The following is a 144179-nucleotide window of genomic DNA, read 5'->3' on the forward strand; positions in this document are numbered from 1 at the left end:
GATTTTGAGAGGAGGGGAATGTATCATCAGAATAAAGAGATTGATAGTAATCATGAAAGACCGCTGCAATTTTTTCATCAGAGGACACCAGATTATTGGTAGACTCATCCATGATCGGACCAATGGTCTTACGTTCAGAGCGAATTTTTAAGTAATTTGCTAGCATTCTACCTGCTTTATTTTGACCTCCGTGAAATTTAGATTTTATTCTAAGTAAAACATTACAGGCATCGACAGTCGCAATCTTGTTAAGGGTGGTTTTAGCTGCAATTAAATTCTTTAGTACGTCTGCAGTTTTGGAGGAGAAATAATCATGCTCTAATTTTTTCAGCTGTTGTAATTGGCCCTCATACTTTTTCACATTGGCCTTCTTTTTCCGGGACACAAAAGAAATAGTAAAAGCACGGAGAGCCGCCTTAAAAGTATCCCAGTTATTGGGAATGGAAGTGTCTGATGGGTTGTTAAAGGTAAAAAATTCATTAATAAAGGAGGTGGCTTCTTTAAGATAAACTGTATCCGATAACAAGTGAGTGTTAAACTTCCAGCGATTAAATTTGGTGGAGGTAAGTGAAAGGTCAAAAACAGCATAAACGGGGGCATGATCCGAAATAAAAATAGAGCCAATCTCAGATTTTTGGATAGACGGGAGTAGGGGTTTGATAACCAAGATGTAGTCAATTCTAGATCGGGTTTGGTGCACATTAGAAAAAAACGTATATTCCAATAAATCAGGATTACAAGTTCTCCAGACATCATACATTGGGCGAGAGGCAATGGCCGATTGAAAGGATTTATGGGTCTTATCCGGTTGAAATTTGTACTTAGATAAGCGGTCCGAAAAGGGGTCCAACCATTGATTAAAGTCACCTGCAACAATAATATTAGGACATATATCCAAGTTGGTCGCACACTGCTCCACCCACTAGCGTGTTACCCCGAAGAATTGTGGTCCCTGTAGTTAGCGTCGGCGGGTACGCCTATGCTCAGTGGTGCGTGCAGGTCAGAGTAGCGTTAGCCATCCCTGGACACGTGTTTCGCGGTAGTTGCCGCTCGTCAGCAGGGAGTAGGAAGAGTGTAGGGTTGCTTGTGTAGGCTGCTAAAATCATATCTGGTCTGGTACCTCTCATAGCGAACGCTGGTGCGGAACCAATGAGCCCGTCGACTCCCGGGCTCAGAAAGCCACTAAAATATATATCCGAGTTGGTCGCACACTGCTCCACCCACTAGCGTGTTACCCCGAAGAATTGTGGTCCCTGTAGTTAGCGTCGGCGGGTACGCCTATGCTCAGTGGTGCGTGCAGGTCAGAGTAGCGTTAGCCATCCCTGGACACGTGTTTCGCGGTAGTTGCCGCTCGTCAGCAGGGAGTAGGAAGAGTGTAGGGTTGCTTGTGTAGGCTGCTAAAATCATATCAGGTCTGGTACCTCTCATAGCGAACGCAGGTGCGGAACCAATGAGCCCGTCGACTCCTGGGCTCAGAAAGCCACTAAAATATATATCCGAGTTGGTCGCACACTGCTCCACCCACTAGCGTGTTACCCCGAAGAATTGTGGTCCCTGTAGTTAGCGTCAGCGGGTACGCCTATGCTCAGTGGTGCGTGCAGGTCAGATTAGCGTTAGCCATCCCTGGACACGTGTTTCGCGGTAGTTGCCGCTCGTCAGCAGGGAGTAGGAAGAGTGTAGGGTTGCTTGTGTAGGCTGCTAAAATCATATCAGGTCTGGTACCTCTCATAGCGAACGCAGGTGCAGAACCAATGAGCCCGTCGACTCCCGGGCTCAGAAAGCCACTAAAATATATATCCGAGTTGGTCGCACACTGTTCCACCCACTAGCGTGTTACCCCGAAGAATTGTGGTCCCTGTAGTTAGCGTCGGCGGGTACGCCTATGCTCAGTGGTGCGTGCAGGTCAGAGTAGCGTTAGCCATCCCTGGACACATGTTTCGCGGTAGTTGCCGCTCGTCAGCAGGGAGTAGGAAGAGTGTAGGGTTGCTTGTGTAGGCTGCTAAAATCATATCAGGTCTGGTACCTCTCATAGCGAACGCAGGTGCGGAACCAATGAGCCCGTCGACTCCCGGGCTCAGAAAGCCACTAAAATATATATCCGAGTTGGTCGCACACTGCTCCACCCACTAGCGTGTTACCCCGAAGAATTGTGGTGCCTGTAGTTAGCGTCGGCGGGTACGCCTATGCTCAGTGGTGCGTGCAGGTCAGAGTAGCGTTAGCCATCCCTGGACACGTGTTTCGCGGTAGTTGCCGCTCGTCAGCAGGGAGTAGGAAGAGTGTAGGGTTGCTTGTGTAGGCTGCTAAAATCATATCAGGTCTGGTACCTCTCATAGCGAACGCAGGTGCGGAACCAATGAGCCCGTCGACTCCCGGGCTCAGAAAGCCACTAAAATATATATCCGAGTTGGTCGCACACTGCTCCACCCACTAGCGTGTTACCCCGAAGAATTGTGGTCCCTGTAGTTAGCGTCGGCGGGTACGCCTATGCTCAGTGGTGCTTGCAGGTCAGAGTAGCGTTAGCCATCCCTGGACACGTGTTTCGCGGTAGTTGCCGCTCGTCAGCAGGGAGTAGGAAGAGTGTAGGGTTGCTTGTGTAGGCTGCTAAAATCATATCAGGTCTGGTACCTCTCATAGCGAACGCAGGTGCGGAACCAATGAGCCCGTCGACTCCCGGGCTCAGAAAGCCACTAAAATATATATCCGAGTTGGTCGCACACTGCTCCACCCACTGGCGTGTTACCCCGAAGAATTGTGGTCCCTGTAGTTAGCGTCGGCGGGTACGCCTATGCTCAGTGGTGCGTGCAGGTCAGAGTAGCGTTAGCCATCCCTGGACACGTGTTTCGCGGTAGTTGCCGCTCGTCAGCAGGGAGTAGGAAGAGTGTAGGGTTGCTTGTGTAGGCTGCTAAAATCATATCAGGTCTGGTACCTCTCATAGCGAACGCAGGTGCGGAACCAATGAGCCCGTCGACTCCCGGGCTCAGAAAGCCACTAAAATATATATCCGAGTTGGTCGCACACTGCTCCACCCACTAGCGTGTTACCCCGAAGAATTGTGGTCCCTGTAGTTAGCGTCGGCGGGTACGCCTATGCTCAGTGGTGCGTGCAGGTCAGAGTAGCGTTAGCCATCCCTGGACACGTGTTTCGCGGTAGTTGCCGCTCGTCAGCAGGGAGTAGGAAGAGTGTAGGGTTGCTTGTGTAGGCTGCTAAAATCATATCAGGTCTGGTACCTCTCATAGCGAACGCAGGTGCGGAACCAATGAGCCCGTCGACTCCCGGGCTCAGAAAGCCACTAAAATATATATCCGAGTTGGTCGCACACTGCTCCACCCACTAGCGTGTTACCCCGAAGAATTGTGGTCCCTGTAGTTAGCGTCGGCGGGTACGCCTATGCTCAGTGGTGCGTGCAGGTCAGAGTAGCGTTAGCCATCCCTGGACACGTGTTTCGCGGTAGTTGCCGCTCGTCAGCAGGGAGTAGGAAGAGTGTAGGGTTGCTTGTGTAGGCTGCTAAAATCATATCAGGTCTGGTACCTCTCATAGCGAACGCAGGTGCGGAACCAATGAGCCCGTCGACTCCCGGGCTCAGAAAGCCACTAAAATATATATCCGAGTTGGTCGCACACTGCTCCACCCACTAGCGTGTTACCCCGAAGAATTGTGGTCCCTGTAGTTAGCGTCGGCGGGTACGCCTATGCTCAGTGGTGCGTGCAGGTCAGAGTAGCGTTAGCCATCCCTGGACACGTGTTTCGCGGTAGTTGCCGCTCGTCAGCAGGGAGTAGGAAGAGTGTAGGGTTGCTTGTGTAGGCTGCTAAAATCATATCAGGTCTGGTACCTCTCATAGCGAACGCAGGTGCGGAACCAATGAGCCCGTCGACTCCCGGGCTCAGAAAGCCACTAAAATATATATCCGAGTTGGTCGCACACTGCTCCACCCACTAGCGTGTTACCCCGAAGAATTGTGGTCCCTGTAGTTAGCGTCGGCGGGTACACCTATGCTCAGTGGTGCGTGCAGGTCAGAGTAGCGTTAGCCATCCCTGGACACGTGTTTCGCGGTAGTTGCCGCTCGTCAGCAGGGAGTAGGAAGAGTGTAGGGTTGCTTGTGTAGGCTGCTAAAATCATATCTGGTCTGGTACCTCTCATAGCGAACGCAGGTGCGGAACCAATGAGCCCGTCGACTCCCGGGCTCAGAAAGCCACTAAAATATATATCCGAGTTGGTCGCACACTGCTCCACCCACTAGCGTGTTACCCCGAAGAATTGTGGTCCCTGTAGTTAGCGTCGGCGGGTACGCCTATGCTCAGTGGTGCGTGCAGGTCAGAGTAGCGTTAGCCATCCCTGGACACGTGTTTCGCGGTAGTTGCCGCTCGTCAGCAGGGAGTAGGAAGAGTGTAGGGTTGCTTGTGTAGGCTGCTAAAATCATATCAGGTCTGGTACCTCTCATAGTGAACGCAGGTGCGGAACCAATGAGCCCGTCGACTCCCGGGCTCAGAAAGCCACTAAAATATATATCCGAGTTGGTCGCACACTGCTCCACCCACTAGCGTGTTACCCCGAAGAATTGTGGTCCCTGTAGTTAGCGTCGGCGGGTACGCCTATGCTCAGTGGTGCGTGCAGGTCAGAGTAGCGTTAGCCATCCCTGGACACGTGTTTCGCGGTAGTTGCCGCTCGTCAGCAGGGAGTAGGAAGAGTGTAGGGTTGCTTGTGTAGGCTGCTAAAATCATATCAGGTCTGGTACCTCTCATAGCGAACGCAGGTGCGGAACCAATGAGCCCGTCGACTCCCGGGCTCAGAAAGCCACTAAAATATATATCCGAGTTGGTCGCACACTGCTCCACCCACTAGCGTGTTACCCCGAAGAATTGTGGTCCCTGTAGTTAGCGTCGGCGGGTACGCCTATGCTCAGTGGTGCGTGCAGGTCAGAGTAGCGTTAGCCATCCCTGGACACGTGTTTCGCGGTAGTTGCCGCTCGTCAGCAGGGAGTAGGAAGAGTGTAGGGTTGCTTGTGTAGGCTGCTAAAATCATATCAGGTCTGGTACCTCTCATAGCGAACGCAGGTGCGGAACCAATGAGCCCGTCGACTCCCGGGCTCAGAAAGCCACTAAAATATATATCCGAGTTGGTCGCACACTGCTCCACCCACTAGCGTGTTACCCCGAAGAATTGTGGTCCCTGTAGTTAGCGTCGGCGGGTACGCCTATGCTCAGTTGTGCGTGCAGGTCAGAGTAGCGTTAGCCATCCCTGGACACGTGTTTCGCGGTAGTTGCCGCTCGTCAGCAGGGAGTAGGAAGAGTGTAGGGTTGCTTGTGTAGGCTGCTAAAATCATATCAGGTCTGGTACCGCTCATAGCGAACGCAGGTGCGGAACCAATGAGCCCGTCGACTCCCGGGCTCAGAAAGCCACTAAAATATATATCCGAGTTGGTCGCACACTGCTCCACCCACTAGCGTGTTACCCCGAAGAATTGTGGTCCCTGTAGTTAGCGTCGGCGGGTACGCCTATGCTCAGTGGTGCGTGCAGGTCAGAGTAGCGTTAGCCATCCCTGGACACGTGTTTCGCGGTAGTTTCCGCTCGTCAGCAGGGAGTAGGAAGAGTGTAGGGTTGCTTGTGTAGGCTGCTAAAATCATATCAGGTCTGGTACCTCTCATAGCGAACGCAGGTGCGGAACCAATGAGCCCGTCGACTCCCGGGCTCAGAAAGCCACTAAAATATATATCCGAGTTGGTCGCACACTGCTCCACCCACTAGCGTGTTACCCCGAAGAATTGTGGTCCCTGTAGTTAGCGTCGGCGGGTACGCCTATGCTCAGTGGTGCGTGCAGGTCAGAGTAGCGTTAGCCATCCCTGGACACGTGTTTCGCGGTAGTTGCCGCTCGTCAGCAGGGAGTAGGAAGAGTGTAGGGTTGCATGTGTAGGCTGCTAAAATCATATCAGGTCTGGTACCTCTCATAGCGAACGCAGGTGCGGAACCAATGAGCCCGTCGACTCCCGGGCTCAGAAAGCCACTAAAATATATATCCGAGTTGGTCGCACACTGCTCCACCCACTAGCGTGTTACCCCGAAGAATTGTGGTCCCTGTAGTTAGCGTCGGCGGGTACGCCTCTGCTCAGTGGTGCGTGCAGGTCAGAGTAGCGTTAGCCATCCCTGGACACGTGTTTCGCGGTAGTTGCCGCTCGTCAGCAGGGAGTAGGAAGAGTGTAGGGTTGCTTGTGTAGGCTGCTAAAATCATATCAGGTCTGGTACCTCTCATAGCGAACGCAGGTGCGGAACCAATGAGCCCGTCGACTCCCGGGCTCAGAAAGCCACTAAAATATATATCCGAGTTGGTCGCACACTGCTCCACCCACTAGCGTGTTACCCCGAAGAATTGTGGTCCCTGTAGTTAGCGTCGGCGGGTACGCCTACGCTCAGTGGTGCGTGCAGGTCAGAGTAGCGTTAGCCATCCCTGGACACGTGTTTCGCGGTAGTTGCCGCTCGTCAGCAGGGAGTAGGAAGAGTGTAGGGTTGCTTGTGTAGGCTGCTAAAATCATATCAGGTCTGGTACCTCTCATAGCGAACGCATGTGCGGAACCAATAAGCCCGTCGACTCCCGGGCTCAGAAAGCCACTAAAATATATATCCGAGTTGGTCGCACACTGCTCCACCCACTAGCGTGTTACCCCGAAGAATTGTGGTCCCTGTAGTTAGCGTCGGCGGGTACGCCTATGCTCAGTGGTGCGTGCAGGTCAGAGTAGCGTTAGCCATCCCTGGACACGTGTTTCGCGGTAGTTGCCGCTCGTCAGCAGGGAGTAGGAAGAGGGTAGGGTTGCTTGTGTAGGCTGCTAAAATCATATCAGGTCTGGTACCTCTCATAGCGAACGCAGGTGCGGAACCAATGAGCCCGTCGACTCCCGGGCTCAGAAAGCCACTAAAATATATATCCGAGTTGGTCGCACACTGCTCCACCCACTAGCGTGTTACCCCGAAGAATTGTGGTCCCTGTAGTTAGCGTCGGCGGGTACGCCTATGCTCAGTGGTGCGTGCAGGTCAGAGTAGCGTTAGCCATCACTGGACACGTGTTTCGCAGTAGTTGCCGCTCGTCAGCAGGGAGTAGGAAGAGTGTAGGGTTGCTTGTGTAGGCTGCTAAAATCATATCAGGTCTGGTACCTCTCATAGCGAACGCAGGTGCGGAACCAATGAGCCCGTCGACTCCCGGGCTCAGAAAGCCACTAAAATATATATCTGAGTTGGTCGCACACTGCTCCACCCACTAGCGTGTTACCCCGAAGAATTGTGGTCCCTGTAGTTAGCGTCGGCGGGTACGCCTATGCTCAGTGGTGCGTGCAGGTCAGAGTAGCGTTAGCCATCCCTGGACACGTGTTTCGCGGTAGTTGCCGCTCGTCAGCAGGGAGTAGGAAGAGTGTAGGGTTGCTTGTGTAGGCTGCTAAAATCATATCAGGTCTGGTACCTCTCATAGCGAACGCAGGTGCGGAACCAATGAGCCCGTCGACTCCCGGGCTCAGAAAGCCACTAAAATATATATCCGAGTTGGTCGCACACTGCTCCACCCACTAGCGTGTTACCCCGAAGAATTGTGGTCCCTGTAGTTGGCGTCGGCGGGTACGCCTATGCTCAGTGGTGCGTGCAGGTCAGAGTAGCGTTAGCCATCCCTGGACACGTGTTTCGCGGTAGTTGCCGCTCGTCAGCAGGGAGTAGGAAGAGTGTAGGGTTGCTTGTGTAGGCTGCTAAAATCATATCAGGTCTGGTACCTCTCATAGCGAACGCAGGTGCGGAACCAATGAGCCCGTCGACTCCTGGGCTCAGAAAGCCACTAAAATATATATCCGAGTTGGTCGCACACTGCTCCACCCACTAGCGTGTTACCCCGAAGAATTGTGGTCCCTGTAGTTAGCGTCAGCGGGTACGCCTATGCTCAGTGGTGCGTGCAGGTCAGATTAGCGTTAGCCATCCCTGGACACGTGTTTCGCGGTAGTTGCCGCTCGTCAGCAGGGAGTAGGAAGAGTGTAGGGTTGCTTGTGTAGGCTGCTAAAATCATATCAGGTCTGGTACCTCTCATAGCGAACGCAGGTGCGGAACCAATGAGCCCGTCGACTCCCGGGCTCAGAAAGCCACTAAAATATATATCCGAGTTGGTCGCACACTGTTCCACCCACTAGCGTGTTACCCCGAAGAATTGTGGTCCCTGTAGTTAGCGTCGGCGGGTACGCCTATGCTCAGTGGTGCGTGCAGGTCAGAGTAGCGTTAGCCATCCCTGGACACATGTTTCGCGGTAGTTGCCGCTCGTCAGCAGGGAGTAGGAAGAGTGTAGGGTTGCTTGTGTAGGCTGCTAAAATCATATCAGGTCTGGTACCTCTCATAGCGAACGCAGGTGCGGAACCAATGAGCCCGTCGACTCCCGGGCTCAGAAAGCCACTAAAATATATATCTGAGTTGGTCGCACACTGCTCCACCCACTAGCGTGTTACCCCGATGAATTGTGGTCCCTGTAGTTAGCGTCGGCGGGTACGCCTATGCTCAGTGGTGCGTGCAGGTCAGAGTAGCCTTAGCCATCCCTGGACACGTGTTTCGCGGTAGTTGCCGCTCGTCAGCAGGGAATAGGAAGAGTGTAGGGTTGCTTGTGTAGGCTGCTAAAATCATATCAGGTCTGGTACCTCTCATAGCGAACGCAGGTGCGGAACCAATGAGCCCGTCAACTCCCGGGCTCAGAAAGCCACTAAAATATATATCCGAGTTGGTCGCACACTGCTCCACCCACTAGCGTGTTACCCCGAAGAATTGTGGTCCCTGTAGTTAGCGTCGGCGGGTACGCCTATGCTCAGTGGTGCTTGCAGGTCAGAGTAGCGTTAGCCATCCCTGGACACGTGTTTCGCGGTAGTTGCCGCTCGTCAGCAGGGAGTAGGAAGAGTGTAGGGTTGCTTGTGTAGGCTGCTAAAATCATATCAGGTCTGGTACCTCTCATAGCGAACGCAGGTGCGGAACCAATGAGCCCGTCGACTCCCGGGCTCAGAAAGCCACTAAAATATATATCCGAGTTGGTCGCACACTGCTCCACCCACTGGCGTGTTACCCCGAAGAATTGTGGTCCCTGTAGTTAGCGTCGGCGGGTACGCCTATGCTCAGTGGTGCGTGCAGGTCAGAGTAGCGTTAGCCATCCCTGGACACGTGTTTCGCGGTAGTTGCCGCTCGTCAGCAGGGAGTAGGAAGAGTGTAGGGTTGCTTGTGTAGGCTGCTAAAATCATATCAGGTCTGGTACCTCTCATAGCGAACGCAGGTGCGGAACCAATGAGCCCGTCGACTCCCGGGCTCAGAAAGCCACTAAAATATATATCCGAGTTGGTCGCACACTGCTCTACCCACTAGCGTGTTACCCCGAAGAATTGTGGTCCCTGTAGTTAGCGTCGGCGGGTACGCCTATGCTCAGTGGTGCGTGCAGGTCAGAGTAGCGTTAGCCATCCCTGGACACGTGTTTCGCGGTAGTTGCCGCTCGTCAGCAGGGAGTAGGAAGAGTGTAGGGTTGCTTGTGTAGGCTGCTAAAATCATATCAGGTCTGGTACCTCTCATAGCGAACGCAGGTGCGGAACCAATGAGCCCGTCGACTCCCGGGCTCAGAAAGCCACTAAAATATATATCCGAGTTGGTCGCACACTGCTCCACCCACTAGCGTGTTACCCCGAAGAATTGTGGTCCCTGTAGTTAGCGTCGGCGGGTACGCCTATGCTCAGTGGTGCGTGCAGGTCAGAGTAGCGTTAGCCATCCCTGGACACGTGTTTCGCGGTAGTTGCCGCTCGTCAGCAGGGAGTAGGAAGAGTGTAGGGTTGCTTGTGTAGGCTGCTAAAATCATATCAGGTCTGGTACCTCTCATAGCGAACGCAGGTGCGGAACCAATGAGCCCGTCGACTCCCGGGCTCAGAAAGCCACTAAAATATATATCCGAGTTGGTCGCACACTGCTCCACCCACTAGCGTGTTACCCCGAAGAATTGTGGTCCCTGTAGTTAGCGTCGGCGGGTACACCTATGCTCAGTGGTGCGTGCAGGTCAGAGTAGCGTTAGCCATCCCTGGACACGTGTTTCGCGGTAGTTGCCGCTCGTCAGCAGGGAGTAGGAAGAGTGTAGGGTTGCTTGTGTAGGCTGCTAAAATCATATCTGGTCTGGTACCTCTCATAGCGAACGCAGGTGCGGAACCAATGAGCCCGTCGACTCCCGGGCTCAGAAAGCCACTAAAATATATATCCGAGTTGGTCGCACACTGCTCCACCCACTAGCGTGTTACCCCGAAGAATTGTGGTCCCTGTAGTTAGCGTCGGCGGGTACGCCTATGCTCAGTGGTGCGTGCAGGTCAGAGTAGCGTTAGCCATCCCTGGACACGTGTTTCGCGGTAGTTGCCGCTCGTCAGCAGGGAGTAGGAAGAGTGTAGGGTTGCTTGTGTAGGCTGCTAAAATCATATCAGGTCTGGTACCTCTCATAGCGAACGCAGGTGCGGAACCAATGAGCCCGTCGACTCCCGGGCTCAGAAAGCCACTAAAATATATATCCGAGTTGGTCGCACACTGCTCCACCCACTAGCGTGTTACCCCGAAGAATTGTGGTCCCTGTAGTTAGCGTCGGCGGGTACGCCTATGCTCAGTGGTGCGTGCAGGTCAGAGTAGCGTAAGCCATCCCTGGACACGTGTTTCGCGGTAGTTGCCGCTCGTCAGTAGGGAGTAGGAAGAGTGTAGGGTTGCTTGTGTAGGCTGCTAAAATCATATCAGGTCTGGTACCTCTCATAGCGAACGCAGGTGCGGAACCAATGAGCCCGTCGACTCCCGGGCTCAGAAAGCCACTAAAATATATATCCGAGTTGGTCGCACACTGCTCCACCCACTAGCGTGTTACCCCGAAGAATTGTGGTCCCTGTAGTTAGCGTCGGCGGGTACGCCTATGCTCAGTGGTGCGTGCAGGTCAGAGTAGCGTTAGCCATCCCTGGACACGTGTTTCGCGGTAGTTGCCGCTCGTCAGCAGGGAGTAGGAAGAGTGTAGGGTTGCTTGTGTAGGCTGCTAAAATCATATCAGGTCTGGTACCTCTCATAGCGAACGCAGGTGTGGAACCAATGAGCCCGTCGACTCCCGGGCTCAGAAAGCCACTAAAATATATATCCGAGTTGGTCGCACACTGCTCCACCCACTAGCGTGTTACCCCGAAGAATTGTGGTCCCTGTAGTTAGCGTCGGCGGGTACGCCTATGCTCAGTGGTGCGTGCAGGTCAGAGTAGCGTTAGCCATCCCTGGACACGTGTTTCGCGGTAGTTGCCGCTCGTCAGCAGGGAGTAGGAAGAGTGTAGGGTTGCTTGTGTAGGCTGCTAAAATCATATCAGGTCTGGTACCTCTCATAGCGAACGCAGGTGCGGAACCAATGAGCCCGTCGACTCCCGGGCTCAGAAAGCCACTAAAATATATATCCGAGTTGGTCGCACACTGCTCCACCCACTAGCGTGTTACCCCGAAGAATTGTGGTCCCTATAGTTAGCGTCGGCGGGTACGCCTATGCTCAGTTGTGCGTGCAGGTCAGAGTAGCGTTAGCCATCCCTGGACACGTGTTTCGCGGTAGTTGCCGCTCGTCAGCAGGGAGTAGGAAGAGTGTAGGGTTGCTTGTGTAGGCTGCTAAAATCATATCAGGTCTGGTACCGCTCATAGCGAACGCAGGTGCGGAACCAATGAGCCCGTCGACTCCCGGGCTCAGAAAGCCACTAAAATATATATCCGAGTTGGTCGCACACTGCTCCACCCACTAGCGTGTTACCCCGAAGAATTGTGGTCCCTGTAGTTAGCGTCGGCGGGTACGCCTATGCTCAGTGGTGCGTGCAGGTCAGAGTAGCGTTAGCCATCCCTGGACACGTGTTTCGCGGTAGTTTCCGCTCGTCAGCAGGGAGTAGGAAGAGTGTAGGGTTGCTTGTGTAGGCTGCTAAAATCATATCAGGTCTGGTACCTCTCATAGCGAACGCAGGTGCGGAACCAATGAGCCCGTCGACTCCCGGGCTCAGAAAGCCACTAAAATATATATCCGAGTTGGTCGCACACTGCTCCACCCACTAGCGTGTTACCCCGAAGAATTGTGGTCCCTGTAGTTAGCGTCGGCGGGTACGCCTATGCTCAGTGGTGCTTGCAGGTCAGAGTAGCGTTAGCCATCCCTGGACACGTGTTTCGCGGTAGTTGCCGCTCGTCAGCAGGGAGTAGGAAGAGTGTAGGGTTGCATGTGTAGGCTGCTAAAATCATATCAGGTCTGGTACCTCTCATAGCGAACGCAGGTGCGGAACCAATGAGCCCGTCGACTCCCGGGCTCAGAAAGCCACTAAAATATATATCCGAGTTGGTCGCACACTGCTCCACCCACTAGCGTGTTACCCCGAAGAATTGTGGTCCCTGTAGTTAGCGTCGGCGGGTACGCCTCTGCTCAGTGGTGCGTGCAGGTCAGAGTAGCGTTAGCCATCCCTGGACACGTGTTTCGCGGTAGTTGCCGCTCGTCAGCAGGGAGTAGGAAGAGTGTAGGGTTGCTTGTGTAGGCTGCTAAAATCATATCAGGTCTGGTACCTCTCATAGCGAACGCAGGTGCGGAACCAATGAGCCCGTCGACTCCCGGGCTCAGAAAGCCACTAAAATATATATCCGAGTTGGTCGCACACTGCTCCACCCACTAGCGTGTTACCCCGAAGAATTGTGGTCCCTGTAGTTAGCGTCGGCGGGTACGCCTATGCTCAGTGGTGTGTGCAGGTCAGAGTAGCGTTAGCCATCCCTGGACACGTGTTTCGCGGTAGTTGCCGCTCGTCAGCAGGGAGTAGGAAGAGTGTAGGGTTGCTTGTGTAGGCTGCTAAAATCATATCAGGTCTGGTACCTCTCATAGCGAACGCAGGTGCGGAACCAATGAGCCCGTCGACTCCCGGGCTCAGCAAGCCACTAAAATATATATCCGAGTTGGTCGCACACTGCTCCACCCACTAGCGTGTTACCCCGAAGAATTGTGGTCCCTGTAGTTAGCGTCGGCGGGTACGCCTATGCTCAGTGGTGCGTGCAGGTCAGAGTAGCGTTAGCCATCCCTGGACACGTGTTTCGCGGTAGTTGCCGCTCGTCAGCAGGGAGTAGGAAGAGTGTAGGGTTGCTTGTGTAGGCTGCTAAAATCATATCAGGTCTGGTACCTCTCATAGCGACCGCAGGTGCGGAACCAATGAGCCCGTCGACTCCCGGGCTCAGAAAGCCACTAAAATATATATCCGAGTTGGTCGCACACTGCTCCACCCACTAGCGTGTTACCCCGAAGAATTGTGGTCCCTGTAGTTAGCGTCGGCGGGTACGCCTATGCTCAGTGGTGCGTGCAGGTCAGAGTAGCGTTAGCCATCCCTGGACACGTGTTTCGCGGTAGTTGCCGCTCGTCAGCAGGGAGTAGGAAGAGTGTAGCGTTGCTTGTGTAGGCTGCTAAAATCATATCAGGTCTGGTACCTCTCATAGCGAACGCAGGTGCGGAACCAATGAGCCCGTCGACTCCCGGGCTCAGAAAGCCACTAAAATATATATCCGAGTTGGTCGCACACTGCTCCACCCACTAGCGTGTTACCCCGAAGAATGGTGGTCCCTGTAGTTAGCGTCGGCGGGTACGCCTATGCTCAGTGGTGCGTGCAGGTCAGAGTAGCGTTAGCCATCCCTGGACACGTGTTTCGCGGTAGTTGCCGCTCGACAGCAGGGAGTAGGAAGAGTGTAGGGTTGCTTGTGTAGGCTGCTAAAATCATATCAGGTCTGGTACCTCTCATAGTGAACGCAGGTGCGGAACCAATGAGCCCGTCGACTCCCGGGCTCAGAAAGCCACTAAAATATATATCCGAGTTGGTCGCACACTGCTCCACCCACTAGCGTGTTACCCCGAAGAATTGTGGTCCCTGTAGTTAGCGTCGGCGGGTACGCCTATGCTCAGTGGTGCGTGCAGGTCAGAGTAGCGTTAGCCATCCCTGGACACGTGTTTCGCGGTAGTTGCCGCTCGTCAGCAGGGAGTAGGAAGAGTGTAGGGTTGCTTGTGTAGGCTGCTAAAATCATATCAGGTCTGGTACCTCTCATAGCGAACGCAGGTGCGGAACCAATGAGCCCGTCGACTCCCGGGCTCAGAAAGCCACTAAAATATATATCCGAGTTGGTCGCACACTGCTCCACCCACTAGCGTGTTACCCCGAAGAATTGTGGTCCCTGTAGTTAGCGTCGGCGGGTACGCCTATGCTCAGTGGTGCGTGCAGGTCAGAGTAGCGTTAGCCATCCCTGGACACGTGTTTCGCGGTACTTGCCGCTCGTCAGCAGGGAGTAGGAAGAGTGTAGGGTTGCTTGTGTAGGCTGCTAAAATCATATCAGGTCTGGTACCTCTCATAGCGAACGCAGGTGCGGAACCAATGAGCCCGTCGACTCCCGGGCTCAGAAAGCCACTAAAATATATATCCGAGTTGGTCGCACACTGCTCCACCCACTAGCGTGTTACCCCGATGAATTGTGGTCCCTGTAGTTAGCGTCGGCGGGTACGCCTATGCTCAGTGGTGCGTGCAGGTCAGAGTAGCGTTAGCCATCCCTGGACACGTGTTTCGCGGTAGTTGCCGCTCGTCAGCAGGGAGTAGGAAGAGTGCAGGGTTGCTTGTGTAGGCTACTAAAATCATATCAGGTCTGGTACCTCTCATAGCGAACGCAGGTGCGGAACCAATGAGCCCGTCGACTCCCGGGCTCAGAAAGCCACTAAAATATATATCCGAGTTGGTCGCACACTGCTCCACCCACTAGCGTGTTACCCTGAAGAATTGTGGTCCCTGTAGTTAGCGTCGGCGGGTACGCCTATGCTCAGTGGTGCGTGCAGGTCAGAGTAGCGTTAGCCATCCCTGGACACGTGTTTCGCGGTAGTTGCCGCTCGTCAGCAGGGAGTAGGAAGAGTGTAGGGTTGCTTGTGTAGGCTGCTAAAATCATATCAGGTCTGGTACCTCTCATAGCGAACGCAGGTGCGGAACCAATGAGCACATCGACTCCCGGGCTCAGAAAGCCACTAAAATATATATCCGAGTTGGTCGCACACTGCTCCACCCACTAGCGTGTTACCCCGAAGAATTGTGGTCCCTGTAGTTAGCGTCAGCGGGTACGCCTATGCTCAGTGGTGCGTGCAGGTCAGAGTAGCGTTAGACATCCCTGGACACGTGTTTCGCGGTAGTTGCCGCTCGTCAGCAGGGAGTAGGAAGAGTGTAGGGTTGCTTGTGTAGGCTGCTAAAATCATATCAGGTTTGGTACCTCTCATAGCGAACGCAGGTGCGGAACCAATGAGCCCGTCGACTCCCGGGCTCAGAAAGCCACTAAAATATATATCCGAGTTGGTCGCACACTGCTCCACCCACTAGCGTGTTACCCCGAAGAATTGTGGTCCCTGTAGTTAGCGTTGGCGGGTACGCCTATGCTCAGTGGTGCGTGCAGGTCAGAGTAGCGTTAGCCATCCCTGGACACGTGTTTCGCGGTAGTTGCCGCTCGTCAGCAGGGAGTAGGAAGAGTGTAGGGTTGCTTGTGTAGGCTGCTAAAATCATATCAGGTCTGGTACCTCTCATAGCGAACGCAGGTGCGGAACCAATGAGCCCGTCGACTCCTGGGCTCAGAAAGCCACTAAAATATATATCCGAGTTGGTCGCACACTGCTCCACCCACTAGCGTGTTACCCCGAAGAATTGTGGTCCCTGTAGTTAGCGTCGGCGGGTACGCCTATGCTCAGTGGTGCGTGCAGGTCAGAGTAGCGTTAGCCATCCCTGGACACGTGTTTCGCGGTAGTTGCCGCTCGTCAGCAGGGAGTAGGAAAAGTGTAGGGTTGCTTGTGTAGGCTGCTAAAATCATATCAGGTCTGGTACCTCTCATAGCGAACGCAGGTGCGGAACCAATGAGCCCGTCGACTCCCGGGCTCAGAAAGCCACTAAAATATATATCCGAGTTGGTCGCACACTGCTCCACCCACTAGCGTGTTACCACGAAGAATTGTGGTCCCTGTAGTTAGCGTCGGCGGGTACGCCTATGCTCAGTGGTGCGTGCAGGTCAGAGTAGCGTTAGCCATCCCTGGACACGTGTTTCGCGGTAGTTGCCGCTCGTCAGCAGGGAGTAGGAAGAGTGTAGGGTTGCTTGTGTAGGCTGCTAAAATAATATCAGGTCTGGTATCCGCCGACGCTGACCTTCAGGGACCATTTTCATTGGGGGAACACGCCTGGTAGGTGTAGCAGTGTGCGACCAATCTGGTTTAACTTTATATTCAGGCTCCCTTGAGCCGGTGGAGTCGACGGACTCATGGTTACGCACCTGCGCGCTACGAGAGGTACTAGACCTGATAACGATTTTAGCAGCTTACACAGCAACCCCGCACATTTTCCTACTCCCTGCTGACGAGAGGCAACTACCTCGAAACACGTATCCAGGGATGGCACACGCCACGCATACTTGCATTCACACTCGAGCATAGGTGTATCCGCCGACGCTGACCTTCAGGGACCATTTTCATTGGGGGAACACGCCTGGTAGGTGTAGCAGTGTGCGACCAATCTGGTTTAACTTTATATTCAGGCTCCCTTGAGCCGGTGGAGTCGACGGACTCATGGTTACGCACCTGCGCGCTTCGAGAGGTACTAGACCTGATAACGATTTTAGCAGCTTACACAGCAACCCCACACATTTTCCTACTCCCTGCTGACGAGAGGCAACTACCTCGAAACACGTGTCCAGGGATGGCACACGCCACGCATACTTGCATTCACACTCGAGCATAGGTGTATCCGCCAACGCTGACCTTCAGGGACCATTTTCATTGGGGGAACACGCCTGGTAGGTGTAGCAGTGTGCGACCAATCTGGTTAAACTTTATATTCAGGCTCCCTTGAGCCGGTGGATTCGACGGACTCATGGTTACGCACCTGCGCGCTACGAGAGGTACTAGACCTGATAACGATTTTAGCAGCTTACACAGCAACCCCACACATTTTCCTACTCCCTGCTGACGAGAGGCAACTACCTCGAAACACGTGTCCAGGGATGGCACACGCCACGCATACTTGCATTCACACTCGAGCATAGGTGTATCCGCCGACGCTGACCTTCAGGGACCATTTTCATTGGGGGAACACGCCTGGTAGGTGTAGCAGTGTGCGACCAATCTGGTTTAACTTTATATTTAGGCTCCCTTGAGCCGGTGGAGTCGACGGACTCATGGTTACGCACCTGCGCGCTACGAGAGGTACTAGACCTGATAACGATTTTAGCAGCTTACACAGCAACCCCACACATTTTCCTACTCCCTGCTGACGAGAGGCAACTACCTCGAAACACGTGTCCAGGGATGGCACACGCCACGCATACTTGCATTCACACTCGAGCATAGGTGTATCCGCCGACGCTGACCTTCAGGGACCATTTTCATTGGGGGAACACGCCTGGTAGGTGTAGCAGTGTGCGACCAATCTGGTTTAACTTTATATTCAGGCTTCCTTGAGCCGGTGGAGTCGACGGACTCATGGTTACGCACCTGCGCGCTACGAGAGGTACTAGACCTGATAACGATTTTAGCAGCTTACACAGCAACCCCACACATTTTCCTACTCCCTGCTGACGAGAGGCAACTACCTCGAAACACGTGTCCAGGGATGGCACACGCCACGCATACTTGCATTCACACTCGAGCATAGGTGTATCCGCCGACGCTGACCTTCAGGGACCATTTTCATTGGGGGAACACGCCTGGTAGGTGTAGCAGTGTGCGACCAATCTGGTTTAACTTTATATTCAGGCTCCCTTGAGCCGGTGGAGTCGACGGACTCATGGTTACGCACCTGCGCGCTACGAGAGGTACTAGACCTGATAACGATTTTAGCAGCTTACACAGCAACCCCACACTTTTTCCTACTCCCTGCTGACGAGAGGCAACTACCTCGAAACACGTGTCCAGGGATGGCACACGCCACGCATACTTGCATTCACACTCGAGCATAGGTGTATCCGCCGACGCTGACCTTCAGGGACCATTTTCATTGGGGGAACACGCCTGGTAGGTGTAGCAGTGTGCGACCAATCTGGTTTAACTTTATATTCAGGCTCCCTTGAGCCGGTGGAGTCGACGGACTCATGGTTACGCACCTGTGCGCTACGAGAGGTACTAGACCTGATAACGATTTTAGCAGCTTACACAGCAACCCCACACATTTTCCTACTCCCTGCTGACGAGAGGCAACTACCTCGAAACACGTGTCCAGGGATGGCACACGCCACGCATACTTGCATTCACACTCGAGCATAGGTGTATCCGCCGACGCTGACCTTCAGGGACCATTTTCATTGGGGGAACACGCCTGGTAGGTGTAGCAGTGTGCGACCAATCTGGTTTAACTTTATATTCAGGCTCCCTTGAGCCGGTGGAGTTGACGGACTCATGGTTACGCACCTGCGCGCTACGAGAGGTACTAGACCTGATAACGATTTTAGCAGCTTACACAGCAACCCCACACATTTTCCTACTCCCTGCTGACGAGAGGCAACTACCTCGAAACACGTGTCCAGGGATGGCACACGCCACGCATACTTGCATTCACACTCGAGCATAGGTGTATCCGCCGACGCTGACCTTCAGGGACCATTTTCATTGGGGGAACACGCCTGGTAGGTGTAGCAGTGTGCGACCAATCTGGTTTAACTTTATATTCAGGCTCCCTTGAGCCGGTGGAGTCGACGGACTCATGGTTACACACCTGCGCGCTACGAGAGGTACTAGACCTGATAACGATTTTAGCAGCTTACACAGCAACCCCACACATTTTCCTACTCCCTGCTGAAGAGAGGCAACTACCTCGAAACACGTGTCCAGGGATGGCACACGCCACGCATACTTGCATTCACACTCGAGCATAGGTGTATCCGCCGACGCTGACCTTCAGGGACCATTTTCATTGGGGGAACACGCCTGGTAGGTGTAGCAGTGTGCGACCAATCTGGTTTAACTTTATATTCAGGCTCCCTTGAGCCGGTGGAGTCGACGGACTCATGGTTACGCACCTGCGCGCTACGAGAGGTACTAGAGCTGATAACGATTTTAGCAGCTTACACAGCAACCCCACACATTTTCCTACTCCCTGCTGACGAGAGGCAACTACCTCGAAACACGTGTCCAGGGATGGCACACGCCACGCATACTTGCATTCACACTCGAGCATAGGTGTATCCGCCGACGCTGACCTTCAGGGACCATTTTCATTGGGGGAACACGCCTGGTAGGTGTAGCAGTGTGCGACCAATCTGGTTTAACTTTATATTCAGGCTCCCTTGAGCCGGTGGAGTCGACGGACTCATGGTTACGCACCTGCGCGCTACGAGAGGTACTAGACCTGATAACGATTTTAGCAGCTTACACAGCAACCCCACACATTTTCCTACTCCCTGCTGACGAGAGGCAACTACCTCGAAACACGTGTCCAGGGATGGCACACGCCACGCATACTTGCATTCACACTCGAGCATAGGTGTATCCGCCGACGCTGACCTTCAGGGACCATTTTCATTGGGGTAACACGCCTGGTAGGTGTAGCAGTGTGCGACCAATCTGGTTTAACTTTATATTCAGGCTCCCTTGAGCCGGTGGAGTCGACGGACTCATGGTTACGCACCTGCGCGCTACGAGAGGTACTAGTCCTGATAAAGATTTTAGCAGCTTACACAGCAACCCCACACATTTTCCTACTCCCTGCTGACGAGAGGCAACTACCTCGAAACACGTGTCCAGGGATGGCACACGCCACGCATACTTGCATTCACACTCGAGCATAGGTGTATCCGCCGACGCTGACCTTCAGGGACCATTTTCATTGGGGGAACACGCCTGGTAGGTGTAGCAGTGTGCGACCAATCTGGTTTAACTTTATATTCAGGCTCCCTTGAGCCGGTGGAGTCGACGGACTCATGGTTACGCACCTGCGCGCTACGAGAGGTACTAGACCTGATAACGATTTTAGCAGCTTACACAGCAACCCCACACATTTTCCTACTCCCTGCTGACGAGAGGCAACTACCTCGAAACACGTGTCCAGGGATGGCACACGCCACGCATACTTGCATTCACACTCGAGCATAGGTGTATCCGCCGACGCTGACCTTCAGGGACCATTTTCATTGGGGTAACACGCCTGGTAGGTGTAGCAGTGTGCGACCAATCTGGTTTAACTCTATATTCAGGCTCCCTTGAGCCGGTGGAGTCGACGGACTCATGGTTACGCACCTGCGCGCTACGAGAGGTACTAGACCTGATAACGATTTCAGCAGCTTACACAGCAACCCCACACATTTTCCTACTCCCTGCTGACGAGAGGCAACTACCTCGAAACACGTGTCCAGGGATGGCACACGCCACGCATACTTGCATTCACACTCGAGCATAGGTGTATCCGCCGACGCTGACCTTCAGGGACCATTTTCATTGGGGGAACACGCCTGGTAGGTGTAGCAGTGTGCGACCAATCTGGTTTAACTTTATATTCAGGCTCCCTTGAGCCGGTGGAGTCGACGGACTCATGGTTACGCACCTGCGCGCTACGAGAGGTACTAGACCTGATAACGATTTTAGCAGCTTACACAGCAACCCCACACATTTTCCTACTCCCTGCTGACGAGAGGCAACTACCTCGAAACACGTGTCCAGGGATGGCACACGCCACGCATACTTGTAGCAGTGTGCGACCAATCTGGTTTAACTTTATATTCAGGCTCCCTTGAGCCGGTGGAGTCGACGGACTCATGGTTACGCACCTGCGCGCTACGAGAGGTACTAGACCTGATAACGATTTTAGCAGCTTACACAGCAACCCCACACATTTTCCTACTCCCTGCTGACGAGAGGCAACTACCTCGAAACACGTGTCCAGGGATGGCACACGCCACGCATACTTGCATTCACACTCGAGCATAGGTGTATCCGCCGACGCTGACCTTCAGGGACCATTTTCATTGGGGGAACACGCCTGGTAGGTGTAGCAGTGTGCGACCAATCTGGTTTAACTTTATATTCAGGCTCCCTTGAGCCGGTGGAGTCGACGGACTCATGGTTACGCACCTGCGCGCTATGAGAGGTACTAGACCTGATAATGATTTTAGCAGCTTACACAGCAACCCCACACATTTTCCTACTCCCTGCTGACGAGAGGCAACTACCTCGAAACACGTGTCCAGGGATGGCACACGCCACGCATACTTGCATTCACACTCGAGCATAGGTGTATCCGCCGACGCTGACCTTCAGGGACCATTTTCATTGGGGGAACACGCCTGGTAGGTGTAGCAGTGTGCGACCAATCTGGTTTAACTTTATATTCAGGCTCCCTTGAGCCGGTGGAGTCGACGGACTCATGGTTACGCACCTGCGCGCTACGAGAGGTACTAGACCTGATAACGATTTTAGCAGCTTACACAGCAACCCCACACATTTTCCTACTCCCTGCTGACGAGAGGCAACTACCTCGAAACACGTGTCCAGGGATGGCACACGCCACGCATACTTGCATTCACACTCGAGCATAGGTGTATCCGCCGACGCTGACCTTCAGGGACCATTTTCATTGGGGGAACACGCCTGGTAGGTGTAGCAGTGTGCGACCAATCTGGTTTAACTTTATATTCAGGCTCCCTTGAGCCGGTGGAGTCGACGGACTCATGGTTACGCACCTGCGCGCTACGAGAGGTACTAGACCTGATAACGATTTTAGCAGCTTACACAGCAACCCCACACATTTTCCTACTCCCTGCTGACGAGAGGCAACTACCTCGAAACACATGTCCAGGGATGGCACACGCCACGCATACTTGCATTCACACTCGAGCATAGGTGTATCCGCCGACGCTGACCTTCAGGGACCATTTTCATTGGGGGAACACGCCTGGTAGGTGTAGCAGTGTGCGACCAATCTGGTTTAACTTTATATTCAGGCTCCCTTGAGCCGGTGGATTCGACGGACTCATGGTTACGCACCTGCGCGCTACGAGAGGTACTAGACCTGATAACGATTTTAGCAGCTTACACAGCAACCCCACACATTTTCCTACTCCCTGCTGACGAGAGGCAACTACCTCGAAACACGTGTCCAGGGATGGCACACGCCACGCATACTTGCATTCACACTCGAGCATAGGTGTATCCGCCGACGCTGACCTTCAGGGACCATTTACATTGGGGGAACACGCCTGGTAGGTGTAGCAGTGTGCGACCAATCTGGTTTAACTTTATATTCAGGCTCCCTTGAGCCGGTGGAGTCGACGGACTCATGGTTACGCACCTGCGCGCTACGAGAGGTACTAGACCTGATAACGATTTTAGCAGCTTACACAGCAACCCCACACATTTTCCTACTCCCTGCTGACGAGAGGCAACTACCTCGAAACACGTGTCCAGGGATGGCACACGCCACGCATACTTGCATTCACACTCGAGCATAGGTGTATCCGCCGACGCTGACCTTCAGGGACCATTTTCATTGGGAGAATACGCCTGGTAGGTGTAGCAGTGTGCGACCAATCTGGTTTAACTTTATATTCAGGCTCCCTTGAGCCGGTGGAGTCGATGGACTCATGGTTACGCACCTGCGCGCTACGAGAGGTACTAGACCTGATAACGATTTTAGCAGCTTACACAGCAACCCCACACATTTTCCTACTCCCTGCTGACGAGAGGCAACTACCTCGAAACACGTGTCCAGGGATGGCACACGCCACGCATACTTGCATTCACACTCGAGCATAGGTGTATCCGCCGACGCTGACCTTCAGGGACCATTTTCATTGGGGGAACACGCCTGGTAGGTGTAGCAGTGTGCGACCAATCTGGTTTAACTTTATATTCAGGCTCCCTTGAGCCGGTGGAGTCGACGGACTCATGGTTACACACCTGCGCGCTACGAGAGGTACTAGACCTGATAACGATTTTAGCAGCTTACACAGCAACCCCACACATTTTCCTACTCCCTGCTGACGAGAGGCAACTACCTCGAAACACGTGTCCAGGGATGGCACACGCCACGCATACTTGCATTCACACTCGAGCATAGGTGTATCCGCCGACGCTGACCTTCAGGGACCATTTTCATTGGGGGAGCACGCCTGGTAGGTGTAGCAGTGTGCGACCAATCTGGTTTAACTTTATATTCAGGCTCCCTTGAGCCGGTGGAGTCGACGGACTCATGGTTACGCACCTGCGCGCTACGAGTGGTACTAGACCTGATAACGATTTTAGCAGCTTACACAGCAACCCCACACATTTTCCTACTCCCTGCTGACGAGAGGCAACTACCTCGAAACACGTGTCCAGGGATGGCACACGCCACGCATACTTGCATTCACACTCGAGCATAGGTGTATCCGCCGACGCTGACCTTCAGGGACCATTTTCATTGGGGGAACACGCCTGGTAGGTGTAGCAGTGTGCGACCAATCTGGTTTAACTTTATATTCAGGCTCCCTTGAGCCGGTGGAGTCGACGGACTCATGGTTACGCACCTGCGCGCTATGAGAGGTACTAGGCCTGATAACGATTTTAGCAGCTTACACAGCAACCCACACATTTTCCTACTCCCTGCTGACGAGAGGCAACTACCTCGAAACACGTGTCCAGGGATGGCACACGCCACGCATACTTGCATTCACACTCGAGCATAGGTGTATCCGCCGACGCTGACCTTCAGGGACCATTTTCATTGGGGGAACACGCCTGGTAGGTGTAGCAGTGTGCGACCAATCTGGTTTAACTTTATATTCAGGCTCCCTTGAGCCGGTGGAGTCGACGGACTCATGGTTACGCACCTGCGCGCTACGAGAGGTACTAGACCTGATAACGATTTTAGCAGCTTACACAGCAACCCCACACATTTTCCTACTCCCTGCTGACGAGAGGCAACTACCTCGAAACACGTGTCCAGGGATGGCACACGCCACGCATACTTGCATTCACACTCGAGCATAGGTGTATCCGCCGACGCTGACCTTCAGGGACCATTTTCATTGGGGGAACACGCCTGGTAGGTGTAGCAGTGTGCGACCAATCTGGTTTAATAATATTAGGACACTCAACAGTGGAGAGGAGAATTTTGATATCATTCCAGAATTTTGGATCCGGTTTCACAGGACCATAAATATTTAACAAGACTAACGTTTTTTTGTGTAAAACAATCTTGGCCATTACCCATCGACCTGTATCATCATTTTGAGAAGATAGTATTTGCACAGACAAAGTTTTATGAAACAATATGGCAACCCCCCCTTTTTTGTTAACTGCAGGAGAAAAAACAACTTGGCCTACCCACTGCCTTTTTAATTTCAGTGACTCAGCATCATTACAATGAGTTTCTTGAAGAAAGGAAATTTGAGAGTTGAGTTTAGATAAATGAGATATTACCTTTTGTCTTTTAACGGGATTTCCAAGACCACGGACGTTCCACGTAACAAAATTACACATACACGAGGGTCAGGGGAATGAGATACACATGGTGTAGAAATACTTCAAAGACAAGACGACACTGGAAAACAAAATACGCATGGAAATTACAAGAAGAAACAGCAAAACATAGAACCACACTTCTAAGAAAAATCAACAAGCCCTTGGCATTGAAATATGTAGAGAGAAGTCTAAAAGCGCCACAACCGATGAAAAAAGAAGGGGAAAAAACAAAGAGGAAACATCGGAAATCTCGAAAGAAGAAAAGAGTGACGCACCAACCAAAGAGAGACTGAATTAAGAAAATGCGAGAAAGAGCAGGGGAGGGAAAGGAGATAAGAAAACGTATAAAGTATAGAAAAGTAGAGACGAAAAACAGGTCAAGGAAGAAAATCCAGACCTGAAAGACACCAATAGAAAAGTGAAATTGGAGCGTGATGAGACCGGAGAGAAGACTGCGGTACATACCACATGGATAAGAGTGGAAGCAGGAATAAACCTGGTATTGTAAGGAAGGAGCGAAGGATAGGCGATATGAAGGAAAGAAGAAAGAACTGAACAAGTAAGAGCCGTTAACGAAGAAGAGGAGACGTGATTAACAAACATGCGATGAGCAATAGAGAGTACGAAGAACTATATATAAGAAATAACTATGATAACCACATAGAAGCTTTTGAGTACATCACACTAAAGCAGTAATGAAAAGAAGCACTCAATGATTTGTGTCCATATTCCGAGAGGAGATGCTATTGAGGAACAGTTTCAGTTTTCCCGGATCATCAAAGGTCCTTGTCTGGCCGTCGTGCGTGATCTTGCAGATGGAGGGATGAAGTATGCCATATTGGACGTTCAAGTGTCTCATTTGTGGACGTAATGCAAGGAATTCTTTGCGTCGAGCGTTGGTCGCATTTGAGACATCTTGCGAGATAAAGATATTATGACCTGACCACGATAGGTGACGTTTAAGTTTAGCTGCTTTGAGTACAGTCATAAGTTCTGTGAACTCCAGAAAAAGCATGATGATACCACGTGGTTTGGCAGAATTCGGTTGAAGACGACCTAAGCGGTGAGCTCTCTGTATATTCAAGGGTGAGGATGACTGAAGGCCCAAGAGATCATGAAGGAATTTTCGGAGGAAAAGCAACATATCGGGACCCTCAATATTCTCTGGCAAACCAAAAAGACGGAGGTTATTCCTTCGATTACGATTTTCCAAGTCCCCAGTATGGAGCTTTAGCTTATGAATCTCTTGTTCCAAGAACGGTATTTTTGTGGCAACATCCTGAGTGTCACTGACGCGCTGTTCTAACTCAGTCACCCTACCTTCCATGACAATCCATCGGTCCTCTATTTGCTGCAACTTTTCATTTGTGGCGACCATAAAGGGTTGAAGACCACGCACTTCTTCTAATATATTATCTAGTACTGGGCTTTGTGACGAAAGAATAGGTGAAGGCGGGTCATTTTTCTGCCTTTTAGGCTTTGCACCAGAAAAAGACGGCTTACTTGGGGGATGGGAATCACTAGACATCTTGGCACTTTGACTTGACACCTTCTTGGCGGGAAAGAGTATACGGAGTTCTCTCATACACTGTATAATTTGACGAAGAGTCTCATATAGCCATTACAGCACCACCTTAGAACAAATAGAGCCGTTCCATATCCAGCCTGCAGCTCTGTATGTACAGGAACATAGGGATTAATCACGGCTTCTGAAGAAGAAAAAAATTATGAGACCTTCCCCTGTGAGAAAAACGGCACAAAACAAGCATGGCCAGGGGTTAATGGCAAATGCAGGACTTAAAACAGACTCCCTCTCGGGGAATAGTGAAGCATCATAGCATGACTGAATCCTGGAGGTGCGTGCGCGGTAATGCAGGGATGAGATACGGGCGCCGCGTCACAAAATGGCGGCCGTCCAATATTACCTCAGGAAATCGAACCGCTACGTCTCCAGGTGATAGGAGCGATACAAATCGCCGTTGAAGGGCAATTTCCGAGTCACGGCATTCTCCGCTGACGAATTCTTGTGAAGACAGCGTCCGCAGCTCGCTGGGAAGCCTTCCACATAGCTACATAGCACCGCGTCCAAGCGGAGCTATCGGAGGTCCGCCATCTTCCCTCGGCGTCCAAGCCACGCCCCCCTCCGGGCCACTTTTGAAGTCGCTTCACTGGCTTCCCATTTGCCAGAGAATTAAGTTTAAGCTCTGTTGCTTTGCGCACAGCGCCGTCTTTGGCAAATGCCCTAGTTATATGGCAGATAAGTTTAAGTTGTACCGCCCGAACCGGAATCTTAGGTCAGTAAATAGAGGTTTACTGGTGGTTCCTCGTTTCAAGAAAAGTCGAACTGGAGGCAAAACAGTCGCCTTCCTGGCTTCTAAACACTGGAACTCCCTGCCAGAGGTCCTTCGGAAATTCTCTAGTTTGATGCGTTTCAGAAAACTTCTGAAGACGGAACTATTTAAGATCTGAGCTTTGTAAAGCTATGTCAGCCTGTTCTGTTTTCTAGGCTAGCGCGGAGATACCCCTACGGTGGTGATTCCTCCGCTTTATAAATTTCATACATACTTTCATACATACATACCACAATGGGAACGTCAAAGGAGTACCTGCACGGTATGGACTGGTGCAGTCCATGCCGTGCAGGTACTGGGGTGCATGTACAAAGGGTGGCACAATAGGTGCACTTCTGCATGCACCCCATGCCCCAAAGGGGCATGGGGTGGTTTTCGTCCGAGGAGGAACTGGCAGGAAAACAGTGGCATAGAGGAAACTCGTAATATGCTCGGCGGGACCACGGAGGTCCCGCCAAGCCTATTGTAGCCTCAAGACCACCGCGCCACCACCAGTGATCTCTGATCCCTTGCGGTTGCAGCGATACAATAGTGGTCCGAACCGCCCAACTTGTCATGGGGCGGTCAGACTGCCGGTGCAACAGTAGCTGGACCGCTACCGCCACACCACCATGAGTCTGGTAGTCCTTGGACCGCCAGACTCAAAAGCACTCCTGGGCACTGGCTGCTCGCTGAGGACTTTCTCCCAACTCTTTGCTAGGGGCATAACACAGGTGCCTGCAGCCCCTGTGGCTATTCTGCTCAAACATAATGAATATCTTTGAGATATGGGAAAATCAAGGACCCCTCGCCACACTCTGCAGGGGCCCCATAATTTTACATTACGCCACTACTATTTGCATCTATAAATCAATGGAAGCATACATGTCTCAGAAAACAACTGAATTGGATGCAGATCTATGCATTCAGTGTGCTATTATGAAGCAAATCTTTGTATCGGCATGACGCTGACATCCTGAATACAAGCCTAGTCACTGTCTAGAGGGACATCACAATACTGATAGATTAGGGGAGAGATCTACTAACATTTGTTTGCCAAATGTAGAGAGCAGGAATGTTTCATATTTGCTAAGATATGGTGCATTAACCCTCTCTCTCAGCACTGGGTACTGAGTGCTTCCTGGCACCAACGGAATCAGCCTTGCACAAAACGGTAAGGGTGGTGGCGTTACAAGCGTGCTGTAAAACGTACCACTCGTAGAAAGTTAAAACAATGAGGAGAAATAAACACATTTCTCCTCGTTTTGCCTCTGTTGGAATGGTGTACCATTTTGAAGCATTCTCAGTTTTACTATTCTTTTTTTTGTCCTCATTCCACCGTCAGAATTTCCACTCATCTCAAAAGGAGAAGAAGATCACAAACGCGGTTTCCAGCGCACGGGTACTGGATATATTTTATTGCTGAAGAGATTTAGTCTATCGGATCCTATTGTTCACTCAGCAGAGCTGTGTGGTAAGCATTGGACCAATAAATCTCTATTTTGCGATGCTATAAACAAATGGCATCTTCTTTTAGCATCCCCTTGTTACATGCTATGTCGGACTCACTAATATACCTAGCTGCGTTAACCCAATCTCTACTTAGGGGTGGTTCAGACAGGATTAATTTTTTACAAATCTCTCTTCTCGCTTTTAATATCAGTAGAAAGAGAAGGCTCTTTTGCTATTTATTCTATTCGTTCAGTGCTGGGTCTATCCTCTATCCTCAATAAATTAAGAAGTGGCTTATCTTCACTTTTGCACCCAGAATTTCACTCAGAGCCCCACTGACCTGACTACAAAAGAGAGATAGCTTTTGGAATTCCATAAACATATGTTTGTCATCTGCTTTCAGTGTGTTTCATCTCTTGCACATTAACAATCCTCTTGTAACTCCAGCCATACTCAGGGGGCTCCAGTAGGCTATGGAGCATGAAGAGATGGTTTTGCTTTAAAGATGCCAGTTTCACTGTTTTGTAAAGAAGGTTAAAAAGATACTTGCCATAAGTCTTGACATGTGAGCTCCGGCAAGTCCTTCTTGCAGATCTGGTGGGGCTCCATTTTTGTCTTGTCCTTGGCTGCTACCATATTCCAATACCATAGGGATACTTCTTTGTTGATCTCATTGTAATTCTCAAGGAGGACTTCATGCCCCAGTTTCCCCCCTTGGTATTGCCCTGTGCCCTGTGCAGACCACCATGAGCACAGCTGGAAAAACATGAACTTTGCCACCTCCCCACCTGTTCGCGCAGAGAGCTCTATCTAGGAAATTGAGGCTTCACCATCTCTAAACTCCCCACAAGATTTGAATTCAGCCCTTCGCAGTAGATAACTAAGACCATCTTTTAGGCATTCTGGGGTACGTGTCCAGCCTCAAGTTTGAGCCTGATCTGAATAATATTGTAGCCCCATCAGCTTCCAGACAGAGACACAGGTTTTAAGTGCAGTTTGGAGGACCTTCAGGCGACCTCGCCTGAAGAACTTAGGCTCGCTGTAATTATATAGAAACATTTCTGCACCTAAATCGAAGAGCATGGCAGTGTACAACAATCCCCATTCTGTAGCATCTGGGGAGTTTGCCAGGGGGTGAAAAGCTTTAACTTGGAAAGCATAGCAGTATTTCTGAAAGTCCTGTAGGGTGAGCCCTCCGTGTTTCAGTTGACTCCTTAGCTTTTTCCAAGCAATCCTAGATGCCCATATCAAGCTAGATATCTGTAACCTTCCAAACTGCTTAGTCAAGAACATCAAAGGAATGATATTAAACAAGAAGATCGCTTTCAGCAGTACCATCATCTTGATGGTATGTACCCTTCCAAAAATGCTCAGTGGAAGGCTTCCCCACCATCTCAGTAGCACATCTATCACCTTACAGATTTTAGCTGAGTTTTTACCAGGGAGTTCTTCTAAGCTATGTGTGATTTGATTTGCACCCCTAGATATCTAATCTGATCTTTAAGATGGAAAATGGGGCTCCCATTTGGCCAGGCCATCACCTCTGTTTTATCCTTATTTATTAGATAGCCAGATACCTCCAAAAATCTTGCCACATTTTGTTTGAATTTGGGTATTGAGTGCCCTGGATTGGTCTGATATAGGATTAAATCATCTGCTTACAGGTCAACCTTGGTATTGACGCCTTGATGTTTAAAGGGAAGCATGGATTGATCTTGTCTGATTGCCTGTGCCAGGGGCGCTATATACAGATTGAAACGAAGTGGTGAGAGTGAACATCCTTGTCTAGTACCCCAGAGAAGTGGGAAAGGTTTCTGCTATATCAGTGGCATCTATATGAAAGGTTTTGTTAGCTCATGCAGGTATCTGCCAGGGATAAAGCCTTTCTGGTCCATGCTGCCCACTATACTTAAGATCTTTGAAAGCCTCTGTGCAACAATGCCTGAAAAGATTTTATAGATGCAGTTTTATAGCAAAGTCCGTCTATATGACTCCCCCTTACTAGCATCTTTACCCAGATTTCATATCAAGACCACTGTTGCCTAATACATAGATTTCCTTGTTCTTTAAATAGATGATATTAAAAAAAGATTTACGGGGCGTGGCTTGACACCAATTGAGGATGGCCGCTTCCTAGAAAATCTCCGTGGCGCTCGGAGCGAGTGTCGGCTCTCCTGCGGCCCTCCGCCACAACAACGCACAACAATGGAGTCCTTCATGATATGGGACTCTACAAGCCTTTTTCGTAGTTTTCTGCCCCTGATGAGCATCCCTTTATCTTGCCTGCAGCTGGCACGTCTCCCCTCACTGGACTCACCCCCCCATTTTGTTTTTTCACAGAGCGCTGCATTTCTGTGAGGGGACAGGAACAATTACCAATATTTGTAATGCCTAAAACCAGTGGCAGTATTTATAATATTCAACAAATAGATATGTAATGACAGAAGATAATGATAATGTAATGGTTTACAAGGGGTTTCTTCCAAATACCTGAATATTTAAATATTTAAATTGTGTGCAGGTTGAATTGATTAGCACATGACAAATACTTATACTATAGTGATTTTCCATTTGTCAGACAGAGAAAACCAGGATTGATTGTTTGGAAGGCACCACTTTTGTTATGGGCAACACGTTTTCTCCTCCTAAGTGCCTATCACTATTGAGGACACTATGGTTTCTTGTCAAAGCAGAACTGGAAAATAAATGTGTTGACTTCATCTTGAGTCTACGTGTATAAACTATTTCACTGGTCTTATCATCCTTAATTCTACAGGGTTCTTTTTGATAGTTCAACATCAGTTTCTTTTGACTGCTGAGAAAGGTACATCACTTTTGTGCTCCTACATTGAAACCAAACTTTTACTGCCTATTTTGTACCCATCTATCTCTATACTTTTGCTATTATCAATTTGTTTGGAATTTTATAGGGCAAACAAAATCTACACGTTTTGTTACTAGTTCTTCCTTACCATTTTCATCTTTGGCAGACCACAACCATTCTTTCGACGAATATGGATAACTCTGAGAGCACTACACCACTCTCTAATATAGGAACTTTGGTAGCCTATTCTAGTATTTTGCTTTCGACCAATAAACTAACTCCTAAGTTGACCATGTCATCTGCTTTATCTTCTGGAAAAACGTGTCAAAAAAGATCCTCCTTCTCCCGCTACATCTACTCCACCAAATGCCATAGATCTGCTACTTGAGGAGATTCGTGCTCTGTGACCCTACATGGAGGAAACAAATACATGATTCCAGGCTTTGGATGACAAGTGGTCTACAATGGAAAATAGGGTTATGCAGATTGAACAAGTTGACTCTGTTCAGGTTCTGGCGAACCAAGTACCTTTAATGAAATCAGCAATCTCAATACTCAAAAAACACGTGGAGAATCTTGAGAACTGTAACAGATGGAATAACTTGTGCATATATGGTTTGGAAGAAGGCTTGGAAGGCTCAGACCCATTTCCTTCTTTAAATCATTCCTTCCAAAAGTTCTTGATCTGTCCAGCTCTCCTGTCCTGAACATTCAAAGAGCTCACTGTTTGGGTCGCAGCCCAATTATGGCGACCTGTTCATCCACACCTAGAGGAGTCATCTTATACTTTTTGGAATATTCAGATTTATTGAAAAATTTTGCAAGCAGCTAAACTCAAAGGTCGTGTCTTGTGGCAAGGCTCCAATCTCTTCTTTGCTCAAGATCATGCCAAATAAACAGCAGATCCTAGGAAAACGTTCCTAGATATGAGACCAGCGCTCCATTCTCTCAATGCCAGATTTGGTCTCTTCCATCCGTGTCCCTTCAAAGTTACATATAAAAACAGAACTATGAAATATGAGGTTCTTAGATCAATGCAGAGAGGAAGATATGTATGTGTCCAGACTTGCTACTGTTTAATTTTGTGGTGTCCGTTGGTTTAATATGCTCTGTTTTTCCAGAGATTGTTGATAGTTCTTGTTTAGTTACATTTTTTCAAGTTCCCTATGTGATACTTACCAGATATGTTTTTCTTTTTGTTAGGTGCGGATTTTCTTTCATACATGATTTCTGTTATCCCCGGTTTGCAATGATGATGCCCTCCATCCCCGGTCTGCCCTGAGTTGCCTGGTTAGTTGTGCCATTTTCCTCATGTGGCTTCACCACCCTCATCTTGTACATGTTTATTTGTAGTTGGTTATTATGTTTGCGTAATTCATGGTATATGTTTCCTTCATGTTGTAATTGTTTCTTCTCCTTTGTTCCAACCTCTCTATCTTTATCTGATACTTTCTCCCCTTCACTTATGATTTCTCCTTTTTCCTCTTCCCTTTTTCCACTTGCTTCTTATTTTCTACTAACACCTTTCTTTCTCATACGCTCCCTTTTTATAACTACTTATTTCCTTCTTTATACCACTCAATTTTGCTTGTGCAATTTTGCAAAATGTTCACCAAAAACTATTACTTATACAATATTGTCATTTTTTGGTTGTTATATATATCGCAATTTAATGTTTATGTCATATCAACTGTTGTAAATGACTATGAAGGTTGTGTCATTGGATGTTCAAGGTTTGGGTTCTCCTATAAAGCGTCAAAGGGTTTTATCTTATTTATCTAATTTAAAGTGTGATATAGCCTTACTACAGGAAATCCATGTTCTAGATGAGAATATTCCTAAACTCAAAAGACAATAGGTTGGTCATGTTTTTGCCTCTCCGGAACAGTGAATCAGAATGGTGTAGCCATTTTATGCCATAAACGTCTTGACTTAAAGATTTTTTCACAAGAAGCTGATGACGTGGGAAGGTGGGTTTCTGTTTCATTGTTTGCGAACAATGTTCCCCTGACTCTTTTTAGTCTTTATGCACCTACTGCCCCAGATGTTGTCTTCTGGCCTACATTATTATCTAAATTGATGTCCTTTCAAAGATGAATACCTATTAGTTGGTGGGGATTGTAATTTAGTCATAGACCCTATTATTGACCATAGTTCTCAATCTAAATTCATTTCCTCTTCTATGCACTCTCACTTCACTTCCATTATTCAACAACGGTCATTAGTGGATGCTTGGCGATTATGCAATCCTACACTTCGAAAATACACCTTCTTTTCTCCTGTACACTCTTCCCAATCTCGCTTAGATTATTTGTTTATTTCAAAAGCACTCCCATAACATATTACTCATTCTGATATTGGCTCTATATTAATTTCTGAACATGCCCCTGTTACTTTAGATTTGGAGCTTTTCCCTCCTACTCAAGGTACAAGAAGATAGAAATTAAACAACTCCCTCCTTTTAGACTCCAATTTTCCCCAACAATTCGAAGTATGTGCCACCACTTTCTTTCTTGAAAATGAAACGCCAGCTATGTCCCCACAGATTGTTCGGGACACTTTTAAGGCAGCCTCCAGGGACTTTATTGGTTCCTTTGTATCTCGCCGAAAGAAATCTTCTTTCCTTAAATTACAATCACTTACGGCACGCATTAAACAATTAGAACATTCCTTTTTTCTCACAAATTCTAAATCCTGTCTGGATGAACTCATCAGATCCAAATTCAATAAAATAGCTACAAAAAATGCAAACTCATTTTTACTAAAATCTACAGCCAAATATTATGAAGGTCAAAATAAAGCGGGGAAACTTTCAGCTAACTATCTTTAAGCCCTTTACACTCCTGAATCCTCTGTACTTCGGGAAGATATACTTCAATACTTATCTTCAATTAATCCACCTTCTTCCTCTAGTTTAGATTTTTTAGTGTTAGATGAAGACATTCGAGAGCTAGATATTCTCATCTCTATTGGTTCTATTAAACATGGTAAAGCCCATGGTAAAGCCCAAGGACCAGACGGCTTTACTATTGAATTTTATTCTTATTTTTCTCAGATTCTTGTTCCTAAATTTTATCAACTATTTGACTTCTTTTTTTCTTCCAAACAATCCAGTGGCTCTTTTCAAGAGGCTTTGATACGCCTTCTTCCCAAGGATAGTAAAGATCATACTTTATGTAAAAATTACAGACCCAATTCTTTAATTAATTTAGACTACAAAATATTTGCAAAAATCCTCTCTTTGTGCTTAAAAACTTTTTTACCCCTAATAATTGGGCGAGAACAATGTGGTTTTATTAAAGCTAGACATCTCTCAGACAACATTAGACTTTTCTTTAATGTTCTTACCGAGGCCAAATTGTGTAAAGATTCTTTAGCAGCCATCTCTTTAGATGCTGAGAAAGCTTTCGATAGAGTCGGATGGTCATATATTTTTTCCACTTTATCCTGGTTTGGGTTTGGTCACAAGTTTATCAACTATATCTCCTTACTATACTCCTCTCCTGTTTCCACTAGCTTATCTAATGGTCTTATCTCTTCATATTTTTCTCTATTTCGAGGGGTAAGACAAGGTTGTCCTCTTTCTCCTCTTTATCCTTGCTCTCGAACCCTTCCTGTAATGTTCGAATTCCCACATTACAGGATTTATATATGGCTCCCATCAATTGAAACTCTGCAGATGACATTTTGCTCTTTCTATCACAACCACTGGCCTCTTTGTCGGCCTTCTTATCTGAAGTACAGTTATTTGCATCTGTATCTGGTTACAAATTGAATGTTGACAAGTGTGAAATCCTCCCAGTGAACAAAATATGTTTTTCTGTAGATTATATCTCCTCAAGTTTTCGTTGGGCCTCGTATAAAATTAAGTACTTAGGTTTATGGTTTAAATCCTTTATTAAAGACTCCATGTTAGTAAACTTTAAAGAATTATAGATGCTCTTAAGAACTACCTCTTCCAGATGGAATCCCATATTTATATCATGGTGGGACCGTCTTGTCACAATCAAAATGATGGTTCCTATAATACGATTTACATTTCTTTTTTTTCGTTAAATAATTTTTATTAAGAGAATGAACAAAAGTGGAAAACATTACATAATTCCGAGGTTATAGAAGAAGAGATAAAGCAGATGTTAATATAATCTATTCGAACAAGAGTAATAAAAAAGCGCAAAACACAAATACTATAATAAAACACAATATTATAAGGAGAGACAAGTAATGGGGATACAAAATCATAACCTTGTAATAAAGCAATGTGTTCTAGAAGAAAAATAAAAAAAGAGTATGATATATGTATTTTGTTTTTATAGAGAAGACAGAACTGAGAGAAGAAAGAAGAAAAGGGGAGAAGAAAGATTGGAAGAAGAGAAAGAGAGAAAAGAAAGAAAAAGAATAGATTAAAAATTGATTTTTATTTGAAAGATGAGTGTGAGGACAGAAATGTAGCAAAGGGTAACCATAATAAATCTGACTTGATCTTTAAATGAATAGAAGAGTGAGAGACAGAAGCAATTCTATGTTCATCACAAATTAAATTCCACCAAAGTAAAAAAGATAATTTTGAATTGTCTTTCCAACATGTTAATATAACTTTAAAAGCAACAAAGGTCAAATAAGATAGCTTTTGATGGAAGATGGTCACAATCAGAAGATGAGGTACCTAAAAATATATTGTGAATAGCAAATGGAACATCACATGAAAAAATCAAAATACAAAAGTCATAGACCTTAGGACAATAGTAAATTAAATGTATCAATGTTCCTTCAGAAGAAAGACATGACCAACATAATGGTGACATAGAATGGTCAACTTGGCATAAAAAGAGGGGAGTAATTACCACTCTGTTATAAATAAAGTATAAAGACTGTGTAATGTTGGCAGCTTTAGATGTTTTGAATTTTTTTTGCCACAATTGATCTCATTGAAGGATAGAGAGCGATTGAGATAAATCCGGGTGCCCAAGCTAATTCGATAGGAGATTTACTCCGAGTACTAGTAGATAGGGATACGGTTTTATAGATAAAAGAGGCATTGGGAGTTGGGTCAAAAGGAATTTCAAACAGAGGTGTAACAGACGTAAATGAAATAGGAGTGGGATTAGAATTGACATTTTTATCAAAGGTTTTGGAGAACAGGTGCTAATGTGTTATGTTGATGAATGCAAGAGTCTGGGAGGTCAAATTTTTCTTTCAGTTGGGTAAAGGGCGAAATCGAATTGTTTACTCTCACCTGATGTACATAAAAAATGCCCTTTTCCTTCCAGTGCTTGTAATAAAAGGATTTGTGGCTGAATTTGATGTGTTTATTAAACCAAATTAAAGAAGATAAAAAAGATTGGTATGGGTCCAAACTCTTGAAAAAAAGTGCGTGTACTAGATGATGAGAATAATTTAAGATAGGATAATTGAAAATGAAAGTACAATTAGTCATATACATAACATCCTGAAAAGAGAAGTTATTTAACATCGTACATTCAACAGCAACCCATGTTGGCATAGGTAAATCTTGATAGTCTTTAAACATGGCATAAGATTGACGAATCAAAAAAGCATTGTGATATAATTTGAAATCAGGAAATCGAACACCATCTTCTGATTTTGGTCGGGTCAATTTAGAAAGGGCAATATGAGCGCGTTTATTGCTCCATAAAAATTTGGTACATAGAGAATTAATCGGTGAAAAATAATAATTTGGAATTTTATGTTTTAAATCTGTTTTATTGGTTTTCAAACAGAGAAAAGAACAACAGGGCCTCCTGCTCCTGAAAGACAATGCAATACAGACAACAAGTGCGGGCAATGGTAGTATTACTGAGTAAAATGCAAGGAGCGGGTCAACAGAAGGAAACCCTCAGCAGAAGAAAGGAAAACTAAATAACAAAACTCCCTACTCCTACCCCCTCTCCCACCCTCCCACCCCTTGTCCACGAACCATAAGAAGAGGAAGAAAGGAATAATGCCCAATGTGTGCGGGTCACCATGGCCGTTGTGGCTTGCGTTTCTCAGGGAGCTAAGTGTCCGCAAGGCGGAGAAGCCTGAGGTATCGGGGGCATGTCAGTTCTCGGAACTCCGTTGTGAGCAAAGTTAAGAAGGGATGCCACAGTTCTGGAAATTCGTCTCCTTTGCCCGCCAGTGTAAGGGATAGTTTCTCCATGCCCAGTACCATCCACAGTCGCTGTAGCCAACCCGAGTGTGGGGAGCCTGGGGGGAGCGCCAGTGTGCCAGTAAGTTCTGAGTGGCTGCCCCTAGGGCAATAGCGATGAGGCAGCCTCTCTGGGATTTCAGGGGATATGTCAGCGGATTGGGTAGTCCAAGGAGGATGTAGGCTGGAAAAGAGGGAGTTGCGTGTCAAGGTGAGCGTCTATGTCATCTAGAATTGTTTCCCAGTAGCATTGGATTCGGTCACAGCTCCACAAAAGGTGCTCCAAGGTACCCACCTCCCCACAACCCCTCCAACACAAATCGCTAATGTGAGGGTCAAAGCGATGGAGGCGCTCCAGTGTATAATACCAATAGGTGGCAACCTTGGTCAGCGTCTCCGTGAGCCCTGCGTGGTACGCCGAGTGTCGAGCCCTGTAGTATATGCCGTCCCATTCTTTGTGAGATAAAGTCCTACCTAACTCCCACTCCCAACACGCTCGTCCAGCATTATATGTGAGGGTAGAGGCCGCAATTAGGTGTTTATAAAGATCAGAAATGAGTTTTTTATCGGAGGATCGAGTAATCAGCCATTTCTCATATGGGGTTAAAAAGCGCTGGGCTCCGGGTTTAATTTGTAGTTGAAGTGCCCAATATTTGAGTTGCAAGTAGTGCAGCCTATCTGTTTCCGAGATGCCATAGTGTGTTCTAACTTGTGGGAATGAAAGAATGCCCTCCTGGTCAAATAGGTGTCCTAGGGACCGGCAAGGGGTAAAGCGCCAACTTGTAAATTCCTTAGGGTCCAACCCAGGAGTGAAATCGGGGTTATTAAACAGTGGGGTCATGGGGGTGGGAAATGTTGTCAACCCGTGTGTGATAGCAGTGCAGTCCCAGGCCTCCAGTATAGTACTTTTGATGTAAGATGCGAAAAGGTTGGGTGGTCTATGTTTCTTCTGGAGGGAGGGGATACCCTGCAGGGGCATCGCTGCAACCGCCTGATCCTGGAACAACCAGTGTTTTTCAGATTCTAGTCGGTTCCACTCTACCAGATAGCGGAGCTGTGCCACGTAAAAGTAGAGCTGCAAAGACGGTATGCCAACCCCTCCATGTTCCGGAGGCAGGACTGCAATCTCCTGCTTGAACTGAGGTTTGCTGCCTTGCAATACGAAGTGTGCTAAGTCTGACTGGGTTTGTTGAATCCAACCTGTGGGAGGGCGCAGAGGAAGGGTCTGGAAAAGGTAAAGGTTTTGGGGAAGAATAGTCATTTTGACGGTTGCGATTCTGCCCAGCCAAGAGAAGGGATAGTGTTTCCATTTACCTAATTCTCTGCGGATTTGAGTGCGGAGCCTGTCATAGTTAGCCGTGATGGTGGCTGGTATATAATTAGGAATTTTAAAGGGTAACATTGAAAGTGTGAAAAGCACCTGAGGGACAATCGTCATTTTGATCGTATCCAGTCTACCTCACCAGGATAAAAATAATGGGGACCAAGAGGACAACAAATTAGTGAGTTTGAGTTTTAAGGCAGTAAAATTATGAGATAATGTGTCCTGAATGTTTGACGAAAACCAAGTTCCTAAATATTTAATCTTTTGGGGGCACCAGGTAAAATTAGTTGAGTCAAACATGTAGTGGTAACATGAAGAATTGAAAGGTAAAATCTCCATTTTGGAAAAATTAAGGGGCATATTATCAAGCCAGGCGATAAAATTATCGCCGCTTTAGCGGCAGAAAACTGCCGCTAAAACGGCGATGATGGGCTTGATAATATGCTCTATGGAATTCTAATTGAAGCCCATGTTAGATGTGAAGGACATCTAACCTGAGCTTCAATTGGAATTCCATAGAGCATATTATCAAGCCCATTATCGCCGTTTTAGCGGCAGTTTTCTGCCGCTAAAGCGGCGATAATTTTGTCGCCTAGCTTGATAATATGCCCCCTAAGTTTGTAACCAGAAACAGTGGAAAACAAAGAAATTTCTTGTAAAAAGGGGGGAAGGGATTTGCAAGAATTGGACATATAAATGAGGATATCATCTGCATAAGCAGAAAGTTTAATTTGGTGGGAGTTAAGTGTAAAACCAGTAATATTAGGATTGTGTCTAATGCGTTCGAGAAAGGATTCTAGACAAAGAAGAAAAAGTAATGGAAAATGGGGACAGCCCTGTCGGGTACCTCTTTGCAGGTGGAAATTTGAGGAAAACAGGCCATTAACAAATACACAAGCGCATGGGGCAGTATAAAGTAATTTAATATATGAAATAATCCTTTGACCGAAACCAAACCATTGAAGAGTGTGAAGCATATATTGCCAATTTATTCGATCAAAAGATTTTTCCGTATCCAGTGATAGGGTAGCTAGAGGATAGAAGGAGTTTTTTCCAAGGGCAAAAATATTTGAGAACATTCTAGCATTGTCGGATGCAAGGCGGCCCTTAACAAATCCAGCTTGATCTGGTTTGATGAGGAGGGGGATAATCTTCTCTAAGCGGGAAGCCAATATTTTTGCAAAAAAGTTACAATCATAATTGATAAGGGAAATGGATCAGAAATTTTTACAAAAAGAAGAATTTTTGTCAGGTTTGGGGATAACAATAATAAGGGCATCTAAAAAAGAACCACAGGCTCTAGAGTTGGAAAGGAATTAATTTAAAAAAATCTAATAATTTTGGTGCAAAAATTGAGGAAAAAGCTAAATATAATTCAACTGAGAATCCATCTGGTCCTGGAGCTTTGGCGTTTTTAAGGATTTAAAAGCATCTGTTGTCTCCTGAAGAGGAATATCATCCTCAAGAGATAAAAAAGTATCAGGGAGAGGATGAGGTTTGGGAATACCTTGGAAAAAAGTATCAAAATCACCTTCAGAAGGATTGGTATCCTCTGTGTGTAAAAGATTATAGTAGGATTGAAATGTGTTGACAATGTCCGAATCGGAGGAAAGAAGTTTATTGGTTTTTTCTGAGTGGATAGGTCCAATATTTTTACATTCTCACTTAGGGCCATATGTAGGAAGCCAAATACCGGTCGGTAACGGACGATTTTCGGTAAATATCCCGTTACCGACCGGTATTTAGGCATTTGCTATGTAGGGGGCATATTTCAGGATTCGGTAATTTACCGAATCGGTAAAATTACCGAATCGGTAAATTTACCGATTTGGTAAATACCGAATCCTGAAATGATATGTAGGGGGAGTGTATCGTCGGTGTGTGGATTCGTTATTTACCACCAACTAAAAGTTGATGGTAAATGACGAATACCTTTACAAAAGCATTATTGTGCCATTTGTAAAGTGCAATGTGGCAGACATACATGCCCTTAGGGCATGTATGTGCGCCACATGTGCACACATGCACGAATCAGGGGTGCAACAGGGTGTCAATGTGACACCCTGCCTCCCATGATGATGCCTCCCCTATTACCGATTCGGTATTTACCGAATCGGTAATGGCAACTGGCTTCCCATTCATTCCTATGGGCCTCCAGGCCCATAGGAATGAATGGGAAGCCAGTTGCCATTACCGATTCGGTAAATACCGATTCTTAAATACCGATATTTACCGAATCGGTAATAATTTACCTACATTACATTTACCAATTCATAAATACCGAATCGGTAAAATTCGGTATTTAAGAATCAGTAAATATAATTTACCTACATATGGCCCTTAATTTTTAAATAATCTGCTAACATTTTCCCTGCTTTATTTTGGCCACCATGAAATTTTGATTTAACCTTAAGGAGAAGGTTACAGGCATCCACAGTGGCAATTTTATTCAAGCACATTTTGCTGCAATCACTTCTTGTAAAGTGGAGGAAGATTTAGGGGAGAAGTAATTGTGTTCTAAGGTTTTAATTTGTTGAAGGGTTTCCTGATATTTAGTATTCAGTAATTTCTTTCTTCTTTGAAGAGAAAGCAATAGTAAAGGCTCTAAAAGCTGCTTTAAAAGCATCCCAGTTGTTATGGACTGAGGTGTCTGAGGGGATGTTGAAATGAAAAAATTCATTAATAATTGAGGTCGCTTCTGTTATAAAGGTTCGGACTGAAAGAAGGTGATTGTTAAAACGCCAACGGACTTGTTTGCAAGTAGAGAGGGACAAATCAAAAAAGGCAGACATGGGAGCATGGTCAGAAATAAAAATAGACCCAATTTCAGAGGAATGAATACAAGGGAGCAATGATTTAGAGGCCAGAATATTATCAATGCAGGACATAGTGTGGTGGACAGGTGAAAAGAAAGTAAATTCAGCAGTATCTGGATTACATGTTTTCCATACATCAAACAAAGGGCGAGATGCGATGGCAGACTGAAATGATTTGTGTATCTTGTCAGGCTTAAATTTACATTTAGATTTTCTATCAGAAAAGGGATCCAGTCAATTATTAAAGTCGCCACCAACAATTATATTGGGGTTAGATATAGAGGATAGTTTCAATTTAATACAATGCCAAAATTGTGGGTCAGGTTTGACAGGACCATAAATATTAAGAAAAGTAACTTGTGTTTTAGAAATAATGGCATCAACCAAAACCCAACGTCCATTGGAATCACATTCTGTTGATGTTATCTGTGCATTAGGTGATTTATCAAATAAAATAGCAACACCACCATGACAATCAATAGCAGGAGAAAAAACAATTTGATTGACCCATTGATGTTTAAGTTTAAGAGATTCCACAACATTACAATGAGTTTCCTGTAAAAAAGCAACATGAGTATTAAGTTTGGATAAGTGAGACAATACCTTTTGTCGTTTGACAGGATGACCTAGACCACGCACATTCCACAAGAGAACGTTAAACATGGAGCTGGGTGAGGGGGAACATATGGAAACAGGAACAATAAGCTGCAAGACCAACAAAAAAAGAAAAAGAAACAGCATTTATCAAGTGATACAAGAAAGACACTCAAAGAGATAAGAAGAAAGGAATCAAATGATAAAAGAAAGACACTCTGAGAAACATCCAAAAGGGAAAGTATCCAAGAAACAAGAAAAAAGATAGAAGGGGAAGAAGAAAAAGAGAGAAAGGTAGAATAAGTAAACAGATCAAGGAAAATAATACAGATCTGAAAAGAAATACGTATACGAAGTGAGAGGAGCATGGTGACGTCAAAGAAAAGGGTGGAAGAGTAAGTAAATGGTAATAAAAAGCCTCTAAAGAGGTAAATAAGTGAGCACATAATGGAAAACAGAAAATGAAAAAGAAAAATGAGAGAATAAAGATACGCCAAGGGGTACATAGCACGAAAAGGAGTATACTTAGGGGAACAGTAACAACCAGTTAACTACAAAGAAGTTAAAACATTAGTAACCATATTGTGATAGAAAATGCTGTTTTAAGTAGTAGAAAACAGATAAAGAAGTATTTTAAGAACAACCGTAAAACCGCCAACTGTAAAAATAAAGTTTAAGCATTAGTCTCCATATTATGAGAAGAAATATTATGCAGAAAAAGTTTCAGCTAATCAGGGTCTTCAAAAGACCGTGAGGATCCTTCATGGGTAATCTTGCCAAAACATGGATGAATAATGCCTATTGGATGTTCAAATGTCTCATTTGAGGACGTAGAGCCAAAAATTCCTTACGACGGGCCTCCTTTGAGATGTAGCTATTTGTCCTGACCAAGTGAGACGTTGTTTAAGTTTAACAGCTTTGAGAAGATGCATAAGTTCAGTAAATTCCAGAAAAAGCATTATGATACCACGTGGCTTGTTCGAGTTTGGATGAAGATGACCCAGACGATGTGCACGTTGTATATTGAGAGGTGGGAGGATGGAAGGTCTAAGAGCTCTGGCAAAAATTTCCTCAGGAAGGATAGCATGTCGGATCCTTCAATATTTTCGGAAGACCATAAAGTCGAAGGTTGCTCCTACGATTTTGTTTCTCAAGGTCCTCGGTATGGAGTTTGAGTTTGTGAATCTCTTGTTCTAACAGAGGAATCCTTGCAGACATATACTGAAGATCTCCCACACGCTGCTCAAGCTCCGATACCTTCCCCTCCATGATGATCAAACGGTCTTCTATTTGTTGTAACTTTTAATTAGTGGTGGACATGAAGGGTTGAAGACCGCGTACCTCATCCAGAATAGAGTCCAAAACAGGATTTAGGAAAGAGAGAATGGGAAAAGGCGGATCGTTTTTATGCCTTTTTGGTTTAGCACCTGAAGATAATGACTTAGAGGAGACATTTGGGTCACTGGCCATGTTAAATTGTTGATGAGAGCAACAAGTAGAGGGTAACAATGGACAAATCCGGCCAATACAATAGAGAAAAGGTGGTCATGCGCAGTAACCATCTAAAAATGGGCAGAAAGGTTTGAAATGCCGTAGGTGCAGGAATAACAATTATAAAAGAAAAATAATGGAGAGTCTTTTCCAAATATTATGCAAATTCAAGGAGAAGCCACCTCAACAACGTTGAAAAAAGTGCCTGCGAAAAAAGCCATGCAGGATATCAACGAGGAAAGCAAGGAAATAAAACGCATTCAGTACGTAGTAGTAGAGCAATAATACATTATAAAAATGCATGAGCCACCGAAAATAAGAGTAAAAGCAGGTAAGAGAGGTAGCATACTGAGGTGAAATGATTATCACTGCTGATAGATCATTAAGGAAATATCAAAAAAATTTAATGGAGTTCATGAAACAACTCATAGGTTGTGGCAAAAAGCAACATTTGAATAAAAAAAAAATTGTCCCAATAATTATGTGGCTGAAGGCAGGTGGTGCGGTTGACAGAAAAAAGTAACATGAGCTCAGCAACCTAAAATGGCGGTTGCTCGCCTTTCTGAAGTGGAGAAATCACCGCTGCACCTCTAGGGCTTACAAAGCCATAATTCAGGCAAAAAAGCGGCACACAGACTCACCACCGCATATTAGGTGCAGGTCCGTAATCGGAGACCTGATATACCACGTTGTAAATGCTCTTTGTATCTGGAAATGCTCTGTGTCCACACAGAGCTACGGAGAGACTGCCATTTCCCTGTGGCGTCCACTTTTTTATATTTCTAATATTCCTATGAATATTCCTAATTCACATTTTTAAGTAATCTATTCTATTTTATCAAAATTTCTGCGGAATAATAAAAAAAACGCATGTCCCTACATAAGCTTAAACGACCTAAACATTTGGGTGCATCAATTTCCCAGATTTGCAAACCTACCATGCCGCTTTTTCTCTTAAACAATCCTCTCTATCACTCCAGGATAATACTGATGATTCCTTATTACCATTATGGACTACTATTGAAAAATAATTTCTTCAACCTTTTTCCTTCCAAGAATTTTTGTCTTTTACGCATCGTCCTTGGATTAAAATTAGGAAATCTTCCAGAGCTGCTAATACTACACAAACTTTATTTTATGTTTATAATAGATTTTTGCTTATCCTTGTTTCATTACATTAAAAAAAATCTCTCTCTCTCTATTGTTGGTCTTGTAATACAACTTCAGCAGATTTAAAACACATGGTATTTGTATGTCCCCAAATTCATAAGTTTTGGAAACAAGTTTGGAGACAAATTAATAACATTTTTCACAAACAAATACCCTTTACTTTTCTTAATATATTTTTAGGTAGTGTATCTGATGACTGGGATTCATACCCAAACACTTTTCATATTATAGATCTACTCCTTGCAGTTGCTTTCCAACAAATTACCAGGGCATGGAAGAATGCCACCAATATTTCTTATCAAGTTTAGCGGTATGTGGTTGTTATAATCATAGACTAGATAGAGCGTATGTCCATCCCATTTCACTTGCAATAAAAAGAGAATTCCTGTGGTCACCCATTACTCACTTCCTAGATGTATCTGCAAATATAATTCAAACTCATAACCCCCAAGTTGAGGAAGTACCTAAACCTCCATGATTTAATTTTATTAGTTTATAACTGTTTTTATATCAATGCTACTTATTTTTCTTTACACTTTTTATATAATTGATTAAATAAAAAATAAAAAATAAAAAGCAAAGCAAGAAATCCCACTCTTTTTTGCTCTTACAGACTAAAAACGTGCTAAGCAATCACAGGCACACCCATCAACTTTTAATCACTGCCGTGTGTTTGCTCAATTTAAAAACAGGATATACTGATGCACTCCTTCATTTCTTATGGAAAGCCAACATGTTCCAGTGCCTTTCAACAAATGTCCGGTAATTTCTTCAGGGCTAGCGGTCAGTCCTCGCCACACTGTTAATTCAGTAATGTACCCAGTGGTTGCCCACACATTGCATACCAGCAGCCACCTTTCTCGGTGATGTGTACGCATCCACACATTACCCCAACGTAATTGCTAAGGTTGCTATCTGTCAATCGCTTTCTTGCTAGCGTCTGGCTACAAAAAACTCAGAGAGAGAAAGGTATGCTCACGTTGTATGTCCCATTTTAGAGCAGGTTTTGTGTTTGAGAATATATATTTTGAGTGGAGGGCGACCTGCGCTATATCGTTCTGCAGCTCCTTTTGTGAAAGATATTGTGAATATGTCCAAACAAGTATTTGAGAGTGGGACTAGGAGAGGGAGACCAACAGCTAACCTGTGCTACTGGAAAAGGACACAATAAATGCTCAGCAAAAGTTAGGGAGGGGTCAATTCAGCCTGGCGCCGGCATAATAAGTCCACTGACAAATTGGTTTCAGATACTCTCTGACTTCCACAAGACTGGTTCAGAGAAGGGAAGGACTCCAAACCTCAAGTTGGGCCCCTGTCTTTAGTACAGGCGGCCAGGCCGCCAGACGTGGCTACTGGAGAAGGAGCCTCTCCTAGATGTACCTTCAAAGTAAGCAGGCCGAGCAGTCTGAGGACCTATCATTGGCTGTATTATTTTTGTCTTTGAAGGCCGAGATAATCATTAAATTTGAAAAATCAGAGTAAAACCAAAAAGAAATTTGTGGGGTCTGTCAGGCATTGGGTGATAAGATGCCCTGTCCCATTGCACTGAAAAGCTAGAAGAGGGGGTAACCCAAATTAAAAGCAACCTATCAAAAAATAGAAACCTTATACCAGCAACACAAACAGTTAAGAGACGATATGAAGAGGCTTTAAATTCACTCCAGAAGGAACAATCTAAGACTGCTGAATATCCCTGAGGAGGCATAAGGTGCAGACATCAAGGCATTTGTGGTAAACTTGTGAAGTGAAGGTTTCTTTAAAGAAAGCGAGGATGTGAACTTAAAGCTGGCTATTTAGTTTTACTGTTCTTAGTAAATCTGGTAAGGGGGCAATATCCATGGGTGGATGCGTGAGAACGCCTTCCCATCAAGAGTAATGCAAGGCAGCGATATATAAAGAAGTGGAGTTTTATGTGTCAGGTGTTAGAGAATGCTTCTAATATGGTGTGCAGAGGCATAACTTGTGGATGACAAGCTTTAGGTTGTATTCACCTTCCAAGCATCTGTGGCATGGAGGCTGTAGTCAAGTCTTCTGAGTCATCCAATTTGATGATATTTTATATATCTTCCACATAGGTGTAGCACATTTATGTTTTTGAAGAGAGCTCCCAGGAAGCATTCTTGGCATAGTGGGTTTTGACATGTGCAGGACAGGAGGCAATGTCTCACTTCAAGTATTGAAATTTTTCCAGCTCTGTCATGGCCCATTGGTCACTGGAAATGTTACCCCCTCGCAGGTTATGAGGTAGTTAAGTGAGACAGTCTCTGATTCTATTCTACGCTTGCTTTGGTTTGCTCCTGACCAGAGACTCTCAGCTCCGACCCTCTTTCTTTCTAGCATCTTGTCTAGGTCTTGTCATGATCAGTCTGAGTATAAAATGCAAAAGTAACAGAAGTGCCAAAAACAATCTCAGAGCTGATGGCTGTAATACGCAGTAACTTTAGTATCAAGGAGGGTCAGGAATCGTCAGTCAGCATGGCAAGATGTTTCAGCCACGAATCCGGATTCTCAAATCCATGCTCCAGGGTTGAGGTAATTACTGCCAGAAGCATTGCCTGGATTCTGCTTCAAGAGAAAGAACTCACCCGCTGCTCATGAGTGGCAATGGAGATGTACTTGCATGAAGAAGATGATGCTCTAAAGGAGAAGGAACATGAAGTAACCATAGAGGGTTGAGCAGAAGACATTCACCAGATAGGGACCTAACCCACTCTTAGAAGGTGAGACCCAGGGCTCCCACAGCTACTTTGAGGTTGAAGCAAAACTGTTTACTCACAGTAGACAGAGGTATTGAGGATCTCATATCCAATTGGGTATTGCTGATAGAACAAGTACCAAGAAGCTATATAGTTCTATGTGAATAGACCACAGCCTGCATTCCCCTGAAAGAGAAGGCAAGACTGCAAGAAGAGAACCACATAAGCTAAGGACATGCACTAGCACTAATTAATCAGTGTTGCAAGCAATTAGCTTGCTTGGGTGGGGGATATTGTACCTGGGCTCGAGAAAGCACCCAAGCTGCAGAGCTGATGAACTGTGAGCACCATGACTCTGCTGCAGGCAACTCAACTAGTACTGCCTCTGGCTACTTGTTACACAACACCAATGTTGTAGTCATCACTCATACACCACTCAATATGATAGGGCAGGATGACTGTTCTTTGTGCATACTACGTAGATCAGCACTGCCCAACTGATCATGCAGGCACTCCCTCCACCTACAGCAAGCTAACAGGACAAAGCCAAGTTATAGTGCAAACCTGGGAGAAGTACTGCCCCACAACATGTCAACTTTCCCCAGACACTATCCGGTGTCACCTGAACAGTAGGTCCCAAAGCTGATAATTTACTGTTGCACTAAAGATACTGGAAAGTTTGTCCCACAGGAATAGTCCAGACCGTTTCTACCGTAAGCACTGAAGGTTAACAGTACCCCCAGTTCAAGTCGTGTCTGCTGCCAATATGCAGTGGGGTGCGGTAGGGCAGCAGTAGCGGGGTGGGTGGGGGTTGGCTTGAAATACAAAAATAAATTGTTATAAAAGCGTACCTGATCCAGCGGCCCCCTCACGCTTTGGTGCTCCTCCGTTGTCTTGCTAGTCCCTGGGACAGACTCCCCAATCAATCCAAATGCTGCTCTTGTACTATGAGAGCAGTGCAAGAATTGGCCTGAGCAGGCTGATTTCATGTTTCACTCAGGCTCAGGGAGTCTGTGCCATTTCTCCACCCAGCTGTAGAATACAGTCGAGTTAGAAAAACCTAACTGCGCATATCTGTTTGGCCGGCCAAAGACCGGCCAAACAAAGACTTAGAGTTGCACCAACCATTCCTCCCTGTGACCCCAGCCCCATGGCCGCCATACACATGATGGCTCAGCCAGCAGCTGAAAAATAAAACTGCTGCCCAATTATCAGTGACTCCAGTAAAATCTTGCTAATGTCTGTAAAATGTTCTATAGCTTTATATGTGTTGTAAGTAAAGTACTTCTTTTTCAATGACTAGGAGCCTGCAGTACTATTTACATTCGCAAACTAGTGATGTGCCATTCGCACACCGACTGGTTTGTGAATGAGAATGCAATTTACGATGCAACTAATGTATTAGAGGGTTGCAGTGTAATTTGTATATTCCAGAGGATTACAAAACATCCTGCGTTTTGAACATTAATTAGTCAGGTCGCAATTCTTAATTCCCTATTATCAGCTGTGACTTCATTTTTTGGAATACTTCAATACTGCATTTACATTATCAAGCCGGAAATATTTTTTATAGCAATCTGTACTTATTAAAAGGACAAGTGCTGGAAATGTTTCCCATTTGTGAGCACAATAAATGGAGAAAGCAGTTGCCAGTCATTTGACTACTGCCTGCAGCTTATGACAACTTTTTCAAAGTAGCGTGTCCTACAGTACTTGATAACTGATTAATAGTTTGAAACCTCACTTGCAGTCACAAATCATTGATACATTCCAATGCAAATAACAGGAATCTCCTTTTTGTGCCATGCTATTTCCAATTCGCGATGGATCATGAAAGCTTTCGTACAAGTCTGATAGACTTTCCCGACTCGTAGGAGGGCTTTGATACATTTAAAAAAATGTGTTTTGCAGTCACAAATATGTTTTTCAAATCAAAAGCTTTTCAATGGTAACCACAACTTTTATATGCGACCCGGAGAACTTTGTGGGAATTAAGTTATTGGTGTAAAATGAATGATTCATTGAGTTCCGAATCTCTAACACTACACCACCATTCCGATTGAGCCTTGGATTGCTCAACTTTACTACCCTGAGTTCAGATGCTATTGGGATGTACTTGGTAGGGGTACTCAGTATTGGGCGCAATAGCAAGGTTAAGCCCAAGGACACCTGTGTTAGAAGGCTCTGAGTTACCTACTCTGGGCCCAGTAAACCTTGTCTACCCTGGAACTCCTGAAAAAGATTGTAACCTGGGTTTCCAACACCATTAGAATTACATTGTCCATATTAAATGCCGGATTACATTTTATTCCATGCAACACAGCAAGACAACTTGCTGCGCTGCGCTGCAAGAAAGGGAGATGGTAGGAATGCACCATATCTATCAAGATATAGTTAATTCCTGTCCTCTGCTAGCCCTGATGCACTCAGTGCAGCCTAGCACCAATACAGGCACATTTCGCTATGGAGCAAGGGTGCCTGAGTTATAGGCAGGATTGTTTTGGTGCAGGAATGGACACCTGCCTGCACAAAAAAAATCCTCAGAGACATTTATATCCTTCTATGTGTGCTGCAGGATACAGCACACTGAGAAAGAGGAAACAACAAGGGGAAATAAAGATACTTCTCTTCATTGCACCTCTGGTGGGAGGGTGTGCAATTCTAAAGCATTCTCAGGTCTGCCACTGTTGGTAAAATTAAGAATGCTTCCGAAGACATGGGTGGATAGTGGGAACCCCCATGCTCCACCCACATAATGTCACCACCACCAAGAGAAACGAAAGGCATCAACTTGCGCTGCATTGTGTTATTCCACATTTACCAAGCCACTCAGGGCCAGGCAAGGTGACCCTACGTGGCTTGCTAAATCTCATTCTAGGTTTTGCACACCCCAATTGTAATTCCCAATTAACCCTACGCTGCCAGAGGTACTGGTATGCCCTGTACAAGTAACTCTCTCTGGGTGAAATAAATAAGCAGCCACTCATAACAAATTACTTAATGCTTATTTCTTTAGGAGCAGAGGATAGGTGAGGGATCTACTTTGTGAGACCACCTGCTATGCCCACTTGGCAAGTAGGTGATTCATATAGTCTATGGGTGGCTACATGTCAGTTGTTACATTAGGATTCATTACATCACAGTTTTTACATCTGAGTCTTTACGATGGATCCCTTATTTTGGGAGTGTTTTACTTCACATCTTTGAAGATAAAGAAATAAATATATATAAATATATATATATGTGTATATATGTATTACTTACTGGCAGTCGCCAGTAGGTAGTTATAGGTAGGACCTATTTTCCATAGGTAATCCGCAACATTCTATTTGGAATAACGTTGGCGCCTATTGACGAATCTTTGCAAAATTTTCCAATATTTTGGCCAGCTCCGGTCCACTCCTATCCTGAAAATTTCACAGTGATTCGTCAAGCGGGGGTCGAGAAAAAAGAGGGGTCTCAAAACGCGTTTTCCCCATGCATTTTCCCATAGGACCTATTGACGCAGCTACAGCCCGAACTGCTGAACGGAATTACACCAAATTTGGCAAAGAGGTAGTCCTCAGTTCAGACTCATGCCTTTTGCTTAAATGGTGTAAATCCGTTCAGTAGTTCCTGACAAAATTAGAGTTAAAAAGATAGATATATCTGGGCGGAGTCTAACCACACATCTCATCGTGAGATGTGATTGGCTGTCAGTACTTCATCCAAGAAGTGTTGGCAGCCATCTTGGGACCAATATACACGATAGCACCTCATTAAAAAGCATTGCAGTTAATAGAAGGTTTTTCGACTTTAGTTACATTATAAATCACTTGTTGATGGTACCATACTCATTTTAGGAAATGTGAAAAAGCCTTCTGCTGTGATATCATGAATCATGTTTGAGAGAAAACTATTTTCTCATGCTTTTCCCACAGAGGTTTGGAAGGTGATCTATAAGCTAAACTGAGAGAAAATTTTCTGTAAATTCACATTATCTTTTTCAGTCATGTGAGAATGAAGTCTGACATTCTCAGTAAAACATGTACATCCAACAAGAGCAGAGACTGTCAGTTGATTCCTTTGTGTTCTACTGCAGCTTCCTAGAGTGTTCTAAAGAACAACTAGAGTGCTAACAGTCCTACTTATGACAAACGTATTGCACACCTGAAGCCATCTTGATTGGAATAAAGTGGTAACTCTTAATACATTTAATTTAAAAAGGAACAAAATGAGGGGGTTCATTTTGCCATAGATATAGTATGATTAGTGCTGCAGAAAGAGAAATTAGGGCACATTTTGAGTGACTTCTCAAATCCTCTTCTATTTCATAAAAAAATTCTGACATGCAGACTGAAACGTGCACTTTCAATACCAGCAGCAGACTCCCCTGGTGAGCAGTAGCTTTATACAGTGATCTAATGAGCAACTAGTGTGCTAACATTCTGAATTCATGGCAAATGTGTGACACATCTGAATGCCTTCTTGATGGAATCAAAGTAAAAAACTGAAAGTATTTCCTACTGAGGAGACTAGTAAATGAGGAAATGAGGAAACTTCATAACAAATAAGTCTCCCAAAATGGCCACCAGAGACAAAAGAGCCCAAATGTAGCACAAATATCACCCAGATGTAGCCCAAGTATAGCCCAATGACAGAATGTCCCAGAGTGTTCTAACGAACAACTAGAGCGCTAACAGTCTTACTTATGTCAAAAGTATGGCACACCTGAAGCCATCTTGATTGGAGTAAAGTGGTAACACTTAAAACATTTAATTTACAAAGGAACAAAATGAGGGGGTTCATTTTGCCATAGAAATTATGATTAGTGCTGCAGAAAGATAAATTAGGGCACATTTTGACTTCTCAAATCCTCTTCTATTTCATAAAAAAATTCTGACATGCAGACTGAAACATGCACTTTGAATACCAGCAGCAGACTTCCCTGGTGAGCAGTAGCTTTACTACAGTGATCTAATGAGCAACTAGAGTGCTAACATTCAGAATTTATGGCAAATGTGTGACACACCTGAATGTCTACTTGATGGAACCAAAGTAAAACACTGAAAGTATTTCCTACTGAGGAGACTGCAGTAAATGAGGAAATTAGGAAACTTCCTAACAAATAAATCTCCCAAGATGGCCACCAGAGACAAAAGAGCCCAAATGTAGCCCAAATATCACCCAGATGTAGCCCAAGTATAGCCCAATGACAGAATGTCCCAGAGTGTTCTAACGAACAACTAGAGCGCTAACAGTCTTACTTATGACAAAAGTATGGCACACCTGAAGCCATCTTGATTGGAATAAAGTGGTAAAACTTAAAACATTTAATTTACAAAGGAACAAAATGAGGGGGTTCATTTTGCCATAGAAATTATGATTAGTGCTGCAGAAAGAAAAATTAGGGCACATTTTGACTTCTCAAATCCTCTTCTATTTCATAAAAAAATTCTGACATGCAGACTGAAACATGCACTTTGAATACCAGCAGCAGACTTCCCTGGTGAGCAGTAGCTTTACTACAGTGATCTAATGAGCAACTAGAGTGCTAACATTCAGAATTTATGGCAAATGTGTGACACATGTGAATGCCTTCTTCATGGAACCAAAGTAAAAAACTGAAAGTATTGCCTACTGAGGAGACTGCAGTAAATGAGGAAATTAGTAAACTTCATAACAAATAAATCTCCCAAGATGGCCACCAGAGACAAAAGAGCCCAAATGTAGCCTAAATATCACCCAGATGTAGCCCAAGTATAGCCCAATGACAGAATGTCCCAGAGTGTTCTTAAGAACAACTAGAGCGCTAACAGTCTTATTTAAGACAAAATTATGGCACACCTGAAGCCATCTTGATTGGAATAAACTGGTAACACTTAAAACATTTAATTTAAAAAGGAACACAATGAGGGGGTTCATTTTGCCATAGAAATTATGATTAGTGCTGAAGAAAGAAAAATTAGGGCACATTTTGAGTGACTTCTCAAATCCTCTTCTATTTCATAAAAAATTCTGATATGCAGACTGAAACATGCACTTTTAATACCAGCAGCAGACTTCTGTGGTGAGCAGTAGCTTTACTACAGTGATCTAATGAGCAACTAGAGTGCTAACATTCAGAATTTATGGCAAATGTGTGACATATCTGAATACCTTCTTGATGGAATCAAAGTAAAAAACTGAAAGCATTTCCTGAGGAGGAGACTGCAGTAAATGAGGAAATTAGAAAACTTCATAACAAATAAATCTCCCAAGATGCCCACCAGAGACAAAAGAGCCCAAATGCCGCACAAATATCACCAAGATGTAGCCCACATGTAGCCCAATGACAGAAGTGTGCAAAACACTTATTTTTTGTGTATTTGCAGTTTTATATAGTGCAGAATTGACAGGTATCGGAGTGCTTTACATGAGCATTGGTTAGATCACACAAGATCAAATTCATTTTGGTTGTAGACATGGGGAGATTAAGTGATTTGACCAGAATCACAGAATGTTGAGCTGAAGCAGAAACTCCAACCTGGTTCCCCAGTTGCAAAGTCTGCAGCTTTGGAAGTAACACCACATCCTCTCCCCTAAGTGCAACATTTAATCAAGTGGTCAACTGGATAAAAAAACATAAAGATTACAAATAATTTAAAAGTTCTTTGTCGCTATTTGAAAACTCAGAAAATATGTCCTCGTTTTAGTTTTTTAGAGCACTAACCATAATTTTGATGCAAATAAGACCCTCTCATATATGTAATTTCTCAAGGAAATGCGCTAGGTATTACAGTTTTGATTACATTAAGATGACGTCAGGTGTTCGACACTTTTGTAATAAATATAGAATGATAGCAATCTAGTTGTTCATTGGGATACTGTTGAGAGGCAGAGGCCAGGGGCACGGACTCTGAAAATTGAAGGAAGGTAGGAGAGTGCAGAGGCAACAATTTGACCACACTGGGCCGGCAGGAAGGGCAGTGGCAGCACAACAGACTATGGAGGGCAGTGGAAAGGGGGGCAGGGGCAACAAACCAACAATACAGGACTGGCAAGAGAGGCTGTGGCAATATAATAGACCATTGTGGGCAGAAGGAAGAGGCATTGCTAGTACAACCATACATGCCAACAGACCCGTTTCAGCCAGGAAATGTCCAATGTTCAAATGGGCTTTATTTGATCTGTCTCCTGTCTACAATCTCCTCTTTTTCAATGTAACTCAAAGGGGAAAATCAATACCCCAGTTTTTTTTCAAAATCTCCCTCTAGCCAAGTTCAAAATGTTCACAAGTATGGTACATTGGATCATGGTAGGCAGGAGGAATTGGGGTAGGGACATGGACTCGGATAACAGAGGACAGGAGGGACATGGAGACGTGCACCAAACTGACCCTACAGGGCAGGCATCAGGGTTTGCAGCAGCACAATACACCACACAGGGCATGCGGGACAGGAGTGCAGCACAACAATCCATAGAAAGCAATAGGCAGGGGACAGGACCATGCACATGGACAACAGAGAACAGAGGGGAAAGAGGCAATGGTAGCTAGCTGACCATAATGGACAGACAGTAGAGAAAGCTGCAGCATAACAGACCATAATGGGCAGGAGGGACGGATCAGGGGCATTACAATGGAACAGACAAGCCAGGAGGGAGGGAATAGGGGTCTGCACATGGAAACAGAGGGCTGGGGGCAAGGGTGCAGGGCAGGAGCAGCAAGATGACCATGGAGGTCAGGCAGGATGGGCACTAGAAACAAGACACACCATGGAGAGCAACAGTGAGACTATGATGGCATACACACAGACCATGGAGGGAAGGTGGGAGGGGGTTAGGGGCAGCTAGCTGACCACACAGGGAAGGTGGGAGGGGCCATGGCAGCACAGAAGACCATGCATGGCAAGCGGAGGGTTAGTGGCAGCACAATGGCTATGATGGGCAAGTAGGAGGGTGCAGGGGCATGCACAAAGGACCATGGAGGATAGAAGGGAGGGTCAGGACCTGGGCACAGACAAGAGAGTTCAGGGGAAGGGGCCTCACAACAGACCATGCAGGGCAGGCAGGAGGAGCAGTTGCAGCACAACAGACCAGGGAGGTCAGAAGGGTGTGGCAGTAAAATGGACCATGGAGGACAGGAGGAAGGGGATAGAGGCATGGCATGTGGACAGGCAGGGTGGACGTGGCAGGGACAGGTTACAGTAATCTGACAATGCTAGGCAGGTGGGAGGGGAGTGGCAGCACAACAGAACACTCAGAGTAGATAGGAGTGGCAGGTCCATGGAACATGGTGGGCAAAAAGGATGGAGCAGGGGCATGCACAAAGACATCGGAGAGCAAGGGGAAGGAGAATAGGGGCAGCAAGCTAAGCACAGAGGCTAAGCAGGAGGTCAATGATGGGCCATAGAATTGGGCAATGGAGGGCAGGAGGAGTGGACTGGTACATCATGCTAAATGGAGGGCAGTGGCAGCACATCAGACCATGCATGGCAGGAGGGAGGAGGTTAGTCTATTGATTCAGACAACAGAGGATAGGGAGGAGGTGGATGGGGCAGCAAGCTAACTGTTCAGAGAAGGTGGGTATTAGGAACTTTATTGTTTTTAAAATGTGTGTCTGTGTGAACTATTTAAAATATGAACAAGTATGCAGCATAATCTCACTTTTATTCAGGAAGAAGAGGACGTTTGTGACTGTGACTCTGGGCTCACTTGGCAGAAACACCCCCTGACCCTCCACCCCCCATCGCAAAATGTAATGCCTGTGAAAAGGGTAGGTGGACGCAGTGTTATATAGAACATAGTCCTGAGAGCACGATTGAAAATGAAAACTAGATATAGTATATGGAATAAACTATGCACCAAAAAGTGTGATATAAGATGAACCGGGGCGTGAAATATAATATGCAATACATTGTGCACAATGACAGATTCATTGGAGAGCGCAAGATAGCACAGGCACTAGCGCGTGCTATGCGATATGCGCCTTGGAGTGTAATATGCACAGGGCAGTGTTGTGTAACCTAACTAGTCTCTAAAGTTGTAATATAAAATATGTGCTGGGGAGTGTAACATTGCATATGCACTGTGACAAAGATATGGATCCCAGATTTTAATATGTATGGCATAGCGCTGTACGTTATAACATAGGCATCGAGGAAGGCACGTTAGATGGGGCAGCATAACCCGTGCAAAGGCAAGTGTGGCATGACATATTCACGGGGTGGTGTGACAGTGCACATGGGCTAGAGAGTGTCATAGCAGAGGTGTGTGGCACTCGGCGGGCACTGGTGGGTGTAACACAGCATTTGGCTCAGCCAGGAGTATACTGTGACTCTCAAGTGAGGTTCGTCTCCTTTCCAGAGAGTAAAAAAAAAAGTATTACACATCCGGCAGCGGATGTGTGTTCTATTAACCGTGAGGGGGGTTTCTTGCATAGTTTGGTCGAACTTTTGTTGAATCCCCTTTGAATGGCTTGGTGTGCGTGTGTATTAAATGTGCCCGTCAATAGCTACCCATGTTTGTATAAATAAACGACAAGGGTGTCTACTTGGAGAGTACCCACTGACGGGGGTGCCGGGATTAGGCACGGTAGGGCGTCAGACACGTCAGAGCTTCACTAGCGGTGTAAATACATTCCACGTGGATTCATTGTATGCATAGTCGCTTTTTAATGAATATCACGCAACTCGTCATGGTGATAGGTACATACGGTTTGAGAAGCATGTCCTAGGTGTTTCTATAAAAATATATATTTTTTAAATAATAAAAAACAAAGGCCGGCCCCGGGGGATGGGGTCCCTGGGGCCATAAGTGGCCTGAGGAGGGGGGCAATGCAGCCCCCCTCCTAATTTTTTTTTTTTTTAAAAAGGCCATGACTCGGGGGTTGGGGTCCCCGGGGCCGATTAAGGCCTTGGGAGGGGGTCTATGCGCCCCCTTCCAAATTATTTTTTTTCATCAAAAAAAATTAGTGTGCAGGCCCTGGGGGATGGGGTCCCCAGGGCCAATAAATTAGAAAAAGAAAGGGGCCCACACAGCCCTCTTTCTTAAAAAAATTAAATAAATAAAAGACTGGCATCGAGCCCGAGGCCACGCCCCCTCCTTGCAGCACTCTGCAAATGCACCCCCCTGGCCAGTTGTAAGTATACTGAGGGTCCCTGAGGGACAACTAGCCCAACAGGTATCTCCAGTATGCGCCAGGGAGCTGCGTTGCAGACAGGTGTTCTGAGGCCATGCCCCTTTTTACACCTCTATGCAACGCAGCTCTGTGGCGCTTACTGGAGGTATCTAGTGGGCTACTTTGACCCTAGGGACCCTTAGGATTCAAGCGGACTTAATCTCTCAACTTAGAACGGCCACAGGGCGCGTTTACACAGTGGTGAAGGGAGGGGACGGGGCCTGAGGTGACGTGTGCAAACACGCCCTGTGGCGCGTTTTAAGTTGGGGAAATTATTCCCTTTCAATCCTGAGGGACCCTGGGGGCCAACTAGCCCACCAGGTGCTTCCAGTGAGCGCCACTGCTCTGCGTTGCAGAGGGGTGGTGCAGGCCGTGCCCCTTTTTACACCTCTCTGCAATGGCGCTTACTGGACGTACCTAGTGGGCTATTTTGCCCCTGGGGACCCTCAGGATTCAAGGGGACTTAATCTCCCAACTTAAAATGGCCACAGGGCGTGTTTACACAGTGGGGAAGGAAGGGGACGGGGCCTGAGGTGACGTGTGCAAACACGCCCTATGGCACGCTTTAAGTTGGGGAAATAATTCCCCTTCAATCCTGAGGGCCCCTGGGGCAAAATAGCCCACTAGGTACGTCCAGTAAGCGCCACTGAGCTGCGTTGCAGAGAGGTGGTCTAGGCGGTGCCACTTTTTACACCTCTCTGCAACGCAGCTCTGTGGCGCTTACTGGAGGTACCTAGTGGGCTTGTTGGACCCTAGGGACCCTCAGGATTCAAATGAACTTAATCTCCCTACTAAAAACGGCCACAGGGCGTGTTTACACAGTGGGGAAGGGAGGGGACGGGGCCTGAGGTGACGTGTACAAACACGCCCTGTTACGCGTTTTAAGAGGTAGTTTTAATCCCCTGCCCTATTATATACTAGGGGCTTACAGAGGAGGTCATGCTAATCACAGGGGGACCCCAACGCATAGTGTTCCCTAGTGTATGTAGGTGTTTTCACTGTATTATGAGTGTCTTTTAAGATAGCATTGGCTCTAGGACTGGTTAGTCAGACACAGTTACCACCAGTATCCGTCTGAAAAAGTTGAGGGTACAGGATGATTTTGCAAGAAGGCTTCTTTCTGCTCTTCTGTTTGTTCTTTCTGCATGTTATCCTTCTTCCTGCACTTTTCTTCATCTTTGAGGACTTCTGTTGCTTCTTTCAGCATTTCTTTTTTTTCTTTCTGTGCGTTTTTTCTTCTTTCTTCACATGTCCTATCTCTGTAGGCATAGTTAGAAATTAGCATTCAAAAAACCTTTGAAATTCACTGAAAAAACCATAGGTTTCAGGGGCGTTATAGTTAGCTGGACTTTTCACTCGTACAAAACCATTGACATTCCCCCGTTATAGTTAGTTCAGCTAACTATAACTCGCGCGCCCGCAATGCACTGCTGATGACGTCACATATTACATCACTCATGACATGGTCAGTGACATCACTCATGACATCACTCATGACATCTCAAATGACATCACTGATGACATCACTGATGACATCATCCAGTGAAAGTGTGTTTTTCTGAAAATTACATATGTTTTATATATGTATATCTCAACGTTGATGGAAGAATAAATGGGTATATAAGTGTCTAAATGGATGATTTGTTTTTGAAAAATTGATTGTATAACTGACTGATTAAGTGTATCTTAGTGAATACATGGCTTAGTGAGTAATGTTTAAATATGTAAACATCTGTATCAGTCTCTCACTTTGTGTATAAGTGGCTGCATGGGTTGGTGAGTGTCTATATAGGTTATTAGTTGGTTTTTTGAGTATCAGTATGAGTGTCTGAGTGTCTGTATGGTTCGGTGGGGAGTATTACGTAGTGCTAAGGTGCATGAATGAGTGACTCACTGTTTGTATGTGTTGAAGACAGCATGTGTACACCACTATGTCACACCACTCCACTCTTTGCCATGACACTGTACGCCACAATTCTCTACACCACAACACTCTCCACCACAACACTCTATGCCATGACACTCTCTGACATGACACACTATGACACAACACTCTACATCACTTCACCCTTTGCCACTCCATTCTATTACACCACACTCAACAATGGTCCACTCAACGACAATCCACTAACAACACTCCACTGTATGATACTCCTCTCTATGACACTCTATGACACTTTGCTCCACTCCATTGTATGCCGCTCCACCCTACTCTGTGACACACCACTTCAGCGTACGCCGCTCCACTGTAGAATACTCTACTCCACTGTATGTGCCACCCCGTTGCAGCACTCTACTCCACTACACTTCATTGTAGAATACTCTAATCTACTGTATGCACCTCCACTCTACAACACACTACAACACACCACTCCACTTCACTCTTTCACACTCCATTTCACTGTATACCACTCCACTACACTCTATGACACACCACTCTACTGTATGCCATGCATTCTAGAACACTCTACCCGACTGTATGCCCCTCCACTCTATGACACACAACTCTACTCAACAAAAGCTTTAATCCACTCTATGGCACACCACTGCACTCCATTATACAACATGCCCCTACACTGTACACCACTGCACTCTATGACACTCCACTCCACACTGTACAACACACTAGTTCACTGTATGACATGCCACTCCACCCTACAACCTGCCACTACACTCTACGACATACCCCTCCACTCTACACCACTCAGCTCTGCACCCCTCTATTTTAGCACACCTTAAAACACGTCACTCTATGAGAGGCCACTTCACTCTACTCTATGACATGCCCCTCCACTCTATGCTACTCCAGTCTACTTTACATCATGGCACACAACCATATACCACTCCGCTCTACGCTACTTAACTCAATGCCATGAATCTCTACATAACGAAACTCTACACAACAACACTCTACACCATGACTGGAAAGCATGTTGCACTCTTGAAATGTTTGTGAAATGCCAAAATAATTTATTGATCAAGCAGAAAACTGTAATGTGTTTCATTCAACACAGCTTTGTTCACGGTGGGAGACCATCATTATACAGATTTAAAGTGACAAGTAACGCAGTACAGCACAAGTGCCAAATATGGAAGAAATCCTACTCACTTAAGAAACATGAAAAACATGATACAAAATGTATATCACAACAATCAATTAACATAAATAAATATCAATATATGTGCCCTACAAATAATCTTAGATAAAAAAAATCATTTAATAACCATAGTTTATCAGATATACAGAAAGAAGGGAGAGGCAATGCTATAATGACCAAAGAGTTCATCTCTTTCATTCATCACAGACGATGACAGAATAAATGATTTCTGTAGCCGGAAATGTTCTTAGTCTTTTTTTATTTCAGTTTTGTATGTATAGCAGCAAAACAGCCTGTTTTGGCTGTTTTGCTGCTATATCAACTCAACCTTCTGCAGTTAAAAAAGTCAGACTCAGTCATTCACAGGAAAACATGTAAATCTTTTTTAATGTTAAGAACAAAAGATTCTTTAGTGTTGAGAAGAATGATATATTTAGATATTAATTTTCTCCCCTTGATGCAATTTTGGAACACTGTCGATAATTGAGTACATGTGATGTGACACATTAACTTGATGGAATTTGTAAAATGTTTTGCAACTAGATTATTTATATCCACATTTTTTATAGCATAGATATGTTTTGGTATACTTTTATGTACCTTCATAATTGTACTCCTGATGTCTTTTTCATTAAATGGGCAAGTACGCATATAGACTGCAAATTACGTCTTGCGTTTTACGCTCTTGTTTATTGTCTGAATTCTATTAGGAAATGAAGAATCAAATGTAGTGCAATCTTGACTGTATTTACAAGATTAGCATTTATGGCAAACCTAAAACCTTTAGGTGGAATTAACCAATAAGCTGTAGAGGGCTGAGATATGCTTGTTGCTAATTCATCCTTCATTGAGTTTGCTTTTCTGTATGTTGTCAAATGTCCATTAGGTGTTACATTTTGAATAATTGTGCCACCATTTATTAAATGCAATCTCTTTCATATGATTTGGCTTACTTGATTGTATTGTGCATTGGAGGTGGTTATCAACCTAGGACTTCTATATTTTTGTTCCTTTTCTTCATTTTAAATAAGACTTCCTCTGTATCCATGGAATGCACCTTTTATTTTTCTTTATTCAGAATATCATAATTATATCCTCTTCTACTCAGCCATCTACAGATTTGTTTCTCCTCATTTTTGATTGACATCAGTACATATCAGTTTAGCCAAGAATAATTCAAATCCAAAGTGGTTATTCCATTTCAGAGGTTCAGGGTGAAAACTGGTACCATGTAGAATGCAACTGCTGGCCGTTTCTTTTCTATGGCTAGATGTCTCAGTGTGGCAAATTCACATCTAAAAAGTCTATTGATTCTCTACTATATAGTAATGCAAAATTTAAATTCAAGTAATTCATAATTATCTCATTGATAAAGGAATTTAGGGCCATATGTATCAAGCAAAATTGCGATCGCAAATGCCGAAATTCGCAGAATTTCGGCGTTTGCGATCGCAATTTTGCTTATTGGTATGTATGAGGCAAATCTGCATGCAAAATAAGGAATCACAAAATTTGCGATTCCTTATTTTGCGATTGCATTTAAGAAATTTTTAAATGCAATGTAAGAAGCACCAAAAAAGTGCAATTTGGCCTTCAGGAATCGCAAATTACAACCAACTTCAAGTTGGTGGTAATTTGCGATTTCTTTGAAAAATGCACTTTTTTGCATTTTTCAAAGTGCAATGTGAAGCACATACATGCCCTTAGGGCATGTATGTGCGCCACATGTGCACCCATGCTTATTTCAGGGATGCAACAGGGTATCCATTTGACACCCTTGCACCCTTGAAATTGCATTCTCAATTTGCGATTCTCTAATTGCTAATCGCAAATTGAGAATGTCTGCCCATTCATTCCTATGGGTCTCTAGGCCCATAGGAATGAATGGGGAGGTATTCCTTAATTGCGAATCGCAATTTGAGATTCGCAATTAAGGTATATGTAGGATTCGCAAAATTTATTGCAAATCCTACATACATACCATTTTGCGATTCTCAAATAGCGATTCGCAAAAAATTGCTATTTGAGAATCGCAAATGAGGATTTTGATACATATGGCCCTTAGTTCATGTTCAGTATCATCCCATATGATGAACAGGTCATCGATATATGTCAACCATAGAATGACCTAGTGCTCCATGAAATTCTAGTTTTAAACATCGAGCACCTGCCCCTCCCACCAGCTCAAATGCAAAATAACATAGCTGGGGGCAAAGCAAATGCCCATTACCCTACCTTGTAACTTTCTGCACAATTGGTTATTACATTGGAAAATGTTTTCTGTAAGACATAAATGCATTATATTAAGGAGCATCACATTGTGTTTATATTATCTAAAAGACTTAGATTACAAAAAGTATTCTGCTGCTCTCAGACCATATTTATGCCTTATGCTAATGTGCAAGTTCGAAACATCCATAGTAACTAGCAGATATGTTTCTTACCACTGTATGTCGTAGATATGCATACGAACATCTGTAGTTTCTTTTAAGTACAATAGTAATGTTTGCATGTGTCATCCTTTAAAAGGAATCAATGTATTTCAACACATTCTCTAAAATGCTAACATTAGCAGAAATTATCAGTCTACCAAGTGGGGTTACTCCATTCTTATAGATTCCAGTAAGAAAGATATTACCAATCACCAATGATCATTTCTGAGAAACAAATACTTCTGATGTGTCAAAAGGCCTTATTCATACCATTATTGTACACTGGTTGTTTCATTTTGCTGTGCTGATCATAATCTATTGCATCGTGTCATTAAGTTTTTTTTTTTTTTTTTTTTTTAAATAATTTTCATTAGAGCAGGAGAGAACAATAATTACAAACAATTTTAGACATCATCTTGCACATGAAATAACCCGACCAATAAACAATGCAGACATGTTCGCAAAAAAAAACGGAATTTCACATTAAAAATTTAAACAGCACTGATAAAGAATCACCCTCCCGCACTCCTCATTTTAGCCAATCTGCTTAGTTTAAAAGTTTAGGTTGACCAACGAAAACAAATAAAATGACCAGTGGATTATAAACAGATAAAGTGCAAAGTGCCATGTGCAAATCATTTTGATTCATATTTTAGATTAACAGACTTAGGTCGTGCAGCCATAGGGGACAAAGAAGCGCCAGATAGCTCTAAATCTTGTTAGCGCTCCTACTGGTTTGGCGTAGGCCTCTTCAAGTTTATATGTCTTAATCAGCTTATTAAACCAATGTTCAATGCTAGGTTGTATGTTGGTTGTCCAATTTTGCAAAACAAGTGATCTAGCAACTGCTATAGCAATTAATATAAAATATTGTTGAAATTTTGTAAAACATTTCACTTCTGCAGAGGACCCAAATAACACCAACATGGCTGACGGACAGATTTCTAAAGTTAAAATCCGAGATATTTCCTCAAAGACCCTTTTCCAGAAATTTTGTAAATCATTACATTCAAAGAATATATGTAACCATCCCCCTGCCCCCACACTATTACAGCGGAAGCATTTATTTGGGCAGGTTGAGAACATTTTGGACAGTTTCAGAGGGGTTAAATATAGTAGCCATCTAGATAGAAAATTCATTCTTTTAAAATTGGCGCCTCTAAGAGCTTTATTGGCTAAGTCATTTAGCTTAGTCCACTCTTTAATATTAAACTTACAGCCTGTCTCTAAATGAATTTTCTGAAGCTCTTTTGTCAGAACCCCTTCTGAATTGGCTTTCTGATGGAGTATCTGATACCAGGAGCCGACTCCTACCAATTTATTTACTATCTGCCTGGCAATTGGTCGTGTTATCTCATCTAAAATTGCATAATTATTCTTTAGAAAATTAGATATTTGTGAAAAACTCAAGGCCAGTGCAGTATTTGGCGTATTGGCATGAAGACGAACAGTCTCCCGTGTAATTAAAGAATCTAGATTATAAAAATCCCCCAACTGAAAATATCCCTGTTCTTGCCATTGCTGACAAAGCCGATTGGAAAGTTTAAAACCTCCAAATGCTCCGTGCTGTAATGGGGTATATGCATGGAATAAAGGGATGTTCCAAAATTTAAAAAATAGCTGCATTCTATCTGCTAGAGTAAAAATAACCTTATAACGCGTTTTTTTAGGCAATTTTGCCAAGTGTAGAAAAGCCGGAAGTAAAATGGCACTTTCTTTTAACATATGTCCCAAGAAAAATGTGTCAAAAACCGAATTTTACTTACCCAGTTGAGAAAACAAATTGAGTAAAGAAACCTGATAGTATGTTAGAAAATGTGGGAGTGCCAATCCTCCTGAGATTACATCCAGTTGTAATATAGAGAGCCTAACCCTAGGTTGTTTATTATTCCATACAAACCTCCTTATTAATTGGTCCAGCTCCTTAAAATAGTAATTCGGAATTTTCATTGGGAGGTTACTAAATAAAAACAGGAATAGTGGAAGTACCGTCATTTTAATCATTGAAACTCTTCCTATCAGGGATAATTGCAGCAAAGACCAACAATCCAATAACTTTTTAACTTTAGTAAGCAAACTAACATAATTCATAAAAAATAATTGTGCATAATCATTTGTAACATTAATTCCCAAATATCTGATTGGATGCGGGGGTTTTAGATGGATGGTAGGTGGGAAATCTAAAGGAGTCGTATTAAATATCAAAATTTCGGTTTTTGCATGATTAACTTTATATCCACCAACTTGAGTAAAATTTTGAATTTCATCTAGTAGGTTTTGTAGGTTATCTACCCCAGGCTTCAAATATAAAATAATATCATCTGCATAAAGCTTGATTTTAGTCATACCCTCTATAGGGGGGACGATATTTATGTTCTTCCGAATCTTCTGAGCCAGGGGTTTGATAAACAATGAAAATAAAAGAGGAGACAACGGGCATCCCTGACGGGTGCCTCTCTTGATTTTGCGATTTGCTACGCCGTTGGTCATAATTGCAGCTTCTGCACCTCTATATATTTTAATCAGCATTTTGGTAAGTTGTTGTGGAAAACCGAATTCTGATAAGATAAAAGATAACACAGTCCAATCCACCAAATCAAAAGCTTTTTCAGCATCCATCATCATAATCACCGCATCTGTCTGATTAATAGAAAAATAATCAATGGCTTGAATTAAAAAATGAGTATTTGATGCCATTAAACGCCCTGGAATGAAACCGTTTTGATCGCTATGAACCAACTGTTGTGCACAGGGAGCAATCCTTTTAGCCCATATTTTCATTAAAAATTTGTAATCTGTGTTTAACAGACTAATAGGGAGATATGAGCTTGGATCAGCAGGGTCCTTATCTTTTTTAAGAAAAACTATTACAACCGATTCCTTAAAGCTCTTAGGAGTATCTATACCATCCTTAATTTCATTAAACAATTCTACTAAAAAAGGAAGCAGTTCTACATGAAATAGCTTATACATTTCTACAGGAATCCCGTCTGGTCCACTAGCTTTGGCATTCGCCATACTCTTTAATACTACCTGTGTTTCTGAAATTCCAATTTGCGAACATAGTGTATTAGAGGATTGTTCTGATAACAAAGGTAAATCCAATAAGTCAAAATATCTCTGAAGAGCTACCTCATCCACTCCCTGCGTTGAGGTAGCATCGTGTCATTAAGTTGTAGACACATTTCATTAATATACATATTTTCTGGCCAGAAGGCAATATTCCTTCCTTTGTCAGAAGGCCATTCTACCATCCAGACTCATATTTCAATTTGGGAATGATTGTGTGACAAAAGTTATTTTGTTTACATGGTCTCTGCTTACAAGAAAACACATTTGAGTTACCTACAAGTAATTCATGAAAAATATCTTTTGATGCAAATGATATTTGTGATAATTTGGATTTAGTCTAAAATCTGTAGCACCACCTTCACTAGTATCCAATCTCATTCATAAAATATTAAACAGTGAGTTTTCTTTTTCAATGCAAGTGTTGTCTTCACTGTCAATACCAGATTTTAAATTGTTCAAGGTTCTCATTAAGTCACCATCAGAGATTTGCAAATTGCCTTTAGTCTCAGAGATGACCTCATTCCTACCATCCACAATGCTGAAAGATTTATGTTCATTCAACTTTAAAGATCTCATTTTCAAATGAATTTGTAAACATCAAAGCATGTCTCTGTGTAATTTAATCTAGGTTTCAGGACAGAATAAGACACCCGACAATAGAATCTGGGATTCTCCGTTTATCAAAATGTTATCACTCAAATTAATGACTGTATTTACCTAATATGTCTCTGTTTCAGAGCTACCTACATACCATAGCTCTCTCATATTAATATTCCCCTACTTGCACAGAGTCTCGACTGGTCTTTTGATTTTGCTGCTGTATCCTCCTTCTCTGGATTTCCTCTTCTTTTTTGTTATGAGGTCTTCCTCTTTGCCCCTCTTATTGTGTGTTCAGCCTAATCATCCTGATTTCCTCTATAAAAAGACACCTCTCATTCACTAGGCACCTCCTGAATCCCACTCACGGCTATCACAAACAGGCACTCCTTACAACAGGTTGGCAACCATCACACCATGCCCTCTCACAAGATGGCAATCTAAACCCTACCACAACACCCCACAAGGCTGGTCAGGCTTAAGGATTTGCTATCGGACAATGACATACACTCCCTTCGCCTCACATATAATCCGGCACACCACGAAAACCTAGACAACCACTACATCACCTTTCTCATCACCGAATCAGTGAGGACACATAAACCACAACTTTAAAAAAAGCAGACAATGGAAAAGGATCACTCACGACATAGACCTTAATGACTTGACATGCCTCAGAAATAACGTTTTGCCTCCTCCAGCGTACATTACTGATGTTAATGACCTTAAACACCACTACAACAACTCCATGATGACCATTCTTGATACAGTTGCGCCCTTACAGCTAAAAAGACTGTCCACTAGAGACTTCAAACCATGGTACAATGGGAGCCTAAATGAAGAAAGATGCAATTTGAGACTAGCTGAACGAGTGTGGAGATCCTCGCCATCCCTAGAACACCTCAAGCACCTACGAGCACTGTGGAACGCCTACAATATTCACATCAGAAACTTCAAAGCAAATTTCTGCAGAGTTCAACTAGACAAAGCCAAAAATCATCCAAGAAAACTGTTCGAAATAATCAAACATCAATCTACTCAAAAACCCAACCCCTGCACAATGGGATCCCTTCTGCTGACAAACTGCAACATATTTGCCTCCTTCTTTCTTCAAAAGTCTAAACAGATTGAAAGTTATCTCCAAACAGCAATTAAGCTCCTCCTGATGATACCCCCGAATAGCCCAGGCCAGCATATGATTGTTCAGCACCCAGACCTACATAGACTCTCCCTCAAAAATAACGCGTCGTGGGACACTTTCAAAACCTTTGATGAAAATGCCATTCTTAATATCTTAACTACACTTAAATCGTCAAACCACTTCTGCGACCCTCTACCAGCTAACATCTTCAATGAGATTAAAACCTCTTTACTCCCTCTCTGGACTAAGATAGTGAATGTTTCACTACTCCAAGGGGCTTTAACAGACTCCCTAAAATCAGGGCAGGTAACCCCTATTCTAAAATTACCCACAGCGGATCATACGAAACGCGATAACTTCCGTCCCATCTCCAGTATTCCCTCCCTGGCAAAGCTCCTTGAGAAATGCGTACATACCCAGCTATGCAATCACATTGATCAATTCCACCTTATTGACCAATTCCAATCTGGTTTCCGTCCGGGTCACAGCAATGAAACAGTCCTTACCCACAGAGTTGATGATGCACTTAAAATGATAGATCAGAACAAATCTTGCCTCCTAATCCTCCTAGACCTATCCTCAGCCTTCGACATGGTCAAACATGGCAGCCTCCTTGAATTACTTGAACACAGAATGGGATTAACAGGGGTTGTCCAAAATTGATTTGCCTCATTTCTACACAACAGAACTCAAAGAATTAAGGTTAACCAATCCTTGTCCGCTATCACTCCTGTCACTGTAGGGGTCTCCCAGGGGTCCACTGTATCACCTACTCTCTTTAACCTGTTCATAGAGCCACTAACCGATATTCTGAAATTGTCCAATATACAATACAACATGTATGCAGACGACACCCCACTATACCTTAAAATCTCCTCCCCTGAGGATATCTGTCTACTCAACACAACTCTCCAAAAAAGCTAGAACCGAATTCCTCATAATTACCCCGCCAAAAAGCTTCCTCGACATCGAAGACTGGATGAAACACCTAACAGTTTTAAACTGCATTCCACACATTATAGATTCCACAAGATCGCTAGGAATTACACTTGACAAGAATCTCAACATGCAAGAGCACATCGGCTCAGCCACCAGAGGAGCAAACTCTTCAATAAGTATTCTCAGAAAAATAAACCCTTCCTCCCCTGCGACTACCTTAAATCAGTGGGGCAAGCACTAGTTCTCCCCAGATTAGAATATGGGAGTGCTACCCTATGTGGTGTGCCAAAATCCAGGTTGGCTCCACTAAGGGTATCCCATAACTCTGCTGCAAGGCTTATCACTGGATTGAAAAGGTACAGACACATCACTCCAGATCTGAAGGCACTAAACTGGCTGCCTTATGAGGCAAGGATTCAGATGAAAATTGCTTTCATGACCCACAAAGCCCTACACTTCAATACAGCGAAGTACCTAGCTGACAAACTGGAACTGTCTGGCTGTGGCAGATCATCTAGAAGCACCAGCACTTTACTGTTGAAACCTCAAATATTTCAAAAAAAGAAAACCTACAATCGAGCCTTCTCCGGATTGGCCCCTAGAATCTGGAACTTCCTGCCCCCTGAAATCAGAGTGATCCCTTCAATCACTTCATTAAAAAAGAGAAGTCAAACTGCTTTTAATAAACAAATCTCTACCCTGAACCCACAAACTCATTCTCTGGATGCTGATCTGACCAGCTGTTCTCCAACCAGGGCTTGCACGCTGTCTAAGTACTGGTTTATAACTCACTGTCCAACTCCTGATTGCAACGGACATCGTCATTGTTTATGTTTCTTGGTTATCTATTTTCTACTTATTTAACTAATCTGTAAAGTGATCTGATACCCTCTAGGGTCAAGTTCGCGCTATATAAAACTTTATAAATAAATAAAAATAGGTTTTTTTACAGCTTAGATTTAAGCCTTAATCCATGGTGGTTGATGATAACTGTCAAGAACAATTCTTTTCACTCCATTGTTCATTTTGCATATAGTCACATCCCCCAGCAAATGTTTATATTTGAATCTTTGTTACTTTTCAGATATTTTTTCTTTTTATATCAGCGTCAATGTTTTGTAGTCTATCCTCCATGTCGGTGCAGTATTTCTCAATAGCTTTTTTATCGTCCTCTGGGTCATTTGCTGATTCATCAAGTAAAACCTATAATCTATATATTGTGCCATATAGACTTAGAGCTTAAGGTCTATATCAACCTCTAAGCATTTCATTTATGTATGGATGTATTTATGAATAGAGTACTGCAAAACACTATAACATGTCTTCCAATGAAATCAGGACTCTCTCCTCCCTTTCCCTGCAAGTTTGTGTAGGCTGATATAAAACCTATGGGTCGAAGCGCATACTTGCTGTATGTTAAATTACTTTTATATCAAAAAGAGTGGATCACTTGAACCTGTTATCCAGGGTTTGGTGGTTATTCGGCCGTTCCTTAAAAAACCCTCATTCACGTTTTTAGGTGGATTGACTGGCGGTATATCTTGGTTCTCCGCCTCGATAACGTGACTGCATCATCATCGGGTTTAGTGTTGTGCTACCTCCACCTGGAGGAAAACCACTGGATATTACAGTAGCGATCAGAGATCAAAAATGGACAAAGTGCTCATGTGTCGTGAAATAGTGAAAGTTAAAAAAGGATGTTTTCTCATGCTACCTAGACTTTAGTCTTTATTGTTGTCTGGTGCGTGGAAAAAGAATAAAAATAGGGGAAGTTGTACAGAAGGGCAGTTAATGTGTCCGCTGTACAATCAGTCCAATAGGTGGGTCGACATGTTTCAGCTCTTTACGTGCCCAGCAGGGTCAGGTGAGCTTTCATCAGGACCAGGGGGTGTTATCTTAAAGAAGGATATTGTCCACTTTAAAAGTGAGGAGTTCGGAATATTTTTCACTGATCTCCTAGTAAAAGGTTAGTACCTATGGTGAAAAAGAGGACGAATAACATATGATCTATTGGTAAAAATATAGTTTCTTTAACAACTGATTCTTTCTTAGAGATTCTTTTTTAAAAAGGTTTCTACCCAGAGTACATGACGAGAAACAAGCAACATGGCAATTCTTTATATACAGTAAGAGCTGCAAGTTGAGTTCGAACACGCCACTGGTTACATAGCAAGTATAGATGGCAAATCTTTGCAATGATACCTGTATGTGATGTCTGATGGTTCAGCTGAGGGCTTTTCAGAGAAGTTATTCTGATTAATAAAGGAATACACTTTTCTATGAAAAGTTATACATAAGGTTATCTCAGAGATTCATTTTAAGTCCTAAACGTAAAACATGAATGTCCATGTGATCTAAGTGTTGAGGATCATTGTACAATGTGTTGCAAATTAAGGACTGTAAGGAATGCTGTGTTGTGGAGAAATACTCTGGTTGGTTTCAAGAAAGCAGTGATGACTGTGGTTTGTCATGTGTACAGATGATAATCACTGGAAAAGGTCTATTATCCATAAATGTTGTAAACTTAATGACCATTGATAATGCACCACTCACGTCGATTTTTAACAGAAAATATGGCGGCATACTCGAGCTTGCTCATTCATACATTCACGTAGATCTGTAAACACACGTTTCTCTCGCAATATAAATGGCACCCGTTGTAGGGCTCCTGAAACCTAAACAGTGCTTCTGTTAGATTTATAGCGCATGATTGTTGTTATATTCAAAATAATTCTCAGTCAGGGCCATTCTGCAGCATTCTAGGATGAAGTGTCTGGGGGTGTGGTATTGCCAGTCGTGTGCGAAGAGTAAGTCTTCCAGGGTGTTCAGAGTTTCCTGTTGAGGCAGGCTGGTATAGAGGCTTTCCACATCTAGTGAGACTAAGATCATGGTTTCACTTAGGAACGGTTGGTCTTGCAAAAGGTTGAGTAAATCTCGTGTGTCTTTTAAATAAGTTGGAGTCTGTTGTACCATAGGTCTAAGATACTGGTCTGCAAATTGAGAGAGAGGTTCTAGGAGAGAGCCTATTCCGGATACAATTGGACGCCCAGGTGGTGGGCGTTGGTTTTTATGTACCTTAGGTAAGGAATAAGGTAATTTATAATTTATAATTTATAATTTCCAAATTGCAATAGTCATATACACCATTTCCAACATTGGCGAGACTTAGAACACTGTTTATAGTGGCCTATACAGACAAAGACTGTGAAAACCGACAGACCTGTATACTGCTGCCTTAACCAATAGTCTTTCTTCACTCCAAATTGCATAAAAATGTTCGAGTCGGGGCAATCTCCATCAAGCAGGAAGACAGCGTCAGCACAATTCGTGCAGAGCGGAAATCCCGGTATGGAGAAAACCCTGGAGACGGAGACACGTAACGTTAATTCAAGACTTCTGTTGTTTAAATTTTAAATCTCACTTTGTTTCCCCCCCTCTCCTCCGACCTCCCAACCCCTCCCTCACAGCCCAACTACGCTGCCATTCTTCCTAAGAAGCCCTAAATCGGAGCTTTTAAGGTACGAAGGCCACCCAAGCAATGAGTGTTTACATAACTTGCGCGTGCTGTATGTCACTCTCTCTGTGTTCTTAATTGAGCCTCGATGTACTGCCTAAACAACAATCATGCGCTATAAATCTAACAGAAGCACTGTTTAGGTTTCAGGAGCCCTACAACGGGTGCCATTTATATTGCGAGAGAAACGTGTGTTTACAGATCTACGTGAATGTATGAATGAGCAAGCTCGAGTATGCCGCCATATTTTCTGTTAAAAATCGACGTGAGTGGTGCATTATCAATGGTCATTAAGTTTACAACATTTATGGATAATAGACCTTTTCCAGTGATTATCATCTGTACACATGACAAACCACAGTCATCACTGCTTTCTTGAAACCAACCAGAGTATTTCTCCACAACACAGCATTCCTTACAGTCCTTAATTTGCAACACATTGTACAATGATCCTCAACACTTAGATCACATGGACATTCATGTTTTACGTTTAGGACTTAAAATGAATCTCTGAGATAACCTTATGTATAACTTTTCGTAGAAAAGTGTATTCCTTTATTAATCAGAATAACTTCTCTGAAAAGCCCTCAGCTGAACCATCAGACATCACATACAGGTATCATTGCAAAGATTTGCCATCTATACTTGCTATGTAACCAGTGGCGTGTTCGAACTCAACTTGCAGCTCTTACTGTATATAAAGAATTGCCATGTTGCTTGTTTCTCGTCATGTACTCTGGGTAGAAACCTTTTTAAAAAAGAATCTCTAAGAAAGAATCAGTTGTTAAAGAAACTATATTTTTACCAATAGATCATATGTTATTCGTCCTCTTTTTCACCATAGGTACTAACCTTTTACTAGGAGATCAGTGAAAAATATTCTGAACTCCTCACTTTTAAAGTGGACAATATCCTTCTTTAAGATAACACCCCCTGGTCCTGATGAAAGCTCACCTGACCCTGCTGGGCACGTAAAGAGCTGAAACATGTCGACCCACCTATTGGACTGATTGTACAGCGGACACATTAACTGCCCTTCTGTACAATTTCCCCTATTTTTATTCTTTTTCCACGCACCAGACAACAATAAAGACTAAAGTCTAGGTAGCATGAGAAAACATCCTTTTTTAACTTTCACTATTTCACGACACATGAGCACTTTGTCCATTTTTGATCTCTGATCGCTACTGTAATATCCAGTGGTTTTCCTCCAGGTGGAGGTAGCACAACACTAAACCCGATGATGATGCAGTCACGTTATCGAGGCGGAGAACCAAGATATACCGCCAGACAATCCACCTAAAAACGTGAATGAGGGTTTTTTAAGGAACGGCCGAATAACCACCCAACCCTGGATAACAGGTTCAAGTGATCCACTCTTTTTGATATAAAACTATTAATTGGAAGGCGACTGGATCACGTATCCTTCTTATTCCCTACCAACTGATTAGCCACGTATGTTAAATTACATCACTCATGACATGACTCATTATATTTAAAGAACGATATTGTTTACATTGCTGAGTCTCCAAGGTAATATGTGTGGCCATAAACAGTTCCTGATGGGGGCAAAAAAAATAGCTTCAATATTATAAAACATGATATTTAGGAGTCGATATTCAGACAACACACATGCTTGGGATACTTGGAATGCCACTATTCCACATAAGAGGCACGTATGCACTACACATGAGTGCAAAATATAACATATCTCTTTGCCCTTTTTATGTTTGCTACAATCTAGGGGCCAGATGTACAAACATTCACATTTGCAAGTCGCAAATTGCGTTAAATTGCGACTTGCAAATATGAATGTACAGTGTCTCAGACACTGTTTGCGATTCCCAATGGGGTCGCAAATTACATGCCTCAATAATATTCATGAGGCAGTCACAACATGCAACTCCAGTGGGAATGGCTAGCACTCACAGGCATGGTGGCCTGCTGGGGTCATCAGACCACCATGTCTGTGATTGCTTTTTAAATAAAGTAGTTTTGTTTTTAAATGTAGCCCGCTTTCCTTAAAGGAAAACGAGATGCATTTAAAAAAGAAAAATGAAACTTTTCAGTTTCATTTTTTTCAGGGCAGGCAGTGGTCACTGGGGACCCCTTCCTGTTTACAAGTGGTTTACCACCTACTTGAAGTAGGTGGTAAACTGCGAGTGTTTTGCCACTGCAAATGCGGTCGCAAAACAATTGTACATGGCATTGAGACTTGCTATTAGGAAGGGACGCCCCTTCCTTATAGATGGAGTCGCAAATGCTATTTTGTGAGTCAGTGACTCGCAAAATAGCATTTGCACATGCCATCACCCTTTTTTGCGGTTGCAAATGGGAGGATCTCCCGTTTGCGGCCGCAAAAGAGAGTCGTACATCTGGCCCTTTGTGCTAATCCTATTTTTACTCCTGTGTTAATGGCCATGCACTGCGCTTAATTTGAGCCAGCGGTTCTCGGTGGGAGCCACGGGCACTTATTTTTGGGGACCGGCACTTATTTTTCTGCATGAGATATTTACAAATAGCAAGAGAAGGAAAAACGCACAAAGTGGAATGATGGAGGTGAAGGAAGAAGGAAATACCGTCACAAAGGGAAGAAGCAGGAACCTGCAAGAGTGCGATAAAGGGGGAGGAAGTATCTGACATTTGAATAAAGAGGCCTGAGGTGAATTGAAGTATTTCGAGCAGAGCTCTGGCACGGCACTAATTTATTCATAAATTAAGCACTGACCACGTGTTGGGTTTAGACAGGAGCTTAAAAAGTGAACGTTAACAGAAGTAATGGCAGCAATGAACCCCAATGAGTTTTGAAGTACATATGTATCAAATGTATTATTCCAATTAAAATTAATGCCATGAGAAGAAACACATCTATAAATATATCGTCTGTGTCTCGTGAGTGTATTTATTTACTGTTTATATGCCTCATAGGAAAAAATCCTTCAAAGATGCGCCAATTGTGCACCAGGTCCGCAGGTCTGCTAACAGCAATGGGCCTTTCGTTTGATTGGATAAGGGCCGGGCTAATCCGATGTGCCAAACTTACTCTTTCTTTCGAACGTGTGGCGTGCGCGGCTCGGCGTGACACTTTCTGAGAAGAGGTGTCACGACAAAGCTTCGCAACAGTGTCCTGAGCTGGGAGTGGTATCTCGAGCGAGCACGTCACTTGACTGGACTGGCACAGAAGCCGAAGCCGCGGGCTGGCAGCGGCAGACTCCTGTCGAAACGCTAATTCGGGCACTAAATGCAAACGGCGGGAGTTTGATTTACCTCGACACTTCCCAATCTCACACCAGAGATCGCAACTTGACGAACGCAGAAAGGACAATCAAGCTGCCGTTGGGCCAAATTAATAAAAAATGCTCCCTCTGAGAACAAATTGCTTTGTTTCCATGGAATTTTCATGTGATTCATCTTTGACAAAACACGATTAACGCGTACGCACGGATAGTACCGGCTCTGAAAGGCATGTGTGGTAAATACGGACAACTGAATGCAGAAGGATCACTTTTTACTTTAGGTTCTGCCAACTGTACATGAAATAAACTCATAAAATGCCTCTTTGCGGAGCTCGCAAGGTGATGCAACAAAGCATTACTGTTTTAAACACAATCGTAAAATCCTATGAGATGCTAATTTGGCTGACTGTTTACTGAGTAGTTAAAATCAACTAAAAAACTGAAGCCACGGTTCGACAATTATTCTGTAGTTTGAGAATTATTCTCTGGTGTTTTCATCTCATTGTTAGGATCCATGCAGAGTTTAAATATATCGATGATAAATAGCATATTGCACCCTGTGCGCATCTGCCTACTTTGTTTATGTCTTTTTCCTCAGTGTATGTGTATTTAAACAAGAACTGGCAAAGCCAATAGGCCTCGCTATACAAGAGCTATTGGCTTTGCTAATGTGTTTTAGCCCTGTTGTACACCAGCGTGGCTGCTGTTCAGCATGGCTAAAGTTAGTGCCATAGAGGAGAATGGAGTGGAGTGATGTAGAGTGGAATGGTGAAGAGTGGAGTGGCACAGAGTGTTGTGTATTGGAATGGCATAGACTGGAGTCGAGTACAGTGGATTGATGTATAATGCATTGGCGTAGAGTGTTGCAGAGTATAGTGTTGTAGAGGGCAGCTGCATAGAATTCAGTGGCATACAATGCAGTGGCGTAGAGTGCAGTGGCATAGAGTGCAGCGGTGGACAGTGGAGTGGTGCAAAGTACAGTAGAGTGGTGTAAAGGGCAGTGGTGCATAGTAGAGTGGCACAGAGGGCAGTGGTGTAGAGTGCAGGGCAGAATAGACTGGAATAGAGTGGTGCAGAGTCGTATAGAGTACCAAAGAGTGCAGTGCTGCAGAGTGCAGTGGCATGGAGTGGAGTGATGCAGGGTAGAGTGACATAGAATGCAGTGGCATAGAATTCTGTGGCATAGAATGCAGTAGTGCAGATTAGAGAGGCATAGAGTTCAATGGCGTAGAGTGACCAGTTGCAGATTAGAGTATTGTAGAGGACAGTGATGTAGTTTGGCATAGAGTGCATTGGCGAACAGTGCGTTGGCGTACAGTAAAGTGATGTTGAGTAGAGTGGAGTAGAGTGCAGTGGCATTGAGTACAGTTGTGCAGAGTAGAGTGCAGTGGAATAGAGTAGAGTGCTGCAGAGTAGAGGAGAGTGCGGTGGCCTAGAGTGACATAGAGTATAGTGAACTGGAGTGGATTGCATTAGTGTAGAGTGTTGCAGACTATAGTGACATAGAGTGCAGTGGCGTAGCGTACAGCAGCATAGAATTCAATAGCATATAATGCAGCATTATAGATTACAGCAGCATAAATTTGAGTGGTCTGTAGTAGAGTGCAGTGGTGCAGAGTGGAGTTGTCCAGAGTAAAGTGGCAGAGAGTGCAGTGGCGTAGAGTGCAGTGGAGTAGAGTGCAGGGGTGTAGAGTAAAATATTATAGAGAAGAGTGACAGAGAATGCAATGGCATAGAGTGTTGTAGAGTGGAGAGGCATAGAGTGCAGTGTTGTAGAGTGGAATGATGCAGAGTGCTGTGGCCTAGAGTGCAGTGATACAGAGTAGGGTGGCGTAGAGTGCATTGACATAGAGTGCAGTAGGGCAGAGTAGAGTGTCGTAGAGTGCAGTGGAGTAGAGTGGCGTGGAGAGCAATGGTGTGAGGTACAGTAGTGCAGAGTAGAGTACATTGGCATAGAGTTCAGTGGTTTAGAGTAGTGTGAAGTGCAGTGGCATAGAATGGAGTGGCACAGAGGTGAGTAGAGTGGCATAGAGTACAGTGGCATAGAGTAGATTGTTTCTGAATAGAGTGAAGTGACATAGAGTGGAGTGGGGCAGGGTAGAGTGCAGTGGTGTAGAGTGTCATATAGTGTATAGCATAGAGTAAAGTGGTGTAAAGTGCAGTATTACAAAGTAGATGAGAGTGGCGTACAGTAGATTGACGTAGAGTGCAGGGGTGTAGAGTTTAGTTTTGCAAAGTAAAGTGCATTGGTGTAAGGTTTAATGACATAGAGTGCAGGGGCATAGACTGCAGTGTTGCAGAGGGGCGTAGAGTGGAGTTCTTCAGAGTAAATTGGAGTGGCTTAGACTGGAGTGGTGTGGAGTGAAGAGCGGAAGAGTGCAGTGGTGTAGAGTGGATTAGCATAGCGTGCATTGGCATAGAGTAGAGTGGTGGCATAGACTGCAGTGTTGCAGAGTGGCGTAGAGTGGAGTTCTTCAGAGTAAATTGGAGTGGCTTAGACCAGCGTGGTGTAGAGTGAAGAGCAGAAGAGTGCAGTGGTGTAGAGTGGATTAGCATAGCGTGCATTGACATAGAGTAGAGTGGTGCATCGTATTAGAGAGGTATAAAGTGACATGGCGTAGAGTGCAATGACATAGAGTAGAGTGGTGCAGAGGTGAGTAGAATGCAGTGGTGTGATATGGTGTAAAGTGGAGTGATACAGAATAGAGTGCAGTGGAGTGGTGCGGATGATTGTGGAGTGGCGTAGAGTTTAGTATGCATGGTGTGGTAGCACACTGCCATTATAGACAAAACACTTCCAATTGAAATCACCTAGTCTATTGATATTTTTGATCATAATAAAGTATTTGTTTCCAACACATCTTAGAATTAACAAGAATTTATTGTGGTTCATTTGTGTGTTCCAAATTCTGACGTATTCTGAAATACTTGCAGTTCATTTAAATGTTGTTGTGTGCTTGAAAAATCCCTTTCCTACCCCGAGTATCCAGCAAGATTGTCAAATAAATCCTCTCACTTTGAAGTCAAAGAAAGAAAAGTAAACACCAAGCTCCCTCTGAAGATAGAGACTGACATTTGACCTCTGTCTTTGAATGCCTAGCAAACGTGACAAGATGAGAACAATATTTACAGCCCTGTTTACAGAAAGGGGCACTTGTGGAAGAATACAAGGTGAGTTGGTGTGAAAAATCTTTGCTCCTTGGGAGGGACGAACTCACCCTGGACAGCCTAAAACAAACATAGCCAGCACATAGAAAGCCAGAAAAGGTGAGTGACAAACTGCAAAGCCAATGATAAGCAATAGGCGGAATGCATTCCCAGGAAAGCTTTCTGAATGTCTGTCTCCAAGATGTCTAGCAAACCAGACAGCTGTCCTCTCTGGTAGGCTTCAAACAAACTAAAGGTAGCTAACCAACCAAGGATGTAAGGGGTTACATTTGTGCAGAAAAGCACAATAACAATAAAATGAGGCTTTTAAGTAAAGCCCCGGTTGTTTTCTTTTGTAAAACAATTACAATTATAATAATGCAATCTATGTTGCATTACGCAGTTTTTCCTCACTTCAGTTTCTGAGGTACAGTGGTAAAAACACCTTTGCACTGTACTAATACATTTGTGAGCTTGTAGATGTGTGAACATACACAAAACATGCTATAGCAATATTAAATTAATTTTGAATTAAAACTTTAATTAATGGAAATATATTAAACTAAATTAAAATTGTTTTCTGAAGTTTAAATCAAAACATCAATTCCCAACTTAAGAAATAATATTTTTTAATGTGCATTGATACTTATTAAATGAGATGTATAGAATCAATATTTGCGTAATCATATTTTTAATAAAATGCATTGTTATTTTTTATATTCGATGTAGGTCATCAAAATAATTCATAATTAAGTAATAAATATGTACTATTTAGATATATTTTTAGCTTTAATTTATATTTTGTTACATATTTAACTATTTTAAATCATGTAATTTAATTTAACATGAGTTCTTATAAGGTTTTATTTTCAGTCCCTACCTCCATTAGTTTCTATAGGAGGTATGTTGCAGTACTAGTGGTTGTCCATGTGTAGTGCTGGACTAACCACTGATTTTTTAAATAGTAACTTACACTCAGAGTTATGAGGACCCAAAAGAAGTAAACTTCCTCAAAAGTGTAAACATACTCAAAAGTGTTAGGTACCTTTGTGAACCAGGACCTCAATTTTCATTCTAGCTCAACTTGTATTCAGGAACACTTGCCATAACTCACATTACCCACCATGCTGATATTCCACTTTGCCAACAGTGCAGGAACAAAACACAGACTATCTAAAGGAAAATATTGAGGGGGATGTGGGTGTGACATGCATTGTATACTATGGCCCAACAAACATCACGGTCAAACAAGGGTCTATGTCTCACACCAACCCTGCAGCTCTCTATAAGTCTTTGGCAGAATATTTATGACTTTGCCATATGGAGGGACACCATTTGTGATCTTGTATCAATAGGTGGATGTTCTTTCCTTTTGCAAAAAAAGCATTTGCACTGTTTCACAGCTGCCTCTGTAGTGGAGGTGCTGGTGGGAACCATTTCACTGCGTCTTGCAGTATTTTCTTCCAGGGCCCCCTCTTCTTCCTCCACATTTCCAGTTGCTTCCATTTCTACTCTCTCTACATCTAAAGGGTAAATGTATGTGACATTCTAATAGGTATAGCCTACATTAAAGGTGATGACTGCTGCTTGACAATCATTGTTTAAGATGTACATTGTTAAATGTAGATGGAAATATTAGTGTGGATGAGGTAATAGGGAACTTGCAAACACAAAATTGTCAAGATATGTGACACTGTATAATGTGCTATAAATCCCAGAATGCATTTCACTGGTAACAACCAAATGTAATATGGTTGTGTCTGATGACGTGTTGATGTTTCTTCTAATGTGAATCTATGCTATGACAGCCCTGCTTCTTCTTGACCAGTTATCAGATAAAGTATGAAAATATGTCTGCTTCTATGAACTAAGCCAGATCCTAGTGCTAACATTCCAAATGCATAATGTACAAGTATGTATATGTGGCCTATGTGGTACATAAATCGTGTGTAAGAATAAGCTGTAAAAATGGATGCCTTAGAGTTCCATTTTGGAAGGCTGTACCTATTTCCATGCACAGAATGGATGGGAGCCTGTTTTCCTAGACAGTGTAGGAGTAATGCTGACATTCCTGAAAGTGGTGGGAGCAGACCTAGACAATGATGTGAAGAAAGAGGAGACAGGGCTACTTTAGAAATTTAAATAGGTCCTTATGTTGGGAGAGGATAGTTGATTCGTTTTTCTGAGCACTATTATTTGGTAGATAATGGGGGTGAAGAGTAGGACTGCTGTCTCTATTGTTCAGAGTGAGAAGAGTCCTTTAGATGAGGCTAATGTTTTGTCTCTTTCCTCAGCACTGCTCAGTTTGGCTGTTGATATACAGGTGCAGAACGCTCACACCTCTTTGTGTCTCTATTGTGGGTAATGTAGTCTGAAGACTGCCCTAATGCTAGAAGCACCACTGGACACAAAGTTTGTTCTCCAGAAGAAAAAGAACTGGCCCAAACCAGATCAGAAAGTGCAGAAAGAAAATACATATCCCCTGTCTGCTTTGACTGTATAAACGTTGGAGCAGCTGGTCTACTTATTTTTCATGTTCCAAGTTCTCTTTGACCAATGAAGGAAGTGCTCACATCCAGCTTTTCAGGAGTGGATGGACATCACCTGCAGTTGTACCTTGCTGGAAAAAGCTGATCCTATGACCAGAAGTGCCTTTAAGCCATCCATCCTTATGGTGGGAGAGAGAAGGGGCCTGCTAACCCTGCTGATGTGTTTCTGAATCTGAAGCACTAGAGCCGCTTGATCTCCGGTGGTGTGCGCCTATCAGTTGAAGGGAGCCTGAGGAGAGCATTCTGTCAGTTCAGAGAAGGGTTTAGATCAATCTCTCCACCCAAATGGTTAAAAGTGGGAATTGTGTCAAGAAGCATTTCCAAGTGGACTGTGCACCTACACAAGAGAAACATGCCTGAGTGGACTGAGCAGCTGCATCAGAAAAGTATGCCCGAACAGACTGTGCTGTTCCATGCTTATGACTGTGCCTGAGGTAGGGTTACGCTGCTGTAACAACTGTTCTGACCCTAACCATGGTCAAACTCCAACTCACCAAAGCCCAGAAACAACTTTGTCTGTGCCTGACGTGTCTGTCAAATGCAGAAGGAGTCTCTAGCTGACATGTCTCCTCCGAGAGAAGGGAGTGAGAAGGAAGTGTGCCTGCTGATTGGTCTAAAATAACTGAAATGTGGCTGCTTTGGTGAGAAGCAGGAAATAGGGCCTGTTTTAAAATAACAGACTGCACCAACCTTAGCTAGGGGTAATCTGCACCTGAACCTTCATAACTGCCTTACAATTTAAACTACGGTGTCCATATTTAAAGAAGTAAAAACCAGGACAGGCCAGACATAAAAGTAGGACTAAAGCCTTTAGTCTCACAACTATATCTGGCTTGTCCTGGTTTTTGTGTGGCCTTGTAAACATGTGCCCCTACATGCTAGGCATCTTGTGAATGTATGCTTTTGCATTGTGTAAACGTTGTTTTGTATATATATATATATATTTTAATCAAGTGGTCTTCTTCTCTACATTACCGTGTCTGCCAGGAGCACGTTACAAGGACCCGTCCAGTGAAGAGTCCTGGGTTTCAGCTGGCAATGAACTTTATGTGAATCAAGTGATTGATTATCCCGGGACCGCCACGAGAACAGGCCATGCAAGCGGCTGCTGCCAGGAGGCAGCCTGTGACTTCACGGGGGGGAGGGCTCATTGTAGTCTCTCACCACGGCTTGGCCTGAACTGTGATTGTGGCTTGGGCGTTGGGGACCCGAGGGTACCCTGAACACGCAAATACGGACGGCACCCGCCACTACATGGCCCCCCTCACAAGGCAATTCCAGCGCTCACTGGAAGCGTAATTTACCCTGTTATGGTATTTACCATCCTGCTGCATGCTGGTAGAAGTGGTCTCACATTTGACCACGGCTGCATCGAGTTAACAGGGTCAGCTGTTCCCTCATTAAAGGAAGGGCCAAAGATCTTACTGAGGAGGGAGAAGGTGCAAGCTGGTGGTGAATGGCGTCTGAGGAAGGCTAAGAAAGCCGAAATGCATTACGCTGCGCCATGAAAGTGAATAAAGGGTTCCTGAAGAAATCCCCGCTGTGTCCTTGGTCTACTTTTAATCAAGTGGTCTTCTTCTCTCTCTCTCTCTATATATATATATAAATATATATATAGGCAGGAATTTACAAAACTATGGGGTATATTCTCAAGAACGTGTGATAACTACCGCAAGAGTAGCTTATCGCAACTCACCACATCGCAGTCCATCGTGGGAAAATAACTCAGTGCCAACGTGGTATTCCCAAGCCGGCGGCAACATGCGATAGTCCAACGACAACGCGTAAAACCAACGCGTAAAAACCAACGCGCTTCTTTTGTTGGATTGAATTTTCAGAATCGCTGTCTCCTGTTTAGTCACAGCCGCCCTGCAGGGTCGGGGGCCCCCGACGACAGCATTTCTTGGAAGGATGCATAATGCGGGGGCATGACCTGCTCGCACCGCTACAAGCCTGAGGATTACCGGCGATCTAAGTGTCAGGAGGTGAGAAAAGGGCGCCTAGTGAGGCTTATGCCTCCACTTGGCAGGTTCTGGACCCGGTGCTTATGGACATTGAGGGGCAATAACAAGTATAACAAGTGCACCAGTCTTTCCCTGATTTGCCGCACTTACCTGGAAATATCAAGATCGAGTGAGCAGCACAATAACATCATTGCGAGTGTATAGACATTTGTGCTGCTACCATGGAGCATTATGGGATGTGTAGTATGGCAGCATCAGGGCACATGACTTTATGAGCTTTCACACCTGGGACACTGCACTTTGGAGGCTGTACCTTCGAGAAAGGCGGTAGGCCGAAACGCGTCAGGTGCCTCTACATGTGATTGCCTGCACCTATTGAAATAAAGCTACCTTAACCAGAAACCGTGCTGTGGAGCCTCTTGTTGAAAATATATATATATATATATATATATATATATATATATATGTATATATCGATGAAATGTCTCTTGAAATCTTCTCCATCAGACAAAGACAAAGCGAACCCGCATATGGTGCAATTAATTTATTTTCGTCCCGTGCACCCAGCCATAACGCGTTTCAACCCTCATGGGGCCTTGATCATATGACACATTAAGGGGGCAAGCATAGCCTTTTTAAAGTGATAGTGCAGCATACTGTGACAATAGAATTAGTAGACATAGTAAAAATCCTCATAGTTCCCAGCTCAATGGCTGATATTGGTTCACAGTATTGTAAATTGTCATAGGATAAATCAATTCAGGTGCAAAATGAGCAGTTTGCAGTTCAATGAATATAAATAAATATTAAATATACAAACAAAGTGCAAATACTCAATGTTTTTAAAATACAATGGTTTCACATTGGATGGTAAAAAATGCTTAAAAAAAAGTAAACCCAATGTAAACTGTTTTCTATGTCAGTAAAAGCATATTGCCAATCCTACACGATCCTAGTTTGTATACACCATGTTACCAAATTTAGACAATTACAAATACTCCATAATATCAGCGTGCCAGCAAATTCAGACCCTGTCTTTGGCTTGGCTGCCAACAGGTTGAAACAGCAGCAATATAATTACAAACTCGTACATTGCTTCCATTGGCAAATGTAGACTCATCAATTATCTGCAGATAATATGACCTGTCTGCCTTTGTCTTGTGTGCCAACTATAGGACTATGTTTGATTATAGACTTTAACCATGGGAGTTCAGAACAATGCACCCAGTGCTTAATTTGTAAATAAATAAGTGCCAGGGCTCTCGTCAGGACGCCACTGCAGCTTGCACCTCACATTGCCCCTGTCACCACTGCCAATGATAGTAACAACACAACTAAAACCTATCACACTCATACACGTGTGATAATTTGACTATTTCACACCTCCAAAGCTATAAGAATTGCTTGGGCGGCAGGTAATAGGAATTTTTAATGCATATTGAATTAATAATGAACTGTAGTGGTCTTCTGTAAATCAGCCAGACAGTGCTACCTTGTGGCAGCATGTCTAGCAAGCTCCGGTGCAGACAATTAAGTGCCGGTGCTGAGCACCGGAAACCACCAGCTCAAATTAAGCAATGAATGTACCCATTTTGGGCTTTAGATCTCCTCTCTGTGACTCTCCTTAGAAAATGCTGTTAAATTAATTCAAGTATTTCAAATTTAATATTAAAGTTAGGGGTGGGCGGAATTTGCGAAATTCACTTTCGCAAATTATGGCGAAAATGTTACAAATCTCCGCAAACACGCGGAAATATCGCGAAGATGCGGAAGTTTTTTTCGTGCCCGTTCACGGTATTTTCTGCGTGGTCGCAGCTCGCCAACTTACCCATGCGGTTGCTCGCGGACCATAAAAAGAAATAACTTTGCTACACGATACTGAGGAAGCATCATAACTATGATTAACAGAGAAAAGACACTAATGGGAACACTGACATCGGTAACCCAATATGAGGAACTACATGTCCCAATATACCTCATTATGGGCAAGTATGGGCCATCAGTATATAAAGCAAAAGAGAAGATGGACTCACAATATCATGAGCAAGACTCGTGGGTGTTGAAACGCGTTGGTGGTGGAAGTGGTGAAATTTTCACGTTTGCAAATAAAAATGATATGAATAAAATATACACTCTAGTAGTGCGGTGGCTCCTTTCTGGATTTTGTTGATGTACAATAAATAAATAAATATTTTATATATCTATATATATATATATATATATATATATATATATATATATATATATATATATATATATATATATATATATTTAAAAAAAGTAAAACAAATTTTAAATTAAAGCACTTTGCAAAGGGATACCAGTGTGCTCTCCTTATTCAGCATTGAGGAAATTATGCTGATGGTGTTCACATATATATATATATATGAGCAAGGCCACCCAGTTGGCCGAAACGCGTCTTCCCGACTTTTTGCACCAAATCGATGATCTAAATAAACGTCACTGCGGCTGCAGTTTCAACTGAAGAAGAAGTTGTCCGTCTCTCTTTCTTGGTGCCGGAAAGCACTTTAGAGTGGTATATATATATATATATATATATATATATATATATATATATATATATATATATATATATTTCATACCAAAGAGCGTCCACATTCGAAGTGCACTCAAGAACAGGCAGACCTCACCACACTTGCAAGACCTTTATTCAGATTGAACCAGCAGAGTCCTCGGGGAATTCTTTTCGTAGCCCTACGCGTTTCGAAGCTTCAATTCTTCTTGTTCACGGGCTGTGCAGTGGCGGCAGAAATGAGCACCAGGTGTCATGGTATTTGTACCTCCCTCTGATGAATTAGTCCCGAAAGCCTTCTGGGACTTGTAGTGCTCGTGAAATTTTTACCAGCAATTGGTTCCGCCAGCCAGACACAATCTTTGTTTTCTTATGCCCTCCAATGGGCCCCCAGCGACGCCTTTGGTTCATGTGCCACAGACCTGTTCCTCTGCCAAGTGATCGCCGTGTATCCGCGATCAGCAGTCCACGCTGTTATTCGGTGGCGGTGCTACTTCACGACCTGGACAGGCCGTCAATAATTCATACCAAAGAGCGTCCACATTCGAAGTGCACTTCGAATGTGGACGCTCTTTGGTATGAAATATATATATATATATATATATTATCTACTGGCGGTCGCCAGTAGATAGTTATAGTTAGGACCGTATTTCCATAGGAAATCTGAAAATTCTATTTTGAATAACTTTGGCGCCGGTTGACGAATCCTCGCGAATTTTTCAAAATAGGTGGGGCGCTCTGCTCTGCTCCTACCCTGACAGTCTCGGGGTGATTCGTCAAGCGGGGGCCGAGAAAAAAGGAGGGTCCCAAAACACGTTTTCCCCATGCATTTTTCCATAGGGACCTTTAGTCCAAGGTACAGCCCGAACGGCTGAACAGAATTACTTGAAATTTTGCAGAGAGGTAGTCCTCAGGTCAGGGATGTGCCTTTTGAATATCTGGAGTCAATCTGTTCAGTAGTTCCTGAGAAAATTTCAGTTAAAAGTACATATATATCTATAAGCGCGCACTGGAATCAGGAAGTGTCGGCCGCCATTTTGTCCCTCGCAGTCTGAGACAGTGAAAACCAAAGGTGGAGAACGTGAAAAGGGGGCAGGGTGGACAGTTCCTGACCCCCTAGCCTTTGTCAGATGGTCACTGACGGACCCCCATGAGTGTAAAAAACATTTATTTTTTTGGCGAAAAAGCGCGGGGTACGCGCACAGTGCTCGCACGGCACGAATAATGCATCTTGGGCGCTCGGTGCGCGAAGCGCACCGAGAGCCCACAGCGCGTGCACGGTGCGTGAAGCGCACCGTGCGCGCACGGTGCAAACACGGTGAAAAACCTGAAAAAAAATATATATTAATAAATGCATAACTTAGCATTTAAAAAACTGTACAAATTCACTTAAAAAACCATAGGTTTCACACACGTTATAGTTAGGAATTGGCATTTAAAAAACCTAGCAAATTCACTTGAAAAACCATAGGTTTCACACATGATATAGTTAGCTGGACATTTCCCTCGTAAAAAAACAATGAAATTCCCCCGTTATAGTTAGTGCAGGCAACTATAACTCACGCAACCGCAATCCTCTGCTGATGACGTCAGATATTACATCACTGTATTTAGCCACCTATTTACCCATGTCTTCTTCCATTAATCTTTAGCTATACATAGATTACAAATATTTATTTTTCAGAAAGACACATATGTAATCAGTGATGTAATATCTGACGTCATCAGCAGAGGATTGCGGTCGCGTGAGTTATAGTTGCCTGCACTAACTATAACGGGGGAATTTCATTGTTTTTTTACGAGGGAAATGTCCAGCTAACTATAACATGTGTGAAACCTATGGTTTTTTAAGTGAATATATGTCAAGAGTCCAATTTCATGCTCAGCTACTAGTTTTAAACACCGAGAAAAGAATGTCATGTATTCCAGAAATAAAAAATATCCCGAATGGAAAAGATCTTACCGATGCAGCAGATTGCTGACTCGAGTGCTCATCAAACAGTGGCAGCATCAGCAAAGCAAGAATTCCAAGATGACCGCCCGCTGCTTAAACAAAGAAATGCGGTCTAGTCTTCAAGCGACAAACAATCCGAAGAGTGCGCGCATATCCAGCGTTCGTTGCACTTCAACTGACTCACCAGAGGACACGGCAGTGTTTCATCCCAGCAGCGTTCTGAAGCGGAATTCCAGTCAGAAGAAAGTGTCCTTTTCTTGCTATTGAGCATTCGTTCGACCGCCTAGTAAGCAACTTCAGAGACTAGTGTTCAGACTTCGACTGAGGTATTTTCTGACTAGCGTCTTCCTGAGAGATACTTCTAAGGTCTTCGAGAGTCGAGCAAATTATGATGAAGGCATCTTAGTCAAGACGTAGAGTGAGTAGAAATCTGTAACTTAATTTGTAATTCTCGGAGGGTAAGAACTAAAGATACAAGGTTGGCGTATTAAGACTATAAGGACAGTACACTCCAATTTCTCTGCGAATATTCTTAGACTGTTCAGTTTAATTTCCTGAAAGTTTGCAGCCAAGAATTCTTGTCAATAAAACCTCGAGCTACCTTCTATATATATATATATATATATATAGCAACCAACTTTTGAGGATAAGAACTACTATTATAAGAACTTTCAAGACTTTTCAAACTTAACTACATGGCTATATTACCAAGTCATCTCTGGGAAACCCCCCGGAAATATAATTAGCCATTCTTTTCTTCATCTTCTTCGGAATACATAGAGAGAGGCAGAGAGAGGCTATTCCTCATAAAATTCACAGGTGAATAATTATTTTGTGTCTAATTTATATAGCAGTGTATAGTGAAGATCTTGTGAGAGTATTGAATCTAGTTGGTCCCTATTAATGATATGTACTATCTCTTATAGGTGCACACTGAGAATCCTCCCAGAAAGATTAGAAGAGGAGAACAGGACGCACTAGTGAGGAGTCTCTCTTTTATCCCAAACCCCTTTCCCCCCTTGTAATTCTCGAGACTGTAGTTAGTCAGTCTTGGGCGTTTCAGAGAGGGACTGGAGTATTATCATCTGCCAGAGGAAATCGAATCTCAGGTACCTTTGGTCTGACAGATTGAAGTGCCTTTTAAAAAAAAAAAAACCTTATTTGGATGACTTGATTTCCTACTGTGTAAAAATTGTCGAAGGTTTAGACTTAAAGACCCTAACGACAATACTAGAGGGAATGCAAAAACAATTGAATGATTCTGCAGAAGAAAATAAAGTGTTGAGAGAGGAGTTAAGGAGATCCCACGTAGAGTCTTTACAAATTAAACAAAGGGTAGAAGAATTAATATTATCTGCAGGCTCTCAGTCCTCAAGGGGCCCTACCATTACAAGTGAATCTCAAGCATCTGGGTTATCCACACAAGTCATACATGCTGTCTCTCCAATTATTCCTTTGGCTCAACCTGAACATTTTAGTGGAGACCCAAACAAGACACAAATCTTTCTCACACAATGTTCTCTGCATTTCTTGTGTAGGTCAGTTATCTTTGCAGAAGACCAATCAAAGGTGGCATTCATATTGTCGTATCTAACGGGTGATGCAGCTGCTTGGTCAATGTCCATAGTTTCAAGTGAAGATTCAATGTTATATAATTACCAAGAGTTCAAAACAGAATTTCTGAGAATTTTCGATCATCGAATAGCTTCTCAAGCTACAGATAACGAATTGCTGGATCTTCGGCAGGGAAACAGAGATCTAGAGGCCTACATCGCTCAATTTAATAAGCTCATAGTTGAAACTAATTGGCCCAATTAAAAGAGAGCTGCAATTTTTTACCGCGGATTAAAGGACGAGTTGAAGGATGCGGTGGCGCAAATTCCTAAGAGACCATCTGAAATTTCCGAACTAATTGACTTGGTACTTCAGATAGATCATAGGCAAAATGAAAGAAGATCTGAGAAGAGGAGAGATTATCGATCTCTCCCACCCCGTTTTGATAGGATCAAGAATGAGAATCACAAGACTTCAGAAAGCCCTTCCAATGAAGAACCTATGCAAATAGGAACTATCCGTGGTCCACTTTCAAAAGAAGAGAAAGACAAAAGAAGAATAAACCAATTGTGCCTGTATTGTGGAGCTTCTTGACATTTTGTCAAAGAATGTCCCAAGAGGCCTAAGAGTGGTCCATTGGTAAAAGGCAGGCTCCATCAGTAGAAGGGGTTGCTCTGATGGAAGCTAAAGATAAGTCAACTCCGACGACTCAGCAGGTGGCAAACACCTTGCAATCAGCTGCTCCTCATGTGATTATATCGCTCACAGTCAAATTTCAAGATAAAGAAATTCCAGAGGTCTCAGTGATGATCGACTCGGGAGCGACAGGCAATTTCTGCGATATCAATTATGCCAAGAGTTTGGGGATTCAATTTGTCAAAAAGAAGATCTTGGAGACAGTTAGGGCAGTGGATGGTACTAATCTGTCTTTGGGCCCGATAACTCATGAGACCGAGCCTTTGTTCTTGAGAGGATTGAATGGCCACAGGGAATGGATCATCTTTAGTCTAATAGACGCTCCACAATTTCAACTTTTTCTAGGATTGCCTTGGCTCACAGAGCATAATCCACAAATTAACTGGAGTATGAGAACCATCCAAATGAATTCAGATTATTGTCAAGCAAATTGCTTCCATGAGAAAACGGAGAATTCAGAAACTACGCAAACTAGCTGTTTGGCAGCCAATCCAAAAATCATCTGTACAACCAAAACTGAAGAAATTCCAATGGAATATCAAGATTTGGCCATGGTCTTTGATAAAAGAGAAGCAGAAAAATTTCCCCCACACAGGCCATACGATTGTAAAATTGAATTAGAGGCCGGAGCAGTTTTACCTTGCAGCCGAGTGTATGCACTAACAGAAGCTGAGAATCTACATTTGAGAGAGTACTTGGATCAGTATCTAGCCAATGGATTTGTACGACCATCAAAGTCCCCAGTCTCATCTCCTCTATTTTTCATCCCTAGGAAGAATGGCGAACTTCGCACGTGTATTGATTATAGAGCACTAAATCAAGTAACAGTCAAGAATCGATACCCATTACCACTAATCTCAGAAATGATGGATCAAGTAAAAGACGGCAAGATTTTTACGAAATTGGATTTAAGAGGAGCCTACCATTTAGTTCGAGTAGCTCAAGGGGATGAGTGGAAAACAGCATTCAGGACCCGGTATGGATTGTTTGAATACCAGGTGATGCCTTATGGACTCTGCAACGCCCCGGCAGCGTTCCAACATTTTGTGAACGACGTGCTTCAGGAATTCTTGGATATATTTGCAGTAGTCTATATTGATGACATTCTAATTTTTTCAAAAGATGAGAGTGAACATGTAACTCATGTAAGAACAATTCTTAAGAAACTGCTTGAAAACCATTTGTACGTAAAACTTGAGAAATGTGTTTTTCATGTCCCACAAGTGGAATTCTTGGGGTTTGTTTTGTCATCAAGAGGAGTTAGTATAGATCCCACAAAGGTTAGAGCGGCGCAAGAGTGGCCATCCCCCAGAAATGTGAAAGAAATTCAGAGCTTTTTGGGGTTCGCGAACTTCTATCGAAGATTTATTTCAAATTTTTCATCCAAGGTCAGTCCCATCAGTCGCCTCTTAAAGAAAGGAGTCAAATTTGAATGGACCGCAGATGCAGAATCAGCTTTTAAATTTCTAAAACAATCTTTTGTCACTGCTCCGATTTTGCTACATGCTAATGCAGAAGAACCTTATTTTGTGGAGGCCGATGCATCGGATTCAGCGATTGGAGGAATCCTCTCTCAGAGGCACAAAGATACTGGCCAATTACACCCCGCCGCCTTTTATTCTAGAAAGCTCACTACTGCTGAGATCAACTACTCAATTGCAGACAAAGAATTATTGGCAGTTAAAGACGCATTCCAAGAATGGAGGCATTATTTGATGGGAGCTCGTCACAAAATTACGGTGTATACAGATCATAGAAATCTGCAATTCTTGAAGTCAGCTAGAACCTTAACCGCATGACAGTTGAGATGGTCGCTATATTTTGCGGATTATGATTTTTTAATTACTTATCGTCCTGGTGCAGCAAATGGGAAGGCGGATGCACTTGCTAGAATGGATACTGAGTTTACTGATACAACTCCAAAGGCAGTTCCTATAATCCCAACAGAAAAATTTGTCTTCGCAATCCATCACGCTGAACTGATAAGTCAGATTAAAAAAGAAGTTTCTGCTGAAGAAATGCTGACATGGTCTAAGGAGTCTCCGGAAAGAGAAGTAAAGGATGGATTACCTTACCATGAAGGAGCCCTATTCATTCCAACCCTCAAACTACAAGAAAAGGTTCTACAGGCCTGTCATGACGACCCATTAGCTGGTCATAAGGGGGTTCATAAAACACAAGAATTGGTGAAAAGACAATTTTGGTGGCCGCAGATGAATGCCCAGATACGACAATATGTAGACACCTGCGAAAAATGTCTGAGCGGAAAACCCAGCCGACAAGCCCCGCAGGGTTATTTAATTCCCATTCCTACTGCCCCACACCCATGGCACACAGTCAGCATGGATTTAATAGTAGACCTCCCTCCTAGTCAGGGCTTGGACACCATCCTAGTTTTTGTAGACACATTTTCCAAAATGGCACATTTTATACCTCTGAAGGGGATTCCCAAGGCACCCCAAGTAGCTAAGATATTTACTCAACACATAGTGAAGGCCCATGGAGTTCCAAAGATCTTGATTTCTGACAGAGGGTCCCAGTTCATTTCTCGTTTTTGGAGGGCATTCACTAAAAGATTGGGTGTAGACTCGCGTTACTCTACCAGTTATCATCCCGAAACGGATGGTCAAACTGAGAGAGGGAATCAGGAGCTAGAACAATATTTGAAACTTTACCTGTTTGATCAAGAGCAAGAATGGTCAGAGTTAGTGTGGGCCGCTGAATTTGCATACAATAATTCAGTACATAGTTCCACTGGTTTCACCCCCTTTTATCTAAATCAAGGGAGACATCCAAACGTCATGCTAGGTAAAGAAGGGAATTCGGTCCCGGCAGCAGAAAAGTTAGTACAGGAATTACAGAGTTCTTTAATTAAGGCCAAGGAAAATTTAACTAAAGCAAAAGAGTCTTGTAAGAATCAGGCAGACAAAAAGAGAAGAGAGAGTCCAATTTTCACTAAGGGAGAAAAGGTCTGGTTGTCTACACGCCATTTACGATTGAAAGGTTGTAGAAAGTTTCAACCAAGATTTGTGGGACCTTTTAGAGTAGAACGGATGGTAAATCCAGTTGCTGTAAAGATCCAATTACCCTCTCATTTCAAAATCCACCCAGTATTTCATGTGTCCCTATTAAAAAAAGGTCCTTCAGATGTCAGGTTAAATTCATCCCCAACTCCCATTCAGGTGGGTTCAGAAGAAGAGTTTGAAATAAATCAAATTTTAGATTCTAAGATTAAAAAGAATGAGTTATATTATTTAATTGACTGGAAAGGATATGGTCCTGAGGAGAGGTCATGGGAACCTAGCTCCAATGTTCATGCATCAAGACTAATCCAAAAGTTTCATAAAAAATTTCCTGACAAACCCAAGAGGGGAGGTTCCCTTTTGAGAGGGAGTACTGTCAAGAGTCCAATTTCATGCTCAGCTACTAGTTTTAAACACCGAGAAAAGAATGTCATGTATTCCAGAAATAAAAAATATCCGCAATGGAAAAGATCTTACCGATGCAGCAGATTGCTGACTCGAGTGCTCATCAAACACTGGCAGCATCAGCAAAGCAAGAATTCCAAGATGGCCGCCCGCCGCTTAAACAAAGAAATGCGGTCTAGTCTTCAAGCGACAAACAATCCGAAGAGTGCGCGCGTATCCAGTGTTCGTTGCACTTCAACTGACTCACCAGAGGACACAGCAGTGTTTTATCCCAGCAGCGTTCTGAAGCGGAATTCCAGTCAGAAGATAGTGTCCTTTTCTTGCTATTGAGCATTCGTTCGACCGCCGAGTAAGCAGCTTCAGAGACTAGTGTTCAGACTTCGACTGAGGTATTTTCTGACTAGCGTATTCCTGAGAGATACTTCTAAGGTCTTCGAGAGTCGAGCAAATTATGATGAAGGCATCTTAGTCAAGACCTAGAGTGAGTAGAAATCTGTAACTTAATTTGTAATTCTCGGAGGATAAGAACTAAAGATACAAGGTTGGCGTATTAAGACTATAAAGACAGTACACTCCAATTTCTCTGTGAATATTCTTAGACTGTTCAGTTTAATTTCCTGAAAGTTTGCAGCCAAGAATTCTGCTCAATAAAACCTCGAGCTACCTTCTATATATATATATATATATATATATATATATAGCAACCAACTTTTGAGGATAAGAACTACTATTACAAGAACTTTCAAGACTTTTCAAACTTAACTGCATGGCTATATTACCAAGTCATCTCTGGGAAACCCCCCCGGAAATATAATTAGCCATTCTTTTCTTCATCTTCTTCGGAATACATAGAGAGAGGCTATTCCTCATAAAATTCACAGGTGAATAATTATTTTGTGTCAAATTTAATTAGCAGTGTATAGTGAAGATCTTGTGAGAGTATTGAATCTAGTTGGTCCCTATCAATGATATGTTCTATCTCTTATAGGTGCACACTGAGAATCCTCCCAGAAAGATTAGAAGAGGAGAACAGGACGCACTAGTGAGGAGTCTCTCTTTTATCCCAAACCCCTTTCCCCCCTTGTAATTCTCGAGACTGTAGTTAGTCAGTCTTGGGCGTTTCAGAGAGGGACTGTAGTATTATCATCTGCCAGTAGGAAATCGAATCTCAGGTACCTTTGGTCTGACAAGATATATATATATATATATATATATATATATATATATATATATATATATATATATATGTTCAAATTACGATACTTCAAAGTAAAGGATGACGACGCCGTGTCTTGCATAAATTCAAAATTTAATGCTCAGCTGTTGGACGCGTTTTGCCTGTCCCGCAGGCTTGTTCACCAACCATTAACAATAAAGTTTGCCACCATTTTAAGACACTCGCTACGTGTCACGTGCACAAAAACTACAAATGCAGTGTATTCAACGACAGACTAGTAGTTTTACCACAAGAACATGAAGTCATGTTAAACATTTTTTCTCAAATCGTAGCTTGATTTTAGGGAGTAATTAATAACCCTCATTAATGAAAAATAAACCAAATATCTAAAGAAAAACAAGCAAAATAACGCTGGAGGACAATTTACGTTCAATGCGTTGTCATTTTGGTTCGAAGACCGTAATGTTTGGTAATGACCATATAAAATGCTTATTGCATTCTCACTGCGTAACATTGCTGTTTTCATTATTCTCATTATTTACAATATTTTCATTAATCAAGACTGGTGTGTTGCCCAAGTGGGCCAAAATTTCATTGCGATTATGGTATAATTGTTGAATTCATTTGCAAATATTACAATCTACAACAGTGCTACCAAAAAAATAAATAAACTTAAAAAATAATATAATAAATGGTTAAAAACGGAAGGGAAAGAGGTTGCACTTATACATTAATCATAGGTGGGTATGTAGGTCTTCCTCAATATTGAGCCCTGTCGGGTTCTTACAATTCAATTTGATTATATATGAAGATTCAAGTCTTCTCAATTGTTTTTCCTTATTACCCCCTCTTTTGCTGCTCTTAACCGCATCAATTACAAAGTATGTCAAGCCTACTATGCTTTTATTGTGAAAGCGCTCAAAATGACGTGCCACAGGGTACGATTTATCACCATTTTTAATTGCTCTCAAATGTTGTAAAACACGCTTGTGCACTGGCAAGATAGTGCTGCCCACGTATCTCAGGCCACAAGGGCACTGAAGTACATAGACAGCAAAATCTGTCTTGCACGTGTAATGTCCTTTGATTTTGAATTCTCTGTTTGCGAAGCCTGATATATACCTGGAGGTGTTCGTACCATGAATACAAGCTTTACATTTTGTACATTTCACAAAACCTTCTTTCTTTGTAAGCCACATGGTGGCTGCTGTCTTTGTGGGCGGAGTTTTCAAAACATTGCTCACCAACATTTGCTTGAAACTCTTTGCTTTTCTGAATGTTATTTGAGTTTTTTTCTTTACTAGTTTACCTAACGTAGGTTCACTACAAATCAAGTGCCAATGTTTGGTCAGGATGCTCCTTACTTTTTTATGCTGAATATTGTAAGTGGTTATCATCCTGCACTCATTTTTGTTCTTATTTGCATTCTCCAATTTTTTCTTTGTATTGCTTTTGTTAAAGAGAATATCTTCCCTTGTCCTTCTCTTGGCTTTCATAATAGCCGCTCTAATGCACTCCTCAGAATAACCTCTTGCCATAAAGCGCGACTGCAGTATTGATAGTTCTTTGTCACAGCTCTCTTGATTACTGCAATTGCGCATAGTTCTTAAGGATTCTCCATAAGGGATGCTCTTAATCAAATTTTGAGGATGGAAGCTTTTGGCATGTAGCAAAGTATTGCCAGCCGTGGGCTTCCGGTATAGTGCAGTTTCGAGTTTATCATTTTTGATGTAAATAGACAGATCTAAAAAGTTCACATTGGTTTTACTGATGGTACTGGTGAATTTAAGGTTTAAATCATTATTTTGTATTCTTTCAATAAATGTCACCAGTGATTCTTCACTGCCTTTCCATATGACAAACAAGTCGTCTATGAACCGACTCCAATGCATAACATTGTTCTGCCATTCTTCTGGGTACATTCTTTGGATCACCTGCTCCTCCCACCAGCCCATATGCAAATTAGCAAAGCTGGGGGCGAAGCAGGTGCCCATTGCTGTACCGCATATTTGGTGATATAACTCATCATTGAAAAGGAAATAGTTATTTTTAAGGCAAATAGATGTCATTTCTATTAGCATATGAGTGTGTGCCCAAAATTTAACTGGTCTATTACCCAGAAAGTGTCTGACAGCATTCAAACCATCATCATGTCTGATGCTGGTGTAAAGCATCATGACATCTATGGTAACCAAAAGATAATCATTTTCCCAGGGTAGATCGTAAACCTTTTTAAGGAAATCTCCCGTATCCTGAATATAGGATGGGAGACATTTCGTTAAAGGGCAAAGGAAAGAATCCACAAACTTAGATGTATTTGCAAAGGCACTATTGATAGCAGAGATTATTGGCCGGCCAGGTGGATTGACCTGGTCTTTATGCACCTTAGGAATCAGGTACATTACAGGAATGACCGGCTTATTAATTTTCAGGAAGGCTAATTCTTCATCCTTTAAAAGACCCTTAGAGTGCCACTCATTTAACCTAGTGTTGTAACATTCATGGCTTTTGTACATAGTTGTGTCAGATACTTTCACATAATTGGTACGGACGTTAAGCTGCTTATAAGCTTCTAGCAGATATTGTTGCTTGCTCCACAGCACCACGTTTCCGCCCTTATCAGCATTACACACAATGCAATCTGCATTCATTGACAATTTTTTCACTAATGTAGCATAATCTCGTTGTTGTTGCGTAACTTGTTTATGATTAGAAAACATGTTAGTACACAAATGTTTTAAATCATTAACTACTAGATCACTAAAAATGTCCACTGCATCTTTCCCTGTTATTGGTGTGAATTTAGACACAGGTCTAAAGGACGTAGGATCATTACTGGTGATATTTAGGCCTTCTTCTTTTGCTATTAAGGTAGCTTGACTGATGTTGGTCTCTGAAGTCAAGGTAACATTGTTGGATACAGTCTCTTCTTGTAGGGAGTGCATGTCTAGCATTAGGTTCATATCATCAACTACCAATTCATTTGCATGCTCAATATTCACATTGATGCGAGGTGACATAAATTTATCATTGGCAGCGAAATATTTTTTCAGTTTTAAAGCCCGGATGAATTTGAACACATCTACTCGTGTCCTCACATAGTCAAAATCCTCCTCCGGGCAAAACGACAACCCAAGTTTCAAGATTTTCTCCTCTTTATCTGATCATACAATGTCAGTCAAGTTTATGATTGTAGTTTTGTCGTCTATATTCATTACGCTTAGGTCTTGGGCTTCACAGCGCTTTCTATATTGCCTCGCGCCTTTCCTCCTCTGTTGCCTCTGCCTCTTCCTCTTTGAGGCTTTGCGTGATGGACAAATGGCCTTGGACGGAGATTGAACCTCCTCTCCTGCTCTAAAAAACCAAACTCCTCAATCACTGTTGGGGCAGATCCCAAATTGCTCCCACTGGTTCCTTCATCACAATCTGTATCGAGCTCTGAGCTCGGAATACTGCTCATTTCAGAATTTTCTTGTACTGGTTGTTTACCGCCTATGTTCATTTTTTGTCTACGCAGAGTGTCAAACTTTTTGGCAAAGGTGTAAATTTGGCCACGTTCATAATCTATCTTATCATTGTCATATGGAAAGGCAGTGAAGAATCACTGGTGACATTTATTGAAAGAATACAAAATAATGATTTAAACCTTAAATTCACCAGTACCATCAGTAAAACCAATGTGAACTTTTTAGATCTGTCTATTTACATCAAAAATGATAAACTCGAAACTGCACTATACCGGAAGCCCACGGCTGGCAATACTTTGCTACATGCCAAAAGCTTCCATCCTCAAAATTTGATTAAGAGCATCCCTTATGGAGAATCCTTAAGAACTATGCGCAATTGCAGTAATCAAGAGAGCTGTGACAAAGAACTATCAATACTGCAGTCGCGCTTTATGGCAAGAGGTTATTCTGAGGAGTGCATTAGAGCGGCTATTATGAAAGCCAAGAGAAGGACAAGGGAAGACATTCTCTTTAACAAAAGCAATACAAAGAAAAAATTGGAGAATGCAAATAAGAACAAAAATGAGTGCAGGATGATAACCACTTACAATATTCAGCATAAAAAAGTAAGGAGCATCCTGACCAAACATTGGCACTTGATTTGTAGTGAACCTACGTTAGGTAAACTAGTAAAGAAAAAAACACAAATAACATTCAGAAAAGCAAAGAGTTTCAAGCAAATGTTGGTGAGCAATGTTTTGAAAACTCCGCCCACAAAGACAGCAGCCACCATGTGACTTACAAAGAAAGAAGGTTTTGTGAAATGTACAAAATGTAAAGCTTGTATTCATGGTACGAACACCTCCAGGTATATATCAGGCTTCGCAAACAGAGAATTCAAAATCAAAGGACATTACACGTGCAAGACAGATTTTGCTGTCTATGTACTTCAGTGCCCTTGTGGCCTGAGATACGTGGGCAGCACTATCTTGCCAGTGCACAAGCATGTTTTCCAACATTTGAGAGCAATCAAAAATGGTGATAAATCGTACCCTGTGGCACGTCATTTTGAGCGCTTTCACAATAAAAGCATAGTAGGCTTGACATACTTTGTAATTGATGCGGTTAAGAGCAGCAAAAGAGGGGGTAATAAGGAAAAACAATTGAGAAGACTTGAATCTTCATATATAATCAAATTGAATTGTAAGAACCCGACAGGGCTCAATATTGAGGAAGACCTACATACCCACCTATGATTAATGTATAAGTGCAACCTCTTTCCCTTCCGTTTTTAACCATTCATTATATTATTTTTAAGGTTTATTTATTTTTTTGGTAGCACTGTTGTAGATTGTAATATTTGCAAATGAATTCAACAATTATACCATAATCGCAATGAAATTTTGGCCCACTTGGGCAACACACCAGTCTTGATTAATGAAAATATTGTAAATAATGAGAATAATGAAAACAGCAATGTTACGCAGTGAGAATGCAATAAGCATTTTATATGGTCATTACCAAACATTACGGTCTTCGAACCAAAATGACAACGCATTGAACGTAAATTGTCCTCCAGCGTTATTTTGCTTGTTTTTCTTTAGATATTTGGTTTATTTTTCATTAATGAGGGTTATTAATTACTCCCTAAAATCAAGCTACGATTTGAGAAAAAATGTTTAACATGACTTCATGTTCTTGTGGTAAAACTGCTAGTCTGTCGTTGAATACACTGCATTTGTAGTTTTTGTGCACGTGACACGTAGCGAGTGTCTTAAAATGGTGGCAAACTTGATTGTTAATGGTTGGTGAACAAGCCTGCGGGACAGGCGAAACGCGTCCAACAGCTGAGCAATAAATTTTGAATTTATGCAAGACACGGCGTCGTCATCCTTTACTTTGAAGTATCGGTAATTTGAACATTTCACACGGATCGAGCCCGGATGATCCGGACGGACGACGCGCCCTTTGTTTAGGAGTTGCGGTGATTGTAACCGAGCAAGAGAAGTTGGCTATATATATATATATATATATATATATATATATATATATATATATATATATATATATATATGTATGTATATATATGTGTGTGTATATAGATATGTATTATATATTTATTTATAGATAGATAGATTTATCTAGATGGATAGATATAGATATATATAGATATATATTCACTGAAAAAAACAAAAACCACAGGTTTCAGGGACGTTATAGTTAGTAATTAGCATTTAAAAAACCTTTGAAATTCACTGAAAAAACCATAGGTTTCAGGGACGTTATAGTTAGTAACTAGCATTTAAAAAACCTTTGAAATCCACTGAAAAAACACAGTTTACAGGGACATTATAGTTAGTTGGACATTTCACTCGTACAAAACCAGAGAAATTCTGCCGTTATAGTTAGTTGCGGTAACTATAACTTGCCCCCCCGCAATGCACTGCTGAATACATCATATATTACATCACTCATGACATGGTCAGTGACATCACTAATGACATCACTGATGACATCAGCCAGTGACTGTGTGTTTCTGTAAAGTTTAAATACATTTTATATATATATACCGGTCCTAGGATGCATGTTACTGGTCCAGGGAGGACCTGGCATGGCAGTTCGGGCTGGACTGTTCCAATTGGGCACAGGGTCAAGACTGATTTGCATATGACCAGGTCTAAACTGGGGTGGCATGGTGAGGAAAAGAATGATGGATTTAACCCAGATCTCTTGACTGGGGTGAATGTTTTGATTTGTTCTGCATTCCATCCATCAATTGTGTGTCTTTTGCTTTCTCTCCCTAAGTGCGCCAGGTATGCCCAGATGTGGGTCCTGGGCTCACTGTACCACTGGAATCAAGCTATCCTGGCTGAAGAGGGGTGAAGCCCCGAAACCAGTCCTAGAATGCTTGTTTCCGGTCTAGGGAGGACCTGTTCTGCATTCCGTCCATCAATTGTGTGTCTTTTGCTTTCTCTCCCTAAGTGCGCCAGGTATGCCCAGATGTGGGTCCTGGGCTCACTGTACCACTGGAATCAAGCTATCCTGGCTGAAGAGGTTTGAAACCCCGAAACCAGTCCTAGAATGCTTGTTTCCGGTCCAGGGAGGACCTGGCTTGGCAGTTCGGGCTGAACTGTTTCCATGAGGCACAGGGTCAAGACTGATATGCATATGGCCAGGTCTAAACTGGGGTGGCATGGTGAGAAACATAATGATGGATTTAACCAAGATCTCTTGACTGGGGTGAATTTTTTGATTTCTTCTTCATTTCGTCCATCAATTGTGTGTCTTATATATATATAGGCCAAGGTGTATTGAAGAATGAGTGGGTGTATAAGTGTCTGAATGGATGATTTAGTAGGGTGTGTATATATATATATATATATATATATATATATATGCTCTGAAAGCAATGCGTAACCTGATCCCCGATGGTGCCATTGTCTGGCTTCTCTGCACTGACACCTATAAATCCACAGAGATTCACCATTTAAAGTAAAGACTGACAGTCACATGTGGTGTCCGGTGAAATTTATTACTGCAAACAGCAAGTGTATCTCATCCATGCATTTACCATTCGTGATCACGATGTCAGACATCATCTTGTGTCAATGTTTATAATCAGGTGAACTGTGCCAAAATGATAAATCAAGAGGACATACTACACCAGTCACCTTGTTTTACATTAGAAAACCAATGTACCTGGGCAGCATTTTGTAGGCTCAAGTGAAAAATTTGAAAGATGCAATTTGCTTAAACATAAATATAATACAAGCAAATATTACATAACAGATTGCCCTCATAAAACCTAATTAACGGGTTCTTTATATATGCTGCACTATAATCATTACACAATTGGTTAATTATTGCATAATCAACGTTATGCCCCAGTGGGCACATACCTCTTTCCCACAACATATAGCATTATAGCCCCATGTGGAAGAATATGACATTGCTTATCCCCTTACAATTTCAAATAAAACATTAAGCAATGGATATATTATTAAGAAGTGTAGATAAAACAGTTGGCTTAAAAAATAACTCAATATTATAACAGGAAACTTAATTATGTAAAGAAATCAAAGTGCAGAATTGAAACAAATTGCATTTCAATTCCATCTGTGTGACATAGGATTCGCTGCAGGGCTTGCAACCAACCCCTCGTGTGCAGCCAACACCACACCATGCACATTTAATTTTCTGCGGGCAGTCAACCCCATGCCGTGCATGAGGCCTGGTTGGCAGTGGGCCAGGCAGTGTGCCTATTCCATGCTGATTTCCAACAACTTCCACTGTGCACAATGCTTGCACAGTGGATGTTGGTCCCAAGGTCTGACTCCCAAACTCCTATGAACATACGTGGCTAATATAATTGGTGTCCTTTTAACTAAGGCTGAGCTACTGACTTTAAGTAAGCGTCAGAACACCAAAATATAAAAGTAGGCATTTTTTTTTAAGGTGCCAGAATATCAACATATGTAAAGCACATGTTTCGTCTTTGTCAGAAAATGTTCAATAATTATAATGAAATATATATTTAGTTAATTCACACAGTTCAATGTTTAATAAAAGTGATTTCATAGACAAAAATGCAATGAAACTTTATTTAAACAACATGTATTTGCATCTTTTTTTTTAGCATTTTCAAACTATGAAGTGCAGCCATAGAACTGACCACAAGGGGCTCTGCATGCAAGCTGAAGAGCATAAAGCTCCAGCTAGGAGTGCTTTAATACAATATGGTAAGCTCTCCTGTGGTGAAGGATCCTGCCTGTCACAGGGGACAAGGAAAAAGTGTGTGTTCCCACTGAGCATGCAGCTCCTGCCAGGTGGGATTGCACATTTTTTTTCTGCCCATGTTCTTGTGAACAGGAAAACAGTGTCATGGGAGTGGGCTCCCCGGATCACAGCAATGTAGGTAACTCCAGGGGATAGGGTCCGCAGTGCCTTAAGAGCTTAGGGAGGGTGGCCCACTCCCCATTTTTTAATGAGCATCCTCAGAGGATGGGGTTTGGGGAGGAGGCCATGCCACCCCACCCCTTTGAATAACATTGGCTCGAGGAGAGGACCCCATGCAGACCCCGCTCCCAAAATAATTATGAATATATATATATATTGTCCCCTGAGCCCTGGCCCACACGTGTTAGTTTAAAAATAAATGGCACCCGCCTATTGTTTTACCGTGATTCAGTGGTTGTACTGTGGGATCGTGGCACAATTGCTTTAAAAAAATATATATTTTTGCCCTGCAGATGATCTGAAAAATGACAAAATCCTTTTATCACTCCAGACACAGTTTTAAAGCTTTGGATTGTTAAAATAACATTCAAGCCAGCATCGAATGAATAAAAGCAACGCTTGACACGTCTCATTTTGCAGCTTGGCATGGATGGCACTTTGCTAATCCTATGCTTAAAGACTTTGCTGTAAAGATTTGGGGTGGGCAGAATTGGCAGAATTTTAGACCACAGAATTCAGCGGAATTACATAACAATTCCACAAGATTCCACAGAATTCTGCAACGGGCAGAGTGGGCATTTGGTGCTTTTTTCTTAGTGCAAAATTAACCCTTGCGTCCATAAATGAATGTGAGGATGCATTTTCCAGTAAGAAAATAGCACTTGCAAGTACCCCTCGGCGCCCCTGCATATTCTGCAGTGATTACTGCAAAGTATGTAAGGGCACCACCACCACATGGTATGCAGTGGTTCCTAAACTTTAGAAAAAACTAAATTTCACTCTTCAGGCCAAACCTCTTGGTGCCCTTACATACTCTACAGTAATTACTGCAGAGCATGTAAGGGCCCAGAGATGTATGTACTGCAGTGATTTATAAAGAGGGCCGCAAGAGGGAGCAGTTCCTGTATGTTTCAAAACCCCTGCAGATTAAACTTTGATCTGGAGTGATTTTTAAACGTAGAGGAACTGCTCCCTCTTTCAGCCCTCCATAGAAACTTAAAACTTTACTGCAGATTAATTCTGCCAGAATTACCAAAATCCTCAGATTCTGCCATTGGAATCAAACATTCTGCCCAGGCCTAGTAAAATGGCAAAAGGCTTTGCCATCTTCCAGCTTGGCATAGATGGCACTGTGCTCATTCTATGCTTAAAAACTCTACTACAAAAACAGACAATTGAGATGAGCAGATTCAAAGTGTTGGTGGTGTTGCGGTGTGCTCTATATAAAGGAGCTACTCTCCACCTAAACTTGGGAACTACCCAAAGTGCTCTTTTTGCATAATATATACAGTACACTCAGCCGGAAAGGGTATTGTTTTGATTTATACTGGGTGTTTCCTTGTGTGTGTAAAAAGCTGTACCTCTGTAAAGAGCTCTAACTAGAATGAAACACCACAAAATCAAGAGCATCTATGACAACGTCGACTAAGACAACCAACACACTGAACCCTCACCAACCCCCCCGACACCCTGAAGCCAGCGATCAACAACTGGACAGCCTTCACCACCGAAGACACACTGAAGACGATGAAGTCAATCCACTCCGGGGCCCCCACGGACCCTTGCCCCCGCCACATTTTCAACAGGGCCGCCGACACCATCGCACCCTTGCTCTGCCACATCATCAACCGCTCCCTGGCAACCGGACACGTTCCTTGACGACTGGAAACACGCCGAGGTCAAATCCCTCCTGCAGAAACCCTTGGCGAACCCCACCGACCTCAAAAACTACAGACCCATCTCCGTGCTCCCGTTCCCAGCAAAAGTAATCGAGAAAGCCATCAACAGCCAACTCGCCACATTCATCGAAGAGCGCAACATCCTCGACTCCTCCCAATCCGGCTTCAGAAAAACCACAGTACGGAAACCACCCTGCTCACTGCAACAGATGACATCCGCACCCTACTGGACAAAGGAGAAACAGCAGCCCTCCTCCTCCTCGACCTCTCAGCGGCGTTCGACACAGTCTCTCACCGCACCCTAATACGCAGACTCCACGATGCAGGGATCCAAGACAAGGCCCTCAACTGGACCTGCTCCTTCCTCTCCGGCAGAACGCAGTGGGTCAGACTCCCCCCTTTCCTCTCTGACCCTAGACCTACCACCTGCAGAGTCCCCCAGGGGTCCTCCCTTAGCCCTACACTCTTCAACGTCTACATGGCTCCGCTCACCCCCATTGTCAGAACCTACGGACTCAACATTGTGTCATACGCAGACAACACCCAACTCATCCTCTCCCTATCCAACGAACCCAATAGTGCCAGACACAATTTTCGAGAAGGCATGGAAACCGTCGCCAAATGGATGAAAAACAGCTGCCTACAACTAAACACCAACAAATCAGAAGTACTCATCATGGGCCCAAACCCCGGCGCATGGAACGACACCTGCTGGCCCCCCGTCCTCGGAAGCCTGCCCACCCCCACGGACAACGCACACAACCTGGGAATCATCCTGGACTCTGAGCTCGAAATGGACCACCAGATCAACTCCGTCTCGTCCGCCTGCTTCCACACCCTCTGCCTCCTACGTAAGACCTTCAAATGGATCCCCCTCGAACACAGAAAGACGGTCACCCACGCCCTGGTCACCAGCAGACTCGACTACGGCAATGCACTCTATGCCGGAATAAACAAAAACCTCACCCGCAAGCTACAGAACATCCAGAACGCCGCCGCAAGATGGGTCCTCGACCTGCCAAGACACTGCCACATCTCCAAGCACCTCCGCACACTCAACTGGCTCCCCATCGAAGCTAGAGTCACCTTCAAGATGCTCATCCACACTCACAAGGCCCTCCACAACACCGGACCAGCATACCTGAACAGCCGACTCAAATTCAGAGGACCCTACGATCTGCCCAGCTCTCCTATGCTGTGGTCCCACCCAGCTGAAAGACCAGATCGGGAGGCCGCTCCTCCTCCTTCCTCATGGCCCGAACGTCCTCAAAACCTGGCTCTTCGACAGACCCCCCCCCCTTAATGGACTGGAGCCTGCTAACCCTCCTCTCCCTCAGCACCTTGAGACCCTTACGGTGAGTAGTCACACTTAACAAATGCCTGATTGACTGATTGATAGAAACACATGGGTGTCAGCTCCACATTCTCATGGAAATCCCCAGCTCAGACAGCAGTGGTGTGTAGTAGATCATGAGACCTGATCAATGTGTTTCAGAAACAAATTACCATCAGCATGAAAGACTTGCACTCCTCAATCCTTGCACCAGAGTTTATTCCAAGATTAACACCATAGAGAGTGTCACCCGATACGTTTCAGAGGAGTCATCTTGATCACGGGTGGGTAGTTGCCACCCCCTTACAAGTTTAAAAAGGGTTGAACATCAGCTGCATCTCAATGATCAGTGATGTCATTTGAGATGTCATCAGTGATGTCATCATTGATGTCACCGACCATGTCATGAGTGATGTAATATGTGACATCATCAGCAGTGCATTGAGGGCGCGCGAGTTATAGTTAGCTCAACTAACTATAACAGGCGAATTTCTCTGGTTTTATATGAGTCACATGTTCAACTAACTATAACGTCCCTGAAACCTATGTTTTTTTAGTGAATTTCTAAGGTTTTTTAAATGCTAATTCCTAACTATAACGTCTGTAAAACCTATGGTTTTTTCAGTGAATTTTGAAGGTTTTTTAATGTTAATAAAACCTATATTTTTTCTATTATATTTTTAAATATTTTGGAACTCTATTATACTTCTTGTTTTTAACTTTAAAAATCATGTAATGTTTTATATCTTCCCCAAACAATATGTATATTTTTTTTATTTGGGGGAGAAAACTGCACTCCCATACCGGTAGCGTACCAAGCTCCATCACAACACGAATCCTATCCACCATATTGCTAAACTCGTAAATGATGCGCATTTCGTATCCGACGAGTTCATGGCACCGCGTCCCGCGTAACATCATATATGCATGAAGTCACCCGTGATACTACTTTGGTATCCGACGGGTATGCATCTATCATCTTGATCAATATTCATGCTCTGTACATTAGCCTTCCACGTGTGATTGCCATTGCCATGCATCTCAAACTTTCCATCAAAAAACAAATAATGTGTTACACGATGCCCCTAGTGTGTGTGTCTGCACATTATTGTGCTGCCTTTTGGCCTGGGTATTGCTGGCTCTAAGGAGCATCATTAGCCACGGGCAGACTGTACATCCTAGATCACATGCCATCTCATTGACGATAGTTTCCGCCCTCCCAACACATGCTACACTAATCTAAATTGCACACTCTGCGAGGTGAAAACTACAAAAGAAACACACATAAGTACACTTCCTGGCCAGGCAGGAACTGAATAACGCCCAAGTCCCCGTAATAATTATTCACACCCATACGCTGGCCTGGCATATGCAAGCCCAGCCCACTTTGCGTAGGTATAAATAGGATAACCATGATGCAACACATCCCTCTTCTTCCACACTACCTCAAATGATTTGCCGCATCCACCTCGCATATCACAATGAGCAATAAATAAAAGAAATGGATCCATGAGGTGTACTCCATCCTGGCAATCAACACGGCCTCTAAATTGTGAGCCCTACTGCCCGTCGTCTACGAAAGGAATCCATGAGGTGTACACTCTCCTGCAATCAACACTCCATCTGAATTGTGAGCACTGCTGCCCATAGTGTTTGCTCACACAACAATGACAGCAGGTAAGCAGAGCGGCCTGGGTGCACAGGGCCTCCAATTGAGCGTGCTGCGGCGAGAGGGGTGGGGTGCTTCAGCCTAGCTGCGCAGGTCCGAAAAACAATATTGCCATGTGTAATGATGTGATCTTTGACCTCATTCAGTCACATCTCTGTCTCATTTTAAAGACCTGCTGGACTGTACTGTAGGCCTGAGCCAACGGGCAACGCTGCCCTACAGACACCTCTTCAGTGCAGTACTGCGGGAGGGATGGGATGCATCAGCCAGACTGTGCACGTGCGAATAAGCGATATTGCCATGTGTTATGATGTGATCTTTGAACTCATTCAGTCACATCTCTGTCTCATTTTAAACACCTGCTATACCATAAGGTAGGCCTGAACCTACGGGCAGCGCTGCCCTACAGACACCTGTTGAGGGTGGTTCTGTAGGAGGGGTGGGGTGCATCACCCTGAGTGCGCACGTGCGAAAAAGCGATGTTGCCGTGCATAATGATGTGATCTCTGACCTCATTCAGTCACATCGGTCTAATTTTAAGGACCTGCTGGACCGTACTGTAGGCCTGAGCCAGAGGGTAGCGCTGCCCTACAGACACGTGGCGTTGGCTTTTAGGACACTGTAGTGAGCTCCTTACTAAGTGTACATGCACACAGGCTCCCGCCACTGCATTACACGCGCACATTATGCTTCTAGCATATATGTGAACGTTGGAGATCCAGGACAAGACCGGGGAAAAAGAGAGAAAAGGAGGCAAATTTACAACTATCCCTTCCTGCGTCGCAGACCCGACGTCACACTAGCTCATTCACACACGCTGTCATTGGTGGGGCCCATAACACCAACACTGACACGTCTCCTACTCACGAGTCTGCACATAGGAGGGGTGATAAGATCAAGCGCTGGACATGTGGGGGAGTACCTTATTACCTACAGGGAAGAAAAGTTATTTTACAAAATATACATTAGCATCACCACCCATAGAATCCTAACCTTAAACATCAAGGCACTCCACCACTTGGTCGACGGACCAATTAATTGGACTGGTGATGGTGATTTAGAACCAGCTAAAACACATTTAAGACTCGGAATTCTCTACTCTCTTCATTGAAAAACCACAAACTCGTAATTTCTGTTAATCAAATATTTGTTTATCTAAATATTGTTTGCAATTAATATTAGCATTTTTGGTCGATCTAAATTTAGAAGTTTTGTTCAATCAGCATAAATCGCATGACATTTATATTGACCTATTCTTGCTATCTGGATTTTTCCGAATTCATTTGGCTCTGCATAACCAAATTTAGCCAGTAAATTGTCCAAATGAAGCAGGCCAAAGCTCAAAGTCCGAAAGTTCTTTGCTCAGCACGTTACAGTCCCAAAGATCTCCAAAGGACCAGAAATCGTACAAGCATCTGTCATCGTCTGTGGGGTCGATAGGGGTATGTATAAAATTCGGGATAACATGAAACATTCTTAGGCTAAGAAGGCCGATGATTGGCTCATTGGAAACGTCCGATGTTCACGTTATTGAGGTTCTCATGGATTTTGCTGGTTCACTTCCTCTGTCCATGTTGCCCTTATGCTAATGTTAAAGGTTTGCTTGTATGTCCCAATTGTTCATTTAGACCAGAATTTACTGACTGAAGTTTGGCAGTCCTCCATGTTCCTATCCTTGACCAGGAACACTGTGACTTGGGGTCGCCTGGAGGTTCACGGAGCCATTTGAGTCTGCGCAGTAGGCATCATGCTCACAAGACTGTGGCCACTTCCGAACTCCATTATGGACTCCATATTTTGGTAGGCCCAAATGCCAACTTAAGCGAAACAAACACAAAAAATAATAATGAATACAAAGAAATGAAGATTCTAATGTTAAACCCACACTGATCCCTTTATGTATTAGTATTTTCCTAGCTTATAGCGACATTTAAAGCAATAATACTCACCATTACGGTCCAAAACGTGAACGCAAACATCACAGAAGCAACATAAATCATGCGATATCCTATTACCACATGTACTACTATTAATATGCGTACATAATTTAGTTATTAGAGTTATTTTGCCATGCAAATAGCAATAAGTCCCACGTGTAATTGGTGTATGCAAATGGTTGGGTTAGTACAAAACAGCAAACCGTTAGTCAATTTATTATAAGTAGGTTATATTATTAGTATTTTTATGCAAAATAGAGGAGGTATACACAATTTTGCTTTACCTGCTCCATCAATCCCCCCTTAGGTGATTTTTAATTTCACCACAAATCCCAAAAATGTTGATAACATTTGTAAATAGAAATGAATTCAGTTCTCTTAATTTTTGTTAGATCACATGGTTGTTTCCCCTGTTTCTTCTTCTCTTGTCTTTTTATACATATTCTCTTCCCATTATTCTAATTCTACCTCTTCAATTTCTCTTTCTTTTCTTTCTTTCTCTCTTTTCTTTACAGTTTCTCTTTTTTATGTTATTTCGTATTTTCTTCTTTTGCTACATAAGCATCCTAATCTCAGAATTAATACTAGAATAATCACACATGTTACTGGAAATAAAATCTTACCAATAAAGGTGCTACCTAATTTTAGTAAAAAGTCTTTAATAGTAGAACATTATTTCCAATCTTTTCCCAAATTCCTTCAACCTCCAGTGGAACAATCTCCTCATGCAAATCAGTTATATTCTTTATGTACGTCTTTAAATCTTGACTTTCGTCAGGAATAGAAGTACAACAATGTTGGACTTTCAGCATTCCACAGACTTCACCCTCTTTTGCCAAAATGATATCATGGGCAAGTCGATTTTGCATCACCATGGCTCTCATGGCAACCATTTCATTGTTTACCAATACAAATCCTCCAGCAGTGCTTGTTGACAAGCGATCCACTACTGTTGATAATTTTCTAATTTTATGTGCATTCAGAGATATTCCAACTGCTGGTATCAACGCTCCAAAAATGTCTCCTACAATTTCTGACCAAGATTCTCTTCCTCTACGTGTTAGTTGTTTACCTATCTCATGTGCACCATCTTTTTCTCTTCCCACATGAAATATCTTTGGGAAAACCAGGCCTAGATAACATGTGCCATACCAATGGTCGGGTAATTGATAATAAGCTTTGTTCCCGTACAGAGGTTACAGTGCTCCTACCTTCCTACCATTTCAGAAACAAATTACCATCAGCATGAAAGACTTGCACTCCTTAATCCTTGCACCAGAGGAAGTCCCACTTTTTCCCCCCTTTTCCCTCTTTTTTCACCTTACTCGCTTCAACGGAATCACAAAATGGTGGCCAACACTTCCTAGTTGCAACCGCTTACACCGCTCACAGCCAATCAGTAACAAGCTTGTGCTCCTAACGCCTCAGCCAAACAGATGGCAGAATTCCCAAATATCGATATCTGTAAATTTGGATATCTCTCAAAAACTGCTGAACGAATTTACACCAAATAAACAAAAGCGTGCTTTCTAGACCAAGTCCCTTCTCCCTGCCAAATTTGGGATAATTCCGTTCACCCATTCGACCTGTAGCCTTGTCTAAATTTCCTATGGAAATTAACATGGAGAAAACATGTTTTGGGACCCCCCTTTTTTTCACCCCCCTTGATGAATCACCCCCAAACTTTCAACATAGGGGCTGATCTCAACAAAGAATTAGTTTTCAAAGTTTCACGAAGATTCATCAATCGGCGCCAAAGTTATTGCGAATAGAACGTTGCCATTTTCCTATAGTCACTAGGTCCTAACTATAACTACCTACTGGCGATTGCCAGTAGGTAATATATATATATATATATATATATATATATATATATATATATATATATGCCAGGAATCCTCTCTCAGTCGAAAGAAGGAAGGGACACAGCGGGGTACGTTTCGGACATTTATTAAAAGAAAAGTCTATATATATATATATATATAAACACACACACACACACACACACAAATTGAATAGAATACATATATACATCTGGGTAGTTATAGTTAACGATCATGACAACATCAACTATAAGCCCTCCAATAAGGGGGGCAATGTGGTCCATGGAATATCAATAAATATAGGAGGAAGGTATTGAGGCAGCTTTACAGTCATGTACAAGATGTTTTGCAGTGGTTGATATTCAAGATTATAGGCAATCTGTCAAAACATACAATGATTTACATCAATCACTTTTTATTGCCATTTGTGATACCTCTAAGATCATATTGCCAAGATAGTATGGACCTCTTAAAAAGATAACAAACATACATTAGCAATCTACATACCTACTCATCAAACATATTGTAAATACACTTCACATAGTATCCAAGCACCAAAATGGCAATAATGCCTGTAGAAACATTATGAAAAAAAAGGCCTCGAAAATGTTATGACCACACTTGCATGCTAATATCCATGTCAAATTTTACCCTGAACAACAAAATATTTTCATTTGATAACATCTATCATAAACAAATGTCAGGAATTACAATGGGCCCATGCTTCAGCCCCAACTAAGCAAATTTATACATTGACTGGTGGAAGGAGCCTGTGGCCTAGAGTGAGACACGTGATCATTATATAAGCCCCATGTTACTCTGGTCATGATATGTAAATGATTGTTCCTGATTTGGGATGGAGAGAGGGGAAGACTCAAGAATTCATTAAGTTACTCAATAATTCAAACTTATATCTCGCATTTACCTGCTGTATAAGTGACAAGTCCAAAAACTATTTGGACTTGCATGTGAAGGGACATATGTTGAAAACTAGCCTGTTTTACAAGGAGATGACAACTGACACCAGCCTTCTCCATACTGGTAGCCTATACCCACCCAGACGTAGGAGCAGTATACCATATGGTGAATTGATTAGAGCCAAATGTAACTGTACTGCTCCTGAATTACATTAGAAAATGAAGCAAATATGGTGAAGAGATTTGCACGGAGAGGCTATTCACGATCAATGATTAAGAGTGCAATCACTAAGGCATCATCAAGAGTCCAGCAAAATTGACATTATAACAGGAATTTTGTTGAATACGTTCTGAAAATGAGGGTATCGATTGTGATAGTATGTGTATATGTTATCCTATTTCTCAACAATGATTATCAGGTTATGTCAGAAAAAGGAGTATTACACCATTGCTAAGTTAGTATTTTACCCTGGTGGATAACTATCTAAAAGATATTATACATGGAGTCTCTATCAATATTAATTGGTGGATAATCCTGGTGTTGTCATAATTTAGAGTTAATTGCATATTTTGCAATTTAAACATCAATTGGTTGCGATGAAATTGATTTCAATTGATGAGTTAAGTTAGGCTGGGTATTTCCTCTATGTATATGGAATTAAGGGATCCCTACAGATATTGTAAGTTTAAATAGTCATGAAGATTTCAATTAAATATAATAATTTCCCTACAAATTATTAATTGTTAAATGTTCTTAGATTTCCAAACTACATGCAGCAATATGGGAAACGTCTTTCTGCAATGGTTGTGATGTACATTCATTTTTGTGGGTAGTGGTGCATGTGAAAATGGTGAAACTCATCTTTTGGATGGTGACTTAAACACACAGTGATATTATAAATATTTAAGAGCCAGCATTTTTCTTTCTTTAGAAATTGCTAAGAGTTTTTTTTATGTTAGTGGTAAATAATTTTATACCATATTAAACTGAATATTTTATGACTTCAAAAATTAACAATTTACATATTTAAAAAAATGTCATTTGTTAAAAAATGTAAAATTAACTTTGACTAATTAAATAAATTACTTAATCAGATGTAGTAAATATGAGTTCAATATTAATAGGATAATGTTCTTGTATTGTTACATTTCCTTAAAAAATAATATTTATAAAGGAAGTCAAAATATTTTAATTGTTTAAATGTTTCTATGTTTGATGAGTTAAGGAGCTATAACTTTCTATTTTATTATCTCTAGATGATTCATAATTATTTCAAATTAATTTATTATTTTATTTTTCTTTAAACTATTTTTTATATATATTATTTAAAATAATAAAATTATTATTTTCCCTAAATTTTACCAAAGGAAGAACTCTGTCCAGGTGGTAAAGAACTCTGAAACATGTGTAAAAATACTAAACGTAACTTGACAGATTTGTAAATTTAGAAGCCAACAAGCTCTGGTTTTCACTCAAATGTATGATTGGCACAAAAGTGTAGATGTACATGTAAGTACAAGAATTAATTTACACTTGACTAAAACTACACGTATACATTTACCTTTGCGAACAGGGACCCTAGCATTGCACAAAGGGAGATTTTTCATCCAACTTTGATTTTTACTACTACAACTGTTTTCACACTTCTGCTGATGTTGCACCAATGGTAATATACATCTAAATATGATTTTTGACCTAAAAATGATTTTGCTCCTAAATGATGCAACTCAATTGTGCCAAATAGGATTTTGCACCTAAAAGTGATGTTTGCACCTAAATGTGATGTGTGCTCCTAAAGGTTGATTTGTTCCATGTGTTACCAAATGTACCTATGTTACCCCTAACCTTTAGAGGGAGGCAAATTCATTCCTTTTCATGACAGCTTTCCCCTAATAGCGTGGCTGCTTGGCTGCAACCTGCTCAGATTTCTTTTTTATTTACAAGCTGTTCCATTGCATCCACAGCAGGCTTCTTGTGTCCTTTTATACTCTCTCTTGATTGTTACTACTACTTTATATTTGTGATTGTGTATTTTGGATTGCCCATTATTTTTCTTTAAACATAGATGATCTCCAGTACATCTTAAACACGTGAATGCAGATTTTGTCTGTTAATCAATCGCGCTTATATTTTATTATGTTCTTACTAATAAGCAATATCCATAGATTTATGGTTCACAAAAAAGAGCCTACATAGAATTCCCTATTGTGTTAGCAGTGAGCAGCTCGAAGAGTTATGGCTGCTTAGCTAAAGTTGCCATACGAGTCTATGTTTTGCTTCATTTTGAAGGCCTTTCATAAAACCATCCATTTGGCCATATGAGAAGATGCAATGAATTAATGATGCAGGTGCAAGCCTTAATTTCAGATATAAAAACCTCATTTTTATGGCAACACTGGGGACAAGGGAAAACGTTGAAGGAAAAAGACTAGGTTATGTTTTTCACCAATCTTGGATTTTTTAAACCGAAGATTACTTGTTCTCCGCTCATTAATATATTTCTTTCAATGAAAAACACTAATAAATTCTGAACGAACGATGTCATGGCAGAGCTAAAGAAAAAAAAACTTTATTGCAGTGTATAACAGTTCATAAAATGTCCCCCGTTCGTATGGTCAGGATAGTACTGCCTTTGGAGCAAAAGCAGTTAACTCCAGGAACACAATTTTATTAGCTACTAAAATTAAAAAGAGGACTGCTGTTTCACAGCCAGATAATTAAGTAGCGTTTTCTCTTTTTTGTTTTTCTTTTTTTCCTAAACTATAAAATTCCACTTCCTGTTTTGAAGGCCCTGCCGAGGGTCTGTGGCATTGAAGGTGGGGGTCTGCTACTGAACCCCCGAGGCAAATCTAGAAACACAGTGGATTTATTTACAGAAGTCTGTAATAGAATTGAATGCATGGTTCGCAGAGGGGGAGCAGGGGAGAAATAAAAGCTGCACCAAGCACAAAAGAAATTGAGGTGGTAAATCAGGTTTTCAGTTTTCTGATCATTTCAGCTAATCCATTAATGCTCATTGCAGGCTGGCTTCACTTGAAACAGAAGCGGCTTCATTGATTCCTACAGCTCAAGCGTTATACATCTTTTGCATGGAAAGTGAGATTTTGTACTGATGGAGTGCAGCGAGGAGGTGATCCACGTGCTCCCAGCAATACATGTTTCAGCAGGACAGAGTCCCAAAAAGAGTGAATGTATTTGTAATACAGAATAAAGACTTAGGACAGTGAGCTACTGCTTTGCTCAACCGAGGGCTCTAGCAAACATATTCAATTAACACTTGACAACTACCAGAAAAACCGAGTTTTTACTGTTGGATTCTATGTGTGAATGTTATGCGCATAAGTTTCTTTCTTGCAAAGTATGCATAGGGGTTACAAAAACTATGTAAATCGTGTGTACCTGTCTTAATTTGTCCCCAAAAAAAGTGGCAGGGCCCTAGTGAGGAGGCCACTTCAGTTTGCACCACCCATTGCCCTGCCCGCGCTTCCAATGACGCTACCAACACAACTACTAACCATCACACTCCTTCAACTGTGACAATTCAGACTATGCAAGGCATCCCAAGTTATAAGAATGGATTAAGTTGCAGTTATTACATTTTTTTTATGTATATTGAATTAATAAACAAATGCTGATGTGCCCATCTTTAAATTAGGTAAACAGCACTACCCTGTGGCAGACTGTCATAAGTGCCGGTGTTGAGTATGAAGTGTGGGTGCTGAGCACAGGAAAAACCGTCTCAAATTAAGCACTGCTGTCATGGGTGCTTCCTCATGAAAATCTCGAGTTTTGAGAGTATTTTAACATCACTGTTATGTGGGCTGAGTTACTTGTGCTGAAAAGTTCACAAACAATATGCTTGTGAGTTACCAGCTTCATACAGCATCAGAGAACTTACAAAGAAAACTAAGGGGCATATTATCAAGGACGGAGTTAAAATCATCGCCGGTTTAGCGGCAAAAAACTGCCGCTAAAGCAGCGATAATGGGCTTGATAATATGCCCTGGAGAATTCCACTAGAAGCCCATGTTCACACCAGAACATGGACTTCTATTGGAATTCTCAAGGGCATATTATCAAGCCCATTATCGCCGCTTTAGCGGCAGTTTTCTGCCGCTTAACCGGCGATCATTTTTAACACCGTCCTTGATAATATGCCCCTAAGCAGGTAATGTACTTGAATGCTCCCAAGAATCATTGAATCATTTTTCCACATCATTTAAAAGATACTGTTTCAGTTAATTATGGGCAGCCATGTGTTAAATCTGTGTTTAAACTATTTGAAGATTTCAAATTATTAATAGACAGGAGCCATATTGCTCAAAACATGGTCTCACTTATATTGACTGTGAGCTGTACTGCCTTGAACATTTTGAAGATGGCACCAGAAGCATAGAAGGAGTGAGTGAAAAATGTGTTCGACAAACCTCAGTGGAAATCATACCTTTAAAATGCATACAATTCCGCAAATTTAAATATGGAGTTAGACTTCTAGCAAAAGATATTCATACCAATAGTATATCTAGGAGACTCTTCTAAAACTCCAAAATAAACAAAAGAACCAACAGAAATGTTGTACTACTGGTTGGCTGTATTAGAGGGTTTAGAAATGTGTCACTCCATGCAAGCCAACAACCCACTTTATTCGCTGTATATCAATCCATTCCCATACGCTGGTGAAACTTTAAGTATGTGGATGAAATGTATAAAATTCCCCAAATTCTCGAAATTATACATTACACCATTAGCATGGGGCCCCAAACGTGGGACATAGTTAAGGAAAATGTATTATGATGAATGAAGAGATTAGAATGGCAAGATCAAGCCATCTAACCTCAGTTCTTCACTATTTTCATATTTTCAGAACGCCTGGAATAAAGCAGTATCTAATCTGGGTGGAAAAACTACAACATAGATTTTATCTCATGAGGTTCAGTTTACATTCAATTTATCATTTGGTTGCTTTTCCTAACTCTGGCTCCTGCTTTGAATCTCTTCCGGGCTGCCCATGCAATAACTTCTCACCACAAATGGCATCACGATTTATACTTTTTTGCACCTTATGTAGTAGCTTCAGAAGATGCTTCTCACGACCACTTTGAAAGCACAAGCACTTAGCACCAAGGGGGACGATCTTTTTGAAATGTTTAAATACTCCTACAATTAGTTTCTCTGTTCTCAACTATATTTTGTCTGCAATAAAACTGAGGAGGAGGCATGCTTCCGAAGGATACTTATTTTAGCCCTGATGAGATTGTTAAAAGTTTTAAAAGAGTGCTAGTTACCAGGGGTGCCAATACAGTAATTGTATACAATTGGCTAAATGTATACATATATTATATGTAATGATGTTTTAAATCGATCCTATGTGTTAAGTTTTCTTAATAACCTCTCAATTTGAAAAACTATATGACGTACAATGTAATTTAATTCTGTGTTTTTATGACCATTGTTTATGACCCATTAAAGACTATTGAACTCAACCGAACTGAACATTACACCAGTGTGTTTAATTTTTTTGCACTGGTGAGCAGCTTCCATTCACTGGTCTGAGTAGAAAATGTCTTGTCAAGAGACATTTTGTACTCAAAACAGTCTTGTGTCGGTTCCATGCAAGACTTTTCAATGTTTGGTGAATCACATTTCACTACAAAAGCATAATCTCACTCATTTTCATGAAATTTCAAAAACTTTCACAATGAAAAAATGATGCGATGTCTCCCAATCTTTCTGCTAGTACTACTCATAATGAAGGGCTTTATTATGAGTCTTGTGGTCCTAGGACCGCCGTACTCACTGTGGCCATACTGTCCACCCACAGTATTTTGAGTATTTGGGGATGGGACCACCACAGAACTGCTGCGTCTGCCGGGATCTATGATCCCGCGGTGGTGGCGCAGGGGTAAGGGGTAGAAATTTGCTGGTGGTGTCGCTGCAGCACCACAGAGCATATTCCGGGTTGCTTTTCCATTGGCCATTTCATGGCGGTGAGCCTGCCATGAAAAGGGGGACTGAGATGCAATTATGGGGGCTGCTTCTGGGCCTAGGCGTGCATGCGGCGAGGAACATGGTGTGTCCTCCTGGAATTCCACCCCATTCCTGCACGGTGTAGCATGCACAACATGGTGCATTCCACAACATGCAGGAACGTACTGCAGGTGTCGTCACAGCGGCGGTCTGCTGTTAAGGCTCTCCTATGAGCATTGGCAGGCAGTGATCCTGAACACTGGAGGGGCATCAGGGGGACTGAGCGACAACCCCAATGAGGGGGAAAAAGATAGTTAAAAATCAATTTTAAATGTACTTACCCATGGGGAGCGTGGCTTGGCACCCGGACGGCATGGCGGCAACCCTGTGAGGCTCCCGGACCGGGGACTGGGAGACGCGTATGGAGACTTTGTTTCGTGCAGCCAGACAGCGAACCCGGTATGTGAATGCCCTGGGCGCTGAACGCGTGTACTTTCGATTGTCAGCACACCTCAACTCTGCAGTATTTAGTGAAGGACGCCTGACGGCGGGTACGCGAATTCGCGGCCACCATTTTGTCTATGGAATGCAAGGAATGCGAGGCGGCGGCGCTTCGCTCATTTCACCTCAGGTGAATTCACTGCCACAATACAGCTTCTCCAGCGCCTCATATTAGAAGCCCATTATTGTATTCTTGTGAAGGCTCCTTGTATTACTATGGATTCAAGTGTGCATTTCTGTCATGTCTTTTCTGCCCCAGAATTACTGAAGACGCCATTTTAATAAATCCTGCAGGCTTTCCCTCAGAGAATATGAAGGTGACATTAGCCAGCCTGTTTATATTATTGCACTGCTGCACACATGTGATATGCCCAGTCAATCCTCCTGTTTTTTGAGCAGCACAACAGTAACACCTCTATGTTAAAATTGAAGACAAGTTCTGCCCTAGTACCTGTATAATTTATCCACAGTGGCGGCTGTAGCATTCTTTGTGCATAATGTTTTTTGGAGTATGATATAATCATAATCTCCTTTCATCACACACCTCATATGTTTGGTCCTCTGCTGCACCACGTTCAATTGTCACATTACTTTTATTCTACGGATTTAATAAATAATTAATGGGCAGAACAAAAGGCTCTTCTTCTCTTGCAACTAAACCTCAACGTATTTTCATTAAAAACTCGAAACTATTTTCTGAACTCTCAAAATTGGAAGATTTTGGATCTTTTGAGCCACAGAGCACCACTGCCCTGATGGATCAACCGAAGTCTATACCAGGAAAGTCCAATGTGAAGCGCCTAAAGCAGGACCCTCCATCTCCGCCCAAAACAGAGTCTCCAGTATCCATGGATCTGTTGCTGCAAGAAATAAGGGCTTTGAGACCCTTTATGGAGGAAACTAATTCCAAACTGCAAATACTCTCGGACAGTTGGTCACAACTTGATTCTAGAATTTCAGAGGTGGAACGCAAGGTTTTATCAGTAAAAGAAACTTCCAAAACAGTTTCCTTCATGCAGCCACAAGTTTCAACACTCCAAAAGCAGGTTGAGCATTTGGAAAATCGCAATAGATTAAACAACCTACGTATTTATGGTCTGAATGAAGGAGTCGAAGGATCAGACCCTATTACCTTCTTCTAATCCTTTCTCCCCAAAATCTTGCACCTGCCTGAGGATACATCCTTGAATATCCAGCGCGCTCATAGACTTGCAATTCATCTTCCTCGCAAAGACCCAGGAGTGTTATCCTATATTTCTTAGAATATACAGATCTACTAAGAGTCCTGACGGCTGCCAAGGCAATTCAGCGAATTTCATGGTCTACATTATTTTTTGCGCAAGATTATTCAAGAGCCACAGCAGCAAGGCGCAAAGCTTTCCTCGACATGAGATCTGATCTTCGTGCCATAGGAGCAAGATATGGTCTCTTTCATCCTTTTATATTCAAAGTTAACTTTAATAACAGAACCTCTTCCTACTAAGATCCTATCCGTCTGCAAAGTTTCATCAACTCAAACAAGATGGATCACATGAATTCTTCAAGTCCTTCTTCCTCACATGTTACCTGACTTTTGTAGTTGTGTATCATTAATTTCACGTCAAATTGTTTGCAGGTTTCTCAATGTTTATTGATTATCATGCCTGTAGGATTATTTAGAGTCTTTCTGATATTATGGTTACTGTTATTTAGTTTTAACGTTTCTCAGGTTCGCTGTTTTACTTCTTTTTATTTTTTATTTTACCACTTAATGGCTTACTACACATTTCTATTATTCTGTTTTATCCTTTGTCTAAAGTGCTGCTTATGATATGATGTGTCCCCTCCTTGAATATCCCGGTCCTTACCTGAAGTTTCGCATGTCCCACGTGGTTCCACCCACCCTCGATTTGTATTCCCTCATTGTTAGTATGTTTTTTGTCTTGTCTTTTGTTCTTTGTTTTGTCTTACAGCTTTCCCTTTATTTTCAATATGGTGACCTCAATACCTTGTTTTACCTCCATGTTTTCAGCTCCGAAATTCATTATTCCTTCTATCTTCCGCTCTATATATTGCAATCCAATCTTCCACTCCGTTTCCAATTTAGTCCCTTCTTTTTGCCTATTTTCCTCTCTTCGTACGCTAAACTCCTTCTTCTCTTATGTCTTTATTCTGTACTTTTCAATGCTAAACATTACTTCTGTAGGAAATCAGACTCTGATGTCTTTCTCCTGATTTTCTTTATTTCTCTCTCTGACATCTTCTCAAAACCACTTTTTCTTTTTTCTCTCTCTTCTATGGTTATACAATGTTTTTGCAACAAATTGGACTTCTATATTACTTGCTTGAGTTATCCTATTGTTAGTTTTTCATTTAATTTATTGAATTGGTTTGTTGCTTTATGTTGTTTTTATCATTTCACCTTAGTACTTTATGTCACTTAAATTAGTCTCATGGAACATCAGGGGTTTACACTCTCCCATTAAGAGACAAAGAGTCTTATCACATTTGGCTAAGTTGAACGCTGACATTGTGTTGTTAAAAGAAACCCACCTCACAAATACTGAATCTATGAAATTGAAAAGAGGCTGGGTGGGTGAGACTTACTTTTCTCCTGGGGATGGTAAACGGAATGGAGTGGCAATATTATGTCGTAAATCCTTACCATTCACGCTTTTATCACAAGAATCGGATGATGAAGGGAGGTGGATCATTGTAAAATGATCACTAAAGGGTGTTGTGGTCTCTCTTCTTAACCCCTTCCCTGCTCATGATGGAACCACTCCATCATGAGCCACGGGCGCCGTGTGCTCCGTCATGCTGCGGCCGTTGGCGGCCGCTCCGCCCACGCGGCACTGATTCCCCGCCTGTGCGGGCGAACAATGCAAGTGGGCGGAGTCGTGACGGAACCACTCCGTCATGAGCACAGCTCGCCCGTGACTCATGACGGAGTGGTTCCGTCATGAGCATGGCGGCGCCGCGCTGACCCCAAACCCCCCAGCGCCGCGGCGGAATTCGTGCCGCGGCGAAGGGGTTAATGTTTATGCACCTACAGGAGGCAACTCCTCCTTTTGGCCCACTTTGGCCAACCACATCTCTCATTGCATTGAAGACAATTTTATTATGGCAGGCGACTGCAACCAGGTGATCAACCCCTTTTTAGATAGAAACTCAAAAGTGTCCTTCATTCCCAACAAGTCACATAAATCTTTTACCCACACCAAACATCAACACAAATTGCTTGACGCCTGGCGCCTTTGCAACCCGACTGTTAGAGAGTACTCCTTTTATTCCCCAACCCATCATACCCAATCAAGAATTGATTACGTGTTTGTATCTCATAACATTTCACAATTCCTCACATTTGCAGATATTGGCCCTATCCTCCTTTCGGACCATGCACCAGTTTCAATTGGGTTTGACATCCTCCCCAGGAACAACGCTCCCAGAAGGTGGCGTTTTAATAATTCACTTCTTGTAGATCCCAACTTTACTACAGCTTTCACCTCCTTTTCTACGGATTATTTTGTAAGGAATACCACAGACTTTTTGTCTCCCGCTACCATTTGGGACGCCTTCAAAGCATCAGCCAGGGATTTCATTATAGGCTATGTAGCAAAAAAATGAAGAACTGCGCATAAGATCACCAAAGACCTTCTTCAGGACATTAAGGCGTTAAAACATTTATATTATACATCACACTCAGAAGATTCTTTAAAAAATCTTATTAACGCCAAGCTACAATTCAACAAAAAGTCTACAGAGGATGCTTCCCTTTATTTATTAAAATTAAGCGCTAAATTCTATGGAGGTAAAAATAAAGCAGGGAAAAAACTTGGCCAATTACTTAAAGATTTATATTCGTCAGAAACTCAACCTACAGATCATCAATTATCGCACTTCTTTTCAAATATTCAAAAATCTCAACACACTCCTCTGAAACTATCCCCCTTAGAATCAGACCTTTCTCAGCATTAACTTCTAGAAGTCCTTCAGAAACTTAAAAAAGATAAAGCCCCGGCCCACACTGCTTTACCGTTGAATTCTATACTCATTTCTCCAAATGTTTGATACCCAAATTGCATTCACTTGTAACTTTCTTCAGTACTTCCAAACATTCTTCTGGTTCATTTTCTGAGGCCCACATTTGTCTTATTCCGAAAGAAGGTAAAGACTCTAAATATTGTAAAAATTACAGACCTATCTCGTTGGTTAATATCGACTATAACATTTTTGCTAAAGCTTTGGCCATACATCTCGACTCTTACTTACCAATCTTACTAGAAAAGGAGCAATCTGGTTTAATCAAAGGGCGAGTCATCACAGATAATACAAGGCTCTTCTTTGATATCCTCTCCAAATCATCTCACCTTGATTACCCCCTAGCAGCAATTTCTCTGGACGCTGAGAAGGCTTTTGATAGATTTGAATGGAAATATTTATTTTATACCCTTGAATGGTTTGGATTTGGCACTAGATTTGTAAACCTAGTATCTCTCCTTTATTCTAATCCAAGACCTGCAGTTTGCGCTAATGGCTTGATTTCTTCATTTTTTATTTTTAGGTAGAGGAGTACGCCAGGGTTGTCCTCTTTCCCCTTTTCTTTTCAATTTGGCCCTAGAGCCATTCCTGTCCAAGTTGCGTCAAAATCCAAACATCTATGGCTTCCAAACACCAAATGTTCATATTAAACTTGCAGCCTACGCTGATTATATTTTGTTCTTCCTTTCTAGGCCAGAAGTCTCAATTCGGCTTTGTTAGCAGAGGTGGAATCCTTCTCACTCATTTCCGGGTACAAATTAAACAACAACAAATGTGAAATACTCCCATTAACAAAACATACTTTCAGCTTACAATTTCAGGCTTCTCAATTTAAATGGAGTCCAAACTATACTAAATACTTAGGTTTGCAATGTAAACCTTCCATCCCTGAAACGGTAGTACTCTGTATGAGTACTTGCCATCAAAAGATTTCAAAACTTACTTCTAAGTGGCATCCCCTCTACTTGTCCTGGTGGGGTCGAATAGATACCATAAAAATTATGTTATCACCCATAGTTGTATATATAATCTCGAATTTACAGATTTCCATTCCCTCCAAATTAATCACAAAAATAAATTCTACATTATCCTCCTTCTTATGGAACAACAAGAAACCGTGAATGTCTTTATTAAAACTGATTCGCCCCTAAAACAGATTTTCAGGCGTATCACAAGGCTTTTTTACTATGTCAGGCTTCTTTATGGTTGCTTGATTCGGAAGAATATTATCCTCTTTGGGCGTCAATTCAACGTTTATTTTTATCTCCTTTTTCATTTCGTGAATTTCTTTCTTTCTCATGTAAGCCGCAATCCATTTCCACCCCTATACTAAAATATACGGCCAGACTGCTTGATTTACCTTCTGACTATGTTCTTACCTCCAAAGACCTCTTTCTGCACTCACAAATTTGGCACAATAAACATTTACTAATCCATAATAGACCCTTTTATTGGAAAACCTGGAGGGATAGAGGCTTGATTTGGATCCACCAGTTGTTCTCGGATTCAGAGTTTTTGCCTTTTACCGCACTTAAGCAGACATTAAACCTTCCAAATTCTTTCATCCATAAATACATTTTACTTAAAAGAACTATCTTGGAACATATTCACAACTCCCTATCATACCTGCTACCTCTAACAAATCACAGCCCTCTTTACGACTTCACACCCTGTTACAAACCGCACCCAATGCCTCGACTATTTACAAACACCTCCAACGCACTACTACTGACAGACAGAAAACAAAGATTGAGGAAGCTTGGGAAAAAGATTTTGCGGTATGTTGGCCACTCCCACTCTGGGAAGGCATTTGGTCCAAATTACGTAAAGCCTCCAGAGCAGCTAATACCACACAAACATTATTTTTTGTTTACAATAGACTTTTATTCACACCAGCCATTCTGTGTAAACGTTTCTCCACTACTCTTGATATATGTTGGACTTGCTCCTCCACGAATGCCGACCTCTTCCATATTTTATTCACCTGCCCTCAAGTACACGCTTTCTGGAAGCAAGTTTGGTTACAAATTAACTTGATTTATGGTACTAAGTTTCCTTTTTCCTTCATTCATATCTTCCTAGGCAGCCTCTCTTCTATCTGGGATGGAGCTCTATCTAATGTCAAGATTATTGACTTATTATTAGCAATTGCTTTTCAACAAGTTACTGTCAATTGGAAAGACTTTTCAAAAATTTCGTATAGAGCCTGGTGGTACAATGTTTGTCACAATCATAGATTAGATACTGCCTTTGTGTATCCTCCTCAAATGGCTACCAAACGTGCTGTCTTGTGGTCACCTGTTACAACATTTATTGATGTTAGCGCCAAAAGTTGTTTTTTACCTACACCATCTCAACAGGAGGTTCCCAAACCACCCTAATCCCCTGTTTGTTCCACAATTTCTTCTTTTATTTTCCTTGAATAGATATATACCCATTCAATGTACATTTATTATGTCTCTTTTTTGTATTATTAGTCCAATTCCTTTACCTTTTAAGCAACAGATTTGAATTGTTGTGTTGTAAAACTCATTTTATCTACTTTGTATGGTCACCTTGTTTGCTTTTGAATAAAATTACTTGAACTTAAAAAAAAATGCACTTACCCATGTTGTGCTCTCCGTGTTTTCTTCTTTCTTCTGGAGTCAGCACGATGGCACCTCATGGAGCCTCAGGCAACCCCCTTTTGCAAATCCCAACCATGCTCTCATGCTGCAGATGAGTAGCATGAGAGCAGTGACATGATTGGCTGGAGCAGGCTGCCTTGATGCTTCAGCAGGCACAGGAGGCCTGTGCCCGCTCTCTACCCAGCTGTTTGAGACAACTAGGTGGAGAGGTTCACACTGCCCATGTCAGGCTGGCCATCACAAGATGGATGGCCAAAGTGACTTGTGCAGTGTAAACTGGTGGAGTAAGCACCACACCCTGCTGCCAGTCCACAGTAATGCCCCACCCCCAAACACTGCTCAGGCTGGGAGCAGTGAAAACTAAAAAGGTAATTTATTTACTGTTTGATTTTTAACTTTTGCTGCACTGGCAGCAGGGGGGGGGGGGGGAGACGCTCCTCTGCCCTAATGTGGTGGTCGCTCCCGCTTGTGAGCCTAACACAGCCACTGCCCTTTAGACCACCGCAGCACTACCCATAATAACATGGGTGACAATTATAGCCGGAAAATAAATGTTTTTAACTATAGTATCATAGACACGGTTTACTGAGAGGATCAATATGCGAAAAATATTAGGTGATACTTTAAATATTATCTCACTAAAACTTTCCCAACTCTGTGCATATGCACAATTTTAAAAAAACACCCTCAACACAGGACATCCTTCAAGATGGGGCGTCTGAAGACCAAGGACGCTCCATGACCCAGAACCTCTCGTGAAAAACGGGAGGACGCTCCGAGATCTGGAAGTTCACGTGCATGATGGAGAACTGCCTTCCAACCGTAAACTCAAAAGGGAGAACACTATCCACATTTCGGCTGCCCGTGCCGACTGATGGATATTGCCAGACTTCATTTACAAGTAAGATCCCCATAAACCGCCTGACATACACAGTATGTCCTGTGCACATAAGACTTTGTGCTATATATGAGTATCTGATTTTCTATCTTTAAATTCTTCAAAATAATTTTATTTCATCACCGACCTTGTTTCCCCAGAGGAAATATAACCCCTCCGGTAGTATGTAAAGTGGATGTTTTTTTGGGAACTCTTTCATTTACTTACCGAACTACAACTTTTAAGTGCCCTACGGTAAGCCATATCACCCGCTATATAAGGTGGAGGGCCACACTAATAAAAATATGACACTAAAATAGGCCAACAAACCAATAAAATCAACCTGGCTCCAGACAAGACGCCATCACCGTAACATCGCATGAAACTCACTCACATGGGCAGAACTTCCATGTAGTAGACCACCTCATGGCAATATTTAAATAAAACAAACTAAGCTTTCCTTAGATGTATATATATATATACCCATTTTTGAGTTCATATTACTTTCCTACCTAATAGAGTGGCTTTTATTACACCATTCATGAGCACCCATTTTCCATATATTTAATGGAATGTATCTATTTTCTAAGAGATATATGCTAATGCTGTGACACAACAGCATGTACCTGTTTCGCTTACCTATTGTACTATTTTTATGTTACCTGTATGAGCTTTACCGTTGCCTCATCATGATACCCACAATGATATTTATTGTTCTTCTCCCTTTTATGTCCCCATCTAACTGATCTTATTTCCTACTGTGTACTTACCTGACAGCTAAACATCGTTTACTATGATGGTGAAAAATACTCCTCTCTTCCTATTTTTTTATTCTTTTCTTTTCTCTAATTTTCAAAAAACAAATTGTTACTGATGCGCTGTATATTTTTGTCTTACTTATGTTTGCATATTATGTTTACTTTATTGGACTTGGCAGCCCTGAGGAAGAACCAGGCTGGGGCAAAACACGTGCTGGTTGCGTTACAAATCTTTGCATCTTTTCTTTGCTTTGAAGACTGTGAAGTTCTAAAGAGTCCATGCTATATGTAAAAAAAAAACTAGATACAATAAATGGATCTAATTACTTACAGACTACGATTTCTCTTACTTGACCTGGCACATCTTTAAGTCATGCAAAGAAATGGGGAAGGGGTCTCCCATTGCAGAGGACACGTGGTGCCTTATAAATATCCTCAATTACACACAGGAGTGCTTAATATATGGACCCATTATCCCCTTCTTCTCTTCTGTTACTCTGAGGCCCAGTCACTTACTTCCTGAGAGGAAACTACTCCTCAAATAATTTAGAAGAATCAAGAACACCTTCTACCTGATCGCATTGTGTCAATACAGAAATGCACAACGATCAACTAGAATTGAAGAAACCTTTTCCACTAATCCGGTAGCTGCTAGAAACTCAAAATGTAAACCCAATCCTGCATCTGCCAGAAGCACTTTTCAAGCACTTGAATGTGGTGTCAAAAAAGAAACTTCCAAATGGTCGGAAGCAGCTTCTTTGAAAAAATACCTGGAAACAGACAGAATCCCTACAGCTCTACAGATATTAATCTTTCCACCGTCAGATACTGCAAACCCTGAATACATTGAAAAGTGGGAAGGAAATGTTAGAATAATATGATCAGACAACTAATTGATTTTGCTGAAGAAGAACACAATAAAGAAAGCCAAAACAGAAGTTGATAATCTCACTAAACATATTAAAGGCTCAAACTGGGGTGACCTAACCAGAAAGAACTACGATATCCTCAATCATCTTATTGAGAAATTTGAAGCAAACATAATTATAAGAACAAATTGCAAATTTCGCCGTGACCAACTGGATTACCAATTCGGTCGGGTATATACCTTTGCCAAACGCTACAGCGCCAAACCACCCACGGGTGCCAGCAGTGAAAATCCTACCCAACAATCAAGACACTCCACCAGTTTAGGTTAGCCACTAACCTGGAAAACAGCGTATCGAAATGCAAAGTAAATTTGTTCGAGACTGGGTATAAAAACACCCATAATACCTCAATTGCCGAAACTTCTCTGCAGTACCGATGACCCCAAACATCACCAGCGGGGGTGACAACAAGAGCAAGAAGAAAAGAATTAGACAAAAACCCCATGAGATAGACAATCTCGTTAAAAATCATAAAGGATAAAAGATTATCATTTTGCCCTACTGCACCATGGAATCTGGTGAGAACACATATTGTTCTATTTAAATTTACAAGAAAACTAAAATTAAAAGCATTCTTTGTAGATCAACCTATGAGACAACTCGAGCTACCAAAAATAACCCTATCAAATCTCTACATTCAAGATATGGAAAATATCAACTTACTGGCAAATCTAAGTGAAACAAATGCGGACTCCAACTCAGTATTAACAACTGCATCGGAACTTGGAATACGTACTGATATGACAGAAGACAGACACTTGACAAACAAATCCACATTTTGCCCACATTTACCATCAGGCAACATTATAGATGCCTTTCACCTAGCGGTGACACATGACCTGGAAAAAGAATACAAGAAATATATCAGAAAAAGAAATTCAATTCTTGCCGCAAAACATCACCTCGGAAGAACGGAAGGCGATCAAAGTATTGCAGGAGCGTAAGGAGCTGATTCTTAAGGAAGCAGATAAAGGAGGCAACACTGTAGCATTACATGTTGACAATTACATCTCGGAAGCACAACAACAACATGTTATCAACAGCTATCTCAGGACCCAACTTCAAATATTCAACACATGATAAAAACCAAATTCAAAAAGTGGTATATATCTGAACTCCTTAGTATCGAGGAAAAGTCATACCTCTTTCTTCAACACCCAATAATGCCCACCTTCTATCTCTTGCCCAAAATAAATAAAGGAACTTACCTGCCCCCACGAAGACCCATCATACCGGGCATCAACTCGCCCTGCTCTAGTCTTGGTGAATACATTCACAGGAAACTGCAAGTACTAATGAAGGATACGTAAAATCATTTGAAAATGTCTCTTGTAATAACCACAAAATTAGAAAAGGATTTGGCTGGGCTTCTCTTCTTCTTTATTTTCCAGTTGAATCTTCAAAATTCTTTTATTCACAAACATTCCTCCACTCCCCAACGCGTTTTGTCGATAAGGGAATAACCCATACGACTTCCTCAGGGCTGGAAGTAATAAACAGTACAAATTGGAGTACATAGACCTCCTTATTCCATGCTTAGTAGCCCACAATACTTCCATGTGCAAAGGGAAATAAACATGCTGTGTGACTTCACACTTTTAATAACCAGTGTATTTACACGTTTTTTATATATTTTATGACAATTACACCTCAAAGATTTAATATTAATTGCAACTACTTAGCCACCATCATAAATGTCAGCATTGGACATTTTACTCTCTATAACGGAATTAGAGGAAGACCCGGTTACTATTGGGAAGGTATTGGAGGATTTAGATGTAAGACCAGATCTATCAGTGACTAGTGGTCTGAAAGAGAAGTCGAGATGGTCCCCTAACCTAATTAGTGGTAACAATGTGGAGATTTTTGATACTTTAGTCACTAATGATCTTGAAATTGGTATGCGGAAGTCAAGCCCCTCTTTTAGACATTGTGGGGACAACTTGTCGATAAATGAACGTCAGGCCCTCAAGACACTAGTAGAAGACCCCAAGTTGATTATTAGGAAGGCAGATAAAGGGGGTAATATTGTTATAATGAATAGGACTGATTATGATCGTGAAATTTATTCCCAATTGAACAAGGTAGAAAACTATCAAAGAGTTTCGCACAACCCTATGTTCTCTCTTATCACAAAAATTAATGGAATGTTACAGAATTGGCATTATCAAGGTCTCTTAGATGATGAAGAATTGTTGTATTTAAAGGTAAACCGTCCACGATATCCTTGTCTATACACATTGCCAAAAATCCATAAGGACCTCCCATTTCCACCAGGGAGGCCCATTGTGGCAGGAATAGGAGGACCGACAGAGCGTATGTCTCAGTATGTCGATGTGTTTTTACAGTCGTTGGTAGTAAATCTACCATCCTATATCAGGGACACTAAGCACATCTTAAATACACTGGGTGATATCACGTGGGAATCTGGTATGAAATTAGTAACGTTGGATGTCATATCACTTTATACAAGTATACCTAATGATTTAGGGATGAAAGCCATTGAGCATTTTCAAATGAAAAAACCAGCAAGTCAATGGGGACACACCCAGATGTTATTAACCATGACAGACCTAATATTGTCTAATAATTATTTCTTGTTTAATGGAGAATGGTTTAGGCAAACCCAAGGAGTAGCAATGGGTTCAAGATTTTCTCCGGCGTTTGCAAATCTATTTATGGGCTGGATGGAGGAGACAGTGATATGGGGCCCTGCTGGTAAACACTGGAATGATGACATCTTGTATTGCGGACGATACATCGATGATTGTATATTGATATGGACAGGAACAGAAGAGAAATTAAGAGGATTCATTGACTATTTGAACAGTAATGCTATAAATATAAGATTTACTTCATGCATGAGCTCCATCAAAGTGGTATTCTTAGATGTAGAATTATTTATACACAATGACAAAATTTGCAGTAAGATGTATCCGAAACCCACTTCCTGTAATGCTATTTTACATGCTGGCAGTGCACACCCCAGGCATCAGATCAGGGCAATTCCTTATGGGGAACTGTTACGGGCACGGCGTAACTGTAGTGAGGATAATCAATTCCGAGAATGTGTAGAAGATATGGAAAGGAGGTTTACTCAAAGGGGTTATGGTAAAAGAGACTTGGAGGTAGCAACACAGAGAGCACTTAAGATAAAACGCGCATCCACCTTAAAATCTAAAAAACTTATAAATAAGTCACCTATGATCAGGATGATTACAAATTATACTCCCATTAGTACTATTCTGTACAAATGTATGTTGAACCATTGGCATATCCTGAAGGCGGACAAGACATTACGAGAATTTCTGTCAGATAAACCACAGATTACCTATCGGAGAGGCAGAACGTTAGGCACAATCCTGAGTCCAAGCTACCCAGTAGAGGTTGAGAAGGAGCAATGGCTTTCACAATTTAGCAAAGGTTTCTTTAAGTGTGGCCATTGTGGCATGTGTAAGCATGCTAAAGACAAAACTAAACAATTTCAGTTTAATGGAGAACGAATTTATGACATTGTGTCCAACATTAATTGTAGCACAAAGTATGTTGTGTATGTGATTATATGTAAATGTGAGAAAATATATGTGGGTAGCACAATAAGGGCTCTTAAGGATAGGATTAGTGAACATTGGAGAGCCGTCAAGAATAATGATCAGAGTTATCCCATTGCAGAACATATACATAACTGTACAGTGCAAGGGATACATAAATCATTTCAATTCTGTGGTATTGAGCATGTGAAGATGGAAGTGCGGGGAGGTAATAGAGAACTGACACTGCGGAGGCATGAGGCGAGATGGATCATGCGCTTGAGGGCCGTGGAAGATGGTCTTAATTTTGACCGAGAGTTACAGTACTTCCTTGGCGAGTAATTGTTTAGATCTTTTAATAAGCGTATGGTTCGGAGCTGAATGTTAGAGAATAAAGATAAGGCAGAATCATTGTGATTGGACATTTGGGATTGCGTTAACGCTTACCATTGAGAAATCTTTTTCAGCTGTAAACGGATGATTTAGTTGTTTTATGAAGATCTGTATGGTGTAGATATGCTACACCATAGGTTGCCGAATTTTGTAGTAGTTAAGGTATTGCGAGAGAGGATCAGCATTATTGGTGATTAAGGTTTGTAAAGAATGTCATGAAGAACATTACAGTTTGTGTCTTTAGATAAATGCCAGACAACAGGATATTTATTGCCGAATACTGATTTTGTGATTAAATAGTGTAACTTTCTTCTATGAGGCGACAGGATATTGATATGTCGCTCGAGGAGGCTGTACTATAATTATTTTGTTGAGGTGGTATTATTTGTTTGAAATCTTATTTAATTATAAAGAGTAGTTGATATTTACTTGTGGATCACAGTGAATGAAATAATTGATCGTTTTATAGAACGGACCTGAATAACACGTAAATATTATATCCGGCCTTAATGGCGCCCGTTTTGACATGCCAAACAAGTTATTTCATTAGTTTGTTATCGTTACGAGCGTGAGGTGTATGAATTCTTGGCATGTCTGAAATGGGGAATTTTATAATAGATAGCAAGCGGGATTATACCTTTCATAAAAATGGTGCAGGATCGGAACGGCCGAAGGGCTTTTTCAGTAACAACGGGTTGTGATTATTTTGAATTAAATATATCGGTTTAAGACCTATCCAAAATGGTGCTGGTAACCGGTTTGTAATGCAAGTCACCTTGTTCGTTTCTATAGTTGTTTTGAGAAAAACGCGGTAACAGCAAACACGGATGTGTTCCTGTATCCGGGGGCCATGGCGTTTTGAAAGTAAGTGGGATAGCTTTGACATTGTCGGCTGCTAGGGGACGCTGATTATGAACGCACTGAATGGAGTAATTCTGATTTTGTAATTCTTTAGATCTCCGTACTGCAGGGATTGAGGAGGACTAAATGACTCATGCTTAAGGCAAATGTTTGGGAATACGATTGAGGCTTGTCAGAGATACGAGACTAAGAATCAGGTGAGATTATGAGATGGTTAGAAATTTTGTCGCTTGAGCATGGAAGAAAAATAACATAGTGTTGAGTTTACTTAGAATGTGAATTATATTTCAGATTAGCGCCAATAACCCGACTTGGATATGTTCAACAAATATTACTGAAGACATTAAACACAGTATAAGAAGGTATGTTTGTGTTGTTCAATGTGGTGATTAGTCCAGCCTATGCCTCATGTGCTCCGCAGTGTGTAATGCGGTTTTACGTGGTTGTTTCTTTGTAGGAGAAAGACACAAGATAATAAGGTACATACTATTAATTCAGGTTTGATAATATAGCATGTACCGCATGTCTGGGAATGGTGCCATCACAGTAACTGTCCAATGCTCACATTTATGATGGTGGCTAAGTAGTTGCAATTAATATTAAATCTTTGAGGTGTAATTGTCATAAAATATATAAAAAACGTGTAAATACACGGGTTATTAAAAGTGTGAAGTCACACAGCATGTTTATTTCCCTTTGCACATGGAAGTATTGTGGGCTACTAAGTATGGAATAAGGAAGTTTATGTACTCCAATTTGTATTGTTTATTACTTCCAGCCCTGAGGAAGTCGTATGGGTTATTCCCTTATCGACGAAACGCGTTGGGGAGTGGAGGAATGTTTGTGAATAAAAGAATTTTGAAGATTCAACTGGAAAATAAAGAAGAAGAGAAGCCCACACAAATCATTTTCTAATTTTGTGGTTATTACAAGAGACATTTACAAATGATTTTACATGTGCTTCGACAATAAGAAATTACATGAATCAATCTTTGATTGTTTTTTGAGGGTTTGGGTGTTTAAACCTCAAGTTGAAAGCACCGTATTGTAAATTTTTGTTCACAGAGTTAAAGGTTGTGAAATTTTGCAGGTTGCGCGTTCTTTCCCTTGACACCCACTTTAATCTGTACTAATGAAGGATATACCATCATTCATACAAGACAGTAAAGACATCTTGCTGAAGCTGCAAGACATCAGTTGGGAACCTAACTTCTTTATAGTATCCATTGACATGGTGAGCCCATTTACTTTCATCGAACATTGAGATGGACTAGCATCAGTCAAACATTTCCTTTGGACTCACCCAGCCAATTATCTTGAGGCAAATGCAATGCTGTTAGATATGTTGGAACTCTGCCTGACACATAATATCTTCAGCTTTAAACAAAGAATATTCAAACAAATACACAGAACCCTGATGGGCTCAAAATTTGCACTGCTGTATGCCTGTATCTTCATGAGCTTTGTTGAACAATTCTGGCTGTGGGACGCTAACTTCTCAGAGTTTACAACACATGTCATCTTTTGACATCATTATATTGACAATATTCTCTGCATCTGGCAGGGGAAACAAGATAACCTAGGGAGATTCCTACAGAAATTGGAAGACAATCCATGGAAGATAAAAATGACTCATAATTTTCCAAATCCAAAATCAACTTTCTGGACCTCACACTCCATGTTAAAGATATCCAACTGCATAGCAAACTCTACAGAAAAGATACATCAGTAAATGCCATTCTACGGGCGGACAGATGCCACCACAAACACAATATTGCAAACATACCAAAGGGGGAACTCTTAAGAATCAGAAGGAACTGCAGTGAAGAACCATTTTTTGAGCAAAAAGGAAAAGAAACAATCGCACAACTGGAGTATACGAATCACACCACTTATTGGCCACAATGAATACCATTGAAATGTCTACAACCATGGGCCACAAACAAATATCACCCAACAAAAAAGGATAATAGGATATGTTACATTACTGATGATCACAATGGCCATCACAACATTCGAACAGTCTTAAAACGCCATTGGCATCTATTATAATATACACCAGGAATCAGTGACCACCTCCGAGAATACCCTCAATCAATCAATCAATCAATCAGGGGGTTTTAAGGGCACTACTCACCCGTGAGGGTCTCAAGGCGCTGTGGGGGGGGAGAACTGTAGCTCTGAACAGTTGAAGAGCCAGGTCTTGAGGGTCTTCCTGAAGGTGTCCAGGGAGGGGGAATGCCTAATGTCGATAGGGAGCTCATTCCAGGTCTAGGCCGCGATGTAGGAGAAAGCTCTTCCCCCTGATCTGGCTCTGCGGATGTGCAGGGTTTTCGTGAGGGCAAGGTTGGTGGAGCAGAGGTTTTTTTTGGGTATGTGGAAGGTGATTCTCATATTGAGGTATTGGGGTCCTGTGTTGTGGAGGCATTTATGGGTGAGTATCTTGAAGGTGATTCTCTTCTTGATGGGGAGCCAGTGGAAGTTCCGTATGTGTTGGCTGATGTGCTCTTGTCGGGGGATGCAGAGGATGAGTCTGGCTGTTGGATTCTGTATCGTCTGGAGCTTGCAGTGTAGAGACTTGTTGATGCCGGCGTAGAGGGCGTTTCCGTAGTCCAATCTGCTGGTTATGTTTGCATGGGTGACTGTCTTCCTTGACTCGGTGGGGATCCATTTGAAGGTTTTTTCGGAGGATGTGGAGGGTGTTGAAGCAGCTGGATGTGATGGCGTTAACCTGCTTGTTCATGGAGAGGGAGGAGTCGAGTACAATGCTTAGGATTCTGGCGTGGTCCATGGGGGTCAGAGGGCTGCCCGGTGTGATGGGCCACCAGGAGTTGTTCCTTGCTGACAGGGTGGTCCAGAGTATGAGGTCTTCTGTTTTCTCTGAGTTGCGCTTCAGGCAGCTGTTGTTCATCCAGGCTGTGACTTTCTGGAAGTTGAGTCTGGTGGTGGTGGGGTCCTTGGTGAGGGAGAGGATGAGCTGGGTGTCGTCAGCGTAGGATACTATGCTGAGGCTGTGCTGTCTGACAATGGTGGCGATGGGGGCCATGTAGATGTTAAAGAGGGTTGGGTTGAGTGATGATCCCCGGGGGTACTCCGCAGTTGGTTTCTGTGGGTTCAAAGAGGAAGGTGAGGCAGTCTGATTCTTTGACTTCTGCCGGTGAGGAATGAGCGGATCCAGTTTAGGACTGTTCCTTGTATGCTGGCGTTGTGTAGTCTCGTGGGGAGTGTGCGGTGGGAGACTGTTTTGAATGCTGCTTGCAGGTCGAGTACTCTCAGGGGTGCGGTGTGGCCTTGGTCGAGGAGGGTGTGGATGTCATCTATAGCGACGAGTAGGGTAGTCTTGGTCTGTGATTGCTGCAGAATCCGGATTGGGAAGGGTTGAGGATGGAGTTGTCTTCAATGAACTTTGTTAGCTGTACGTTGATGATCTTCTCAGCGACTTTTGCATTGAAGGGGAGGAGGAAGATGGGCCGGTAGTTCTTGAGGTCTGTGGGATTTGCTGATGGTTTCTTCAGCAGGGTTCTGACTTCTGCGCCTTTGCAGTCATCGGGGAAGGAGCCAGTCATGAAGGTGGTGGTGATGGTGTTTCGTAAATCTGGTCTGATGGCGGTGGTGGCTCTGTGGTAGATGTGAGGAGGGCAGGGGTCCCTGGGGGCCCCCAACTGGATGCTTTTCATGGTTGAGGCGGCCTCTTCGTTTGTGACCGATGTCCAGGAAGTGATGGTGGACTGGTTGGTGTTGCTGGAGGGTGCGGCGGCTGCGGGGTCAGTTGTTTGGTCGCTGAAGTTGTCATAGAGGTTCTTGATTTTCAGGTGGAATGAAGGTTCTTTTGGTGGTTTTGATGTGTTGGTGGTATTCCGTCATGGCATTTTTGTAGGTGGTGTGGTTTTCGTGCATATTGTTGTTTTACCAGTTCTTCTCGAAGCGTCTGCATTTGTGTCTGGCTTCTTGGAGGTCGGTGGTGAACCAGGTGGCTTTCTTGTGACTTTGCTCCAGTTCCTTTGTGGGGGGACGCGGCGCTGGTCTGGGCGGCTTGGGTTTGTTGATGAAGAAGTGTACGCAGTGGTGGTCAGTCAACAGGGGATGAGTGATGTGCATATAGTGAGTTCTGTTTCTCTCTGTGAAGATGGGGTCGAGGGTGTGTCCTGCCTTATGGGTGGGCGTGGTGATGAGTTGTTTCAGTCTGATGTTGGTGAGGTTATCAAGGAGGGTGGTGGAGTTGTGGTCACTGGGGTTGTCGAGGTGGAAGGTAAGGTCTCCAATGAGTATGTAGTCCATGGAGGTCATGGTTTGGGGTGTGCGATGAGGTCAGAGATGGTGGAGGCAAAAGGCGCATGGGGACGGTGGGTCTGTAGGTGAGGGTGCCACGGAGTGTGGTGTTGGGGCTGGTCTGGACCTGGAAGTGCAGTTGTTCGGTGGCAGAGAAGGTGTTGCTCGAGGTGGAGAGGCAGAGAGAGTTTTTGTGTGAGATGGCAACGCTTCCTCTCGGGTGGTTGGGGTGGTCCATCCTCTGGATCTTGTATCTGTCCGCGATGGCGATGTCAGGGGCGGAGGAGATGGTGGTCCAGGTTTCAGTAAAGAAGGCGACGTCTGGTGACAGGATGTCAAGGAGGTTCCAGATCTCGATGGTGTGTCTGTGCAGATAGCGCATGTTGAGGAGGATGCACTTCAGGGCTTCTGTGGTGTTGATGTCTGACATGGGGCGGTGGCTGTGGTGGTGCAGAGGGTAGTGAAGGTTCGGCAGCAGTGGAGGTAGGAGAATTGGCCGTGGGCTGTTTTCGGAGTGGGCTGCTGGCAGTTGTTCTTTCTTCCGGGGTTGAGTGCAAGGAGGGCGGCTATGTCGTAGCGGTGGATGGTGGGAGATCCATGGGTTCTTGCACTGGTCACAGTTGGGTCACAGACAGGCGCAGAGGGGCTTGCCTTTGGTACACTAGCGACGCAGCCGATGCACGGCCACCATTAATTAATTGAGGGGAAGGGAAAGCAGATCGGGAGGAGTCAAGGGGGTAAGGAGGGAGGGGCGGCGGGGGCAGCAGAGGCGGGAACCGGGTTGTGGAGTGGGCATGGAAGAGAAGAATACAAGTGCACAGAAGAACCAGGCAAAAAAAGAAACAAATCCACAGTACAGGGGCACAAAAAATGGGCTCAGGCACAATATTAGGAAAAGAAACAAATCCACAGTACAGGGGCACAAAAAACGGGCACAGGCACAATATCAGGAAAAGAAACAAATCCACAGTACATGGGCACAAAAAACGGGCACAGGCACAGATACGGCACATTGCAGGAGTCAGAGAACGATACCTGCGAAGATCGGCGGAGGGCGGACTCGAACCCTGCAGATCAGGGCAGAGTTAATTGCAGCAGCACACCAGCAGAGCTGCGGGGGTGAGAGCAGGCCACTGACCGGGGGGGCAGAGGTCTTGCTCCGCTACCCTCGCAGCGTCTGCCATTAAATACAGGAGGGTAGGGAAAGTGCAGCTGGAAGGTTGGAGCTGGAGGAGGCAAGGGGGAGGGGCTGCGGGGGTAGCAGCGGCAGGAACCGGGTGGCGGAGTGGGCATGGAAGAGAAGAATACAGGGTAAGTTTTAGACAAGTACGTTTTAGACGTGCTCCAAATCTGAAATAAATGCTCTGCAAAACAGAATTTGTGGATAAACTGAAGGATACCAAGACCTTTTTAGATAAAACAGCAGGTTTCCATACATGTCACAACTGCAATATTTGCAAATTGGAAATCAACAACACTGAACATATCCCTATGCCATCGGGCCCACAGATCAAAATGAAGGAATGGATTGACTGCAGAAGGAAATTTATGTGACCTTCTACCCAAGCAACCGTCCATACATTGGAAGCACAATTCGAACTTTGAGAACCCGAATTCAAGAACAGTACAGAAACATGAATAAGCACACAACTGGTCACCCCTCACGAATGACTTTCATGACATACACCCACACAAAAAAACTTTTACCTTCTATGGCATTTAAATTATACATAAGGGAAGACGAGGAGGAAATCGTGAAGTGAGGTTGCACAGAAGAAAAAGCAAACTAATTCTCCAATATAACACCGTAAGAAATGGACTAAATAAAGTTGCCGAAACGTATTTTTGGCTGGGAGAAGAATGAGGACAGTAGAACCAATAACTATAGCACGGTAACCCTTCATCTCACAAACTGTTTTTCTTATACGGTCTGACCCTCCTTTCTCCTTCTCTCTCTCTCTCTTTTTCAGATTTTGCTCTGCACATTGTAAAATGATAGGCGGATAATACCTTGTGTTACAAAAGGCACCACTCACGGACCCTTTGTGTAAACTTGTATTATTGAAACAGGATAATGAGAGTGCCATTGAGTTACGAAAGGAACCTGTCAATGACTCGCCATCCCAAATTCTTGTATCTTTGAGCAGAACATTGTGATGACACAGATATTTAAATCTTGATCTTTAAAAAATGACTACTCATTAATTTTTTGCATAAAATTACCTGAAAATCCCCTCTTGTTTTGTGTTACCCCATCACACCATGAATAGATTTCTTGAGACTACCCCAAATAGCACAGGTGACCATTATACCTGGAAAATAAATGTTGTTAACTATAATACCATAGACACCGTTTACTGATGCAAAAAATATTAGGTGATACTTTAAATATTATCTCACTACAACCTTCCCAACTCTGTGTATAAGCATAATTTTAAACAAAAACTCAACACAGAACATCCTTCAAGATGGCGCGTCTGAAGACCAATGATGCTCCGTAACCAGGAACCTCTCGTGAAAACTGGAGGCTGCTCCAAGATCTGGAAGTTCACGTGCATGATGGAGGACTACCTCCGGCCGCAAACTCAAAAGGGAGAACACTATCCACATTTCAGCTGCCCGTGCCGACTGATGGATATTGCCAGACCTTGTTTACAAGTAAGACTCCCATAAACCGCCTGACACGCACACTATGTCCCATGCACACAGTACGTCATGCTAGATATGCGTATCTATCTATAAATTCTTCAAAATATTTTTATTTCATCACGGACCTTGTTTCCCCACAGGAAAAATAACCCCTCCTGTAGAAGGTAAAGAGGACTTTGTTTGGGAACACTTTTATCTACTTACATAACTACAACTATTGAGTGCTCTACTGTAAGCCACATCACCCGGTAGATAAGGTGCAGGGCCAAACTAATAAGAATATGACACTAAAATAGGCCATCACACCAACAAAATCAACCAGGCTCCACACAAGACGGCATCATCATAACATCGCCTGGCTAAAACTTCCTCACATGGGCAGAACTTTCATATAGTAGACCGTATAATGGCAATATTTAAATAAAACAAACTAAGCTTTCCGTGCACATATATATATATAAATATAAATATATATATTTATATCGTTTTCCAAATATGTGGACTATTTTCTTCAACCTTTTGTTCTAGCTCTTCCATCTTTTGTCAAAAATACTCCAGATTTTCTTAATAAGATCAAGAATATAATGTGGCAGTCAGATTATTTACTAGTTGTTATGGATTTTGAATCACTTTACACTAGTATTAATCACTCAGATGGTTTAGCAGCGGTGAAATGTTTCCTTTCTAAAAGGGACATTGGTATGAGCGACCATAATACAATGCTGCTAATGATGTTTGAACTATGTCTGTATAATAACTTCTTTTTGTTTGGCAGGTATATCAGCAGTTGAGAGGCGTGGCTATGGGGGCATGTTTCTCCCCCAGCTACTCATGTTTACATGTGGGCTGGTGGGAGGAACATGTCCTAGTGGCCAATTACCACACTGTATGGACTGACAATGTGATGTATTTCTGGCGCTATATTGACGATATTTGTATGATTTGGAAGGGTGACAGACAGAGTGCTCAAGATTTTGTTGATTCTATCAATATTAATTATTTGAATCTTACATTCACTGCAACAATTGATGATGCCAAAGTCGAATTTCTTGACATGTCTCTCTATGTCAGTAAGGGCAAGTTACATACTAAATTACATGGGAAGGTTACCGCAGGGAATTCCATTCTACACACGGATAGTGCCCATCCCCACCACACTATTCGGAGTATCCCATACGGCGAATTCCTTCGGATTCGCCGTATTTGTAGTGAGGAATTAGAATGTCAGACATGCCAATCAGAAGCCTTTGTTTGTTTCCTTGACCGAGGTTATTCTAGAGAAATCTTGAACTCAGCACTTACCAAAGCCAATTTGCTGCCTAGGGTCGACCTTTTGACTGTAAAAAAATCACAGTCGGCATCTTCTTTCCAACACAACTTTGAGACGGATGTAACTAATGTGAGATTTGTTACCACATATAGTCAGCAAGAGAAACAGATACGCAATATGATTTATACTCAGTGGCCCATTGTACTAACCAACGTGACACTCAAATCTATTTTGCCAGAACTTCCAGCAATCACCTTTAGAAGGGCACCCTCTATGTGGGATGCCCTTGTTAAATCAAGCCCAGAAGTAATTTCTAAAACAACTTGGTTGACCAAAAAAGGCTTCTTCAAGTGTAATTCTTGCCGGGTGTGTACTTTTGCAACTAATAGCACTGATTATACTACGGCATTTGACAACAAAAGAGTTCCTATTCAGGACTATCTAACTTGCTGTACAGAATTTGCGATCTATAAATTACGCTGCACTTGTGGTCTTGAGTACATCAGAAGCACTAAGCTCCCTGTACATAAGCGCATCTTACAGCATGTCAGGGCAATCGTCAATTCGGATCCTAACTATCCGGTGGCGAGGCACTTTAAAATGGTCCATAACAACAAACTTAAGGATCTTGAATATACTGTTTTAGGGGCTGTCCCCATTTTCGTGAGAGGAGGTAATCGTGAAAAAACTCTCCGTCAATTGGAGACTCACTTCATTCTGTCCCTAGATACAAAGATGCCTAACGGCCTTAATAACAGCGAAGATTTACATAATTTTCTTTAAACATGCTGTCTGAGTTTCTCCATTGGATTTTTGCTTTGCTGTCGCTTGCTTTGGAATAGAAGAAAAAAATGTCTTTAATATCCCAGTCTTTTATGATATGATGTAATATCAAATCGGTGTCTTTCTGACGTTTTTATCTTTGAATCAACTCTATTCAAGTCTGTATAATTTATCATACATTCTATTTATGACTTGATTTATTAAGTGTATCTCTGGGTATATCTGTTCAGGCTTGAACAGGTTTTGCCAGCTGCCTCCCACAATTAATACTTTAATATGTTTTTAATTTGTTTTTGCACAATGCACTATTTCACTTTTCTGACTTCTTGGTATTTTATGCTTATTGATAGACCTGACAGCCCTTTTCTCAGTTTTCCCTCTTTTTTGCTGCTACCATGGCCAGTTTTGCACATTAGATTAAGATTGGAATTTACCATCATTTAAACCTTGCGCTATTTTGCACTATTGTATATAGCATATTAACTTATATATTGTTATACAGATTTTGAATATGATAAGTATTCCCTTTTTTGCTGCTATTACCAAATCCCATTTGTGTTATTTGTGCACATGTGATTGAGCTGATTTCTTGTATTGCCTATTTGCACATTATGTTAGAATTTTGAGATAATAGGAATTCTCTTTGATGTCATCAGTATTCTATTTATGCGCTTTTGTTGCACATTCTGCTTAAGCTGCTACTTGCTTTTGCTCATTGAGATAAGACCAATGTTTTAGGGACTATTTACAAATGTAAATGATTCAGCAGTGGATATGTTACCATCCTATTTTGCACTCGCACTTTACTTTGCACTTGCACTGTATGTAATGTCTATTGCCGCTTTGTTGCTGCTGTTCTACTGTTGATCTCTACCAATGGAACTCGCCCTGAGGTCTTCTCCCCATTGGTTTCTATTCGATTATGAGCATTCCTATTATGGTTGGTGCACCCAGATATATTGTTAACCATCTATATGTTGATTGCCAGATTTGCAGCATAACCACTTGCATATGTACAAAATTGGCATTGCTGTTTTTTGCCAATATCTGTGGTGTATTTATACAGAGAAGGGAACTCATACCATGACAAATATGTATTTATGACAATTAGTTCATTTACAAATATGGATATATAGCATGTCGTTTTTTTTATTTCTACGATGAGGTTTTTAGTGTGGCTATAGTATTTAAATGCTCTAATGTGTTTGCAGCGAAACACTATCTGACTTTACATGATTTTAAAGCAGAGTTCATACTTGATTTGATTTGTATATTTATATATATTTTTTAAAGTTCCAAGTACTGTCGGTAGTTTCATGGCAATCTTACCACGTGTTTAGAACTCTGTTGTTTAGTTTTATACGATTTAACTAAGGTTGTCCCTATGCGCGTCATGTGATCAAGCTTGCGGACGCGAGCGAAACACGTCATGGCGGACATTATGTCCGATGAACATGCTGGATTTATTTTATGCCGAATAAACCTGCAGTTGCACAGAATCCTGATTCCTGTTGGTTCCTGTTTCTTTGAGCGCATTGAAGTGGTCCTTGCCAGACTCTCCCCGCCTGTGCTTGCAAGTGGCGGGGCTGGATCCGTTTTCTGAAATATATACACCCATTTTTGAGTGTATATTACTTTCCCACCTAAGAGATTGGCTTTCGTTACGCCACTCACGAGCACCCATTTTCCATATATTTAATGAAATGTATCTGTTTTTCTAGGAGATGTATGCTAATGCTGTGACACAACCGTATGTACATGTTTTGCTTACTTATTGTACTATTTTTATGTTGTCTGTATGAGTTTTACCGTGGCCTCATTACGAGACCTACAATAATATTTATTGTTCTTCTCCCTTTTATGTCACCATCTAACTGATCTTATTTCCTACTACGTACTTACTTGACTCTGATGGCTAAACTTTGTTTACTTTGATGGTGAAAAATACTCCTCTCTTACTATTTTTTTATTTTCTCTGATTTTCAACAAAAACATTGCTACTGATGCGCTGCATATTTGTGTCTTACTTATGTATGCAAATTATGTTTACTTTATTGAACGTGGCAGCCCTGAGGAAGCCCCAGATTGATAGGCCATTGTTAGGGTTGCGTTACAAATCTTTCCATCTCTACTTTTTCTTTGCTTTGAAAGACTATGAAGTTCTAAAGAGTCCATGCTATATATAAAAAATACTGGATGCAATAAAGGGATCTAATTCCTTACAGACCACGATATCTCTTACTTGACCTGGCACATCTTTAAGTCTTGCAAATAAATGTGGAAGGGGTCTCCCATTGCCGAGGTCGAGTAGTCCCTTATAAATATCCTCAAATACACGCAGGAGTGCTTAATATCTGGGCCCATTATCCCCTTCTTCTCTTCCGATCAAATGCAATTGAAAGTCCAAAATGAACTAATTACTTCTCAGGCGAGCATGTACTAGTAATGACGTCAGGAAACCTCTTGCATACTCCAACTCACTTAAAGCTATATCCCATTATTCTCTTTAT

Source organism: Triturus cristatus, chromosome 1_2 (genome assembly GCF_964204655.1).
Source record: "Triturus cristatus chromosome 1_2, aTriCri1.1, whole genome shotgun sequence".
NCBI classification, from domain to species: domain Eukaryota; kingdom Metazoa; phylum Chordata; class Amphibia; order Caudata; family Salamandridae; genus Triturus; species Triturus cristatus.